Raw genomic sequence first — 119993 nt, forward strand, 5'->3', positions numbered from 1 at the left:
GACAAGAGACAAGATCAAATCTAGGAATGCCTAAACCAGAGCTGGAATTCTTATCCATTGTAGTAGAAAAGAATTTGTTAAACAGAGGTTCAAGTCTAAATGCAGCAGTCAACCTAAAGATGGCTAACAAAACTCACAGTGGGAGCATGTCCCATAGGAGGTTGTGTGGGTTGAGCAGATACTCTAAATCGTGTCTCCTGTAAATAAAAATCATAAAACTATAGACATATTTATATCACAGCTTACAGACACAGTGAACACAAGCTTCCAAAAACAGTATACACTGGGCTATAGACACAACCACAAACACACACATCACAGTTATGCACAGGTCGGGAAGATCCCCTGGAGAAGGAAAGGGCAACCCACTCCAGTATTCTTGCTTGGAGAATCCCATGGACGGAGGAGCCTTGTGGGCTACAGTCCATGGGGTCATAAAGAGTCGGACACGACTTCACTTTTCACTTTATAGAGACACAGAGAACCAAAGACACCCTAACAACATACACACCATTCAAGCTGCCTGGAGAAGAAGGTGGGTGTATACGTTGAATGGGAAGTGTGGGATTGAAGGACTACATATCCCCAAAGCCACCCCAACGGCTATCCCTTTTGTATCCATCCCAGTGGTCTCCAGACTTCACGGGATCTGTAGTTTATTTCTTAGCACAGGCCCAAGAACTTTAAAGTGGGTAGAGCTGATCTGACATTCCTTGGAAAACAGAACTCTTGCCTCTGTATTTCAGAGCCATTCTTTGTGATTTTCGGAGAAGGCAATGGCAACCCACTCCAGTACTCTTGCCTGGAAAATTCCATGGACGGAGGAGCCTGGTAGGCTGCAGCCCATGGGGTTGCTAAGAGTTGGACACGACTGAGCGACTTCACTTTCACTTTTCACTTTCATGCATTGAAGAAGGAAATGGCAACCCACTTCAGTGTTCTTGCCTGGAGAATCCCAGGGACGGAGGAACCTGGTGGGCTGCCATCTATGGGGTCGCACAGAGTCGGACACGACTGAAGCGACTTAGCAGCAGTAGCAGCTTTGTGATTTGTATAGGTCTTTTCTCTGGTTTCGGAGTGCTTGCTTCCTTCCCAATGAGGATTAAGGTGCAGAGTACTTAAGATGAGGCTCACATCGTGCTTTATGATGTTATGTATGAGTCAACTCGCCCTCCACGTCCATAAAAAGTCCTCGCCTTGGACTACAAATCCCAGCATGGCTTGCGAGGACGAACAGCCCGGACTACATTTCCCAGCCTGCTCCACGTCCCAAGATGGTAGCAAGTAGAGGGGAGGGCCGGTGAAGGCTCTGAGGAGCTGTTATTGCGGACCCTGCCTCTTGGGTTCCCTTTCTGATGTAATCCAGGGGTTCCATCAGGGACTGGGGGTGCTTTGGACCAACCGTGCCTTTAGGGTCGTGGCCCCCAGTACTACGTTTCCCAGCGTGCCCAGCGGCCGATTGCCGTGACCTTTGTACCGTAATTTTTACTTCCCAAGGTGCCCTAGGCGGTCACCCAGGGATTTTCTTGGTGTAAGGGTTGCGGACTCAATTTCCCATGGTATCTGGCGTTTCTCAGGACCTAGGGAATCCATTCATTTATTCATTCATTCAAAATACTGTTCCCGATCGCGTTTTATTAGGTCTTGGCAATGGGAACAGGGATGCACACAGACGACAAAAATCCCTGTTCTCCTGGGGCTTATTTCTAGTTGAAGGGATAAAACAAACCCAAAATAAGTAAATCACATGGTATGAGGAAAGCGGTAAGGTGTATGGAAAAATTAGTTCTGTATTTTTTAGGACTCCCGGGCTATCAAGTCCGTTTCCCGCTTGGGTTCCTTGATACTCTGAACTACATTTCCCACATGCCCCGGGGCACATCTCCGGCCTTTAGACTCCATTTCCCAGCACCCCCAGGGGGCATCCTCTTAATCAGATTTCCTTTTGAAACCGCTGAGCCGCGAATTTCCCAGTGTACCTCGGGGCAGATCGAGGCCGGAATGTGGCCGAGACAGATTTCCGCTTGTGGACTCCACTTTCCAGAGCGCCCCGCGGCCTTCTCTGAGGCTGTTGCCACGACCTCTCCCGGCTGCGGACTCCATTTCCCAGCGCGCCCCGGGGCGGCGTGGTGACGTTGCGCGCCGGGCGGGGGCCGGTAGATCCTTGGGCGGCGCGGGGCTGGCGGCAGTTCCCGGCGGCCCGGGGGCGGGCGGTGGCGGCGGCGGCGGCAGCTTGGGGCTCGGTCCTTGGCGCTCGCTCGCTCGCTCGTTCGCTCACGGGCGGGCGGGCGGCGCGATGTCGGGCGAGGACGGCCCCGGGGCGGGCCCCGGGGCGGCGGCAGCAGCGGCCCGCGAGCGGCGGCGGGAGCAGCTGCGGCAGTGGGGGGCGCGGGCGGGCGCCGAGCCGGGCCCCGGGGAGCGGCGCGCCCGCACCGTGCGCTTCGAGCGCGCCGCTGAGTTCCTGGCGGCCTGCGCGGGCGGCGACCTGGACGAGGCGCGCCTGATGCTGCGCGCGGCCGACCCCGGCCCCGGCGCCGAGCTGGACCCCGCCGCCCCGCCGCCCGCCCGCGCCGTCCTCGACTCCACCAACGCCGACGGCATCAGCGCCCTGCACCAGGTCAGCGCCCGGGTCTGCGCCGCCCGGAGCACCCTCCCTCCCCTGCCCGGAGGCACCCCGGCCGGCCCTGCTCTGAGCCGTCCCCCTTTCCCTTCTGTCCCACCTGGGGCTCCCCTCTCCCGACCCTGAGCCTCTGGAGCTGACGTTGGCTTTTGCCATTCTGAGCCGCCCTTTCCCTGGCCCCGAACCGTCGCTGCCGGCGTCAGCTCGGTGCATCCCTGTCTTGTCACTTCGCGGTGCTCTTTCCCGACCTTGGGGGCTCTCTGCTAGTCTCGCCCGTGCGATCGCCATCCGTGCCACCTCGACTCTGCCATCTAGTGCTGGGCCTGCCTCTTTCCTGAGTCTGTGCCCCTTGCAGCCCCACCGGTGCCTCCTGTTCCCCCATAGGTACCAGTGCCCCACCCTTCCACCCCCAGCAGCATAGCATCGCCGTCCTCCCTGCCTGTGCTTTCCCTGCCGCCCGGCCTCTCTGCGTGGGGCCACCTCTGTCATCCCCGGCCCGTGCCATCTGTTGCTATCTAAGGGTGTTCTTTCCTGAGCCCCCGCCTTCGAGGCTCTGTACTCCTGAAGTGAGTGCTTCCCTTGCCCGGGTCAGCTCAGGCCGTCTCCCCTGCCCCCATTCACCCTCATGTCCTCCGTCATTTCTCCTTCTCGGGCTGTGCCACCTCTTGCCTCCCAAGGCAAGGCCTTCTCTCAGGGGTGTTTCTCCTCCAGGAACCTCCTCTCTCCCTCTCTCTCCTGTTGCTTTGGCCAGGTCTGCATCATCACACCCCCCTTTTTTTTCTGGGCAGACTCGAAGCACCCACCTCTTCCTGGCTTTGGACCGCCTCTCTATCCTCTGGTCACCTTGCATTCTCTGCCCGGATACCCTCCTGTGGATCTGGGCAGCGCCCCCCTCCTGCAGAGTGTGTCGTCTCTCCCAGCCCCGATCTTGTCACCTTCTCAAGAGATCCAGAGCCAGGTTACTCCCATCTGTCCACAGCCTGGGCCCTCGTGGCTTCCCCAGACGCGCTGACTGCTGCCTTCAAGCTGATTCTGTTCCAGAACCAGGCCCACCATAGGCCCCACTACCAGGGTTCTCTCTGGTTCGGGGTGCTCCTGTGACCCCCCCACCCCCTTTCTTCAGTGGGGCCATCAGGCACAGTTCACAGAGGACCCCCTGTCCCCGAGGCTGTCTCCCTCCTAGTCGCCTCAAATTGGTCCAGTCCCCAGCCCTCTCTTCCCTGCCAGAACCCCTGGGGTTTGGTTACTTTGGGACCCAGAGAGGACCCAGGGAAGGGAACCTGGGCAGGGAGCAGGGGGCTGGGGAGGAGCCGGAAGGGGCCCACGTGCCAGGTTCCCAGGAGGAACTGCAGCTCAGGAGGGTAGGCCAGTCCTGAGTTCTGATCTCGGCTCCTCAAGTGAGTGGCTTCGAATGCGAGTCTTTTCTCTGCGCCTCAGGCGTCTTGCCTGCGAATGGGCTGGCAGGGCCACCCTGCAGGAAGTACCTGACGTCCAGTTGGCGGTTGCAGCCCTTGGTCCAGGTGCCGTCTCTCACCCCCTCGCCCCACCCCAGCACCCCCAGGCCCGTGCCCTGCAGAGGCCGCAGTGTTCTCTGGGTCACCCTCCTCCCTCTAGAGGAGGGTCCCCCTTCCTGAGGCCCCGCAGGGTCTCAGAGCTTGACATGCCCGGGGCAGGGGCCTCAGGTTTCCGAGTCCCTTTCCTGCACCGCTGTCCCTGCCCCGGCTCCCCGGGACCTTTCTGAAGGCGTTCCTGGCCCTGCCTTTCAGGCTGGGCTGCGCTCCCCAGCCTGTCCCTTGGCCCAGACCCTGCCCCGCAGAAGGCCACCCCTGTCAGTCAGTGGGGTCCCGCTCGCCTTCCTGCTATAGGCGAGAGGAACTCACTCGCCACGGCTCTGCCAGAGGCCTGGAGGGGATTAGGGCATCCATCCGAGGCGCAGAGAGGGGGAGTCACCCAGCAGGGCTTTGGGTCAGGTCTGGGTGTTTGCTGACCAGCTTGTGCCAGCTTGCCCAAGACTGGCCTCGTTTTTAGCTCCGAAAGTCCCAGGTCCCAGGAAACCCCCGGACAGGCAGGCGGGATAGTTGCTCATGTTGTCTGGGTGAGTCCGGCAGCCGTGGTTTCTGTTCCCCCTGGAGCAGGTCCCCTGGCGTCAGCTCCCTGCTCTGGCTGTGACCCCAGGAGGTCTCACATCCCAGCCCCTACCCCTCGACAAGGTGACAAGGCCGGTATAGGCTGCCTCATCCCCAGATTACCTGGTAATTAGTGACTGGGGTCTGGGATAGGAAAGACTGTGAACCAGGATTCTTAGGTGTAAATAGGGAGGGGGTCGGAGAGTCTAGGTCCCCTGGGTCTGAGGGGGGGAGGGGCGGGGGGCCTGGACCCCCAGGTCTGAGGAGGAGGGCAGGGCCTTGGACCCCTGGGTCCAAGGGAGGAGGGGCGGGGGGCCTGGACCCCCAGGTCTGAGGAGGAGGGCGGGGCCTGGATTCTTGGTCCCTGGCGCCCAGGCCGCAGGCATCTTTCGCACGGATGCCTGTGCCCGTCCAGGTCCTTGAAAGGGAAAGGCCTGTCTCCCTCCTTGCCCCCCCTCTCATCACCATGGCAACCGGTGGAAATAAACGGCGCCCAGAGTTCATCCCGTTCCCAGGGCATGTGTGGCCCCCCTTTCGCAGCCTGAGTTTCCATGACTTCATGCTCTTGGCCCTCGTAGCTTCCTCCCCCTGCTCCAGGCGACTAGCCGTGGAGAGGTGAGGGAGTCGGAGGCTAATCTCCCCTGAGGACCCGGGAGGCCAGGTCCACTCCTGTCCCTCAGCCCTGCTCAGGCCCAGTGCCCACTCCGTGTTCGCACGCGTCCCGGGGGAAACCCTTTCTCGCCCTGGCCTGCTGTGCGGCACGGGCGAGGGCTTTGGTCTCCTGGTGCTGGGATCTCTTCTTCCATCAGAGAAGACCCTGACAGCCCTTGGAGTGGGGAAGGCGCCCGTGGACGCCCCATGATGGGGCACCCTGTGCCTCTTCTCAGGCCCCAGGCCTGGGCGCACCTTCTCTCAGCCGTCTCTCCCAGTGTTGGGGTCCTGCCCGGGACCCTCACCACTGCCCCCCCCCTCCCAGGTTCGCAGGGACCTGGTGACCCTAGCAGCCCCGCATGGCCTTGGGCCCCAGGGTCCGCTGTCTTCCCACCAGGGACACGGCAGGGCTGTGGTCAGCTCTCCTGGAGAGTCTGCTGGGTCTGAGGAGGAGAGCCTGGGTCTCTTCCCTTGGGTTCAGCTCTGGGGGCCCATCCTCCGTGGTGACTGGGGTGCGTCTCGTGAACAGGCATGGTTCAGGATCCCTACAGCTCCTCTCCTCTCTGGCCAGCTCCTCCTCTCACGGTCGCCAGTGAGCCCCAGAGGCCTGCCTGGCGTGGCCACCGGGAAGCCAGGCTGTGCAGGGCTGGGAGGGTCCCGCGGACATGGTGCCTTCCAGGACCCTTGGGGTCTTCCTCCGGATCCTTGCCCGGTCGGCCCTGGGTCCCCCTTGAGGCCCTGGCAGGGTCCTGCCTTGCCAGGCACGCAGAGGGGTCCGGGATGGTGAGGGTGACCCCCCTGCCACACCCCCCCCAGGCCTGCATCGACGAAAACCTTGAGGTGGTGCGCTTTCTGGTGGAGCAGGGCGCCACGGTGAACCAGGCGGACAATGAGGGCTGGACGCCCCTACACGTGGCCGCCTCCTGCGGTTACCTGGACATTGCCAGGTGAGGCGGGGAGGGTGGGCGGCCCGCTGGGCGTGGGGCCCGGACCCCTCCGTCCTGACCGCGGCCCGCCCCTGCCTCCCCAGGTACCTCCTGAGCCACGGGGCCAACATCGCTGCAGTCAACAGTGACGGGGACCTGCCTCTGGACCTGGCCGAGTCCGATGCCATGGAGGCACTGCTGAAGGCGGAGATTGCCCGCCGAGGTGGGCCTGGGGCGGGGCGCAGGGCTCCTGCCGCTGGGGCCTCCGTTGCCAAGGACCCGGACCCCAGGGTCTCAGTGTGGCCTGGACCGTTTAACCGAGAAGTAATTGAGGCAGGGTTTGGCTCATCTCGGGGTGACTGAGGAAACTGAGTTTGGGGCTTGTCCTGGGTGATGGTGGGTCTTCTCAGGAGTTGTGCTGAGGGGTGGGGGGCAGTGAGGAATGCTGAGTCTTCTGGGGGTCTGGTCTGCTGTACTCAGGATCACTGCGCCCCAGGGTCATTAATAGGGGGCCCAGGACCCCCTAAACTCCCTGCCTGGCCACGCTCAGTTTTCTAGGGGGAGCCTGTGTGACTTGTAATAGGCGCCCACCTTCCCGCGCTCCCTCTCACAGTCGCTGATGACTAGACCGTGGGGAGGACTCGCCCGGCACCACTCGCTGGGGGGGCCACAGGTGGGAGATGGTGAGCACCCTCGCCCCGTCACCAGCGTGGTTTCTGGGTGACCATCTGCTCCTCCGAGTGGGTGTGGTGGCCGCGCCGCATCTGTGAGGAGGTGTGAGGGTGGGGCCAGGGGGTCTGGAGGGCCATGGGGGAGGCGTGGGGAGGCTGCTGAAGAACGGCCGGGTGTCCCAGGCGATTCCCAGCTTGGCTAGGGTTGGGAGGGACGAGGCTCCGCCCTGGGCAGGTGTTGGTGGCCGCAGGAATCCCGCGGGGCGCGAGGCGCTGGTGGGCGAGCCGAGTTCCGGAGCCTTGGTTTGCTTCAGATGTAGGGAGCGAAGCGAAGCAGAGACAGAACCGGGCTTTTCCTGCCTCCGCTTCTCCACGTTTTCACCTGGACAACTTCACACGCTGAGCCGGGTTTCACTAGCAGTCTGATGAGGGCAGCCTCCGCTGAGGCTCACCAGGGTTTTCAGCAGCTTCGTGTAGATACAGTGTCCGAGTGTGCGCTTTCTTCACCCTTTAGACACGTGCGGGCTCGTGTTTTCTGTTTTGTCTTTTTAGCGTGGTCATACTAAAGCTTATGTGTCCGTGAGCACATTGAGTTTGGATGATTCTGATCAGGCTCAAAGAAACCCCGAGCCCTGGGCTGCGACCCCCGACCTCCCCTCCCCCTTCAGCCCTGGGGGCCACCCGTGGGCTTTGTGTGGGGGGTTTGCCCATCCTGGACATTTTCCGTAAGTGGAATCCTGAAGTGTGGACTCCGAGTTTCCAGCTTCTTGTTGTGATCGCTTGTGCGCCCTCCCTCTCCGCGGGGGTGGACCTGCCCAGTTTCCCTCCCCCGGCCCCGCCTGCCGCCCGCACCAGCCTTCACCCCTCCCCTGTTTACATGGCCCCTCAGCCTGGACCCGACTGCTCTGTCAGTTCTGCAGGTTTGGCAGGAACTTGCCAGCAAGTTCTGCAGGGAGACAACTCCGTCCGCCCTGTTATTGGTGATGTTAACCTTGAGCCTCATTCAGAGGACGCCAAGGTGACTGCTATGGAGGCCTTCTTCCCTTTGTTGTTAAAAAGCAGCCTGCAGGGCGATGCTTGGAGGCCACCGGGCCGGGTGATCTCTCAGGCCTCCTGTGTGTTCCTGCCGGAATTGCCCAGAGCTCTGATCACCTTCTCACCGTGACCCGTTGTGCCCCTCCTGCGGGCCGAAGGTCGCGGGGGTGGGGGGGCGGTTGGCTTGTAGGACCGACCAGGCACAAAGGCCTGTGATGTTACTGGGAAGACTGTCCGCTGCACTGCTGGGGGTGGGGCGCAGCTGCCTCTGAAATCCGGAGGCCTCGGTGATGTGGCTCCACGGTGCCTGTCTTGACATGAGGCCTCAGTGGACTGTGGTGGGCAGAATCTGTGCTTTACCACACTTTTAAGAGGAAGACAACCATGGGCCTCTGTAACTGAAGTCTAGGAGTTATGTGGACTTCAGGCGTGGCTTGATCCGGGGTGCAGACACAGTTGAAAGCCTTCTCCCATCTCCCTGCTGAGCTCTGTGCTGGCTTCACTCCTAGGCTGCTTCTCTCGGTGAGGCACTTAGTGTGGCTCCTAGCAGTGCAGGCTGACACCCCGGCGGAACTGGAACTAGACTTCTCAGCAGCCCCAGCCCCAGCCCTCTGCCCTTAGGGCCACCCTGGTCACAGCCTGCCCTGAGCCAGTCGTGTGGCAAGAAGGACGGTCAGGCCTGGTGACGCAGCTGCCCGTGGAGCCAGGCTGTGGGCTCCTCATGTTGGAGCCACATCGGGTGAGCGCAGGGGTGAGGACAAGCAGGGAGGGGGCCTGGACGCTGGCAGCTCCAAGCGACAGCCCCTCCCCAGACACTGCTCACAGCCTGGGCCGCAGGGGTCGGCCCGAGCCCAGGACCTCCTGGCCAGTTTGCTCATAAGGGCTACGGTCAGACCCACAGGGACTTGGGCTGGAAGGAATCCCAACATTAGGACAGGGATGCTGGCTGGTTACTCTCAGAGGTGGGCAGCTTTGACAGGCAGTTCCAGTCCTGGCGAGGCCCAGCCACGGCGCTCTTTTCTCTGGCTGGCAGGCACACGGGTGATTCCAGCCTCCGTGTGAACAGCTAGACGGACGGCATGGAGGTGATTCCATCCTCTGTGTGAACAGCTAGACGGACGGCACGGATTGTAGCTGGAGATCCTCACTCCCAGTGCTCCAGCAGTTCCACTCCTAGGTCACCCAATGGCACCCTCCCCGTCGAGCTTCCCAGTGTTGAGAGGCTGTCAGTTCAGTCGCTCAGTCCTGTCCAAATCTTTGCGACCCCATGGATTGCAGCACGCCAGGCTTCTCTGTCCATCACCAACTCCAGAGCTTGCTCAAACTCATGTCCATCGACTCAGTGATGCCATCCAACCATCTCATCCTCTGTTGCCCCCTTCTTTTCCTGCCTTCACTCTTTCCCAGCGTCAGGGTCTTTTCAAATGAGTCAGCTCTTTTTTTTCTGTTCAGGTGGTCAGAGTATTGGAGCTTCAGCATCAGTCCATCCAATGAATATTCAGGGTTGATTTCCTTTAGGATTGTCTGGTTTGATCTCCTTGCAGTCCAAGGGACTCTCAAGAGTCTTCTCCAATACCACAGCTCAAAAGCATCAATTCTTCAGTGCTCAGCTTTCTTTATGGTCCAGCTCTCACATCCGTACATGACTACTGGAAAAACCATAGCTTTGACTAGACTGACCTTTGTTGGCAAAGTAGTGTGTCTGCTTTTAAATATGCTGTCTAGGTTGGTCATAGCTTTTCTTCCAAGAAGCAAGCGTCTTTCAGTTTCATGGCTGCAGTAATTTAGGAGCCCAGAAAAATAAAGTCAGCCGCTGTTTCCACTGTTTCCCCATCTATTTGCCATGAAGTGATGGGACCGGATGCCATGATCTTAGTTTTCTGAATGTTGAGCTTTAAGCCGCCTTTTTCACTCCTCTTTCACTTTCATCAAGAGGCTTTTTATTTCTTTTTCACTTTCTGCTGTAAGGCTGGTGTCATCTGCATATCTGAGGCTATTGATATTTCTCCCGGAAATCTTGATTCCGCTTGTGCTTCATCCAGCCTGGCATTTTGCATGATGTACTCTGCATCTAAGTTAATAATAATAAGAAGAAGTGAAGTCGCTCGGTCGTGTCTGACTCTTTGTGATCCCATGGACTATAGCCTACCAGGCTCCTCCATCCATGGAATTTTCCAGGCAATAGTACTGTAGTGGGTTGCTATTTCCTTCTCCAGGTTAAATAAGCAGGGTAACAATATACAGCCTTGACGTACTCCTTTTCCTATTTGGAACCAATCTGTTCCATGTCCAGTTCTAAGTGTTGCTTCTTAACCTGCATACAGATTTCTCAGGAGGCAGGTCAGGTGGTCTGTTATTTCCATCTCTTTCAGAATTTTCCATAGTTTGTTGTGATCCACACAGTCAAAGGCTTTGCATAGTCAATAAAGCAGAAGTAGATGTTTTTCTGGAACTCTTTCGCTTTTTTTGATGATCCAGAGGATGTTGGCCATTTGATCTCTGATTCCTCTGCCTTTTCTAACTCCAGCTTGAACATCTGGAAGTTCACGGTTCATGTATTGCTGAAGCCTGGCTTGGAGAATTTTGAGCATTACTTTACTAGCGTGTGAGATGAGTGCAATTGTGAAGTAGTTTGAGCATTCTTTGGCATTGCCTTTCTTTGGGATTGGAATGAAAACTGACCTTTTTCAGTCCTATGGCCACTGCTGAGTTTTCCAGATGTGCTGGCATATTGAGTGCAGCACTTTCACAGCATCATCTTTTAGGATTTGAAAAATAGCTCAACTGGAATTCCGTCACCTCCACTAGCTTTGTTCATAGTGATGCTTGCTAAGGCCCACTTGACTTCACATTCCAGGATGTCTGGCTCTAGGTCAGTGATCACATCATTGTGATTATCTGGGTCGTGAAGATCTTTTTTGTACAGTTCTTCTGTGTGTTCTTGCCATCTCTTCTTAGTATCTTCTGCTTCTGTTAGGTCCACGCTGTTTCTGTCCTTTATTGAGCCCGTCTTTGCATGAAATGTACCCTTGGTGTCTCTAATTTTCTTGAAGAGATCTCTAGTCTTTCCCATTCTGTTGTTTTCCTCTCTTTCTTTGCATTGATCACTTAGGAAGGCCTTCTTATCTCTCCTTGCTATTCTTTGGAACTCTGCATTCAGATGGATGTATTCTGAGGGAGCTCCTCATTCAGTTGAGAGAGTGAGGGTGGGCTAACACCAAATCCAGAAGAGATCAATCAGTACTCTGTAGAAGAGTGATCTGTGATAGGGAAAACTGCCAGGGGGGTATGCAAAAGAGTGGGTGTGGACATTAGCCATTAAAACTTTATTTACAGACATAGGCTGTGTCCAGAAGAGGCAGATCCACAGTGTCAGGAAGTGGGTTAGTGGTTATCAGGCTCTGGGCAGGGACTGCTTGATGGGGTAAGAGGTTTCCTTTTGGGGTGATGAGAAAGTTCAGGTACAGATAGATAGGGTTGATGGCGGCACATGGCGAATGTCCTAAAAGCCACTGAATCGCACGTTTGGTGAAATAGATAAACCTGTGTGAACTGAACAGCTTGCCTGCACGCACAGATGCTGGTTTGCCCCCCTCCATCAGGAGTTCTGTTAATAAACACGGGCGAATCTCCACAAAACGCAAAACTGCAGAAGGATGCCTTTGAACAGGCAGGACACTAACTGTGGCTGCAGAAGAAGGTCTGCAAACCCCGCCTTTCCCTGCCCGCCAGGCGCCTGTGTCTATAATAGGACTGAATGTAGGTGATTCCCTTTAAGGAGGTCGGGCGGGAGGGGCTGGGTCTCTGAGTCCCGGGTACTTTCCTGGCCTGCGGGTGAGCCCTCACCAGCCAGAACTTCCTGGAATAGTTCCCCTGGGAGTCCCTCAGCCAGGGCACCCTGAGGCAATCCCAGCGGAGTTTAGTCCCAGTGCCCAGCTGCCATACCTGGACAAACTGGGGCCCCTCCATGGACTGGGGCCCCTGCATAGCCTGGGGCAGGGTTTACAACCTTGTAGTAAGGGTGTGCCAAGGTTCCTGCTCCTGAAAGCAAATTCTTGAAGGCTGTTAGCTCCGGGGCCCCCTGGTACTGCTGTGAGCCAAGCGCCGAGTACGCGCTTCTCTGCCCGCACTGTCCAGTGGGAAGCCAGAGGCAGCCACACGCATAATCAAGGATTTACAGGAAGGCGCTTTAAAAAACAGAAACAGGTGAGGTTCACTTTAGGAACATGGTTTACTTAATCCGAACGTCCAGGGCATTGTCATTTCTGTGTGCAATCAGTGTAAGGAACTATTCGTGAGCTGCTGCACGTTCTTTCTACGCTTTGAAATCCTGCATGTTGGCGGTCTGCAGCCTGGCTCAGCAGCTGCTCCGTGGTTGCACGGCTGCCGACCACATGCAGGATGGCTCCATCCTTGGCTGCACGTGGGCAAGTGAGCAGTTCCGCAGTGGGAAAAATAGCAGACAGGAACAAAGCTCCCAGGAGGAGCACACAGCCCTTAGAGGAGATGCCCATTTCTGACTGCCATCTCGACCGCTCTTAATGGGCAAACCACAGATTCTCAGTGATGGTTGGAAGGGACTGTTGCGCCCTCAACAGGGCTGCCTGTTTTCGATCCAGAATCGACTTCTGTTTCATGTAAAGCTTCCCCTTGCCCTCTCGTCGGTGAGTTCAGAGCACTTTTCCTGAAACCGACGAGAGAGGAAGCATGCTGGCCCCTCCCCAGATGGCGCAGGGGGTGGCTGGTGAGGGTGTTGTTGCCCCAGTGGCCTGGGCGTCCTCAGTGGCTTCTGCTTGGTTTGTCCTCTTGTGAGTGATGAAGGTGACAAAACACAGGAAGATGCCGGGCTAAGGGCCGTATCCGTAGTGAAAGGGGAGGTGAGACCCGAGATCCCCCAGCCCCCAGCAGGGACCCCCAGTGCAGTCCACGGCTGCCCGCTTGGGAAGTGACAGTGCTGACCCCAGCTCCCCTGAGCCCCCGGGGAGCACACGGGCCAGGTGCCGCCCTGGGTCTCGCGGGGGGCCCGGCTCCCCTGAGCCCCCAGGGAGCACACAGGCCAGGTGCCGCCCTGGGTCTCGCGGGGGGTACCCCACCTCTTACCGCTTCTGGTCCTCCCAGGTGTGGATGTGGAGGCAGCCAAACGGGCGGAGGAGGAATTGCTGCTTCACGACACAAGGTGCTGGCTGAACGGGGGCGCCATGCCCGAGGCGCGGCACCCCCGCACGGGGGCCTCCGCCCTGCATGTGGCCGCCGCCAAGGGCTACATCGAAGTGATGAGGTAAGCCGGGCCTCATCCCCTGCCCCCGCACCCAGCGCCCTGGTCCCTTCTCTCCGTTTTACGCCTTCCTGAGGGTTTCGTCTGTTCCTGCCCCTTTCTCACTGTGCAGTAAAGACATGCGTTTCCCTCCAAGTACAGCCTTAGCTGCACCCACGTCTGGATGTGCAGGCTTCTCACTGCCCTTCAGTTTAAGACAGTTTCCAGGTTGTAATCTTCTTTGACCCAGAGATCATTTAGAAGCATGTCGTTAATTTACAAATATACGGGGTTTTCTAGTCACGGTTTCATTAGAGCCGTGCCTCCTCTTATTGCACTTTGCCAATAGTATTTTCCTTTTTCTTTTTTAACAAATTGAAGATTTGCAGCAGCCCTGCATTGTCAGATGACGGTGAACGTTTTTTAGCAAAATAAAGTATTTTTTAAGTTACATACATTGGGTTTTATTTCACACATAATGCTATTGCACACTTAATAGACTTAAGTTTTCCATGCACTGGCAAACAAGAGCAGTTCACATGACTCGCTGTATTGCAGTAAAGCCAGCTGGTTGGAGCTGAACCCTCCATACTTCCTGAGTCCACCTGTGCTCATTTCCCAGCTTAATCTCACTGTGGTCCTAGAGCAGGTTCTCTGTGAGTCCTAATTTTTGAGATATGTCAAGGTTTGCCTCACACCCCAGTCAGTGTCAGCCAGGAAAGAAGTGTGTTGTCAAGGACAGCGCCGTATATAGGTTATTAGGTCAACTTTGTACTCATGCTGTTTAAATCTTCTGTATCCCTAGTGATTCTTTCTTTTCCCATCTGCTGCTTCTGTCAGTTGCTGTGAGAGAATGTGATAAAATGTGGTAAAATGTCTCACTACGCCTGTGGGGCTTTCCTGTTTCTCCCTGTCTTTGTGTGTTTTGTGTTACGGATTTTAAGGCCAGGTCATTTGGTGCATACATATTTTAAATTGTTGCCCTGTACACTCCCTTTCTCTCATCCCCACATCAGTCTTGTCCCATTTCTGACCGCCTCACCCCTTCCTGTCAGAGTAGCTGGTTCTGCTTCTTATCAGGCTCCCCTTATATTTAGTATGACAATGGAGTTCCGGCGAATCCCTCTATCTCTGCTCACTTCTGTGTTAATGAATTTTTAGGAAGGTTTTCTGGGGGAGCTCTCTGGTGGTCTAGTGGTTAGGGTTCTGGGCTTTCACTGCTGTGGCCCAAGTTCAGTCTCTGCTCAGGGAACTGAGATTCCGCAGGCAGCACAGAATGGCTGGAAAAGAAGGGAATGTTTTCCAGTAAGGAACTTAAGATGACCCCTGATAGCTTGGGGCTCATATCCTGGCTGTCTCCTCTAATTTGGAGGTAGGGTGCCCCATCCTCTGTAGTTCCAGTGAAAGTCCCAGGTCCTATATTATCTGGGCACCTGTTCATCCCAGGGCTGATCCCTGTGGCAAGGAGGATGGGACACTGTGAATGGTCAGGCCTGGTAACATGGCCAGCCCTGGAGGCTGTGCCCTCTTCTGCCCGTGACTTCCCCTCCTGAGTCTCAGGTGGCTGCTTCAGCTCCTGCCATTGCATCTGCATCCCAGGCAGCCAGCAGGAAGGGGGGCCAAATGAGTGAATGTCTGTTTCTTTTAAGAGAACAATCCAGAAGTGATATACACACTTAGTGCTGACATCCCCATTTGCCAGACCCTACTCAGCTGGCCATTCCTAGCTATGAGAGACAGAGATTCCAGATCCAGTGGTCCATGGTGGTGGTGATCTCCCGGGAAAGAACCCTCTAAGCCGGGGTTCCGTCTTGGCACTGGCGTTTGGTCCCGATCCGTCCTTGCTGGGGGGCGGTCCTCTGCGTTGTGGGAGGTTTCGGGGCATCCTCAGCCTACCCACTGGTGCCCCCGGCACTGCCCCTACGTTGTGACGGCCAGAAACGTCTCCAGACGCCCCCTGGCGGCAGCGTCGTCCTGGCTGAGAACTGCTGCCCCAAGCCAGTGGGCTCCTGGAACCCTGCCGCCCCCACGCCGCCCCTCCTGGGGGGTCTCAGCCTTTCTCTGCACTTGGGCACTGGGGAACACCCTCCTCCACCTCCGCTGGGGCTGTCCCAGCACAGGGGAGGTGTCAGGAGTTGAGCCCTGCAGGTTCAGGGAGCAGGGTCCCAGAGGCCACCTGATAGGCTGGGGAGGGGTCAGAGCCCGTGGCAGAAGCGTCTCCTTGGTGAAGGGCGCCTCAAGGCCCAGGCCTGTTTTCGGCCCTGTCACAGCTGGTTCTGACCATGCCCCCTAGCCCCGAGCCCCTGTCTCGGCCCTTGAACCCAGACCTCCCCGGCCCCCAGGCTGCTCCTCCAGGCTGGCTACGACCCGGAGCTGCGTGACGGAGACGGCTGGACGCCCCTGCACGCCGCGGCCCACTGGGGTGTGGAGGATGCCTGCCGCCTGCTGGCGGAGCACGGCGGGGGCATGGACTCGCTGACCCACGCGGTGAGGGCCTGGCCTAGCTCCTGGGGGCCGCAGGGCGGGAGGGCCTCCACCTCCGCCTACTCCTCACCTGCCCTAACCCTTGCCCACCCAGGGGCAGCGTCCCTGTGACCTGGCGGACGAGGAGGTGCTGAGCCTGCTGGAGGAACTGGCCCGGAAGCAGGAGGACGTGAGTCTCCATCTGCAGTCGGGACCCGGGGCCTCCGCGAACCTGGGGAGCCGCCCTTCCCCAGCCAGTGACGGGGCCCAGCGGGGAGCTGTGATCAGCGGCACCGCTGGGCATCTCGGGGTGCCGATGGAGCTGGTCATCCCTGGGATGTCCCCGCACCAGCGCAGGGCCAGGCCTTGTCACTGGAAAAACTCAGAAGGAAGGGGCAAACGGCTGGATTTGGGATCTGAATCCCAGCTCTGCCCTTCATTTGCTGCGTGAGCTCAGACCAGTCCGGTAGTCTCTCCGGGCCTCAGGAAAATGGGCAGAATACTAAACAGCGTGAATGGTCACGCTTCATGAGTTACGCGGGCTGTTACCTGGAACACGTGTTGTGCAACGAGTGGCGTATATGTTACTGACCCAAAGCATTCAGAACCCACCTGTCTCATAGTGCTCTGAGGTAGCAGGAATCATCTGAGGCCTCCCGGGTCAGATCCCTGTTTAAAGCTTGGCCGCGGCGACATTGAGGGAGAAGGTGGTGGTTTCGGCTTGGTGGACTGGAGGGGCGGCTCACCCACGTGTTGAGGGAGCCGCACTGTGCAGAGGCTGGGGGAGGAACCAGATGGTACCTGGAGGGGGGTGCGGGGCAGGGACAGGGGCAGACCCCAAAGGGCCTTGAAAGCCAGGCAGGAGCAGGTGAGGGGGCCAGGGGCCCCCGGAGGGTTAGTGGGTGAGGCAGGATTTCTGGGCGCTGAGGGCACAGATGAAGCCTGGGGGCCTCTAGGGGACCTGCAGCACTTGAGGTTTGCTGAGAGGAGAGGCGGAGCCGTGGGGCCGGCTCAGGTGTGAAGACTCAGGCGGAACTGGCCGAGAGCAGCCGTGGGGGAGGCAGCTGTGTCCGGGTGTGCCGGGGGTCCCCGGAGGCGGAGGCTCCAGGAGTACTCACTGGAGACCCAGGGCGCTGTGCAGACGAGTCCAGAAAGCACCCGGTCCACCCCCCAGCACAGCTCTGTGTGGGACCCAGGAGGGTCTGCCCGTCCTGCCCCCTTCCCAGCAGCCCCTTCCCCCTTGCAGCTTCGGAACCAAAAGGAAGCTGCCCAGAGCCGGGGCCCGGAGCCCCAGGGGCCCTCCAGCAGCAAACACCGAAGGTAGGGGGTGGCGCCCTGTGGGAAGTGGGCTGGAGGCCCCCAGTGCTTGGGCCCCAGCACCCACCCTCCCCTTTCCACCAGGAGCTCCGTGTGCCGTCTGAGCAGCCGCGAGAAGATCTCCCTCCAGGACCTGTCCAAGGAGCGCCGGCCCGGGGGGGCAGGGGGCACCCCCATCCGGGACGAGGACGAGGGAGAAGAAGCCCCCTCAGGTGAGGGGCGGGGGGCCTGGACCCCCGGGTCTGAGGGATGAGGAGGGGCTGATGCTTCTTCTGAGGTCTCCGTCTTCCCACCCCACAGAGCCACCCCCTGCAGAATGCAGAGCCCTCAACGGCGTCTCCTCCCCACCGCCCTGTAGCCCTGGGAGCCCCGTGGTGAGTGGGGGCCTGGGGGTGGGGCGGGGTTGCCCCAAGCCTGCTGTCAGGGCCGCGGGGTGGAGACCGCGGGCCCACAACCCTCTGGGGTTCCTGCGGCCTTTCCCTGGCTGTTCCCGTCCCCGGCGGTAGTTTGCTGTGGGCCTTCTGGGGGCAGCACGTGAAATTCTTGAGAAGAAGGGCCCTGTCGTGGTAATGGAGACCTTTCCCTTCTCCAGACCCCCGAGGAGGCCCCCTTCTCCAGGCGCTTTGGCCTCCAGAAGACTGGCAGCTCTGGGGCTCTGGGGCCCGCAGACTGGCGCGGGGCTGAGGGCGCCCCGGGGGCCGGGCTGCAGCGCTCCGCGTCCTCCTCGCGGCTGGAGGGTGCGTCCACTCAGGTGAGCGCTGGGGGGAGGCCCGGGGAGCAGACCCTGCCCAGCGGGGAGAGTAGCTGCCTGTCTCCTCTCTCCGCAGGGCCGGGAGCCCCGTCTTGCCAGAGTCCCCCCAACCCCCTCCCAGAAGGTGCCGGAGCCCTCTTGCCCGTGAGTACGGCGGGACAGCCTCTCCGGGGTGGGGGGCAGGTCGGGGTTCCTGTCTTGTACCCGGGGTTCTCTGGGGTCCGCTCCCTGCCTCCCACCACTCCTGGCCTCAGTTTCCCTTTTGGTGCCGCAAGTAAAAGCGCCCAAGGCTGCGGTGTTCTGGCTTCCCGGGGGCCCCTGCCCCCTTTCCTGCCCTCCTCTCTGACTCTGGCCCTGCGCTGCGACCAACCCCCTTCACACCCACAGGGCTTCCTTCCTCCCGCTCAGGTCTGTTTAAATGTCAGCTTCTCTGGGAGGCCCACCACCCGCCCTGCGCGCACCCCCACAGCGTGCGGGCACACCTCCGGGCTTCCGTCCTGGCTCGTTTTTCCCCAGACTACTTTATCCTCTTGACATTGTGTGACCCTGTCTTCTTGTGGTGACTGTTCATGTTGCATCGTTTCTGCTCAGATCTGACTCATGGGGCAGAGATTATTCGTTTCCTTAGCTTCTTGCTTTGTGTGGGTGCCCGCCACGTAAGGCGAGCTTGAGTAATACTTGCCGATTGAATGAATTCACACAGGTCTGAGATCTCCAGGCCTCCTCCTCCCTTGGGTAACTCCACTCCTCCCCCCAGGACCCCCGAGCCCGAGTCCCCGGTGAAGCCCAATGTCCCCGTAGCCTCCGCAGCGCCCCCAGCAGACTCCCGGGACCGCCGGAGGTGAGGCGAGACCCCAGCATTACCCAGGAGCCCCGGGGCTGGTGGGGGTGGACCTGGGGGAGCTTGTCCCAGGGCCCTCTGGCCGAACTCGACTGCCCCTGGGGGTGTCGGCCATGGGACAGGACAGGGTCCAGAGGAGCCCTCTCTGAAGTCGGGCCCCTCACTCAGGACCTACCAGATGCCAGTGCGGGACGAGGAGTCTGAGTCTCAGCGGAAAGCGCGCTCTCGCCTCATGCGCCAGTCTCGGAGGTCCACGCAGGTGTGGGAGGGGACGGACCCCGGTCTGAGGGAGGAGGGGCCAGGGGCCTGGACTCCATCCTGAAGGGGCTGGCCCCCCCACCCCGACTGCCCACTCCTCGTGCAGGGTGTGACCCTGACGGACCTGAAGGAAGCAGAGAAGGCCGCAGGAAAGGCCCCGGAGGCCGAGAAGTCGAGCGTGCAGAGCCTGGTGAGAGGGGTCAGGTGATCGGTCAGTGGGTGGGAAGAGATGCCCTCATTCTCTGACCCCCGCCCCTCCCCACAGGACCCTTCCCGGCGACCCCGAGTCCCCGGGGTCGAGAGCACTGATGGCCCAGCCCAGAGAGGTGAGGCTGGTCTCTGGGAGGTAGTCCTCCTGGCCCGCGTCCGGTTTTCCTGGGGGTCGGGCCCAGGGACCCCTTGTCCAGCATTGGGCTGATTCCTGCCCCTCCCCCAGCAGAGGCGCCCGACGGGCAAGGGCAGGGGCCGCAGGCGGCCAGGGAGCCCCGCAGAGTCGGCAAGGAGTGGAGGGGCCCTGCCGAGGTGAGGGGTGGCGCCCGGCGGGCCGCGGGTGGGCCTGGGGGCGGGCCCAGCTCCCCTCCCCGCTGAACCCCACCTCCGCCCGCAGGGGGAGGAGGCGGAGCCGGCGCCGGCCGACCGCAGCCCAGAATCCAGGTATGGGGCGGGCAGGCCGGGTCTGGGCTGTCGTGGGGCCGTGGGCGCCCCATGACGGCCTCCCCGCCCCCACCGCAGCACTCCCGAGGGCGATCCCTCATCCCGCAGGCAGCGGGACCTCAACCCAGACCCAGAGCCGGAACCGGACGAGCCGGACGGAGGCTTCAGGAAGGTTCGCGACCCCACCGTTAACTGAGCCCCCGTCAGTTGGCTTTGTATCCCTGCCCTGCCGCCCCCTGCCCAGGGGCCCTGCCTGACCCACCCGCGCACTCTGCGCCCTTCCGGCCTCAGCCGGGCCGCAGCCACCCACCCCACCCCCGCAAGCCTGCCGCGTCTCTGCCGGCGAGCCTGACGCCCTGTCCCTCCTGGGCCCGCAGCTGTACGCCGAGCTGCGCAGTGAGAACGAGCGCCTTCGCGAGGCCCTGACCGAGACCACCCTGCAGCTGGCGCAGCTCAAGGTGGAGCTGGAGCGCGCCACGCAGGTGAGGAGCCGGGGCCTTGGAGGCGAGGGGGTTGGCGAGGGTGCGGGTGCCGGCTCCGGGTCTCCGGGAGGGAGGACCAGCCGGAGCACCCAGGGCGGAGGGACCCGGAAAGGCTGGTGGGATCCTTGCGGGGAGGAGTCTGGGCCACTGAGGGGGCTGGGGGCGGGGCCAATACCTCAGGGGTGGGGCCCGGGCCCGGAAGGGCCGGGCGGTTCGGGCCCGCAGTGAGTCTCGGCCCCGGCTGTCTTTACCCTCCTCTACTGGTTTCCCCTTACGCCCGTGGCCGTGCGGCTGCTTGTCTGACCCCTGCTCTTTTTCTGTCCTCCCCAGAAGCAGGAGCGCTTTGCAGAGAGGCCTGCCCTTTTGGAGCTGGAGAGATTCGTGAGTAAGGCTAGTCAGGGTGGGACTAGATATGTCCCGGCCTTACGAGCCCTTACGGTCTGGAGGAAGAGGTCCGCATTGACCTCTGCCCTTTGCTTGCCCCTCTCCGCCATACTTGACCCCCCAGTTCCCTACCCCGTCCTCACCTTCCCCTGTTTATTCCAGGAGCGCAGGGCCCTGGAGCGAAAGGCAGCCGAACTGGAGGAGGAACTGAAGGTGAATGCTAGCAGGGAGCTGAGGGCAGAGAGCCAGCCAGGGTGGGCCGTGGGTTCAGCCTGCCCAGGGCCACCCGGCTGACCCGTCTTCCCACCTCACAGGCCCTGTCCGACCTCCGGGCTGACAACCAGAGGCTCAAGGATGAGAACGCAGCCCTGATTCGCGTCATCAGCAAACTCTCCAAGTGACTCCGGAGGAGCCCCTCCCCCGCACCCGTATTTATACAGCTGCTTCTGCCACACGCACCCCTTCCCCCGCGTGAGCACGAGTGACAGGGCTCCCGGGGGAGTCTCCGAGAAGCCATAACCTCCCCTCGGGCCCTCCAGGCTGGGAGGGGAGTACAGAGAGCCCAGGAGCCAAGGGGGGGCCATCAGAGGCCGGGATGGAGGCGGGAGGCCGAGCCAGGTAGGGGGACGTCGCTGAGCAGGGACTGGGGCTGAGCGGGACCCGGGAGGGACCGAGGACCAAGAAGCACCGAGACCAGGAACCAGGACCAGAGTGGCCGCCCAGAGGTCCCCCTCTCACGTGTGATGTCACCCTCACCACCCCTCCCGCCCCAGAACAGGGATCCGAGAATGTGCCAAGAGCCCCGCCGGCCTCGGCCAGGCGGGCCTGTATATAGGGTCCGCGTGCAATAGGGAGGGATGTCTTCTATTTTTTGCGGCCCCCTCCCCGCCCACCGTCCGGGGCAGGGGGAGAAGGTATTTTCGAGACAAAGCACAGGCACCACAAATAAAAGTCGTGAAGTTGCCACTCAGTGACTACATCCTTGGCTGGAGGCGGGGCCCCGCTTCCTGCTGATGTGCTGCAGCTGTGCGTGACCAGACCACAGGACCGAGCGGGTGGGGTGCTGAAGGGCGGGAAGGGGCTTCAGGAAGAACGCTCAGTTGGAGCAAAGGCTCCCAACCAGTGCTGACATCGTCAAAAGTTGGCTTGGCACGAAGCAGGCAGGGTCAGTCAGGCAAGGGATAGGGGCTGTGATTATTGGGCTGGGGAGCTCGGCTCTTGCCATTACAGTTTTTGAAACAAATTTGCGTCAGTTACCAGCATTTAAAGTTTGGGGAATAGGAATCTAATAGTACAAACTATTCAGTTCAGCGTGGCAACAGTCGGCTGGAGCCCAATAGGAGCCATCCTCTAAGTTGGGGCATTCATTCATTGATTCAATCACTCCATCATTCGGGATCCTGTTCTACTTGCCAGGCCCTGGCCTGCCTGTCGATGGTGGAGTACCGATTGAGACAGGTAAAGATCCGATACATTTTAGAGGAGAGTCAGGAGGCATCCAGTAACAAATGTGTTGCAGGTGGTGGTGCTGAGGGGGAAAGCAGAGGCAGCAGGGGTTAGGGAGGCTGCTGTGCACGTGGGGGTGTGGAGACGGGCAGGGCCAGGATGCATGGGGGATGAGGAGGTGAGAGATGAGGTTGGAGAGGCAGGGACCAAACAACTCGGGACTAAGACGGCGATTGGGAGCCAGAAGAGGATTTTGAGCGTGGGGCGCACTGGGACACTGGATGTTCAGTCCCTCTGGAGTGAACTCAAGGACAACCTGGAGGCTGGGAGGTCAGAAGTCTGAGTTGGGGCCCCAGGGCGGGAGAGGAGGATTCAGAGGAAGAAACCAAGGAGAGTGGGGACACCTCCTGGATTCCTTTCCTGTTAGGCTGTATCTGGGGTTGAGGGGCAGGGTCTTGGCCCCTGATATCTGGGTAGAGAGGACAGCCGTTTACACCGCCTGCTAAGAGGAGGCTGTTTATAGACTGGGCCGCACATCACAATGCACAGGGCTCTCGAACACAAGCACGTCCCCTGAATTGTCTCTAAAGCCAGTTCTCGGCCAATCCGAGAGCACTCGCTCGGGAGACTCCAGCAAGGACAGGCCTCTTTATCTACCCGGACCGGGTAAGACCACGGCTGGAATAGGTCGGAATAGGTCGGCGATCCCTGGAGGGATCTAATTCCACTGGCGAAGGCAGTCTGCAGAGTCCGATCTCCCGAGGGGCTGCCTCGAAACTTTGAGCGGAGGGGAGGGAAAGGATCAAAAGACTTCCGTTTCTACCTCGTTTTCCATTCTTTTCTTTTGCTTCTTCATCACTGCCTCAAGTTCTGACACATTCTCTTTGTCCTGGAGGAAGGGGTGGAAATCAGGACCGTAGCATCCTCAGCGCCCTCCCCGGCCCGGACCTGGGGACGAGGGTTTCGGCTCACCTCCAGCAGCGAGCGCTGCACCGTGATCTGGCTATACACGCGCGCCCCCTCCTCGGGGCTAAGCGCCCGAAACTTCTCCTTCGGCAGTGAGAATAGCTGAGCGCCACTCAGTTCTCCCAGCGCCGCGATGGTCCTGAGCAGGGGCATTGAGGGCATGGTCAGGCCTGCCGGCCAATCGCAGCTCGAATGTCAGCCCCGCCAACCACGTCACGCCCGCCCCTAGGCCTTTGTCCAATCAGCTGCTGAAAGTTCCTGAATCCTGCTCTATCAACCATAGCGCGAGGTTTCCGTGGTGACTCCAATCGGAGCCTAGGAAAACAGGCCAATCACAGCCTGACATTCATAGTTGCCCTCAGACAAGGCTCCCGTCCTGAACCAATCCCAGGCCCCCGGGTCTGCCACTCCCACTGGGCCATTGGGAGCGCTTCGCCTCTAACGCGCGTATAACCCTAGCCTCCTAGCCGGCAAACGCCACACTCACCCTGAACTGAAGCCCTTGGCCTGTAGCCAGGCGCAGACCTCAGAGGCGCTGGAGTGCGGGCTGAGCTGCGACTCCGGGGCGCGAGGCCCCGGGGCTGCGCGGCTGGGGCCCGTGAGGCCCTGGGCCAGGCGTGCCTGCAGCTCCTCGTTGATACTGAGCATGAGCATCGGGGAGAATTTCTCTACAGGCGGGAAACCAGGAGAAAGGGACGACTCAGGGCGAAGGGCCCAGAGGGTCAGGGACCTCCAGCGTTCACGTGATGGGTGGTCGGGAACCTCCTTTTCAGAGTCTCCTTTTCTCTGCCTGGAAAGCGAGGACAAGGACCGTTCCCTCGAAGGGGTGTCCCCACCACTCACCCTTCTTGCCTGAGTCCAAGTTGTTGAGGTTCTCGCAGCTGTCCCTAGGAGACCGAGCTGAAGCCGGAGCCGGACCCTGGGTCTGCGCTAGTCCTGGAGCCAGGGCTGGTGCTGGTGGCAGAAGGGGTGGGGGCGGAGGGGCCGGGGCCGAGGCTGATGCGGGAGGAGCGGGGGGTGCCAGGCCCGGGGCCGGAGCTGGTGGTGGAGGGGGAACGGCCGTGCTATTGTCCTAGAGAGGGGAACAAGAGGGAAGCACCTGGATCAGAGAGAGGACTGAGTCACAGTCCCTTCTCCTGGAGGTAAATGTCTGAATCCCCATTCACCTCCTCTTTCAGAGATTTTGACCCCTTAACCCCCACGCCCCTTGTTCTCAGGATCTGACCCCCTAATTCCTCTTCCCTCAGGACCCAGGAGTCTGCCCCGGCTCACCAGACTGCGGCCCCCCCGCGGCCCCGGGTGCGGTGTCAGGATATTATAGGGTACGTATCCCTCCTGCCCGCTCTGGTCCTGAACCTTCCACCACTTGCGCTGGTCATCTAGGACCTGGAAGAGGTACAGCGGAGGGTTCAGAGACTGTGTCCGTAGCGAGGGTTGGGTGGACTCCACCCCCTCGCCCCCACCCCTACTCCTCTAACCTCCAGTATGTCCCACTCCTTGACGGACAGCTCGCTGCTGTTGCGCGCCTGGAAGTCATAATTACATAGGACCCACTTTCCCGCCGGCTCCGGCCCCTGGGGCTCAGCTTCTGGTTCCTCGTCTGGGTGACTGAGGAGAAGGGGAAGAGTTGGGGCGTAAGGAGGCAGCCAGCATCACTGTGCTGCGCCTTAGGGGTTGGTGTGAGCTGGAGTTAAAGCCAAGCAGGGGGTCAAGGCTGAGGGGAGGGGGCAGGTTAATACTGTTAACAGAGGTTTGACACTGCAATGCCAGTTTGAATATACTGTGCTCCTTTCATGCTGGGCACCATGCAGTAAGCACATGATATGAGTACTAGCATCAGCTCCGTTTTCTAGATGAGAACATTCGGGCTCAGAGAAATAAAATCACTTTTCCCAGATCATACAGCTAGAGACAGCTGCTATTTATTGAGCATCTGCTATGTACTGGGCTCATGCATAAATGATAAGCATAATAATAACAAGAGTCAACATGTACATAGCACTTACTGTATGCCAGAAACTACTCAAAGTCTGTTATATACACTAGCTGACTTGATACTGAGACAGCCCTTGGTAGAACCATGAGTTTGGACCTCTTAGTTCCTTACTCCTCCCAGAGACCCAATTATTATCTCCATTTTACAGGAGAGAAACCGTGATGTAAAGGTCATAGAGCAAGAAAGAAGTATAATTACACTGGGGACTCGGGCAGGCTGGCCTGAGCTCATGTCCTGAGGAATTCCATTCTATTCGGTGGACCAAACACTTCGTCCAGGTTTTTCCATACTTTTGGGCCAATGCAGTACTTGCACTCACCTGGGCGTGAACCTGAATGCTCCCATGACCCTAAACTCTTTAACTGCTAGCCTATACAACATCACAGACTTCCCATTCTTTCAGGGAGGGATTATAGTTATTTCCAGCTACCCCCACAAAGAACTTAAAGTGCAAAAGCAAAAGAAAAAAAAGAAAGGTGAGTTAAAAGCTGGGGGTGTCAAGATTCAGAAGCGTAGGGAGAAGGGGATCCGCTGGACCAGGCAGCTGGCGGGGAGGTGAGCAGACCTTTAGCTCTGACACCCCAGGAAAAGGCACCTCACCATGAAGCCTACCTGTGCAAGGGAGAAGGGGATCTTCAGGGCCGAGGTGCCCCCGTGTGAGGCTGGCAGCTCCCAGCACGCCGTCTCTGCCGAGACTCTCTGCCCCAGCCCTACCCAGACCCGCTTCTGCTCCTCCACACCTGCTGCTTCTCTCTTCTCATCTCACGTGGCTTCCCTCACACCTGCCCCCGACTTGCTCAGGGAATCCCGGCTCCTCGAGGCCCTTCTTCCCCGGAGACCCAAGAGCCCGCACCCCCACTGCTTGTTGGAACTATGGACCTGCACCCCCAGTCCTTTTCCTCCTCTGGAGACCTAGGAGCCCAGATCTCAAGCTTTAATTTCCTAAACTATTTAACGTTTAAAAGGTCCCAGTCTGACAGCCAGCAGGGACCAAGACAATTGCTTGAGAGCCTTGGGAAAGCGAGGGTCCAGCCTCCGAGTCTTTATCTCTCTTAGGAGCTCGGAAATAGTACCACTTTCTAACTCGCCCAGAAACTTGCTCCTTGGCCCCTGAAGTCGCAAGTCTGCTTCCCTGGCTCTCCCAGGTTCCAAGCACCAGATTGAGCTCTTCTTCAAAACTCAAATGTTCAACTCCCCAGCCTGTTCTCTCCAACACCTAGAACTCTGTCCTCATAGGGACCCAGGAGGGGAGCTTTCCAGGCCCTCGGAAACCAAGCCACCTTCTTCCAGATCTTTGGGGATTCAGGGGTCTCTCTCAGATTTACCCACTCCCAGCACCCTCCTCCCTTGGACCCAGAAACTGGGGCCCTCTCCCTCCCTCCCTCATTCTCCCCCCTCTCCCTGCCCCACCCCTGCCTCATCACCACCTCACCCACCTTCGAAGAACCGGGAAGACAAAAAGAAAAAAGGGGGAGCGGAGTCAGCACTGGGAGCCCTCAGGACGCACCCCACCTGGACCCCACTGACCCAACTCACCCACTGACACTCACCCATTGACAGCGACCTGGGGAGCGCTTTGCTGCAGGACATGAGAACAGTAAGTCAGGTGGGACCCGGCTTGCATCCCCGGGATTTCCGGTCACGCCCCCTACCCCCATGTCATCTGGGGGAGCTTAAGCTTTAGCCTCACCTGCTGGCGCCGCCGCTCGTGCTGTAGCTGTTTCTCCACTGGGTCCTCCCAGGCACGGCCCTGTGGGTCCATGCCTGGGGGCTCCCAGCCGCTGTAGAACTCAGGTCTGTATGGGGGCCCCTCCTCTGGGGGTAGGTCCACCCTGCAACCAAGGCAAGGGCCGAGGGCTCAGGGATCCTGAAGGTTTGACTTCAGACTGTCAGTCACTGTCAGTAACTTCATGAAGTTTTCCCCCTTCCCTTTAGCCTTTTTCTAACCCAACAAATGTAACCTTACCTCCCCCCGCCATTTTTTTAAACCAAGACCTGCCCCTTACTCTAAGCTGCATCCATGACGTCAACTGTATTTGTAAATATCCTGACTACACTCTCTTGAATTTCACCTCTGATTTCAAACTGGGTCTCCCACCCCTCTCCCCTAAGTCCAGCATCTAGCTTTGCACCTGCTCCCATGAAGCTGCCAGCTTCCGAAAAGCTGTGCCCTTTCCAAATCCACAGACCAAACGTTTCCCAAGCCCATCTCTTTGCTATAGCCCTGCTCCATTCCTGGAAGTCTTGCCTTTTATTCCCGTTCGAGCTCTGGTTCAGTCTCTCTCTCTCTCTTTTTTTTTAATCATGCTACAAAAAACCTCACTACCTAACTTTAAGATTTATTTTTGCAACTTTTTTAAACAGAGAAAGCAATACTCTCCTTGGGGAAAGGTGAGGGATTGAGAATACAGGTCCTGTGTGCAAATTATGACCCCAGAACCTGGAGGTGATAGGCCTTCCTAGGAGAGAAACCACTGGGCACTGCCACACCACCAAAGGGGACAGCTGCTGTCTGAGGCTCAGCAGACTGTTTCACACGACACTCAAAGAGTTTCTGGCCTTTCCTCCAATCGGATCGTGACGTTTGTCCTAGTCCCACCAAAACTTCAGTTTCTTTGAAGACACCCTCTAGCTAAGCCCCACAACTACCCTTCTCTCCCAACCCCATCTTTCCAACAGCCACGCCTTTTTCCCAGAGCAGCCCCTAAAACACCCCGCCTCCTGCCTCCTAGCCTGTCCCTCCAATCACCACACTGTCTACCTCCAAGCCCCGCCCCTAAATTACCACGCCTCCTGCCTCCCAGCCCCGCCCCTGAATCACCGCACCTCCTGCCTCCTAGCCCTTTCCCTCCAATCACCACGCCTCTTCTTCCCAGCCCCGCCCCTAAATCACCGCGCCTCACGCCTCCTAGCCCTTTCCCTCCAATCACCACGCCTCTTCTTCCCAGCCCCGCCCCTAAATCACCGCGCCTCACACCTCCCAGTCCATCCCTCCAATCACCACGCCCCACCCAGCCCCGCCCCTTAAATGCCACGCCTCCTGCCCCCCAGCCCTGCCCCTTACCCCGGGTGGGTCCAAGAGTCCCCCAGCGAGGTCCAAAGCATATTTTCACGTTGAGTGACGTTTTCCCGCAGCAGCTTCACAGCCTCCGAAGTCAGATGCGGCCGCCTCACGCCGCTGGCCAACTGCGGGCCGCCCAAGGTGTCTATAATCTGGCAGGGGTGCAGGAGTGGGCAGGCCATCAGACCAGCCTGAAGTGGACTCCTGTGCTGCAGGGCTGAGGCCGGGGGTGTCTCACCATCTGCAGAGGTCCGAACAGGAAGTGCAGCAGCTCCTGGGAGGTGGGGTTGGCGATGTTGCCGCGCAGGCGGGCCTGAGAGCCGGGGGGGTGCTGGTGTTAGTGCGTGGACAGGTGCGACTCGCTATTCCTATCGCCCCCTGAGGCCCCGAGGTGGGTGTGTACTCACCAGCAGGCTGAAGGCGTACTTGATTTTCTGAAGTACGTCGGTGTACTCGGCCCCTGAGGGCGGCTTGGCCCGCAGCGCCAGGAGGCTCTCTGTGGGTAGGAAGTCAGGCGCGGTGACGGGGGACGTGCAGACAGCATCAGGCAGGGTCAAAGAGAGAGACAGAGACCCAGTGAGGTCGTGAGGGGGAGTCATACTGGCAGGGGGTGCAGGGGGAGGCCCGGGGAGAGGGAGGATATTTGGGAGTGGCCCCAGAGGGCCGGGGAGGGGCTGTTCGGGACTGCCGCTGGATGGCGCCCCCTCACCCCCAGCTTCCTGGTGCCGGGTCCTGCGGCTGCGCTCTCGTTGCTCCAGCACACGGGTCGCCTCGGCCGACTTCTGCAGCCTGGATACGAAGCTCTCCACATCGTCGAACACGTGGTTCAGGATGTCCTGGGGGCCAGGGCAGGGGGATGCATGGGACCCCTGAATCCTAGACCCTCATCCCGCCCCGCCCCACGTCCAAAGTCCCACAAACCAAGAGCACTGGGGCACACTCCGGCCAGGCCACGCCCTCCGATGCTTGACCTTGCCCCATCCTGTCACCACCGGCCACATCCCCAGAAGTCTGACCGAGGTCCCAGGACCAAGCCCCACCCCCCTGACAGAAGATTCACACCTGCGGTGAGTCCCACCCCAGGCCCTTGCCCAGCTTCGCTCACCACCTCCCGCTCCGCCTGCAGACTGGCCAGGTCCGGGCCGCGGGGGCCCAGGTCCGGGGAGGCCGGGTCAGAGCTGGGGCAGAACTCCTCCCGGCTCGGCCTCCACGTCTCCTCCGCCTCTGGGATGGGCTCCGCCTGAGGTCGCCCGCGGCCCGCGGCCGGCTGCACTGTGTGGATCGCCGCGCGGAACATTGGGCAATGCGGCAGGGGCGCGGCCTCTGCGACTGGCGAGGGGTGCTGTTGCGGCTGCATTCGCGTGGCCCTGCGGAGGGACAAGGGCAGGCAGGCTGGGAACACCGAGGGGTACAGCGAGCAGAGAATTTCGGGGCTTCAATCTTTCGAATTGTGGTGCTGGAGAAGACTCTTGTGAGTCCCTTGGACAGTAAGGAGATTAAACCAGTCCATCCTAAGGAAATCAATCCAGAATATTCTTTGGAAAGACTGATGCTGAAGCTGAAGCTCCAGTCGTTTGGTCACCTGATGCGAAGAGCCGACTCATTAAAAGAGACCCTGATGTTGGGAAAGATTGAAGGCAGGAGAAGGGGACGACAGAGGGTGAGATGGTTGGATGGCCTCACTGACTCAATGGACGTGAGTTTGAGCAAATTCTGGGAGATAGTGAAGAACAGGGAACCCTGGCGTGCTGCAATCCATGGGGTCGCAAAGAGTTGGGAGGTATAGGCGACTTGGAGAGGGTTTGACTCTAAAACTGGCTCTGCTCTAGGCTAGTGGTATCAACCGATTTCTCGGATGGGGAGACTGAGGCCCAAAGAAGGGAGCCGGCCCTCCAGAGACCTCCCCGTCATCTCCTCTCCCCTCCGCTTACAGTCCAGCCGCTTTACCTGAGCGCCGCCGCCCTGCGCTCCCCGCAGCCCGAGCGGTAGTTGTGCAGAGCTCTCTGGATTTCCTCTCGGATCGACTCCACCTGCCAAGAGCGCAGTCAGGCCACGACCCCGCCCCACCCTACCCCACCCCCTGCCCGCTCAGCGCCGTGCTCCGGGTCGATCCCTCGGCTCAGCCCTAGATCACGGGTAGTCAGCGCCCGCGCACTGCGTCCACGCGCGCCCACGCCCTGGGCTCACGCCCCTGCCCTAAAACTGTCCCTGCCCTCGGCCACTGCCTGCCACCACGGAGGCCCCGTCCGGGTGGTACCTCGCGCCTCGACCACACTCATGCCCACACTAGTTCCGGCTGCTCCCAGGACCCCTCTCTCCGCCTTTGTGTCAGCGCTCTTAGCCTCGGTCTCCGTTCTGCCTGCACCTTCCTTCAGTTCAACCTATCCTCAGCCCCCCACCTCCGTTACAGAATTTCTTTCCAGGCCACGCCCCCTCCTAGGCCCCGACCCCGCCTTTGCCCCAGGCCACGCCCCAAGAGTAGAGGGCCCGCCCCATTGGCGGGAGGGCTTCGGACCCCGCCCCCGGAATCCTCCGGGTGCCGGCCGCGCCCCCGGGCTCTGGCCCCGGGCCCGGCTCGCTCACCCCGACACACCGGCCCTGGAAGAAATGCACGTCGGGCTGCGCGCGCTCCGGCTCCTGGCACACGAGCAGCAGCAGAGGGCGTTTCTGGCCCGGCGGCCTCACCGTGTCGCACCGCACGATGGCGCTCACAGGGTAGGACTCCAGCTCCTCCTGGAGGGGTGGGGCAGCGGGTAAACTGAGGCCTGGAGCCGCGGAGACTCCAGTGACCACGACAGCGGTGCCGGCAGAGGTAGGCGCTGCGCAGGGCAAACCCCTCCTCCCCCCAGGGGTAGGGCTCATAGATGAGCTGCTGCTGCTGCTGCTAAGTCGCTTCAGTCGTGTCCGACTCAGTGCGACCCCATAGACGGCAGCCCACCAGGCTCCCCCGTCCCTGGGATTCTCCAGGCAAGAACATTGGAGTGGGTTGCCATCTCCTTCTCCAATGCATGAAAGTTAAAAGTCAAAGTGAAGTCGCTCAGTCGTGTCCAACTCTTAGCGACCTCATGGACTGCAGCCTACCAGGCTCCTCTGTCCATGGGATTTTCCAGGCAAGAGTACTGGAGTGGGGTGCCATTGCCTTCTCCATAGATGACCTAGTGAGGCTCAAAAAGGGGGCGAAGCCCCTGACGTCCCTAGGGCCAGGCTCTCGGTCCAGCCGTTCCTTCCACCCGCGCGCCCCGGGGCACCTTGGAGACCGGGTCCAGCAGCGTGACGTGGCTGGCAGACACGCTCAGCAGCATGTCCTGAGCCCAGATGCGGCCTTGGCTGTCCATGAGGGCCAGTTTCTGCGAGGCGTCCTCCACCGTGTGTATGGCATCCTCACCCAGGCTGAAGGTTACCAGGTGCTGGCAGGGGCCACGAAGGAAGCAGTGGGTCCCAGGATGAAGCCGGGTGGGCTGAGGATCCCCCTGGGATCGGCCTTCCACCCCACGACTAACCACACCTCCTCTGGGAGGCCTTCTCTGAGCACCTGCTCCACCTCCCCCAGTGCCCTCGCTGTGTCTCCCATCCTAAAGACTAACACTCGGGTCTAGCTCTCCCGCAAGACCCCTTGAAGGCAGGGAATGGTCTGGGTTATATCCGAGTCCTGCTAAGCACCTCTACCCCCATTAGAACACATTTTGCTGCTACTTCTGGACCTTGTCTGACTCCCTACTTAACCGGGATGGCACCTGACTTGTCCCCATGGTCCAAACGTCCAGCACAAGAGCTGGTCCCGAGGAGAAGTTGGCAGGTGAAAGTGGAATTGAGTTCTTCCACCGCAGACCCAAGGCAAGGTAGAAGAAATCCACTTTGCAGAGAAGCAAACTGAGTTCCCCGAGTTAATGCTGCTTGGAGGTGAGCTGCTTTCAACACCCCCATCTCCTCAGGCCTGCCTTTCCTCCCACAAGGCTACTCGCGGCAACAAAGACCCCAGACTCACATTGACTTCATTGGTGGAAAAGTCGGACATAACCTCAATGGAGTAGCGCTTTCTCTGTTCTGCAGGGGTGAAGGGGAATAGCTGCAGGAGACCCAGCCCCCAGCCCCTCCCCCAGACCCGGGAGCCCCAGCCCCCAGCCCCTCCCCCAGACCGGGAGACCCAGCCCCCAGCCCCTCCCCCAGACCCAGGAGCCCCAGCCCCCAGCCCCTCCCCCTAGATCTAGGCGGCCAGCCCCCAGCCCCTCCCCCATCAGACCCAGGATTTGGGTCCTCAGTTACCTCGTCCCTCAGACCTAGTTTCTCTTGGCCTGGGGTTTCTTGGCCCCTAAACTCACCATAGATAGACTTGGCACTCTGTTTGAGAGAAGCTTCTGGGCTGTGAAGGAAAAGAGGGGTGAGAGGGGCTGGGGGAACTCTTAGCGGATGGTGGGGGTTCTGATTGCCAGGCAGAGCCTGCGAGAGCAGTGGGGAGCCACGGAGGATTTTGAGCAGCAAGGCAGAGCCAGCGCTGGACTTTAATAAGACAAGCACGGCAGTGGTACTGGGTGTGTGGTCTCCACTGTCACCCAGACCTGGATTTGAATCCCCTATTAGCTCCTGCTTTACCATAAGATCCCGGTCGGGTGGGGGGAGGTGGAGAGACAATCTCTCCTGCCTCAGTTTCTCAGGGGTGAGCTACCCACAGCCTCCATCCGGTAGGGCTGCTGGGTGAATTCAATGAGATGATGCAGTTGGAGCATTTTGCAGACTCTCCTATAGTCGGACAGGACAGCACGCACGCACTCTATCAATGAAGACCACATTCTTACATTATTACGATCATGCAAACTGCTTAACACACAGTTGCTCCAGAAATGGACTTTTTTTTTTTAAGCTGTGCTGTATCACATGGCTTGCAGGATCTCAGTTCCCAGACCAGGGATTGAACCCAGGCCTTGGCAGTGAAAGCACCAAATCCTAACCACAGGCTGTGGCCACTGATGCAAAGAGCCAAGTCATTAGAAAAGACCCTGATGCTGGGAAAGATTGAGGGCAGGAGGAGAAGGGGGCGACAGAGGATGAGATGGTTGGATGGCATCACTGACTCAGTGGACATGAGTTTGAGCAAACTCCAGGAGTTGGTGATGGACAGGGAGGCCTGGTGTGCTGCAGTCCATGGGGTCAAAAAAGAGTCGGACATGACTTAGTGACTGAACAACAGGTATTGGGAGTAGCTGGGAAGTTATCTTCTTCCCCTTCTACCCCCATGGGCCCTTTCCAGCCAAAACCTGTCCTCAACCTCCTCTTCAAGGTCACTTTCTGCTAGAAGAATTCTTGAATCCCATTTGCCCAGATATAATAGAAGCTCAGAGCTTGACTGGGGTCAGGGATGAGAGCCGAAGGATGAGAAACCCTTTCAGTCAAACCTCTGCTCCTCATCCTGCTTTGGTCAGTCAAATCTCCCCACAATTTGATTATCTCTGGGCTGGAGAAATCATTCCTTTACATCTCCCAGACACCTGTTTCCATGCTTCTCTGTCTTTCTCCCTGGTCACTCCAGGAGACTTGACCCTTCATTATAAACAGCCCAGGGCTTCCCAGGTTATCACTTGGTAAAGAACCAGCCTGCCAATGCAGGAGACACAGGAAACACACGTTTGATCTCCTGGGTTGGGAAGATCCCCTGGAGGAGGAAATGGCAACCCACCCCAGTATTCTTGCCTGGAGAATCCCATGGACAGAGGAGCCTGGCGGGCTACAGTTCATGGGGTCACAAAGAGTCAGACAAGACTGAGCATGCACGAACTTGGCACTAGGTCAATGTTTAATAAGATAACAATTGGGAATTCCCTGGCAGTCCACTGGTTAGGACTCAGTGCTTTTACTGCTGGGGCAAGGGTTCAATCCCTGGTCGGGGAACTAAGATCTCACAAGCCACGCAATGTGGCTAAATAAGTTAAAAAAAAAAAAAAATCAGATAACAGCAGCCGCCATAGTGGTTCCTATGAGCTGAGCACCCGCTGTTGGTTAGACAGCCGAGTCTTGCACGTGTGTTATCCTGTCAAGCTCTCGAAATCGCCCGTTTCACAGAGGAGGGACTGAGGCTTGAGGAGGTGATGTCTTTTGTTGGGGCCACACCACTGCTGAAGGCTGGCAATGGGCTTTGAACCCAGGTCTGTCTGATTGGCAGAGGGAGGGAGGCAGCTCAGAGGCTTCCAAGTGTCCAGCCCTGGGCTGCTGTAAATGCCACCTGTGGGTGTGGATGGAGGGTGGGGGCTGGGGGCCTGGCGGACAGGGGTACTTACCCAGAGGTGGTGCTCATGGTGCCGAAAAAGGCGGCTCCTGGCACCCGGAGCCCTGGAAGCCGGCAAAAGGATGAGGGCTGACGTGACCACAGGACCTGAATACCGGCCTCAGCCCCTCCTCCCTCAGACCCAGATTCCAAGCCCCCAGGCCCTTGCCCCTCAGACCAGGAATCTGGGCCTACAGGCCCTCCTCCCTTAGACCAGGAGTCCAGGCCCCCGGCCCCTCCTCCCTTAGACCCGGGGATCCAGACCCCAGGCCCCTCCTCCCTTAGACCCGGGGGACCAGACCCCCGGCCCCTCCTCGCTTAGACCCGGGGGTCCAGGCCCCCGCCCCTCCTCCCTTAGACCCGGGGGTCCAGACCCCTCGCCCCTCCTCCCTTAGACCCGGAGGACCAGACCCCCGGCCCCTTCTCGCTTAGACCCGGGGGTCCAGGCTCCCGCTCCTCCTCCCTTAGACCCGGGGGTCCAGGTCCCCGCCCCTCCTCCCTTAGACCCGGGGATCCAGACCCCCGGCCCCTCTTCCCTTAGACCCGGGGGTTCAGACCCCTCGCCCCTCCTCCCTTAGACCCGGGGGTCCAGACCCCTCGCCCCTCCTCCCTCAGACCCGGGGGTCCAGACCCCTCGCCCCTACTCCCTCAGACCCGGGGGTCCAGGCCCCCGCCCCTCCTCCCTAGGACCGAGATGTCTCCCAGTCCCCCTCACCTGCCGGTCTGTCTCTGACAGGCCGAGGCGCTGCTCTCCCTCCGCCGCGGCCTGTCCTTCCTGTCCCTCCCAGGCCCTCCCCCTCCGCATACCTGAGCGCTCCCTCGGCACAGCCTCCTGGAGCGGCCCTGGGCGGGGCGGGACTCCGGGGCGGCGGCGGGGAGCCGGCACTGTCTCCATCACAACAGGAGAACAGCCCCAGCAATGTGGCGCCAGAAACCCTGCTCCGACTTCCCCTGGTACCTCTGTGAAGCTAATTGCCACTTGTTCATGGTCAATGTGCAGAGTGAGCTTTGAACCTGGGGCCCACCTTTCTAATCCCAGGGCTGAGGTCCATCCGTGCTCCGTGCTCACCTCCTTCTGGGGTTTCTGTCTCCACTGGTGCCCTCAGCCCTCTTCCCTCTTCTTTTGAAAACTTCCCTCGATAATTCCAATGACGATGGTAGATAGCTAAGATTCAGTGCCCAACACGACTCCAAGAGTATCACAAAATTAACAGACTCCTCTGGCATGAAATCTTTTCCCTCTGTGCCACGGTCCCCACGGACTGAGTTGTACACCCACTTCTTCCCCGAACCCAGTGAGGTTCAGTGCTGGGGTGGCTCCATTTCACAGATGAGAAAACTGAGGCTCACAAGGGCTTGGAGACTTGCTCATAGTTATACATGCAGTAGGTGTCTTCCTAGTGTCTTGCTCCCTGCTCTAGTCTCCGTGAACAGATCCGGTAGACGCCTGAGTCAGCTCAAGTCACTCCCCTCTCAAAAGACTTGGGTGGCTCCCTGTTTCTCTGGATAGAAGAGAAGACTTTCTAGTATACTTTCCTTGGCTCTTAGAGCACCCAGGTGCCATTCTGCCTCAGGGCCTTTGCATTTGCTATGCTGTTTTCCTGGAATGCTTTTCTTGTATCCTCAGGGCTTACTCTCCCACCTTCTTCAGGTCTTGGGTTGAATAACATCACATCAAAGAGCCCTGGCTGGCCACCTCTGACCCCTCCCCTCCTTCAGAGTCTCTTCTTCCTAGACCAACACTTACTTTTTCTCCAGATCATTTATCACCCTCTAACACACTATATTGTTTTTCAGCTGCTAAGTCGTGTCCGACTCTTTGCGACTGCATGGACTGCAGCACATCAGGCTTTTCTGTCCTTCACTATCTCTTGGAGTTTGCTCAAACTCATGTCCATTGTGTCAGTGATGTTATCTAACCATCTCATCCTCTGCTGCCTCCTTCTCCTCCTTCTTGCAGTCTTTCCCAGCATCAGAGTCTTTTCCAAGGAGTCAGTTCTTTGCATCAGGTGGCCAAAGTATTGGAGTTTCAGTTTCAGCATCAGTTCTTCCAATGAATATTCAGGACTGATTTCCTTTAGGATGGAGTAGTCTGATCTCCTTGTAGTCCAAGGGACTCTCAAGAGTCTTCTCCAACACACAGTTCAAAAGCATCAGTTCTTCGGTGGTAAGCTTTCTTTATGGTCCAACTCTCACATCTATACATGACTACTGGAAAAACCATAGCTTTGACTATACAGAACTTTGTTGGCAAAGTGATGTCTCTGCTTTTTAATACTCTGTCTAGGTTGGTCATAGCTTTTCTTCCAAGGAGCAAGCATCTTTTAATTTCATAATTATTGTATGTTCAGTCCCCTAGTCTACCTGCAGCTTATAGAATAGGATTTTGTGTGTAATAAGTGCTGGAGTGACATGTGCTGAATTAATGCACTTTTGTATTTGGTACACTTCTGTGCATTATTGCTTCAGTGAACACATGCTGACCCCACAAACTAAGTGAGGCTGGAAACCAGAGAAGGCACATCCTTGTCCTGGATTGATGGGGAGGAAATAACAGAGAGAAAGAGAGATAATACATGTGGAATTATGGTAAAGAGCCCAGGTAGGTGTGGATTCCAGTCCTGCCTATGCCACTTAATCACTTTGGTAATACTTATTTTATGCTTATATCTTCTGCTGAGTATGCGGTGTGGGTTTGTATAAACCTCACAACATCTTATGAAAAGGGTTTGAGTATCCCCATTTTATACATGAAGAAACTGAGGCATATTCAAGTCATTTGTCTATGATCCCACAGCTAATAAGTGGTGGAGATGGTTGAACTCAGACCACACAATTTATTTATTTATTATTTATTCCTTTCTTTCTGGCCGAGCTGGGTCATTGTTGCTGGGCGGGTTTTTCTCCAGTTGTGGCGAGTGAGGGCTTCTCTCAAGTTGCAGTGCCTGGACTTATGTTGCAGAGCCCCAGCTCCTGGGCTCACGTGCTTAGCTGCCCCAGGGCATGTGGGATCTTCCTGAAGCAGGGATTGAACCCATGTCCCATGCACTGGCCGGCGGATTCTTAACCACTGGACCACCAGTGAAGTCCAGACATACAATTTAGGCCCGGCATCCTTTGTTGCTACTCTGTGTCACCAGCTCATGGTCTGGCCCCGTTTCAGCTGTGTGGCCCTGGGCAAATTACCTAACCTCTCAGTGCCTCAGCACCGCCCCCACCCCCAACTGTAAAATGGGGATCACAGCTTTGGGAGGATGTACTGGAGAGGGCAATGGCACCCCACTCCAGTACTCTTGCCTGGAAAATCCCATGGATGGAGGAGCCTGGTAGGCTACAGTCCATGGGGTCGCTAAGAGTCGGACACGACTGAGCGACTTCCCTTTCACTTTTCACTTTCATGCATTGGAGAAGGAAATGGCAACCCACTCCAGTATTCTTGCCTGGAGAATCCCGGGGTTGGGGGAGCCTGGTGGGCTTCCGTCTATGGGGTCGCACAGAGTCGGACACGACTGAAGCGACTTAGCAGCAGGGGAGTTACGGAGAGCTCTGAGTACTGTAGCCAGGGTAAGAGAAAAGGCGAGGAAGTGTTTGCAACCACATAGGTTAGGTCTTTCTTCAGCAGGTCCTACAACAGCAACGCCGAGGGTGACTTGGGAGCCCAGAAGAGGCGGTTCAGAGGGTCAAGGCAGGCTTCCTGGAGGAAGGAGGGGCGGGGCGGCCGGAGCCAAACCTGAAGGGCAAGTTTGGCAACCCCAGGTGGCCTGGAGGGTGAGGGAGGGGTGTCCCGGCCGGGAGCCGCGGAGGGGAGGGCTGACGCGCCTGCCCGCGTGCCGGGCGCTGGCCGGCGCAGAGGAGCCGGCCCAGTGCGACCCCTCGCCCCGCGCCCACCCGGGTGCCGCCGCTGGAGGGGCCCTGCTTTCTTCTGTGCCCCGCTTCTGTCACTTCGCGTCCCTGAGCGTCCATGCCACAAATGTTTTCTGAGCTCAGCCTTGGGGGGTGGGGTGGGGGCAGGCTGGGACTGGTGCCCCACTGATGGGGAAGACAGGGGTCGGAGTGGGGAGGCCACAGCCCCAGGTCTCAGTGGCTCTGGGCCAGGACCGACGCAGACCTGGCCGAGCCCAGCCCCTTTCTTCACGTGCAGCTGGAGGGCAGTGTGGCTGTGTAGGCATTCGGCGGGGGCTGCAGTTCTGGGTTGGGGAGGACCGCCTAGGGGTCCGGACTCCCAGATCCAAGGGAGGAGGGGCTTGGGGTCCAGACTCCAGGGTCCGAGGGAGGAGGGGCTTGGGGTCCAGACCCCCTAGTCTGAGGGAAGAGGGTTGGGGTCCTGGACCCCCGGGTCTGAGGGAGAACGCCCTGGGGGTCCGGATTCCTGGGTCCGAGGGGCGAGGCGGGCGCAGCGCAGGCGCCCCCAGGCCACTCCCCGCCCCCCCCCCCCCCCCCCCAAGCAGCTCCTCGGTGCTTGGGAGCAGCAGGTGAGACAGAAACCCGAGCTTCCGCCCCCGTTCAGGGCCCGGGGCCTCCTTCCTTCTTCCCCGGCCACAAAGAAGACGCCGCCCTTTCTCCAGACCAGGACACGTGGTTCCCAAATACCACTGGACGCTCACACCCCTGCACCGTCTGACTCCGTAAGTCCTGGGGGAGTGGGCGGGGGCGCTCACCTGGGGAACCCCCGAACCAAACCACCAACAGTGCAGCGCCTTCTATTGAGTGAGCTTTCGGGCTCTGTGGCTCTGAACTTGTCTCTGTCCCCGAACGCGGGGGAACTGGACTGTTCATTGTCTCCGCTGGGTGATCCCGGAAACCAGACAGAACGCGCGCCACAGCTTGTTAAGTCAACATCGTCTGTGTATCATCTCAGAAACCACCCCACTCTCTTCCATCACCCTTCTCTTCCAAGGCACGCCCCCACTTCTGTCTCCCCGACTCGAGGGTTTGCTGGTGAATTCCTAGGACTAGGAGGGAGGCAGAATTCACGCAGATTGCTGGGGCAGGGCTTATGAATAAAATAGGAGCTGGGTATCAGGGAGATATATTTAACATACGTATTTATTAATTTACGCATTCAGTAAATGGCCCCTGAAACCTAATTTGTGCCTCACTCTTTGCCATCAAGAAGACAGGTTGGTTGGGGAAATAGACCCTGCTGGCACTCACAGTAGGGATTCACAGTGACATATGCTGTAACTGAGGTGTCAACAGCGCACTGAGTGTCCCTGGAGGAGACCTTTTATTTGAACCTGTAGTGGGCATGTGAGGAGGTCAAAGAAGACTTCCCCGGTTAAGTGATAACTGGATGGGGTTCTGAAGGATGAATAGGAGTTCGCCGAGGATGATGTTGGCAAGGATCACTATTCCAGGCTTGGGAAGCGGCATGTGCCAAGTCCCTAAGTCATGTAGGAGCAGGTGCTCGAGCACCAATCTGGTCCAAGGACGTTCTAAGTGGGGGCCAACAAAACCCCTCCCTGCTTTTGTGTTATTGTCACTCTAGTGGGTGTGGTGGGGAGACAGAAGATAAACAGGTAGTGACACTCGTGTGAATAAGGCTTTCGGATTGTGGGAGTCTCTGCAGGAAGCAAAACAAAGGTGAAGAGATGGAGTGACCCGGGCCGGGCAGGTGTGGCGACTCCTGGTGAGCTGGTCACGGGTGGCTTCTCTGAGGAGGCGGTGCCTGGACTTGAATTTCAGGACGCAGGAATGCAGAGAGGGTTTTGGGCAGAGGGAACACCTGGGGGAGGCTGGGCAGGTGGGGGTGTGGCTGGCCAGAGGAGATGAGCCTGGAGACAGTGTGGAGGACGGTCCTGATGTTGATGTTGACCATGACCATGGCAAAGGACAGGGTGGCCAGACTCCAGCTTAGATGGATTTGCCCCAAGCCTGAGTTTCAAGACGCTCCCTCTCTGGTTGGGGAGGTGACATGAACATGAGCAGCCCAAAAGGTGTCATAAACAGAGGCCACTCGGGCAGGGTGGCAGATCAGAGAAGTTCTTCCCGGGGCCTTAGAGTTAAGAGGTTAGGGAAGGTTTTCCCTGAAACTCCTCTGAGACCGGCTAGCCCATGAGCGGAGGGGTGGGGAGTGACACCGGAGGGTGAGTCTAAGAACTGCCTTGGCTGGAGGAGGGAGGCTGCTGTTAAGCTGTTTGTTCTCTGGGAGGGATCCAGGGCGACTGGTCTCCCGAAGCTGGAGGAACTTGGCTCTCAGGCTGGGGGGCTGGGGGTGGGGGTGGGGGTGCTGATGGGCAAGGACTCCAGACAGACTAGAGTTGGGATCCTGGGTTGGAGCAGGTGACTCCAGATTGTTCTCATTTCTTCCTGGCTATGAGGAGCATAAGCCCTGGTTGCTGCAATAACAGCTGCTGGGAAGATGAGGTGTGAAAAGGCAGGTCAAGTGCTTAGAACAGGTTCAGTGCTCAGCCAATGGATGGGTGAGATAGAGACAAAGGAAAGAATCAATAACTACATGGCTGGATCCACATACGTGACAAGGACTGGTTCTGCAGACAAAGAGCTCTGCGCCCCAGTGCCTGCTCGCAAGGAATGGGCAGACTCAGTCCTAAGCTTCTGATGACCGTTCATTTATTCAGGACATTTATCCATTCATTTGACAAATGGTTCTGAAGCATCTACTCTAACCAGGCACTGTGCCAGGGGCCAGAGAACTCAACGGCCCCAAACCTGCCCTCGTGGAGTTTATATTCTGGTGGAAAATAAAAAAGTGAATGTGTAGAATGTCAAATGGTGGTCATAAAGCAGGGAAGAGGGTCCAGTGGGTGTCTTGGGGGTTTTATTGGTTGGGGAAATCCTCACCGAGATGGTGCTGTTTCAGTGAAGACCTAAAGGGAGTGAAAGTGTAAGTCGCTCAGTCGTGTCCTACCCTTTTCGAGCCCATGGACTATAGCCCACCAGGCTCTTCTGTCCATGGGATTTCCAGGCAAGAATACTGGAGTGAATTGTCATTTCCTCCTCCAGGGGATCTTCCTGACCCAGGGATTGAACTTGTGTTCCCTGGGTCTCATGCATTGCAGACGGATTCTTTCCCGCTGAACCATCAGGGAAGGGAGTGAGGTGTGAGGATCTGGGGAAGGATCTTCAGGCAGGGGCAAGGGCCAGTGCAAAGGTCCTGAAGCAGGTGCTCACACAGCAAAGGTGTAGGGCATGAAGTCAGAAACGTGACGGGGGTATACTGTGGGTTCTCAGGATCACTGTGGGAGTCTGAAACTGACAGGTGCTATAGTCGGGTTTTGATCAAGTTTTTTTTTTTTTTTTTTTTAAATTGACCTGAAATTAGCCATCTTAGTTAACAACTGAGTAGCATTTTGTACATTGACAGTGTTATGCAACCATCATATCCATCTATTACTAAACACTTTTATCCTCCTCAAATAAAGTCAATACCCTTATTTATATTTAGAAATTTTTTGTGGCCACGCTGCGCAGCATATGGGATGTTGGTTCCCCAACCAGGGATTGAACCCATATCCTCTGCATTGCAAGGTGATTCTTAACCACTGGACCACTAGGGAAGCCCTGGAGTTGCCATTTTCTGAGATCCCAGGGAAGCCCTCCATCCTAGCTGAGCTGTTTGCATGGTGCCTGCCTTGCTCCAGGCAAACTCACTAAGTCTCTCCTTTCCTGCCTTCATTCCTTCTCATCACCATTAACTCGTGTCCATGCTCCGCTCCTCCTCCCTGCTTCTCTTCCTTCCTCCAGATTATGGAGTCATGAATGTGCTGTGCTGAGCACCTGTACTAAACCAACAAAACAAGACCGATTGTCCCAGTCACTATGGCCATGTAACAAATCATTCCAAGACCTGGTGGCTTCAGACAAGGGCCACATTCAGTCTGCACGTGAATCTGCCCTCTGCACAGGGCTTGGTGACGGCGGCATACAGGGAAGGAAAGTGAAGTTGCTCAATCATGTCCGACTCTTTGTGGCCCCATGGACTGCAGCCTGCCGTGGTGCCTCCATCTCCATGGGATTCTTCATGGAGCCTCCATTCTCCAAAACAGCCTCCATCCATGGGATTCTCCAGGCAAGAATACTGGAGTAGGTTGCCATTTTCTTCTCCAGGGGATCTTCCCCACCCTGGGCTCGAACCTGGGTCTCTCGCACTGAAGACACGCTCCCGTCTGAGCCACCTCTGCTCTATTTGGTGAGGGTGGGGGTGGATTGGAAGCTGGGGCGGTGTCGGGACTGGAAAGACGAGCCTGGAATCATCAGGGCTCCTCTACCATCTAATCTTTTCTCTATGTGGTCTATCCAGCATGGTAGCTTCAGGGTCGCTAAACCTGTTTCTTACATGTCAGGTAAGGGTTCCAAAAATGCACGGATAGGAAGAGAGGAGAGAGGGAGAGAGGAAGAGAGGGAGGGAGGAAGAGAGAATGAGAATGGGAATGAATTGGGTGTGATAAGCCTTCTGATGGGGGAAGAGTTCTCTCAGGACCTGGGACAGCACCCAACATTTGTAGGGATTTATTAGTAACCTCAACAGTGGTAAATGAGTGCATAGACTACCTGGTAGGAGATATTCTTAACTCCTTGGGTGCATCTGGGAATCAAATAGGAGCTCCTAAGAGGAAAGAATTTGCATGCGTTGTTCTCTTTATAATAACAACGCTACACCCATCAGTGCTCTGGTGTTTCCTGTGTCCTTGTCATGAATTACTTTCTGTCATCCTTCCAAACCCTGTGACAGGCCAGCAAAATGTAGCCCACCGCTTGTTCTTATAAATAAAGTTTTATTGGAACGCAGCCCTGCTCATTTGTTTTCATATCGTCGGTGGCTGCTTCCCTGTCATAATGGCAGAGTCGTTGCAACAAGGACTGGATGGCCCAAAAAGCTGAAATTATTTTCTCTCTGGTCCTTTGCAGAAGATATTTGTTAACCCCTGCTCTAGAGGTAGGTGATATCAGACCAGTTTATAGAAGAGAAAAAAAAGGGCTCACAGAGGGGATGTTTATTTGAGGTTGAGAGAGCCAGCATCAGTACTTTTTTATTAAAAATTTCCCCCTTATTTTTAATTGTGGTAAGCTTACATGCCATGAAATTTGCCATTTTAACCACTTTTGAATGTACAATTCTATGGCATTAATTGTATTCACGTTGTTGTGTGCCCATCAACAAACACCACCCATCTCCAGAATTTTCTTCGTCTTGGAAAATGGACAAGAACTCCAGAACAAGAAAATGCAGATGAACAAAAAGAAAAAAAAAAAAATCATCCTGCCTGGCAGAGATGCCGAAGAGAGGAGTAGCTTTTTTTTTTTTAACTAAAAAATATGCACTTTGATATTTAAGCTTAAAAAAGAGAATCAGTCTGCTCTCCCTGCCTCCCCCCACCCATTGACATTTAAGGAAGAAACTCTGGATGTTGGTAAACATTTGAACTTTCTAAAGCTGTAGACGGAGTCTATCCAGGGACACGTACAGACGAATTAACTTGTACTGATAGATGTAGAGGTTGATTTTATCTATGCCAGTGTCTTGCTATTACAGAGAGACAGGGCAATGAGGAACATTTCCCCATGTGTTTCTTTCCCAATGACCTATTATTCTCTTAGCCTAAATTCTTCCAAGGGGAAGGGGTGGGTCAAAGATTGGTGCAGATGATTTTGCCATGGATTACTGAATGACCTTTTAGGTACCAACTGACACTCCCACCAACAGGTAGGTGTACCTGTTTCACCACATGCTTGCCAACACTGGGTATTATCATTGCTTTGATCCTGCCAATCTGATAAGTGAAAACTATCATCTTGTCATTATCCTAATGAGTTTCTTTGATTCCCAGTAGGGCTGAGTAGTTTTATGTGTTTGTTAATTTTCTTTCTTTGCAAATTGACCCTTATATCCTTTGCCTATGCTCCCCCCTCTCTCTGTTAGGGGTGAGACTTTTTTTTTTCCTTATTGATTCATTAGAACTCTTTACATATGAAGGATACTAACTCTGTCATTTTGGTGGGTAAGAAGAGACAGAAGTTAACAAAGGGGAAGTCACTGCTCAAGGTACACATCTAAGAAGAGGTGGAGCAGAAATCTGAAACAAGATCTTTCTAGATCCATGTCTTGGGGTCTGTACAGCCTCTGTGGAACCTTCCCTTCTCCCACATCTTGCCCACTCCATGATTCAGGAACCCTGAGTTTCCACAATCTCAAGAATTGCCAGACCCAGCTACCCTTGCAACGCCCCAGCAGCAAACCTATACTTTGATTTGCTGTGTGGATTAAATATTTGGCACAGACTAGGTACTCGATGAACAATGCTGTGCTGTGTGATGTACACAGCTGCTCAGTTGTGTTTGATTCTTTGCGACTCCATGGACTGTTGCCCGCCAGGCTCCTCTGTTCTTGGAATTCTCCAGGCAAGAACTGGAGTGGGTTGTCATTTCTTTCTCCAGGGGGTCTTCTCCACCCAGGAATTGAACTCATGTCTTTTGTGTTTCCTGTATTGGCAGGTGGATTCTTTACCACTGTTCCACCAGGGAAGCCCACACTTAATAAACAAAAGCTGGCATTATTGCCTTTTTTCTGTTTTTTAATCTTCTCTTCAGCCACATCTCTTGCCAGCTGCCTACGCCTTCAAGTCCAACCTCCTACCATCGCAAGCAACTTGCCTCACAATTTCTCATGACTCCAGTCAGTCCATTTGAAGAACTCCTACTCATCCTTCAAAACCCTATATAGGTTTTGCCTCCTCTAGGAAGTTTTCCTAGCCAAATTCAGACTTAAATTGAAGAAAGTGGGGAAAACCACTAGACCATGTAGGTATGACCTAAATCAAATCCCTTATGATTATATAGTGGAAGTGAGAAATAGATTTAAGGGACTAGATCTGATAGACAGAGTGCCTGATGAACTATGGACGGAGGTTCATGACATTGTACAGGAGACAGGGATCAAGACAATCTCCATGGAAAAGAAATGCAAAAAAGCAAAATGGCTGTCTGAGGAGGCCTGACAAATAGCTGTGAAAAAAAGAGAAGCGAAAAGCAAAGGAGAAAAGGAAAGATATAAGCATTTGAATGCAGAGTTCCAAAGAATAGCAAGGAGAGATAAGAAAGCCTTCCTCCACAATCAATGCAAAGAAATAGAGGAAAACAACAGAATGGGAAAGACTAGATATCTCTTCAAGAAAATTAGAGATACCCAGGGAACATTTCATGCAAAGATGGCCTTGATAAAGGATGGAAATAGTATGGACCTAACAGAAGCAGAAGATATTAAGAAGAGGTGGCAAGAACACACAGAAAGACTGTACAAAAAGGAGCTTCATGACCCAGATAATCATGATGGTGTGATTAGAACCAGATCCTAGAATGTGAAGTCAAGTGGGCCTTAGAATGCATCACTATGAACGAAGCTAGTGGAGGTGACGGCATTCCAGTTGAGGTATTTCAAATCCTGAAAGATGATGCTGTGAAAGTGCTGCACTCAACATGCCAGCAAATTTGGAAAACTCAGCAGTGGCCACAGGACTGGAAAAGGTGAGTTTTCATTCCAATTCCAAAGAAAGGCAATGCCAAAGAATGCTCAAACTACTGCACAATTGCACTCATCTCACATGCTAGTTAAGTAATGCTCAAAATTCTCCAAGCCAAGCTTCAGCAATATGTGAACCGTGAACTTCCAGATGTTCAAGCTGGAGTTAGAAAAGGCAGAGGAACCAGAGACCAAATTGCCAACATCTGCTGGATCATCAAAAAAGCAAGAGAGTTCCAGAGAAACATCTATTTCTGCTTTATTGACTATGCCAAAGCCTTTGACTGTGTGGATCAAATAAACTGTGGAATAATAAACATTTGTTTATTGTTTATAATAATAATAAACAATAAACTGTGGAAAATTCTTAAAGAGATGGGAATACCAGACCACCTGAGCTGCCTCTTGAGGAACCTATATGCAGGTCAGGAAGCAACAGTTAGAACTGGACATGGAACAACAGACTGGTTCCAAATAGGAAAAGGAGTACATCAAGGCTGTATATTGTCACCCTGCTTATTTAACTTATATGCAGAGTACATCATGAGAAATGCTGGGCTGGAGGAAGCACAAGCTGGAATCAAGATTGCCGGGAGAAATATCAATAACCTCAGATATGCAGATGACACCACCCTTATGGCAGAAAGTGAAGAGGAACTAAAATGCCTCTTGATGAAAGTGAAAGAGGAGAGTGAAAAAGTTAGCTTAAAGCTCAACATTCAGAAAACTAAGATCATGGCATCTGGTCCCGTCACTTCATGGGAAATAGATGGGGAAACAGTGGAAACAGTGTCAGACTTTATTTTGGGGGGCTCCAAAATCACTGCAGGTGGTGACTGCAGCCATGAAATTCAAAGATGCTCACTCCTTGGAAGGAAAGTTATGACCAACCTAGATAGCATATTGAAAAGCAGAGACATTACTTTGCCAACAAAGGTCTGTCTAGTCAAGGCTATGGTTTTTCCAGTGGTCATGTATGGATGTGAGAGTTGGACTGTGAAGAAAGCTGAGCACAGAATTGATGCTTTTGAACTGTGGTGTTGGAGAAGACTCTTGAGAGTCCTTTGGACTGCAAGGAGATCCAACCAGTCCATTCTAAAGGAGATCAGTCCTGGGTGTTCATTGGAAGGACTGATGCTGAAACTGAAACTCCAGTACTTTGGCCACCTCATGCCAAGAGTTGACTCATTGGAAAAGACTCTGATGCTGGGAGGGACTGCGGGCAGGACTACAGGGGATGAGATGGCTGGGTGGCATCACTGACTCGATGGACGTGAGTTTGAGTGAACTCCAGGAGTTGGTGATGGACAGGGAGGCCTGACATGCTGAGATTCATGGGGTCACAAGGAGTCCGACAGGACTGAGCAACTGAACTGACTGACTGAGGAAGTCTTCCCTCGCTCCTAGTCTGATTCTCCAATCACAGATCCTGGATGCCGGCCATAGTGCTTTCTTTGGATGCCCTGTCGTGTTTCCTGTGTCCAGGAGGGTTTTCATGACTCACTGTTGGTGCTGCTGCCCCAGACCTGCAAGTCATGTCAGCCCTCTGTGTCGTAATGGAGCCAAGAGATGATGCTTCAGAGTTGCTAGATCTTTCTCCACCCTGGACATCCCCATCTCAGAGACCAACCTGGAGCCTGCTGTCTGGATGCTTTCATCCTGTTCCCAAGACTTCCTGCTGTTTTGGGGGGTAGGGGCCCCCACCTATAAGACTGCTGACCTCAGGCTTCTCCATCCTGAGTGCTCTGTTGACCCCCGAGCCTCTCATCTCCAGCCTTGTACATTTCTGCCATGTCCTACCCCGACTCATCAATTTTAGCTAAATAGGCATGTTTTGCCTTGTTAACAAAAAAAGGAAAAGAAAAAAAAAAGTTCTTGGGACATTTGGAAACAATTTATTAATCAGCTATTTGTCATTTTGAAAGTGTTCTAAAGTGTGTCTGTGGATTATTGACAAACTCAATCCAATCATAAATCAGAGTTACTTGGATGATATAATTTTTGAAACTAAATTATGAAAATCTTTTCAGTGGTTTCTGTTTTTTGCTTTTTCATCAGTTTTATTGCAGTATAATTTACATGCAATGCATGCATGCTAAATCGCTTCAGTCGTGTCCGACTCTTTGCAACCCCATGAACTGTAACCCACCAGGCTTCTCTGTCCATGGGATTCTCCAGGCAAGAATACTGGAGTGGGTTGCCATTTCCTCCTCCAGGGGATCTTCACGACCCAGTGATTGAACCAGTGCCTCTTACATCTCCTGCACTGGCAGGCGAGTTTGTTTTTACCACTAGCGCCACTTGGGAAGTGTCTTACATACAATAAAATCCAGCGAACATACTGATGAGACTTGACGAATGTATGTTGTCATGTGTATAAATTCCTGTGTAACCAAGACACTCTTTCCAAAACTCCCCAAAGGTTCCCTTTGCAGTAATTACATCCCCCACCCCCTCAACCCTTGGTAAACACTGGTATTCATTCTCTCTCCTAGACTGTCATGTAACTGGAATCAAACATATTGCACAAATACCAATAGACCATTCCTTTTATTAAGAAAGAGTCCATTGTCTTAGCAGAAGGAAATGGCAACTCACTTCAGTATTCTTGCCTGGAGAATGCCAAGATCGGAACACCCTGGTAGGCTACAGTCCACAGACTGCAAAAAGTCCTAAAGGACTGAGCGACTTCACTTTCACTTTCTTTCCATTGTCTGAATTTACTATAAATAACTTATTCCTTTAGCTGTTGATGGACATATCTATTACAAAATTGGATTGCTTCCCACTTTTGATTATTTTGATTAAGTGGGATGAGTTGAATTGCCTCTCCCTTCTACTCCCACAAATTTATATATGTTGAAATCCTAATGTGTAGTAGACATCAGAATACGATCTGATTCGGAAATAGGGTTGTTGCAGATGTAGTGAATTAGGGGGACGTCATTTTGAATTAGGGTGGGCCCCTCCTCAGACTCAGAAGTTCAGCCTCCAGCCCCTCCCTCAGACCCGAGGTCCAGACTCCCGGCCCCTCCTCCCTCAGGCCCGAAGTTTACATCCCCATGACCTCCTGGCTCAGTACTCCAGGAATCTGGGAACCTCCTAGGCTTGTAGGTCTTGGATTCTGAGCATTGAATTTATCAAATTGTCCCAGAAAGTCGACAAATAACTCGTATATTTATGCCACTTATTTATTTGTTTTCATTGAGGTATACTTGATTTTCAGTACTACATTAGTTTCAGGTGTACAACAGTGATTCAAATTTTTTACGGATTACATTCGGTTTAAAGTTTTTATGGAATACTGGCTGTCGTCCCTGTGCTGTACAATATCGTCTCGGAGCTGTTTTGTTTTATACACAGCTAGTTCGTAGGCACACGTATTTTTAGAGGAGGAAACAGGCTGATCCATTTGAAAGACAAATAGAGGACCAGGTCCGGAAGCGACAGCTGCCTCGCTGGGACCCTGGGGTCCCTACGGCACCGAGCTGAACTTTTAAGCAGAGGGAGTGTGACGTCATCGGAACAGCGCGTAGGCCCCGCCCCCGAGGCCCCGGCCCCTGAAACTACCATTCCCAGCAGCAGCTGCGCTCGCAGTCCGTCCCCATAGGTCCCACCATGGGGGCCCCTCCCCCGCCCCGCCCCTTCCTGAGGCGCGGGTTCCGGCGGCGTGTGCCCTTCCGCACGTGGGTCCCGGGCGGCGCGCTCTAGGTGCAGACTCCGGGGTTCGCGCGTGCGGGCGGCTGCAGTCAGACTCCAGCTCCGGCCAGGCATGAGCCGCTACGTTCTGCCGCTGTCCGTGCTGGGCACGGCCGTGGGCGGCGCCGTGCTGCTCAAGTGAGTTCGCGCGGGTCTCTCAGGCGCGGTAACAGCGGGCCGGTGGGCTTGGACAGGGAGGGAGGGCCGGATGTAGATCGCCAGCTCCTCGCCCACCCAGGAGTCCTCCAGTCCACTCATCCAGCAGTGCTCCCAGAGAATGCGGGGACAAGGCTGGGCCCCGAGCGGGCAGGTCACGGCCCAAGGTCGGCCAGAGAGAGGGGCGGATCCGGGCCCTGGTAAACGTTTTGGTCTAGTTGCTTCCGGACTTTTAGTGCATTAATTAATTCATTCAGCAGATACCTACTGGGCACCTCCCATATGTCACGTCCTGGCCCAGATGCAAGGAACGTGTATGCCACCTAAGCTCTCGTTGTCCGGAATCAGAGAAACAAGTTAGGATTGTCCAACTCAGTCAATGAAAAGATCGTTATTCTTTCCTGTGGTTCCTGGAATTCACTAAATAAAAACAAGACAGGGGGCTAAGGGGTGCAAACTGTTAGTTATAAAATAAACCACAAGGAGATATTGTACAACCAGGGGAATATAGCAACTCTTTTATAATAGATATAAATGGAATATAACCTTTAAAAATTGTAAAGCATTATGTTGTACACCTGTACCATATATAATACTGTATATCAACTATTCTTCAATATAAAAATCCCCCCCACTCCAAACCAAAATACCGCAACCAAATATTCTATAGCAGCACCATTCAGTAGAACTTTCTGTGAAGATGGAAATCTTTTACATTTGCCCTGGCTATTATGAGCCATACAGTGTGACTATTGAGCACTTAAAAATATAACCGTGTTATGCTTGTAGTAACAGTGTTATACTGTACACTTAAAAATTTAAGATGGTAGACCTTACATTAAGTGTTCAGGATTAGCAATACGTATTTTATTACAGTTACACAAGAGCTGGGAGTTAGGCCAGAAAGTGATTGCAATATTGAAGTATCTTTCTTTTCCCCTCTCATAAGGGGTCGAAGGATAGACTGATTGACTGTTAATCTCTTTGCATAAATATGTTTAGGCTTGTTCATCTGCTCTGTGATGAGGCTTCATTTTGAAGTTGTTCCTCCTGATCCAATAAAGTCTTTTTTTGTGTAGCCAGCTGGTATCTTGTTTTTTATAAACTCCTGCTTTGTAAATATTAACCACCTTTTTTTTGAAAGCTCTAGGAAATGGAAATAATTTTTCCTTATAGAAATCATCGGGAAATTCCCTGGCAGTCCAGGGGTTAGGACTTGGCGCTTTCATGCCGGGGCCTGACTGTTCAGTCCTTGGTTGGGGAAGTAAGAACCCTCAAAGCAGAAGGCATGGCCAAAAAAAAAATTCATTGGCTGCTGTTTTTATTTTTATTCATGCTGATGTCTGTTAGTTCTGAAAAAGCTTAAAAATAATAATAATAAAAAATACCAGTATGGGAAGAATAAAAGAAAGCTGAATGCCCTAGTTGGGGATGGAGAATATGACTATTTATTTTTAATTAAAAATGACCCTCTTGTCTGGAGAGGACACTGTTTCTCTGGCCAGCTTCCTATTGGGGACATTTAGTTGTTTCCAGTATTTAGCCTCTGGAATATAGACACAGTAGCAGAATAAGGCCCTCCTGCCCTGCACATCCTAATGCCTAGATCCTATGACTATGTATCCTTACCGGTCAAAGGGGACTCTGCAGATGTCATTAAGGACCTCCATGATGGGAGATGATCACCAGGTGGCCCCAGCGTCATCACAACGGTACTCACAAGAGGGAGGCGGGAGAATCAGAGCCAGAGACTTGACGCTGCTGTGTTGCTGACTTTGAAGGTGGAGGAAGGGGCCACGAGCCCATGGATGCAGGCGGCCCTTAGAATCTGGAAAAGGCTCGGGAACAATTCTCAATTCTCCCTTGCGCGTCCAGAAGGAACACAGCTCTGCTGACACCTCAGTTTTATTCTGTTGAGACCCTTCTGGGACTCTGAACTGCAGACTCTAGGGAAACACCATTGTGTGGTTTAACCTACTGAGCTCCTAGTGAAATGTTACAACAGCCGTAGGGATTGAACACAGGGGTCTTTATCAGCTAACGATGGTTATGACGAGGAGGCTTCCCCACACCAGGAGGTGCTGAGTAACCACAGGGCTCCCTTGGGTTGTGGGATATTGTTCCCATCTTTCCACTGGGGGAACACAAGCTCAGAGTGGTCACTTGTCTGAGATCATAACCGTTGGGGGCACCTGCAGTGAGAGTGGACAGACAGATGGAACTGACCTCCCGTTTCCTACCTCCAGGGACTTTGTTGCCGGCGGGGCTTGTCCCAGCAAGGCCACCATTCCCGGGAAGACTGTCATTGTGACTGGTGCCAACACGGGCATCGGGAAGCAGACTGCCTTGGAGCTGGCCAAAAGAGGTGATGTCCCATTGGGCACCTGCTTCTTGGCTTGGGGCTTGGGAGCGAGATCTGGTGGTGGACGATGGGATTCCCCTGGGGGTGTTAAGATCTGGTGTTAAGACCTGGTGGTGGATGGTGGGATTCATCTGGGGGTGTTAAGGCTTCTGATTCTTTCGGTTCTGTAAGTGGCAGAAACAAACGCAGGCTGGTGTAAGCCCCAAAGCCTGGTGTTCCTGGAAGGGGGCGGATGGGTCCAGGGGCTCAGAGGAGCCTGTGGAGGCTCAGCAGTTTCTGGTTGGGTTTTTCTCTGCATCGGCCTCTCCCTCTCCTATGCTGGTTGGACTCAGTCCTGGTGACTGGGTTGGGGCCTGGGTCAGAGGTTGGGAGTAAGACTTGACTTCAGGCTCTTCCAAGCTTACTGATTGGGTCTTTAATAGAAAGAATGCCCCCTTCGATTTGGGTCTGTTTGATGTTTTTCTCATGGTCAGAGTGGGCTTATGGAGACGTGCCCTCTTCAGCACACAGATCTCTCTTTTTTAAAAAATTTATTTATTGGCCCCACTGTGTGACATGCAGGATCTTAGTTCCCTGAACAGAGATCAAATCTGTGCCCCCTGCACTGGAAGCTTGGATTCCTAACTACCAGACCATCAGGGAAGTCCCCACAGAGCTCTCTTTTGAATTTAGAATTAGTGGGGTTTCTGGGGGGACAGGCACGAGAGAGGAAGGCGTCCCGATTTTTGTTTGAACAGCTGGAAGACGAGTTAGGAGGGAGAGGCCGGGGCAGGCGTGAGGGCTGGGGGAGGCCGGGACCTCTCCTTGGAGGGCCTCCTTGGAGGGCTCGAGACGCGGTGGCCAGTGAATGCGTCCCTGCTGGATCAGCCAGGCCCGAGCTGCATGTTGGCCTCAAGGTCAGAGTGATGGGGGCCATGATGGGCGGTCCTCTGCCCCTGCGCCTCATCATACGGGGTTTCCCCCAGGGAGGGGCAGGTGTTCCTTTCCGGACCTGGTGAGACCGGAACTTGGGCCGACACACCCACCGCCGTCCAAGGGCCGGGCTGGCCCTGCGAGGACGGACGGAGCCCGGACTTGATGCACTCTGTCCTGGGCTGTGATGGGGCAGCCGGTGTGGAGGAGGCGGCTGGTCCACCCCAGGGGAGCCCCAAAGACCCACACAGTCAGCGTCCTTGTTGCCCATCCTTTTCTCAGACCCTGTTTTTCCTCACTTTTCTAATTTGAAAAAAAGAAAAAAAAGTTTTTTTTTTTTAAATGGGTGTATTAAATATTTAATTCACACATTTAAAATACACACTTCTGGGATTTTTGGTATCTTCACAGAAATGTGCAGCCATGACTGCTCCCCATTGTCGAACATGTTTCATCACCCCGAAATAACACCTGGGTCCTCTAAGCCGTGGCCCTCTTAATGTCCCATCCTCTGCAAAGCTGGGAAACCGCTGATCTTCGTCCTGTGGATTTGCCTCTCCGGGCATTTCAGATTAATGGAATCATACACTGTGCTTTTATGCCTCTTGCTTTGACTGAGTGAGCATCGTGTTTGTGAGGCTCATCCGTGGTGGGGATGCTTTGGGATTTCCTTCCTTTTCACGGCTGAGTAATACTCCACTGATGGATGGGCCACGTTTCCCTTAATGCTTTTTTTGAATATTGGAGGATAGCAATTTACAGTGTTGCGTTAGTTTCAGTTGTGCAGCAAAGTGATTCCGTTTTAAACATACATGTATCTATTCTTTTTCAAGTTCTTTCCCATTCAGCTCATTACAGAATATTGGTCAGAGTTCCCTGTGCTCTCCACTAGGTCCTTGTTGGTTATCTATTTTATATACAGCAGAGTGTATATGTTAGTCCCAAACTCCCACTTTATCCCTCCCCCTCCATGTTCATTCTTCCCGTGATGGACATTTGGGGTGTTTCTGTCTCAACAGTGCCTCTGTGTACGTTAGAGTACATAGTTTCGTATGGACTTATCTTTTCATTTATCTTGGGTACGTACGCTTAGGAGTGGATCTTTTTTATGTTTATTAAAAATTTTTTTTTCTCGTCTGGCTCTTCCAGGAGGCAACATCATTCTGGCCTGTCGAGACATGGAGAAGTGCGAAGCGGCGGCCAAGGAGATTCGAGGGGAGACCCTCAATCACCGTGTCAACGCCCGGCACCTGGACTTGGCCTCCCTGAAGTCCATCCGAGAGTTCGCGGCGAAGGTCACTGAAGGCAAGAGAGAGGCCTCGGGGCTTGTGAGGGAGGGCCTGAGTGGCCAGGCCGTGAGGATCGAGCACACCGGGCAGGCCCTGGAGCCGAGTGTCGGTCACTGCCCGTTTTTGTTCCGTCTTTGGGTGAAGATTTTACACTGTTTTCTTTTCTGACATTTTCATGTTTACATATTTTTCATTTTTACATGCGGGAAAGAAAAAAGAATAACATTTCACGACATGTGACTTTTATTTGGAATTCAGATGGTGTTTTGTTTTTTTGGCCACACTGCATGGCTTTCAGGGTGTTAGTTCCCGGGCCAGGGCTTGAACCTGCTCCCTGGGCAGTGAAAGCACAGGGTCCTAACCACTGGGTCGCCAGGGAACTCCTGGAATTCAGGTTTTAGTTTCCCTAAAGGTTTTTTTTTTTAACTGGAGTATAATTGTTTACAGTGTTGTGTTAAAAATTCAGGTTTTAGTTTCCCTAAAGGTTTTTTTTTTTTAACTGGAGTATAATTGTTTACAGTGTTGTGTTAGTTTCTGCTGTAGAAGAATGTGACTCAGCTATATGTATGCATATATCTCCATAAAGGGTCTTCCCTGGTGGCTCAGTGCTAAAGAACCCGCCTGTCAATGCAGGAGATGTGAGTTCGATCCCTGGGTCAGGAAGATCTGCTGGAGAAGGGAATGGCAACCCACTCCAGTATTCTTGCCTGGAGAATCCCATGGACAGAGGAGCCTGGCGGGCTACAGTCCATGGGGTTGCAAAGAGCCGGACACCACTGAGCGACTCAACAACAACAAATCACCTCCGTAAAGTTTTATTGACACACAGCTGGGCCCATTGATTTCCATATTGTCTGTGACCGCTTTAGTCCTGAGAGGGCAGAGTTCAGTGGAGACAGACCAAATCGCCTGCAAAACCGAAAATATTTGCTACCCGGTCCTTTACAGAAGAAGGTTACTGAGTCCCACTGTCCAGGAAAACCGAGTCCTTCTGTCTAAGCTGGGCTCCTGGGAGAAGCAGAAGCTGGGAACGGATTTGATGTGTAGGGAGGCAGAGGAAGAGTTAACCAGGAGGAGAAGGGCAGAAACACCGACTCACCCACTGTTTGCTCAGGCTCCCTGGCGCTGAGGTGACTCCTGAGGGGACACAGACGTGAGTCAGATTCAGGCTCTGTCTCTGGAGTGCCTGGGGCCATGTCGGCCGTGAGGACAAGTGACTCAGAGGGGACCTGCAGGCACGACGCAGAGCACCCAGGAACGCCCACCTTCTCCGCTGGGCGTCTCCTTCTGCAGAGCCAGGCATGAGGCTGGCGTTTCTTTGCACTCTCATCTCCTTGATGGCTGACTCACTCTTCCTGCTGCTTGCTGCGCGGTCTCAGAACCACTTACATATTTATTTACTTTTCGAACAGGAATAACATTTGCAAGCTTAAATGTTCAGAAAGTGCAAACGGGGCTACAGGAAAACATATTCCCGGCACAGCCACCACTAGCTCGCTGGCTGCTGTCCTCAGATGGGCTCACTGCTTCCCCCGCTGTGCGTCCTCTGGGGGACTGTTGATGCGTGTATAAAGCAAACGGGGGGATACGCCTCCCCTTGGGTTTTTTGTATAAACCGCAGTTATCCAGCTGATACTGCCCCTTGCTTTTTGTCCGAAGCTCTCTCCTGGAGATCAGTGCGGGCAGGACTTTTTCCTTTTATTGTCGTGGCTGTCTTGTGCGTGTGTGTTTCTCTCCCTGCCACTGTGGGGCTTGTAGGATCTTAGTTCCCGACCAGGGGTTGAATCCTTGTGCCTTGCTGTGGAATCGTGGAGTCCTAACCACTGGACTGCCAGGGAATTCCTGTGTGTGTGTTTTAAAATTTTTATTGAAATATAATTGACTTACAATGTTTTGTTAGTTTCAGGTTTATAGCAAACTTGAACTCTGATTTAGTTATATACACACATGAACGCTCACAAAAATACATTTTTTTTAAGACTCTTTTCTATTATAGATTATTACAAGGTATTCAGTGTAGTTCCCTGTGCTATACAGTAGGTCCTTGTTGGTTATCTGTTTTATATAGAGTAACGGGCATATGTTAATCCCAGATTCCTAATTAATCCCTCCCCCTGCACCTTGGCAACCATAAGTTTTCTGTGTCTGTGAGTCTATTTCTGTTTTGTAAATAAAGTCATTAGTATCCTTTTTTTTTAGATTCCATATATAAATGAGAGGATGAGATAGTTGGATGACATCATTAAGTCAATGGACATGAGTCTGAGCAAACTCTGGGAGGTAGTGAAGGGCAGGGCAGCCCGGCGTGCTGCAGTCCATGTGGTCACAGACTCGGACACAAACATAGTGACTGAACAATAACAACAGATAAGTGATATCATAATTTTGCCTTTCTCTGGCTCACTTTACCTAGTATGATCGTCTCTGGGTCCGTCCCTGTTGCTGCAAATGGCATCATTTCCTTCTTTTTTATGGCCCAATAATACTCCGTCGTACTGTGTCTTCTTTGTCCATTCCTCTGTCGATGGACACTTAGGTTGCAGAAAGTACTTTTTGAGGGGGTCATGATGAAGCCGTCCTACCTGGCAGGTTCTGTTACCCATTTTATAGCAGGGGAAGCTGAGTCCCGTTTGTCCTCACCCCCGTTTTCCAGAGGAGGAGCACGTTCACATCCTGATCAACAACGCGGCCGTGATGCGGTGCCCGCACTGGACCACGGAGGACGGCTTTGAGATGCAGCTTGGCGTTAACTACCTGGGTGAGCCTGCCGGCTGAGTGGCATCGGCCCGGGATGTGGGTGGGGCCCCCGTGGACCAGACGCAGGCTCTGGGCGGGGTCTTCCTCCACTCTCCAAGGCGGCCGTGCGTGGGCTCACCTGGCAGCTCGGGGAGCCCCCTGTTCCTGGCTGAACCTTCAGTCCCGGACCTTTCATCAGCCTCTTGGCCTCTTGTCCCTTTGTCTGTCTGTCCTCCAGTCTCTATCTGTCCTTGACTTGCTGTGTCAGTCTATCTGTTGTCACTCTGAGTCCATCAGTAAGACTGAGGGACGTTGGGTAGGTGTCAGTCACACACGATTAGGGACCACCCTAATGACCTCGTTTAAACTTTATCACCTTTCTGTAGACCCTCTCTCTAAATAAGGTTACACTCCGAGGTACTGGAGGGTAGGACTTTTTTTTTAGGGGTGTTTGGGGGGTGACATGGCTTCCCTGGTGGCTCAGGTGGTAAAGTATCTACCTGCAGTGCAGGAGACCCGGGTTTGATCCCTGGGTGGGGAAGATCCCTTGGAGAAGGGAATGAGCAACTTCAGTTCAGTTCAGTTCAGTTGCTCAGTCGTGTCCGACTCTTTGCGACCCCATGAATTGCAGCACGCCAGGCCTCCCTGTCCATCACCAACTCTCGTAGTTCACTCAGACTCACGTCCATCGAGTCAGTGATGCCATCCAGCCATCTCATCCTCTGTCGTCCCCTTCTCCTCCTGCCCCCAATCCCTCCCAGCATCAGAGTCTTTTCCAATGAGTCAACTCTTCGCATGAGGTGGCCAAAGTACTAGAGTTTCAGCTTTAGTATCATTCCTTCCAAAGAACACCCAGGGCTGATCTCCTTCAGAATGGACTGGTTGGATCTCCTTGCAGTCCAAAGAACTCTCAAGAGTCTTCTCCAACACCACAGTTCAAAAGCATCAATTCTTCGGCGCTCAGCTTTCTTCACAGTCCAACTCTCACATCCATACGTGACCACAGGAAAAACCATGGCCTTGACTAGACAGACCTTTGTTGGCAAAGTAATGTCTCTGCTTTTCAATATGCTATCTAGGTTGGTCATAACTTTTCTTCCAAGGAGTAAGCGTCTTTTAATTTCATGGCTGCAATCACCATCTGCAGTGATTTTGGAGCCCCCCAAAATAAAGTCTGACACTGTTTCCACTGTTTCCCCATCTATTTCCCATGGAGTGATGGGACCAGATGCCATGATCTTAGTTTTCTGAATGTTAAGCTTTAAGCCAACTTTTTCACTCTCCACTTTCACGTTCATCAAGAGGCTTTTGTTCCTCTTCACTTTCTCCCATAAGGATGATGTCATCTGCATATCTGAGGTTATTGATACTTCTCCCGGCAATCTTGATTCCAGCTTGTGCTTCTTCCAGCCCAGCATTTCTCATGATGTACTCTGCATATAAGTTAAATAAGCAGGGTGACAATATACAGCCTTAACGTACTCCTTTTCCTATTTGGAACCAGTCTGTTGTTCCATGTCCAGTTCTAACTGTTGCTTCCTGACCTGCATATAGGTTTCTCAAGAGGCAGGTCAGGTGGTGTGGTATTCCCATCTCTTTCAGAATTTTCCACAGTTTATTTGATCCACACAGTCAAAGGCTTTGGCATAGTCAATAAAGCAGAAATAGATGTTTTTTTGGAACTCGCTTGCTTTTTCCATGATCCAGCGGATGTTGGCAATTTGATCTCTGGTTCCTCTGCCTTTTCTAAAACCAGCTTGAACATTTGGAAGTTCACGATTCACGTATTGCTGAAGCCTGGCTTGGAGAATTTTGAGCATTACTTTACTAGCGTGTGAGATGAGTGCAACTGTGTGGTAGTATGAGCATTCTTTGGCATTGTCTTTCTTTGGGACTGGAATGAAAACTGACCTTTTCCAGTCCTGTGGCCACTGCTGAGTTTTCCAAATTTGCTTGCATATTGAGTGCAGCACTTTCACAGCATCATCTTTCAGGATTTGAAAGAGCTCAACTGGAATTCCTTCACCTCCACTAGCTTTGTTCGTAGTGATGCATTCTAAGGCCCACTTGACTTCACATTCCAGGATGTCTGGCTCTAGGTGAGTGATCACTCCATCGTGATTATCTTGGTCGTGAAGATAATTTTTGTACAGTTCTTCTGTGTATTCCTGCCACCTCTTCTTAATATCTTCTGCTTCTGTTAGGTCCATACCATTTCTGTCCTGTATCGAGCCCATCTTTGCATGAAATGTTCCCTGGGTATCTCTAATTCTCTTGAAGAGATCTCTAGTCTTTCCCATTCTGTTATTTTCCTCTATTTCTTTGCATTGATTGCGGAGGAAGGCTTTCTTATCTCTCCTTGCTATTCTTTGGAACTCTGCATTCAGATGCTTATATCTTTCTTTTCTCCTTTGCTTTTCGCTTCTCGTCTTTTCACAGCTATTTGTCAGGCCTCCTCAGACAGCCATTTTGCTTTTTTGCATTTCTTTTCCATGGGGATGGTCTTGATCCCTGTCTCCTGTACAATGTCACGAACCTCCGCCCATAGTTCATCAGGCACTCTGTCCATCAGATCTAGTCCCTTAAATCTATTTCTCACTTCCACTGTATAATCATAAGGGATTTGATTTAGGTCATATCTGAATGCTCTAGTGGTTTTCCTTACTTTCTTCAATTTAATCTGAATTTGGCAATAAGGAGTTCATGATCTGAGCCACAGTCCGCTCCTGGTCTTGTTTTTGTTGACTGTATAGAGCTTCTCCATCTTTGGCTGCAAAGAATATAATTAATCTGATTTCGGTGTTGACCATCTGGTGATGTCCATGTGTAGAGTCTTCTCTTGTGTTGTTGGAAGAGGGTATTTGCTATGACCAGTGCATTTTCTTGGCAAAACTCTATTAGTCTTTGCCCTGCTTCATTCGGTATTCCAAGGCCAAATTTGCCTGTTATTCCAGGTGTTTCTTGACTTCTTACTTTTGCATTCCAGTCCCCTGTAATGAAAAAGACATCTTTTTTGGGTGTTAGTTCTAAAAGGTCTTGTAGGTCTTCATAGAACCGTTCAACTTCAGCTTCTTCAGCGTTACTGGTTGGGGCATAGACTTGGATTACTGTGATATTGAATGGTTTGCCTTGGAAACGAACAGAGATCATTCTGTCGTTTTTGAGATTGCATCCAGGTACTGCATTTTGGACTCTTTTGTTGACCATGATGGCTACTCCGTTTCTTCTGAGGGATTCCTGCCTGCAGTAGTAGATACAATGGTCATCTGAGTTAAATTCACCCATTCCAGTCCAATTTAGTTCTCTGATTCCTAGAATGCTGATGTTCACTCTTGCCATCTCTTGTTTGACCACTTCCAGTTTGCCTTGATTCATGGACCTGACATTCCAGGTTTCTATGCAATATTGCCCTTTACAGCATCGGACCTTGCTTCTATCACCAGTCACATCCACAGCTGGGTATTGTTTTTGCTTTGGCTCCATCCCTTCATTCTTTCTGGAGTTATTTCTCTACCGATCTCCAGTAGCATATTGGGCACCTACTGACCTGGGGAGTTCCTCTTTCAGTATCCTATCATTTTGCCTTTATCCAAGGTAAGGAGCAGCGGCTGCACTTTGCTGGAGCAGCCGTGAAGAGATACCCCACGTCCAAGGTAAGAGAAACCCAAATAAGATGGTAGGTGTTGCAAGAGGGCATCAGAGGGCAGACACACTGAAACCATACTCACAGGAAACTAGTCAATCTAATCACACTAGGACCACAGCCTTGTCTAACTCAATGAAACTAAGCCATGCCCTGTGGAGCCACCCAAGACGGGCGGGTCAGGTGGAGAGGCCTGACACAATGTGGTCCACTGGAGAAGGGAATGGCAAACCACTTCAGTAGTCTTGCCTTGAGAACCCCATGAACAGTATGAACAACTTAAGCACGCACAATTTGCCTGTAACACACATGTGACTATCTTCATCCGCTGCTGGCTGGGACTCAGTCATGTGACCTGGTGGAGCTGCAGCGGAGACTGGGAAATGTAGTCGTTTACTGGGCAGTCTCATGGGTAACCCAAAATTCTATTACTGGAAAAGAAACGGAGAACGGATTTTGAGAGACAGACAGCCCTCATAGAGGGCTGTCACAGGAGTTTGTGATAATTAGTTGTGGGGACTGTTTTGTGCATTGCAGGATTTTTTTTTTTTGGGTGCATCACAGGGCTTGTAGGATCTCAGTTTACTGGGCAGGGATTGCACCCAGGCTGCAGCAGTGAAATCCCAGCATCCTAAGCAGAAGGCCCCCAGGCAGCTCCTGCACAGTGGGACTTTTAGCTGCACCCCTGGCCTCACCCACTTGGTGGCAGTAGCACTCCCATACGGTCCTCAGCTCTAAGGATGGAGTTTGCCTCCAGACTTTGCCAAATGCCCCCTGGAGGGCAGAGGGGGACCCTGCTGAGAAACACAGGTTATGGAAGGAGGCAATAAGGTGATGTTCTCAGTAGGGTCCTACGCCTGGGACAAGAATTGAGGAAAAGTTGTCTTTCTGTTTTCCTTCTTCCAGGCCACTTCCTTTTGACAAACTTGCTACTGGACAAGCTGAAAGCCTCCGCCCCTTCGCGCATCATCAACGTCTCGTCCTTGGCCCACGTTGCTGGGCACATAGACTTCGAGGACTTGAACTGGGAGAAGAGGAAGTATGACACGAAGGCAGCCTACTGCCAGAGCAAGCTGGCCGTCGTCGTCTCCACCAAGGAGCTGAGCCGGCGGCTTCAAGGTGCGCGTGGCTGAGCCTCGCTGGGCTCCCCTCTCCGTTGGCTCCGAGCCTGAAGCGGTCCTGCCGTGACCCTGGGTGGATGGGAGGTCAAGCAGTGGCTCCAGGACAGAGCAGGCCAACCCATGACACACTTATGCCCGACGCAGACAGACAGTCGATCTCCGCGTTCTTCTCTGCTCCTCCCACACAGGCTCCGAGCCTTTGCTATTCTAGGCCAGTGGAGCTTTGGCAGTATCTGGAGATGTTTTTGGCTGTCTGTCTGGGGAAGAGGGGCGGTTTGGGAGAGGCATCTCGTGAGCAGAGGCCGGAGTGGTGCTCAACATCCTACAGTGCACAGGATAAAGAATGATCCCAGCTCAGCGTCCGTAGTGCCAAAGCTGAAGAGCCTGCCCTTTGCCCTGGCTTCTCAAAGAGGGTCTGGTGACCGGCAGTGTGAGCTCACCTGAGCGCTTGTCATAACTGCAGCAACCCAGCCCCTCCCTGACCCACTGCTTTGGACTCTGGGCATGGAGCCTAGTGGTCTGGGCTTCTCCAGCCCTCCAGGTGATGTTTATACACTCAGGTTCAGAAGCTTTGCTCTGGGCAGCTGTGAGACAGCTGCCGTGCAAGATAAAAGCATGGATGTGAAGGTTTCAGAGCAGGAGGGTGATGTAGACTCGGGGGAGCCCCAGAGCCCAGGGCGGGCAGCATCAGCCTTCCTGGTAAGGGGTGAACCTGCTGTCTGCTCGCCTCACTCTTCCCTTCTGTCCCAGGCACGGGCGTGACTGTCAACGCCTTGCATCCCGGTGTGGCCAGGACAGAGCTGGGCAGACACACGGGCATGCACAGCTCCGCCTTCTCCAGCTTCACGCTTGGTAAGTCCCCTCCCGGCCTGGGGTCCCTTAGCTGAACCCCTGTCCTCCCAGCTTGGGGCCCAGGGCCCTTCCTCAGTGTATTAGGGTTCTCCTGGGAAACTGAACCAATAGGATATACAGGGGTATTTAGAGAGATTGACTAGGAGGGTTTGGCTCATGCATCTGTGGGGGCCTGACCTGTATGTCAGAGGCCCAGGAATGCTGGCCCTGTAGTTCCAGCCCAAACCCGAAGGCCTGAGGTCCAGGGCAGGTGAACTGCTGGTGTAAGTCCCACGCTGACTCAAAAAGCCAAGAGGGCTGGACGTCCGGGCTCAACGTCTCACCCCCAGTTAACTTCTCAGTGCCCGCCCACCTTGGGAGGGTGGATTTCACAGTCTTTACACACACCCTCACAGACACCCTGGAAACAGTATTCTCCCTGCTCTCTGGGCATCTCGTAGCTCAGTAAGTTCACACATACATTTTCTCTCTCTTTTACCTTTTGGCCGCTTCGCATGTGGGATCTTAGTTCCCTGACGAGGAATCGAACCTGTGCTGCCTGCATTGGCAGCTCTAAGTCTTAACCACTGGACCATCAGGGAAGATCCCCACACATAAAATTAACATCACACTCAGAGTCTATCTCAGGGACTTTTCCTGCTTTACCCTGTATCTTCTTTTTCTCCTGTGTCTTCCCTGGTACCAAGTCACTTTCATGTGTCTGCCCAGCCTGCCAGCCTCAGAACACCCTGGGAAACAGGCCAGAGCCTTATGTTGTTCAGCTGTTCAGTTGTGTCTGACTCTTTGCGACCCCATGGACTGCAGCATGCCAAGCCTCCCTGTCCATCACCATCTCCCAGAACTTGCTCAAACTCACATCCATTGAGTCGGTGGTGCCATCCGACCATCTCATCCTCTGTTGCCCCCTTCTCCTCCTGCCTTCAATCTTTCCCAGCGTCAGGGTCTTTTCTAATGAGTTGGCTCTTTGCGTCAGGTGGCTAGAGTACTGGGGCTTCAGCTTCAGCATCAGTTCTTCCAATGACCAGTGAGAAGTGTTTCAGAGGAGGAGGTCGTGGGGCTGACTGCTTGGAGTCCAGCCATGCTTGGGATAGCTCCAGTTTCATCCCAAACTGGCTGGGCCACCCAGGGAAGGGACTTCTTTCCAAATCCCTATTTTCCTTATCTGCCAGTAAGTCTCATAGTAGTATCTGTCTCACAGTAGGGAGGACTAGATGAGACCGCCCTTAAAAGGGCCAGCATAGTACCTGGCCCAGGTTTAGGCTGAATAAATAGTGAGAGCTTTATAACTAGTGTTTGTTATCCTGGCAAACATTTTAATTGGTGGCGGCTAGGTATCAAGAATCTTAAGCTGAGGCTGGCACTGGAGATAATACACAAAAGTTAGTTTAAAGAAAGATCGGGGTGGTGGGGGTACTTCCTTGGTGGTCCGGTAGTTAAAACTATGCCTTCACTGCGGGGGCCACAGGTTCAATCCCTGGTTGGGGAACTAAGATCCCATATGCCACACATGGTGCAGCCAAAAACAAAGCAAAAAGAAAGATCAGGTGGGGTGAGGACTTGGACCTTCCATTTGCCTAGGAAAAGCCAGGGGGGCTTCCTGGAGGAGGCAGCTTTCAGGCTGGTTCCTGCATCTGGAGTTGATTTGTCTGGGCAATGCCAGGGAATGGAGCTCCTGTGTAAGGAACCAGAGTGGCAAAGGCCTGGAGTGAGCTCTGTGGGACTCCAGGGACCCTTCTGGCTTTGGTGGGCGCTTAGCAACCTGCGGTGAGGTGTACCTTCCTCTGTCAGCGTCTGGACTGAACTCTCTGTGGACTGACTGCAGGGCCCATCTTCTGGCTGCTGGTCAAGAGCCCCCAGCTGGCGGCCCAGCCCAGCGTCTACCTGGCCGTGGCGGAGGAGTTGGAGGGCGTTTCTGGAAAGTACTTTGATGTACTCAAAGAGAAGCCTCCAGCCCCAGAAGCTGAGGATGAAGAAGTAGCCAAGAGGCTTTGGGCTGAAAGTGTCCGCCTGGTGGGCTTGGAGATGTCCCATGGATCCCATGGGAAGAGGGGACAGCCGCTCCCCAAATAACCGCTGGGACCAGGCGTGGAAGCCGCCAGGGAGGCAGAGCCACCAGGGTGGAGCAGCTACTCGCCAAACCTAGCTGTCATGCCCGCTGCACCCACCAGGTGGCAGTATTGACAAGGGTCCGGCTAGTCAGCGCTATGGTTTTCTCAGTAGTCATGTTTGGATGAGAGAGTTGGACCATAAAGAAGGCTGAGCACTGAGTCTTTGAAACTGTGATGCTGGAGAAGACTCTTGAGAGTCAACCAGTCCATCCTAAAGAAAATCAACCCTGAATATTCATTGGAAGGACTGATGCTGAAGCTGAAGCTCCAACACTTTGTCCACCTGATGAGAAGAACTGACTCATTGGAAAGCCCCTGATGCTGGGAAAGATGGAAGGCAGGAGGAGAAGGGGACGACAGAGGATGAGATGGTTGGATGGCATCACCGACTCAATGGACATGAATTTGAGCAAACTCTTGGAGACAGCGAAGGACAGGAAGCCTGGCGTGCTGCAGTCCATGGGGTTGCAGAGTTGGACGTGACTGAGTGACTGAACAGCAAGAAATTGTCCAAGGGGTGCTGACTGCCATGCCTGTGGCTCCCTTTAGATGGTGGCATTGGCTCTTTTCTGGCCACAGTGGATTGGCCCCCAGGCGAGCATCTGGCCCGGGGCTGGCTGGCAAAGTGTGCCCTGCTGCCAACAGGTGAGCTGGGCCAGTGGATGCCCCCTCTGGGAATCCACACCAGGAGTCTTGGGGGCAATGTCACCTGCCTCTGGTGTGGACCGTGCCTGAGACAGGATGGCCTGTGGGCAGGTTGTCTGATGCTGCTTGAGTGAGTCCGTGGTCTGCCGTGTGGCTGTGTGCACGTCCGGTCTCCTCTCTGAGCCTTGGCTTCCCCAGTTGTTCACCGGACTACCTCATCTCATGGGGCCGAGTTTCCCCTGGCTCGGGGAACGGCAGCTGCACCTTCCTTGCCAGTGGATCTTTCCTGACGACCTGCCACGTGCCGGACCCCAGCGAGGTGCTGGAGACGCCCGCAGGAACAGACCCTGTTGTCTCCGTGTCATGCTGGCGACGTCATGGGGTTGGGGTGCGGTCAGGGAGGAACCACTGAGGAGCCTGGGGGGCCGGGACCACGCCCATCACTGCAGCTCCTGTGGGGACTTCAGTCACAGACTCTCCAACTTGCTCTTTAATAGGAAAAAACCAAAAAACTGTAACTGAGTCATCGGTTTCACTTTCTTCCTTTACGTGTGTGTGTGTGTGGCGGGGGGAGTGCTAAGGAGCTGGCCCCAAAGAACTTGGATTTATTACATTTAGAAAATGGGCTCTCGACATAACTGTCACCAGGGCAGTAAACGGCTCAGAAGTTCAGACTTTTGGAGGCTAAAGGGGCCTGTTCCTCCTTTCACGTGGTGACAGTCCTTGAGGTCTGGGCGCCTTCCGAGTTAGAAGTGGGGCTGACGCTCCGCTTGGGCACAGCATGGAGCGGACCCCACAGAGCTCAGTTATTGAGGTAAAAAGTGTCTTAATGTTAAAATGTTTAATACTTGGGAGAACTGTGGAGGCCACATCGTACGATGCGCAAAAGGGTAGAGAAGGAGCCTGTCCCAAATGCCATCAGTGCTGAGGGGGTGGGTGGGGAGGAAGCGTTTAAGACACCCCAGTGCTCCACGGACACGGTGAGTGCTGCTCCTGTCCCCACGTTGGGTGGACAATGGCCAGAGGACTGTGGGGTGGCCGGGCCCCCCTCCCCGTCTGTGCCCGCTGTCTTCTCTGTGGGCCGCACCTGGACACTCACTCCTTTTTTTAAAGACAATGGGATTAAAAATAAAAAAATTATTTGGTTGTTTCGGCCTCTTTCATTTGGGAGGGAGGGCTGTCTACCGTGGTTGCTCCTTGGCAGGTGGGATCTTAGTTCCCCGACCTGGGATCAAACCCACAGCCCCCGCTGTGGAAGCACGGACTCTTAAGCACTGGACCGCCAGGGAAGTCCCTTCTCTCATTGTTTAAGGGCCTCTTGATATCGCTTGGCCCATCCAGACAATGCAGGATCGTCTTCGTCCTTTGACATTGGCTGTTAGGAACCTAAACCCATCATCCCCCTTGCTACCCCTTTGCCATATAAAGTAGAAGGTTCTGTGGATTAGGAACACCTTGAGGGCACCCACTTTTCCGCCGACACTGTTCTTTTCAAAATCCTTAAGCAAAGATCCTTTCTGCTTAAATTAAGAAGAATCAGCTTCATCAGGGTTGTTGACAAGCAAATCAACGGAAAAAACAGATTTTTAAAATCACAAACTCCCCACTATCTGCTTTCAAAAAAAAAAAAAAAAAAAACTTGGGGTGTGTTAGCAAGAAGAGGGGTTGGAATTCAGAGTGTGATCCCACAGCCCACTCTCTTTCTGGGGGAGGGTTGTAGGTCCAAATGTCCGTGAGAACCTCTGACCACACAGAGATTTGTCTGTTACATACATGCAAGCAACCTGCGGCTCACAGCTGATGCTAACCACAAACCTTCACAACCAACATCCGCTTCCTTTCTGAAACTGAGAAACCCCGAAGACCACAAGTGTGGAGTCACACATCAGCTTCACCCTTGACTGCTTCTCTGAAGGCTTTGAGGTGGTTCACAAACCCAGCTACAACCTTCAGACGGATGGAAGACAATCAAACCGATCTACAACAAGACGGGCAAAACAAAACCCAAACCCACAGAAGCAGCCCAGAGAGGAGACAGCGGCAAAGTCGTGCACAGACCCAGGGCCCACCGTGGAAGGCGGTGCTCGGATGGGCTCTTCACGAGAGACCAGGCCGGGGTCACGTCCTTCATGCTGCCTTTTGGACTTGGAGATTCTGTCGGGATGGTTTGGGCTGCCGATCACAGAACATGAAGGGGTTAAGCTGAACTGACGTGTGCACACGACCATGTGTAAACTAGATGGCTAGTGGGAAGCTGCTGTGTAGACAGGGAGCTCAGCTCAGTGCTCTGTGACGACCCAGAGGGTGGGATGGGGGTGGAGGGAGGTTCAGGAGGGAGGGGATATATGTATCCACATGGCTTCCCTGATGGCTCAGCTGGTAAAGAATCTGCCTGCAATGCAGGAGACCTGGGTTTGATCCCTGGTTTGGGAAGATCCCCTGGAGAAGGGAAAGGCTACCCACCCCAGTATTGTGCCCTGGAGAATTCCGTTGCAGAGAGTTGGACACGACTGAGCGACTTATTTCACATGGCTGATTCGTGTTGTACAGCAGAAACTAAAAAACGTTGTAAAGCAATTATATTCCAATTAAAAATAAAAACAAACAGGGTTTAATCTGAGCTGACCTTCATCCCAGGCAAAGGCGAGAAGGAATTCCATTTCACAGAAGTACAAGCCAGGGGTGTGGCAGGCTTTGGGTTCAGTAACATCCTGAGGATTCCTCCTGTAAGACGGGGTCCAGCAGTTACTGACATCATCACAAGGCAGGGCTCTGTGGCGGGTTGAATGCATGTGCTTCCCCTAAAAGATATGTCCAGTCCTCCCCCCAGTACCTGGGAATGGAGCCAATTTGAAAAAAGAGTTTAAGAATTTTTTGATGTGAAACATTTTTAAAGTCAATATGGAGTTCATGATCTGAGCCATAGTCAGCTCCTGGTTTTGTTTTTGCTGACTGTGTTGATCTTCTCCATCTTTGGCTGCAAAGAATATAATAAATCTCATTTTGGTATTGACCTCTGGTGATGTCCATGTGTAGAGTCTTCTCTTGTGTTGTTGGAAGAGGGTGTGTGCTATGACCAGTGCATTCTCTTGGCAAAACTATTAGCCTTTGCCCTGCTTCATTCTGTACTCCAAGGCCAAATTTGTTGTTACTCCAGGTATGTCTTGAATTCCTACTTTTGCATTCCAGTCCCCTGTAATGAAAAGAACATCTTTTTTGGGTGTTAGTTCTAGTGTTGTAGCCACGCATTCTGGGAGACAAACTCACTCAGAAGGCCAATGCAGATAGTGGAGTGCAGTTTATTACACCGGTGGGCCCAAGGCAGAGTCTCCTCTTAGCCAAGGACCCCAACCAGTTTTTGTGAAAACCTTATATACCCTAAGTGTACATGCTCAAATCCACCTCCCCAAACTCCTTGAAACTAGTCGGGACAAGATAAAAGATATGATCAAAGTTAACCCATGATTCATGTGTCACAAGACTAGATAAACAGTGGGTATTTATCAATAGGCCTGTGGCCATATCCCGATAAACATAATGGAATTTACCACTTTGTTCTGTTACAGAGATAATTAGCTGCCGGGGTCCAGCCCCAGCAGGATCCAGGGGTACCCTCAGGATGACGACCTAGCTGAAAGGATAGCAAAGCAGAGAGCAGGGCTTGATCTTCCTTGATAAGCACAGGAAGCCAGTAAAGCTCCTGGCATGGAACTTGCTCTGTTCATGGAGGCCGCAGGTGCCCTCTTGGTGGGGTGAGGATGCAAGATGCCCCCTCCCTAGTGAAGATGCAGGGCGCCTTCCCCATCGGGTCTTAGAAGCCCAGGCAAAAAAGTGAACTCAGAGAGCCCCTGTGCCCCAAGGAGTCGTCCTGAAGGAAGAACAGAGAGAAAAGGAGGGAAAACGAAAAGAATGACACGGGGAGACCAAGCTTCGGTGAGCGAGGCCCATAACTTTATTTTCAAAAGGAACTTTTATACCTTGACTTGTACATAGAGGGAAATGAAAGATGCAAAGTCACACAGAGTCAGCCCAAACATTACATCTGTTTTGTCTTTATCAAAACCAGGATTTTTTCTGCATACCTTTCCCATAAACAATATTGTGTACAATATCTTCTGGCCTTGGAGGCCTGTGGACATTTTATGACCCTTTTTTGATAAAGGCTGCTCAACCAGAAAACTTATTTTCCCTTGAAGTGTTTTTTCTTTATATTTCTAATCTATGTCAGCCTCAGAAAGTGCTAAACAGAGTTACATTCTCACAGAGCAAAGGTGCAGTGAGTTACAATGAAGAAAGAACCAATTAGCTCAAAGGTCTGATGAGGTTAATTCCAAGGCTGCTGCTTGTTTTTCTTACATTCCAACCATGTTAACCAACGCACTCCCAGGTGCACAGTGGGTAAGGGATGTGGGCACTTGGCAGCAAGCATTGGCCCAGTAATGAAGCCTTTTCCAGTACTATCTATTCTAATAATTTTTCATCCCTTAAAGGACTCTATGCTCATTAGGACTTTTAGAATGTTTTGGCTTCCCGAGCCTTTCAAGGCTGGGGAGTTGTGAACAATCATGTGTGTTAATTGCAAGAGTATGGATAAACCTGTCAGGCAAGCTAGAAAGCCATCAGAGGGGTGAAAATAGAAATATTCCTTTCATGCCCAGGAGACTTATTAACTAAAGCCCTAGGTTGACTTTTTCCAGAGAAAGGTGGTCGGGGATAGCCCCCTGTTAATGTCAGAAGAGTTGGTGAAAGGCACAAAATAGTAAGACAGACAGATTTTGGTTTTGGGGTGGATGCTCGAGCAGATTCAGGGGTTCCCTCGAGGCCTGATCTGCCTTTGCCTGTCAGGTCTCTTCCACATGACCTTGGTCATGGGTGGGATCTCCCGTGGTGGCTCCCAGCAATTAGCATATTCTTTTAGGCAATGGAGAGTCCAAATACAAGTCCTGAGGCTCTTTTATCCGGGGGTCTGGTTTTCCACTGGTATGCCACTTCTATAGACACAGGGCACAAAGTTCAGAGTCCATTGGGAGGGTGACCATGCGTGTAGCCTCATGTTCGCAGCCTGGCCTAAGACGGAGTCCAGCTCTGTCTGTTTCCTCCTTCACTAGAAGGTCTTGCAGGTCTTCATAGGACTGGTCAACTTCATATTCTTCTGCATTGCTGGTCGGGGTATAGACTTGGATTACTGTGGTATTGAAGGGTTTGCCTTGGAAACGAACAGAGATCATTCTGTCGCATATTGGGCACCTACTGACCTGGGGAGTTCATCTTTCAGTGTCGTATCTTTTTGCCCTTTCATACTATTCATGGGGTTCTCAAGGCGAGAATGCAGAAGTGGTTTGCCATTCCCTTCTCCAGGAGACCACGTTTTGTCAGAACTTCCACCATGACCCATCCGTCTTGGGGGGCCCTACACAGCATGGTTGATAGTTTCATTGAGTTAGACTAGGCTGTGGTCCATGTGACCAGACTGGTTAGTTTTCTGTGATTGTGATTTTCAGTCTGTCTGCCCTCTAATGGAGAAGGATAAGAGACTTACGGAAACTTCCTGATGGGAGAGAATGACTGAGGGGGAAACTGGGTCTTGTTCTGATGGCCAGGGCTGTGCTCTGTAAATCTTTAATCCAATTTTCTGTCAATGGGCAGGGCTGTGTTCCCTCCCTGTTATTTGACCTGAGACCAAACTACTGTGGTCCTTAGGTGTTGCAAGTAAGTAAGACAGTAGGTGTTGCAAGAGGGCATCTGAGGGCAGACACACTGAAACCATACTCACAGGAAACTAGTCAATCTAATCACACTAGGGCCACAGCCTTGTCTAACTCAATGAAATTAAGCCATGCCCATGGGGCAACCCAAGATGGGCGGGTCATGGTGGAGAGGTCTGACAGAATGTGGTCCACTGGAGAAGGGAATGGCAAACCACTTCAGTATTCTTGCCTTGAGAACCCCATGAACAGTATGAAAAGGCAAAAAGATAGGATACTGAAAGAGGAACTCCCCAGGTCAGTAGGTGCCCAATATGCTACTGGAGATCAGTGGAGAAATAACTCCAGAAAGAATGAAGGGATGGAGCCAAAGCAAAAACAATACCCAGCTGTGGATGTAACTGGTTATAGAAGCAAGGTCCGATGCTGTAAAGAGCAATATTGCATAGGAACCTGGAATGTCAGGCCCATGAATCAAGGCAAATTGGAAGTGGTCAAACAGGAGATGGCAAGAGTGAATGTCGACATTCTAGGAATCAGCAAACTGAAATGGACTGGAATGGGTGAATTTAACTCAGATGACCATTATGTCTACTACTGCGGGCAGGAATCCCTCAGGAGAAATGGAGTAGCCATCATGGTCAACAAAAGAGTCCAAAATGCAGTACTTGGATGCAATCTCAAAAACGACAGAATGATCTCTGTTCGTTTCCAAGGCAAACCGTTCAGTATCACAGAAATCCAAGTCTGTGCCCCAACCAGTTACGCTGAAGAAGCTGAAGCTGAACGGTTCTATGAAGACCTACAAGACCTTTTAGAACTAACACCCAAAAAAGATGTCCTTTCATTATAGGGGACTGGAATGCAAAAGTAGGAAGTCAAGAAACACCTAGAGTAACAGGCAAATTTGGCCTTGGAATACGGAATGAAGCAGGGCAAAGACTAATAGAGTTTTGCCAAGAAAATGCACTGGTCATAAAAAAAAAAAAAAGAAAATGCACTGGTCATAGCAAACACCCTCTTCCAACAACACAAGAGAAGACTCTACACATGGACATCACCAGATGGTCAACACCGAAATCAGACTGATTATATTCTTTGCAGCCAAAGATGGAGAAGCTCTATACAGTCAGCAAAAACAAGACCAGGAGCTGACTGTGGCTCAGATCATGAACTCCTTATTGCCAAATTCAGACTGAAATTGAAGAAAGTAGGGAAAACCACTAGACCATTCAGATATGACCTAAATCAAATCCCTTATGAGTATACAGTGGAAGTGAGAAATAGATTTAAGGGACTAGATCTGATAGATACAGTGCCTGATGAACTATGGGTGGAGGTTCATGACATTGTACAGGAGACAGGGAGCAAGACCATCCCCAAGAAAAAGAAATGCAAAAAAGCAAAATGGCTGTCTGAGGAGGCCTGACAAATAGCTGAAGAAAGAAGAGAGGCAAAAAGCAAAGGAGAAAAGGAAAGATATAAGCATCTAAATGCAGAGTTCCAAAGAATAGCAAGAAGAGATAAGAAAGACTTCCTCAGGGATCAATGCAAAGATATAGAGGGAAACAACAGAATGGGAAAGACTAGAGAACTCTTCAAGAAAATTAGAGATACCAAGGAAACATTTCATGCAAAGATGGGCTCGATAAAGGACAGAAATGGTATGGACCTAACAGAAGCAGAAGATATTAAGAAGAGGTGGCAGGAATATACGGAAGAACTGTACAAAAATTTCTTCATGACCAAGATAATCATGATGGTGTGATCACTCACCTAGAGCCAGACATCCTGGAATGTGAAGTCAACTGGGCCTTAGAAAGCATCACTATGAACAAAGCTAGTGGAGGTGATGGAATTCTAGTTGAGCTATCTAATCCTGAAAGATGATGCTGTGAAAGTGCTGCACTCAATATGCCAGCAAATCTGGAAAACTCATCAGTAGCCACAGGACTGGAAAATGTCAGTTTTCATTCGAATCCGAAAGAAAGGCAATGCCAAAGAATGCTCAAACTACCGCACAATTGCACTCATCTCACACGGTAGTAAAGTAATGCTCAAAGTTCTCCAAGCCAGGCTTCAACAGTACATGAATCGTGAACTTCCAGATTGTGGATGGGGAACACATGTATACCTGTGGCAGATTCATTTTGATATTTGGCAAAACTAATACAATTTGTACAGTTTAAAAATAAAATTAAAAAAAGCATTAAAATAAATAAATAAATAAATATGGAGCTAATAAAATAGTATTATTTTGAGCTTAAAAAAAAAAAAAGAAAAGGCAGAGGAACCAGAGATCAAATTGCCAACATCCGCTGGATCATCAAAAAAGCAAGAGAGTTCCAGAAAAACCTCTACTGCTTTATTGACTATGCCAAAGCCTTTGACTGTGTGGATCACAACAAACTGTCGAAAATTCATCAAGAGATGGGAATACCAGACCACCTGACCTGCCTCCTGGCCAATCTGTATGCAGGTCAAGAAGCAACAGTTAGAACTGGACATGAAACAACAGACTGGTTCCAAATTGGGAAAGGAGTACGTCAAGGCTATATATTGTCACCCTGCTTATTTAACTTATATGCAGAGTACAGCATGTGAAATGCTGGGCTGGATAAAGCACAAGCTGGAATCAAGACTGCTGGGAGAAATATCAATAACCTCATAGATGCAGATGACACCACCCTTATGGCAGAAAGCAAAGAACTAACGAGGCTCTTGATGAAAGTGAAAGAAGAGGGTGAAAAAGTTGGCTTAAAACTCAACATTCAGAAAACTAAGATCATGGCATCTGGTCCCATGACTTCATGGGAAATAGATGGGTAAAGAGTGGAAACACTGAGAGACTATTTTTTGGGCTCCAAAATCACTGCAGATGGTAACTGCAGCCATGAAATTAAACGAAGCTTGCTCCCTGGAAGAAAAGTTAATACCAACCTAGACAGCATATTCAAAAGCAGAGACATTACTTTGCCAACAAAGGTCAGTCTAGTCAAGGCTATGGTTTTTCCTGTGGTCATGTATGGATGTGAGAGCTGGACTATAAAGAAAGCTGAGTGCCGAAGAATTGATGCTTTTGAGCCGTAGTGTTGGAGAAGACTCTTGAGAGTCCCTTGGACTGCAAGGAGATCCAACCAGTCCATCCTAAAGGAGATGAGTCCTGGGTGTTCACTGGAAGGACTGATGCTGAAGCTGAAACTCCAATACTTTGGCCACCTGATCGAAGAACTGACTCACTGGAAAAGACCCTGATGCTGGGAAAGATTGAAGGCAGAAGAAGGGAGTGACAGAGGATGAGATGTTGGATGGCATCATCGACACAATGGATATGAGTTTGAGCAAGCTGCAGATAGTGAAGGACAGAGGAGCCTGGCGTGCTGAAGTCCATGGGGTTGCAAAGAATTTGACATAACTCAGAGTTGAACAAGTCACAGAGGTGGTGTTATTTGTTACAGGGGTTGGAGGAGCCTAAGGCAATCTCTTTGGTGGAGGTCATGAGGTGGCTACCAGAGCCAATTTGGGCTACTTGCTTTCTTGTGTGTTTTTTTGTCCAGTGAGGGAGAGAGAAGTACTTCTTTCGTGCCTCTGATTGGGCTGTCTCAAGTCATGTGCTCGTCTTGTGTGTGTGCTAAGTCGCTTCAGTTGTGTCTGACTGTGTGACCCCATGGACTGTAGCCCACCAGGCTCCTTTATCCATGGAATTCTCCAGGCAAGAATACTGGAGTGGGTTGCCATTTCCTATTCCAGGGGATCATCCCAACTCAGGGATAGAACCCATGTCTCCTGCATTGCAGGTGGATTCTTTTTTTTTTTTTTTTCCTCTAATTTTATTTTATTTTAAACTTTACATAATTGTATTAGTTTTGCCAAATATCAAAATGAATCCGCCACAGGTATACATGTGTTCCCCATCCCGAACCCTCCTCCCTCCTCCCTCCCCATACCATCCCTCTGGGCCGTCCCAGTGCACCAGCCCCAAGCATCCAGCATCATGCATCGAACCTGGACTGGCAACTCGTTTCCTACATGATATTTTACATGTTTCATTGCCATTCTCCCAAATCTTCCCACCCTCTCCCTCTCCCACAGAGTCCATAAGACTGTTCTATACATCAGTGTCTCTTTTGCTGTCTCGTACACCGGGTTATTGTTACCATCTTTCTAAATTCCATATATATGCGTTAGTATACTGTATTTATGTTTTTCCTTCTGGCTTACTTCACTCTGTATAATAGGCTCCAGTTTCATCCACCTCATTAGAACTGATTCAAATGTATTCTTTTTAATGGCTGAGTAATACTCCATTGTGTATATGTACCACAGCTTTCTTATCCATTCATCTGCTGATGGACATCTAGGTTGCTTCCATGTCTTGGCTATTATAAACAGTGCTGCGATGAACATTGGGGTACACGTGTCTCTTTCCCTTCTGGTTTCCTGCAGGTGGATTCTTTACCATCCGAGCCACCAGGGCAGCCCTTGATCAGTAGACAATGTAGCTTAAGACTTGGTGAAAGAAAGCCTCTTAGGAGGGAACTGTGCTTTACGCTGTAGCCCATCAAGTGTAGTGAACCGCAAAGCTGTGACCAGGCTTGGGCAGGTTTTTGTTTATCTCCCCCCTTACACTGTCCATTAGGCACCTCCCCAGGGCAGAATCTCCCTGTCCGGTTCTGTTCAGTTTATAGCAGCAGTCTCAGCATTTCCTCCCTCAAAATGTAGCCTACGAATCTACATGCTCGAGGGAAAGCTAATGTGTAAAAGAACCTTGATTGCATTTGTAAAAAAGTGCACTGATTGCCTTCATTTAACACAGAAAGGCTGGAGAATATGTAAAAGTCAGCCGTATGGCTTCAGCAAATAATGGCGCGTTCAAGGAAGGAAACATTTTGCAGCCATTCAGTAAGCATGAGCCCTGTTTTCCTGTTAAACAGCTCGTCTGGGAGAAGAGTTCAACGAGGACATAGTGAAATGTGGGTGGGTGGGACTTAGGGTGGATCCCAGCCAGTGGGGACATCACGGTACCTGGAGCAAGACAGTAGAAAGAGGGGCGGGAGGTAAACACTGTCTCATGAACAGGCACTGCTCTCTCCACGTGGCCAGGACCAGCCATCATTAACAAGCGTCCAAGAGAGAGCTTGGAAAGTGAGAGGCCGCCCAAGGAGCCCTTTGGGGCTGGAAGCTCAGGAGCGGTGAGCTTCTTAGGTGTGTCTCCTTAGAGGTGACACATTAGGAGGACATGCATTCTCGGGAGGTGGAGGGGGTCACAAGAGGAGATGTGTAGGTTGACGGCCAAGATCCGGTGGATCTGATGAGATGGAGTTGAGAGGAGGAGAAAGCAGAGGCGGCTGAGACAGAGGGAGGAGAAAACATGTCTTGTGCCACCAAAACCGAGGATGGTAGGTTTTAGGAGAGCTTGGGACCCCCAGTGGCAGAAAGAGCAGAGAAACATGGAGCTGACCTGGGGGGAGGATGCGTGGGCTGAGCCAGGGGGGCTCATGACCCTCCTTGCCAATCTTGGGGTGCTGCTCATAGTTATGAGGGCTCCTCCCTGGTTCACTGAGACCAAGGCGCTCGAAACCTTCTCTGCTGAACCAGGCGTTAACCGTGAAGACCCCCGGATCACCAGAAACATGGCGGCTACAGCCAAGCGGATGAGAGCCTCTGCACTTTGGCCCCCAGGGCAGCGCCTGGGGACAGAGAACTTGCTCACGGGGAACTTGCCCTGTCTCATACCAGACTTCAAAGACATTTTTTTTTTTTAGAGGAAGGATGGATTGGGGGATTGGGATTGACATAAACATCAGTTCAGTTCAGTCGCTCAGTCGTGTCTGACTCTCTGCGACCCCATGAATCGCAGCATGCCAGGCATCCCTGTCCATCACCATCTCCAGGAGTTCACTCAAACTCACCTCCATTGGTGATGCCATCCAGCCATCTCATCCTCTGTCGTCCCCTACTCCTCCTGCCCCCAATCCCTCCCAGCATCACAGTCTTTTCCAATGAGTCAACTCTTCGCATCAGGTGGCCAAAGTACTGGAGTTTCAGCTTTAGCATCATTCCTTCCAAAGAACACCCAGGGCTGATCTTCAGAATGGACTGGTTGGATCTCCTTGCAGTCCAAGGGACTCTCAAAAGTCTTCTCCAACACCACAGTTCAAAAACATCAATTCTTCAGCGCTCAGCCTTCTTCACAGTCCAACTCTCACATCCATACATGACTACTGGGAAAACCATAGCCTTGACTAGACGGACCTTTGTTGGCAAAGTAATGTCTCTGCTTTTCAATATGTTGTCTAGGTTGGTCATTTACACACTGCTATGTATAAAATCGATAACTAATCTAATGAGAAAGAATTGTGCAGCACAGGGGACTCTACTCACTGCTCAGTGGTGACCGGAATGGGAGGGAATTCAAGGAAGAGGGATACATGTATACGTGTGGCTGAGTCACTTTGCTGCCCACAACATTGAAAAGCAACTACACCCCAGTTTAAAAAACGAAGGTCCTACAGGGTCTGGAATACATAATGTATATACTTCTGAATATACATAGTTATATATATGTATAAATATATATAATATACATGTGCTTATACACACAGTAATATACATGTAATAATACGTGCACAATCACATACATATACCTTTATATATTTATGTGTAATTAATAAATTATGTATATAATTATATATTTACATGTAATTATATATAATTTTATATACAATTTTATATGAACTTCCCCAGTGGCTCAGCAGTAAAGAACCCACTGACTAATGCAGGAAATGTGGGTTTGATCCCAGGGTCAGAGAGATCCTCTGGAGGAGGGCATGGGAACCCACTCCAGTAGTCTTGCCTGGAGAATCTCATGGACAGAGGAGCCTGGCAGGCTACAGTCCATGGGGTCGCAGAGAGTCGGACACAACTGAGCAGGCGCACACATATATACAATTACATATATTTATATGCAATTATATATAACTGTATATTGATTGTCCCTTGAACAACATGGGTTTGAATGGCATGGGTCCACTTACATAAGGATTCTTTTCTTTTTTTAAGTTTATTTATCTATAGGCAATTAGTGTATCCAGTGACTAATTAATGTATCAAGTGACTCCCAGGTGCCAAATCACATGTGAAACTCCAGAACACTCCTACTCAATGTCACTTATGTCTGTGTGGGAAAGAATTGATGATCAAAACTGTAGGAATGGAATGAATATCAATGCTTCCTTTTTCTCTTTTTTTTCAATAATGAAGTCTCAACCTCATTGTTTCTTTGATTTTCTTTCAGTTTCTTTCAGTTTGAATATGATATACCTAAAGTTTAGGACTTGTTTTGGGGGTGTTTTGGGTATTCATTTTTTATTGAGGCATAACTGACATATCACATTATTACATGCAGATGTTTTTCTCTAAAACTTTTTCTTTCTTTCTTTCTCTGTGACTTGGCCGCATCTTTTCACACCCATCGTTACTGCAGAGAGTCCATATTGTACAGAAGAATTGGTCTTCCAGGCCACTTCCCGGACTGACCCACACTGCTCTCCATCAAATTCTCAGGTCTGATTAGGGTTGGCAACACCATCCCTCATAGTTTCGTATATCAGATTCAGTCTTTTCTAGTTGCATGTGACCTCCTATTTCAGGGGGAGGAGTAAAATTTCTCCTTAGATGTATGTGTAGTCATTCGTGTCCTACTCTCTGTGACCCCGTGGACTGTAGCCCCACCAGTCTCCTCTGTCCATGGGATTCTCCAGGCAGGAATACTGGAGGGGGTCGCCATGCCCTCCTCCAGGGGATCTTCCCCACCCAGGGATCGAACCCGCGTCTCCTGTGTCTCCTGCGTTGCAGGCGGGTTCTTTCCCCGCTGAACCATCGGGGAAGCCCTGCGGCAGAAAAGCAGGTCTCTGTGGAGGGCCGGTCTCACATCTTCGTGGCCGGAAAATCACGGCAGGAAACCCGCAGGTAACTCACGCCCAGCCCGGGCGCCGTGCGGGAGGGTGGAGGGGCACTGTCTCTGTCTTGCACAAGCAGCGCTTCCCCTTCTGCCGGGCAGGTGACACTGTCTCCGCGGCGGGAGGTCTCCGGCCCGGCGGCGCGGTCCGCGGTGCAGCCGTGCTGGGCGGGCTGCGCGCCGCGCATCGCCATGTCCCCGGGCGTCCCTCTTCTGCTCGGGCTCGGTGAGCCGGCCGCGGGCCGTCCTGTGGGAGCCTGGGGGTGTGGGAAGAAGGCGCCGAGGAGGGGTTCTTAAGCGGGTTCCTCTGCTGGGACTCCCCTCTGTGAGGTCCCGGGACAGGGAACTGCAGAGGCGTCACCCGCGGGCCGCGTTTCTCCGGTTCGGTGTGGATGTCACGCCCCAAGCTCGAGGCGTTTGGGAGCCCACTGTGTTATCGGCCGTCTTCTCTCACCAAGTGTTTCTCTGTTTCAGTGTTTTGCCGGGACCAAGGGATTTGGGCACAGACCGGTGAGTGGTGCCTCGCTTTTTCTCCCAGAGAACTCCGAGTTGGACGTGGGGTGAACTTGTGTAGCCTTGACAGAACCTCAGCCTCTCACCTGCACCATCCCCTGCTCCACACGCTTCGCTTAATTAATTTAAATAATTTGTTTTTATTTATTATTTATTTTTTGGCTGCACTGGGTCTTCGTAGCTGGGCGTGGCCTTTCTCTAGCTGCAGTGAGCAGGGGCTCCTCTCTAGCTGGGATGCTCGGCCTCTCACCGCGGCGGCTTCCCTTGTTCCCAGAGCACAGGCTCTTGGCTGCCAGGCTTCAGTGGATGCGGCTCCTGGGCTCTAGAAGCGGACTCTATTTGTGGCGCACGGGCTTAGTTGCCCCTTGGCATGCGGGATCTTGCCGGACCAGGAGTGGAACCGACGTCTACTGCATTGGCGGGCGGATTCTTTACCACTGAGCCACCAGCTGTTCAGTCGCTCCGTCGTGTCCTACTCTTTGCGACCCCATGGACTGCAGCACACCAGGCTTCTCTGTCCTTCACTGTCTCCTGGAGCTTATTCAAACTCATGTCCATCGAGTCAGTGATGCCATCCAACCATCTCATCCTCTGTCTTCCCCTTCTCCTCCTGCCTTCCATCTTTCCCAGCATCAGCGTTTTTCAAATGAGTTAGTGCTTCACAGCAGGTGGCCAAAGTACTGGAGCTTCAGCTTCAGCATTAGTCCTTCCACTGAATGTTCAGGGTTGATTTCCTTTAGGATGGACTGCTTAGATCTCCTTGCTGTCCAAGGGACTCTCAAGAGTCTTCTCCAACACCACAGGTCAAAAGAACCAATTCTTTGATGCTCAGCTTTCTTTATGGTCCTTTCCTTATACATCACTACTGAGCCACTAGGAAAGACCTTAATTTATTTTTTGTATTTTAATTCTTCAACATTTTGCCAATCTTCGGTGGAAAACCTCTTCGCCTCTCTAGAAAGCTTCCTGATCTCCAGCTATTCCCGATCGGTGCAGATGAGTCAAGGAGGAAATGCTCGGGTTTTGAGCTAATGCAGAAAGAGAACACAGCTGAGATCGACGTTCAGAACGCAGACACAGAGAACCGGGGACATCTGCGCAGGCCCCAGGTCCCTCTTTGGGTTCCGGAGTGTCGCTTGTTGGGGGCACTGTGCGTCCTCTCCATTTGCTGTCACCTCACCTGCCTCCAGGTGGCTCAGTGGTAAACAATCTGTCTGCAATGCAGGAGATGTGGGTTCGATCCCTGGGTCGGGAAGATCCCCTGGAGAAGGAAAAGGCAACCCACTTCAGTGTTCTTGCCTGAGAATTCCATGGACAGAGGAGCCGGTGGGCTACAATCCATGGGGTCGCAAAGAGTCGGACACGACTTAGTGACTAAAGAACAGCAACAGTAATTGCTTCCAGCTCTCTCAGCTATGGGAGTTCTCTTCACAAGGAAGGCACTCTTGATTAGGAGACAGACTTGAAGTAAAATGAAGACATCAAGATTTGCTGGTTCATGACCTTTTGCAAGCAATTTCCTCATTTGAGCCCCAGGTTCCTTCTTTCTGTAATGAAATTACCGGAGTTCTCTGGAGGTCCAGTGGTTAGGTGCCGTTGCCATGGCCAGGCTTCAATCTCTGATTGAGGAACTGAGATCCTATAAGCGGTGCAGCACAGCCAAAAAAAGAAAAAGAAATAATAACAGAGTGTTGCATCAGTTAAGATACGATCCTGTCATGCTCAGACAACAAGCTTTTGCTCAAAGTAGGCATTGTTGTTTAATGTTAACAGTTGCTAGGTAACATGTGTTGAGGTTTTCCCATGTGCCAAGTGCTATTCTCAACATTTATACATATGATCTCATTTTAATCTTACGAATCTATCAAGAGGTAAGTTAGTTTTTTCATATTCCAGATATATGGAGCCCTGGTTGTGACCTCAACATTGTACTAAGTGTTTGGCATAGGTTTTTAGTAAGTTAATTGAAATATAATTGAAGTACAATGTTATAGCAATTTCAGTTGTGCCTGGTGGCTCAGATGGTGAAGAACTGGCCTGCAATGCAGGAGACCTGGGTTCGATCCCTGGGTTGGGAAGATGGGAAGATCCCCTGGAGAAGCGACCGGCTACCCACTCTAGTACTCTGGCCTAGAGAATTCCATGGACTGTATAGTCCATGGGGTCGCAAAGAGCAGGACACAACTGAGCGACTTTCACTTTCCCACTATATAATGATTGGACATTTATATACCTTATGAAATGATTACCAGGATGCGTCTGGTACCATCTATTCTCATGTAAAGTTATTACGTTATGATTGAGCACATTCCCTGTGCTGTGTATTTCATCTCTGTATTTTTTTTATTCTGTAACTTAAGGTTAGTGCTTCTTAATCCCCTTCAGTCACTTCGGCAGCTGCCTGGTTATTCTCTGGTTCTGTAGGTCTGCCCTTGTTTTGTTCTTTAGATTCCACATGTGAGAGCTGGTGGCATTTGTCTTTCTCTGACTTATTTCACTTAGCCAAACGCCCTCTAGATCCACCCATGGTGTCACAAATGTGCAAAATTTTATTTTATCTTTTATGATTATCTTTTAAAACATTAACTCATTAATCTTGGCAGTGTTGGGTCTCTGCCGCTGTGTGAGGCTTTCTCTTGTCGTGGAGCATGGGCTCTCTAGTTCTTGCAGCTCGCAGGCTCAGTTGTTGTGGTGTGTGGGTTCAGCCGTTCCGAGGCACGTGGGATCTTCCTGGACCGTGGATGGATCCATGTCTCCTGCACTGGCAGGTGGATTCTTAACCACTGAGCCACCAGGGAAGCCCAGGGTTGTTGTTGTTCAGTCGTTCAGTCATGTCTGACTCTTTGCGACCCCATTGACTGCAGCACGCCAGGCCTCCCTGTCCACTATCTCCCGGAGCTTGCTCAAACTCATGTCCATGGAGTTGGTGAAGCCGATCCAACCATCTCATCCTCTGTTGTCCCCTTCTCCTGCCTTCAATCTTTCCCCGCATCAGGGTCTTTTCCAATGAGTCAGCTCTTTACATCAGGTAGCCAAGGTACTGGAGTTTCAGCTTCAGCATCTGTCCTTCCAATGGATATTTTCAGGACTGATCTCCTTTAGGATGGGACTGGCTGGATCTCCTTGCGGTCCCAGGGACTCTTCAGAGTCTTCTACAACACCACAGTTCAAAAGCATCAATTCTTTGGTGCTCAGCTTTCTTCATAGTCCAACTCTCATATCCATACATGACTACTGCAAAATACAGTAGATAGTTTTGTTGTGTAATTTATCTCAATATGCAGAAGAGTAACAACTTCTGTGCACTGGCTCATGTGTCTAGATTCTGTTACTGCATAGGTTCACCAGTTTCCAAAGCATCCACTGACTTGCTCGTGTATGGAAGGCGCACAGTACTTATACAGTAAATACAATACCTGTGTCCTGAAAGGGTGACTTGGTCCAGCCGGAGACCAACCACAGATCTGTACTGTCCTCCAACTCCTAGACCTACCTGAAGTCTACCAAAACCCTCTTGAAGAAAGATCCCTTGCCGTCGTGTCTGGGACTTCTGCCATCGAGCTCCTCCCGCTCCTCTTCCTCCTCTTCTTTTTCATCTGCATGTGCTGCTGTGGAGGCCAACAGGGTACGTCCTAGAAGGGGAAGGGTTCCTGGAAGGGGAAGGGGTCAGTGGGTGGGGGGAGCGTAGGGAGGGGCTTGGTGGGTCCCCTGCCAGCCGGGGCTCTCAGCACTGCCTCTCCATAGGTTCCACTGATAATGAGACCAAGAGCCAACCGGATTTTAACAGGTAGGACAATCTGGACTCTTCCCAGTAGAAAATGCTGTTTCTGTCTCATTCCTCAGACCCACCTTAATGCGTCTATCTCCTTTCCCTCAGCTCCAACCCTGGCATGGACTTCTCAGAAGAAAATCCGGGTAAGAGGAGTGATTAGGCGAGGGAGCCGGGCTGGGGAAAGGCTGCCTTCAGGGGCAGATAGAGGCATCCCGGAAGCCGAGAGGCTGGGGCAGGCCTTACCGTGTGTGATGTCACTGCCCTTCCCTACTTCCAGTCGTCCATCTGAAAGCAGCTGGTGTCATTCCTGGGGGCTCTGAAGAGCCCTGTGCCACAGTCCTTCCTGTCTCAGTGCAGAGAAGAAGTCAGTGAGCGCGAAGCAGTAGATAAGAAGTGATTTACTAGAAAAGGACGCTTGCGAGGCTTACAAGCGGGCCGAGAAGGCGGTACCACCCCCGGGAATTTCCTGGGCTACAGTTTTGTAATCACAGGAAAAGTGGGGAGGGGAAGACCTTCTTTGACTTTCTTGAGTAGACATCACAGTTCCATCATCAGCTCCTCCTCCCGGTTGAGCAGGTTCCTCTGGCCCCTCCCTCAGGTGTCAAGCAAGGTCGACAAATGGTTGTTCTTTTTTAATGTGTGTAGAGAGCATGTCCCATGGATCATTAAATTCAGAGCTCCCTGGGCAGGCTGTGGGGCTCACGCCACTACTGGTTCATTGTTGGGGGCAGGTCTCCTGCTTCTGGTGCCTGGTTCTGTTGCTAAGCAAACCTGCTTTCTGGAGTCATCCGCTTACAGGGGTCTCCCATACTGTTTCTACCAACAGTCCCCTGGGGGACTAACTATTGAATCACCTACTTGGTCTGCTCACTCCACCCCGTCACGGCTCTGAAATACAGATGGCAGGACTGGGTGACCAGAAGGCCCTTCCTGGAAGCCTGTCCTCTCCTCTTTCCTTGCAGACGATGTCTCAGTGCACCTCCCACCAGAGGAGGACAGGCAGAGGGACATGCAGGTGAGTCTCCCCACCTCCCCCGACCCCTCCCCTGGCCCCTCCCCCGGGGCTCACCCCTCACTTTGTGTCTCCCAGGTCCACCCCGAGGAATGCCCATGGGGCTCTTCTGAGTCCTCCGCTGAGCCGCACCAGGATTCCTTCATGGAGAGTGAGGTTTCACTCCCATCTTGCAGCCCTGAGGACTCCTCAGTATAGCCCCGCATGGACCCGCCTTCACTTCATCCAGAGAGCGGAGGTGGAGCTGGCTGTGTGCCCTCCATGGCACAAGGGCCCCTTAAGGAGTGTGTGAGTCATCATCTTGTGTGTGAGTGTGTGCGTGCACCTGCCCAGTGCGTCTGACTCTTTGCGACCCCATGGACTGTAGCCCACCAGGCTCCTCTGTCCATGGGATTCTCCAGGCAAGGATACTGGAGTGGGTAGCTATTCCCTTCTGCATTTCCTTCTCCAGGGGATCTTCCTGACCCAAGGATCGAACCCAAGTCTCTTGCTTCGCAGGCGGACTCTTTTACCACTGGTCCACCTGGGAAGCCCCAGTCCTCATTTTGGAGCTCCCCGAAGACTCAAGAATACAGAAGCCTTGTCAGTCGTCAAGAAATTCTGGGATATGAGAGATGGAACTTTTCCTGCTGTATCAGTGAACAAAGGGTATCACAGTCATGGGAGATGACGGCCACCACGGCTGCTGAGCTGGTGAGCCCTGAGGGTGCTCAGGAAGGAAAGAACACAGCCATCTAGCAGCCATCAGACTGCGGCCACCACTGAGGGTGAGCCCGGAGGGAACTTGGGACGTGAAAACAGCAGGATCCTGGCCCCAGACAGCTGAGGCGCGCATCGAAGTGATGATTTCAGCGAGCCCGGACGCTTCCATCTTCCCATACGTAGAAAACCGCTAAATTCTCTAACTTGGGATAGTCGGTTTTCTTTAATTGGCGGTAGCATTCGAGCTTCAGATTATCTGCCTTTTGTTGCGAAGCTTCTTTATTACCTGGCTCCTCCCCTCACCTCCTCTGAGCAGTTCTCTCGGGGTTACTTGAGATGCTGCCTCCCGGGCTTGAGTCCTAAGAATATCTGACAAATAAAACATAACTCTCAACGTTTAGGTTGCGTGTGTATTTTTGGCAGACAGATGCATCACACAACTCTCAGCAGATTCCTGGTCCTCACTAGAGAACACCTGCTTCTCAGACTCCAGTGAGGGTCAAATGAGGGAATGCTTGAACAGTGAGAAGCAGCTGTGAGCTGCTGTTCAGTCACTCAGTCGTTTCCAACTCTGCGACCCCATGGACTGTGGCAAGCCAGGAGTCCATAACCAACACCCGGAGTCCACCCAAACCCATGTCTATCGAGTCAGTGATGCCATCCAAACATCTCATTCTCTGTCGTCCCCATCTCCTCCTGCCATCAATCTTTCCCAGCATCAGGGTCTTTTCCAGTGAGTCAGTTCTTCGCATCAGGTGGACAAAGTATCGGAGCTTCAGCTTCAGCATTAAGTCCTTCAATGAATATTCAGGGTTGATTTCCTTTAGGACTGACTGGTCTGATCTCCTTGCAGTCCAAGGGATGCTGCTAAACCTCTAATACACAGGAAAGTCCTCTCCTTTCCCCTCTCTTCCCCATTCCAGCAAGAATCACCTGGTCCAAAGGAACCTATTCACAAAACAGAAATGCTCACATGGAAAACAAACGTACGGTTACCAAAGGGGACAGCAGGTGGTGGGGGGAGATGAGCTGGGAGTCTGGGATTAACATATACTTACCACCATCTATAAGACAGGTAAACAGGGACCTCCCTGGCGGTCCAGTGGTTAGGATGCCACACTTCCACTGCAGGTGGCACAGGCTGGATTAGGGAACTAAGATCCCGCGTGTCACACAATGCGGCCAGAAAAAAGGGAGGAATTACAATAAAAAATAGGTAAACAAGAAGGAGCTACTGTACAGCACGGGGGACTCGACTCAGTGTCTTGTATTAACAATAACCTAAAGGGAAAAGAGGCTGGAAAAGAATTATCTATGTGAATATAAGAATATGTATATGTGCATAGCTGAATTGCTGTGCGTACACCTGAAACTAACAACATTGTAAAAGAACTATGCAAAAACAGAGAGTGAAAGTGTTAGTCACTCAACTGTGTCCAAAACTTTTTAATCCCATGGACTGTAGGCGCCAGGCTCCTCTGTCCATGGGATTCTCCAGGCAAGAATACTGGAGCCAGGAAGGGTGGTTGGGGAGGGGTTGTCAGGAAAAGGAACTCAACCACAAAGAAAAAAAGAACACTGGAGCGGGTGGCCATTCTCTTCTCCAGGAGATCTTCCTGATCCAGGGATCGAACCCCGATCTCCTTCATTGTAGGCAGATTCTTTACCACTGAGCCACCAGGATCCTTCAACTACACACATATATATACTTCATATGTTTAATGAGATACATCTATGATTATAACTGAAAGTGAAAAATAGCCCCCCAAGGCTGGCGCATCCTGACCCCGCCCCTGCAGTCTGTAGTCAGGGTTCTGCTCAGTTCATTCCAGCCACACCCATCTTTTTCTGCTCACATTTTCTGGTTGAAATGCTAGGCTCTTTCCCTCTTCGGGGCTTTAGGGCTGAGTGTTTGACCCACATCACTGCTCCAAAGAAAAGTTCACTGAAACAATTCCATTACAGAGATCTGTCAGGTAATACTCCGTATGAGCAGCTTGTTCAAAACACTTCTCCAATTTCCATGCATTTTACCCTGTAGAGAATCTAAAATGGTAGTGATGCCCCATCCTCCCTTCCTGAAGCCCCTGATAACTCCCGGTATACTCTCTGTCTCTATAAACTGCCCTACTCTGGGTGTTTCTTACAACTGGAATCGTGTTATGTATGTGTGGTCTTTTGTGCTTGCTTATGTTACTTCCCTGGGGGCTCAGATGGTAAAGAATCTGCCTGCGATGGAAGAATCTGGGTTCAACCCCTGGGTAAGGAAGATCCTCTGGAGCAGGAAATGACAACTCATCCCAGTATTCCTGCCTGGAGAATCCCATGGACAGAGGAGCCTGGTTGGCTACAGTCCGTGGGGACACAGAGAGTCAGACACGACTGAGCATATCTCTCTATCTAGGCGATTCCTTGTTATAGTTTTGATTTGTATTTCGATAAGATTTCAGGATGTGGAGGCTTTTCATGTGATTTTTAAAAGAACAGTGTGAGTAAAACTGACCTCTGGAGCTTGGCCTCTTGACCCTCTGCACTGTTTTGAATTCTTTTTCCAGGACCTGCCCGGGGACATCTGTTGAGGAAAGATATTTTTTTCCTTACAGCCCCGCAGGCCTGATGACACAGGTTTCCCGTTGCTGTTACAAAAGCGAAAGGCAGTAGCATCTCTTCACGCTCCACTGGTGGCTTTTGTTTTTGGTTTGGGTAATTGATGTCCTCTTCCCTATAGGGGACTGGAATGCACAAGTAGGAAGTCAAGAAACACCTGGAGTAACAGGTGAATTTGGCCTTGGAGTCCAGAATGAAGCAGGGCAAAGGCTAACAGAGTTTTGCCAAGAGAACACACTGGTCATAGCAAACACCCTCTTCCAACAACACAAGAGAAGACTCTACACAGGGACATCACCAGATGGTCAACACCGAAATCAGATGGATTATATTCTTTGCAGCCAAAGATGGAGAAGCTCTATACAGTCCGCAAAAACAAGACCGGGGGCTGACTGTGGCTCAGATCATGAACTTCTTATTGCCAAATTCAGACTTAAATTGAAGAAAGTGGGGAAAACCACTAGACCATTCAGGTATGACCTAAATCAAATCCCTTATAATTATACAGTGGAAGTGAGAAATAGATTTAAGGGACTAGATCTGATAGACAGAGTGCCTGATGAACTATGGGCGGAGGTTCATGACATTGTACAGGAGACAGGGATCAAGACCATTCCCATGGAAAAGAAATGCAAAAAAGCAAAATGGCTGTCGAGGAGACCTTACAAATAGCTGTGAAAAGAAGAGAAGCGAAAAGCAAAGGAGAAAAGGAAAGATATAAGCATCTGAATGCAGAGTTCCAAAGAATAGCAAGGAGAGATAAGAAAGCCTTCCTCAGTGATCAGTGCAAAGAAATAGAGGAAAATAACAGAATGGGAAAGACTAGAGATCTCTTCAAGAAAATCAGAGATACTAAAGGAACATTTCATGCAAAGATGGGCTCGATAAAGGACAGAAATGGTATGGACCTAACAGAAGCAGAAGATATCAAGAAGAGGTGGCAAGAATACACAGAAGAACTGTACAAAAAAGATCTTCACGACCCAGACAATCACGATGGTGTGATCACTGACCTAAAGCCAGACATCCTGGAATGTGAAGTCAAGTGGGCCTTAGGAAGCATCACTATGAACAAAGCTAGTGGAGGTGATGGAATTCCAGTTGAGCTCTTTCATTCCTGAAAGATGATGCTGTGAAAGTGCTGCACTCAACATGCCAGCAAATTTGGAAAACTCAGCAGTGCCCACAGGACTGCAAAAGGTCAGTTTTCATTCCAATCCCAAAGAAAGGCAATGCCAAAGAATGCTCAAACTATCGCACAATTGCACTCATCTCACATGCTAGTAAAGTAATGCTCAAAATTCTCCAAGCCAGGCTTCAGCAATACGTGAACCGTGAACTTCCAGATGTTCAAGCTGGTTTTAGAAAAGGCAGAGGAACCAGAGATCAAATTGCCAACATCCACTGGATCATCAAAAAAGCAAGAGAGTTCCAGAAAAACATCTATTTCTGCTTTATTGACTATGCCAAAGCCTTTGACTGTGTGGATCACAATAAACTGTGGAAAATTCTTCAAGAGATGGGAATACCAGACCACCTGACCTGCCTCTTGAGGAACCTATATGCAGGTCAAGAAGTAACAGTTAGAACTGGACATGGAACAACAGATTGGTTCCAAATAGGAAAAGAGATACAGTCAAGGCTGTATATCATCACCCTGCTTATTTAACTTATATGCAGAGTACATCATGAGAAACGCTGGGCTGGATGAAGTACAAGCTGGAATGAAGATTGCTAGGAGAAATATCAATAACCTCAGATATGCAGATGATACCACCCTTATGGCAGAAAGTAAAGAAGAAGTAAAGAGCCTCTTGATGAAAGTGAAAGCGGAGAGTGAAAAAGTTGGCTTAAAGCTCAGCATTCAGAAAACTAAGATCATGGCATCCAGTCCCATCATTTCATGGCAAATAGATGGGGAAACAGTGGAAATAGTGGCTGACTTGATTTTCCTGGGCTCCAAAATCACTGCAGATGGTGACTGGAGCCTTGAAATTAAAAGATGCTTACTCCTTGGAAGGAAAGTTATGACCAACCTAGACAGCATATTAAAAAGCAGAGACATTACTTTGCCAACAAAGATCTGTCTAGTCAAGGCTATGGTTTTTCCAATAGTCATGTATGGATGTGAGAGTTGGACTATAAAGAAAGCTGAGGGCTGAAGAATTGATGCTTTTGAGCGGTGGTGTTGCAGGAGACTCTTAAGAGTCCCTTGGACTGCAAGGAGATCCAACCAGTCCATCCTAAAGGAGACGAGTCCTGGGTGTTCATTGGAAGGACTGATATTGAAGCTGAAACTCCAAATACTTTGGCCATCTGATGCAAAGAGCTGACTCATTTGGAAAGACCCTGATGCTGGGAAAGAATGAAGGCAGGAGGAGAAGGGGATGACAGAGGATGAGATGGTTGGATGGCATCACCGACTCAATGGACATGAGTTTGGGTAAACTCTGGGAGTTGGTGATGTACAGGGAGGCCTGGTGTGCTGTGGTCCATGGGGTCACAAAGAGTTGGACACGACTCTGGGACTGAACTGAACTGAATAAGTGGAATCTCTACATTCATTCAAATGAACTGATTTGTAAACAGGAACAGACTCACAGGCTTAGAAAACCACCTTATGATTATTAAAATCAAAAGACAGGAGAAGGAAGACAGTAGAAGGTTGAGTTTAACAGATACACACTACTTATTATCAGATGGATAATCCAAAAGGACCTACTGTTAGCACAGGGACGTCTACTGAACACACCGAAAGAACCTATATGGGAAAAGACCCCGAAGAAGAACAGATACACGTCTGTGTGTTACTGAATCAAGTTCCTGTTCACCTAAAACAAACACAAGTTCAGATATCAAATCTACTTCAACAGAAAATTAAAAAGTTACCAAAAAAACAAAAAAACATTGGATCGCGGGGCTATGTTGCCTCTTTGTGGCCGCTTTTGGTGACAACAGCTGCAAAACCTGGGCCGATGGACATTGAAAATTACCCGGGCCTGAGGGGATGGATATAAGGAAACCATGTGTCCTCCGTTAGGTCTGGGGAAAAGAAAGGAAAACAGGGCAGTCGGTCAAGAGGCCACTCTCCAGAGGTCAGTTTTACTCACACTTTTTTTTTTTTAAATCACATGGAAACCTTTCACCACGGAATAATTTTAGAGAAATGTGAATCAAAACTAGACCTAGGTATAAGCTCACACCGGTCAGAATGATTTTTGTCAAAAGCTCTACAAACAGGAAATGGTGGAGAGGTTTTGGAGAAAAATAAATTCTCCTACACTGATGCTGGCAATGTCAATTGTCAACAGCCAGAACACGGAACAGAGTGGAGGTTCCTTAAGTGAAAAATTAACGAATGATGGCTCTCCCTAACCTTATACAGAAAAGAAACTCCAAATATATTAAAGAGCTAAATGGAGGGATGGATACTGTAAATTTCTTGAGGAAAGTATGGGCAGAACAGGGTTTTGAAATTAATCACAGCAACTTCTTGGTTTTACTGGTAGAAAGATGACAAAACAAAACTCCACAAAACTAACCTCATGAACCTCAAAAGCTTTTGCACAGCAAGGGAAGCTGTAATGAAAGGAAAAAAAACCCCTCAAAATTGGGGAAAAAATGGTTACAACCAAATTTAAAAACAATTTATTCATCTCCAAACAAGCAAATAGTTCATTCAGCTCAATTTCAAAAAGCAATCAACTCAAGAGAAAAACAGGCCAGAGACCTAAATAGACCTTTGTCTTCAGATGGCATCCAGATGGCCAAAAAGCTCATGAAAGGTGCTCAGTGTCACTGTTAGAGAAATGCCGATCAAAACTGCAAGGCGGTATCACCTCACACCCCTCGGAATGGGCATCCTCCAAAAGATCTGCAGATTCAGTGCTGCCAAGGGCGAGGGGGACAGGGAATGCGCCTACAGTGTGGGCGGGGATGGAAATGGGTGGGTGCAGCCAGGGAGGAAAACAGTACGGAGATGTGTTAAAACAGTAAATGTAGTTACCACCCGATGAGGCAAGCCCACCCTCCTTTCCTTAGATCAGGAGAAAATCATAATTTAAAATGATACTTGTTCCCTTATTTTCGTGGCAGCATTAGTCACAAATTCCAAGACACAGCATCAACCAAATTGCTCATCAATAGAGGAGTGAGGAGTAACTGTTCCATCTAGACACTGGAATACACACAACCATCAAATAGAACAAAAAAACGCCATCAACAGCAGCTTGGGTGGACTGAGAGCTTTATCCTACTTCAAGAAGTCAGTAAGAGAGGGAAAGAGAACTATCATATCACTTACAGGTGGAATCTATACATTCTTTCAAATGAACAAATTTGAAACAGACTCATAGACTAATAAAACCCACCTATGATTATTTTAAAAAAAGGTAGGAGAAGAGAGACATTTAGAGGTTGGATGAACATATACACACTACTAGATAATTATATAATAGAAAATCCAAAAAACCTTACTGAATAGCACAGCAAAGTCTACTGAAAACACTGAAAGAACCAATATGGGCAAAGACCCGTAAAAAGAACAGAATAGATATACCTCTATGTATAACTGAATCACGTTCTTGTCAACCTAAAACAAACAGCAGCAGACACCGACTCTGCTACAAAGGAAAATCAAAGTGTGGCGCGTGAAGAAATGCTGCCGCCTTGTGGCCACGTTTGGTAACAAAATCGGGAAAACGTGTGCGGATGGGCACTTAGTTCACCAGGCAGATCTGCGCAGATACAAAGAAAAAACACCTGTCCTCAAATAATGCCCTCGTTTAGGTCCTGAAAAGGGGCTTCCCAGGTGGCTCAGCGGTAAAAAATCTGCCTGCAATGCAGCGACGAGGGTTCGATCCCTGGTCGGGAAGATCCCATGACAGAGGGCATGCAACCCATCCTGGGATTCTTTCCTGGAGAATCCCATGGACAGAGGAGCCTGGCGCGCTGCAGTCCATGGGGTCACACAGAGTTGGACACGACTGTGGCTACTGAGCAGGTACCCATGCAAGTCCTGGAAAAAGAATTCAAAACAGAGCAGTGAGCCCAGAGGCCAGTCTCAGAGGTCAGTTTTATTCACACTGTTTAAAACACACACACACACACACACACACACACACACACACACATGAACAGCTTCCACACCATGAAATCTTAAAGAAACCCAAATCAAAACTACAAGGAGATATCACCTCACACACGTTAAGTGGCCTCTGTCAAAAAGTCTACAAACAATAAATGCTGGAGAGGGCATGGAGAAAGGGGAACCCTCCTACACTGATGCTGGGAAAGTAAGTTGTTAAAAGCCAGGGTGCAGGACAGGGAGGAGGTTCCTTAAACAGTGAAAAGAGAATTAAATCAGCATACTCTCTAACACACATAGAAAAAAGAAACTCCAAACTGATTAAAGAGCTAAACGTAATGATGGTGACCCTAACTCTCCATGAAAATACAGGCAGAATGCTGTTTGACATAAATTGCCGCAATTTCATTTTGGATCAATTCTTAATAATGAAAAATAAAACACAGGTCCACAGAAGAGACCTCATGGACTCTAAAAGCATTTGCACAGAAGGGAAAACTGAAACTAAAGCAAAAGATAACCCTCAGAATGGGAAAGAAATGTTTGCAGAAGAAGATGCCCACAACAAATTCATCTCCAGAACAGACAAACAGCTAAATGCATGCAGCTCATTATCAAAGCCAATAACAATCAATAGAAAAACGGGCAAAAGTTCTAAATGGATATTTCTCCAAAGAAGGCATACATGTGGCCATAAAGCACATTTAAAAAAAAAAAAAAGAAAAGAAACCTCAGCATCACTAATTATTAGAGAAATGCAAATTAAAACTGCAAGGAGGTATTAGCTCACACGGTCAGAATAGTCTTTGTCTAAAAGTCTACAAACAATAAAGAGTGGAGAGGTTGTGATGAAAAGGGATCCCTCCTGCACTGATGCTGCCGGGTAAATTGTGAACAGTCAGGATGCAGGGCGGGGGGAGGGGGGTTCCTTCACAGGTGAAAAGTGAATGAAATGATGACACCCCCTCACCCAATACAGAAAGGAAACTGCAAACCAATTAAAGAGCTAACTGAGGGATGATGACTCTAACCTCCTTAGGGAGACTATAGAGAACACCATTTGAAAAAATCGGAACAAATTCTTTTCAGATCCACACTTAGAAAAACGAAAAAGAAAACAAAACTGAACAAAAGGGACCTCATTCACCGTGAAAGCTTTTGCACAGCAAGGGAAACTCAAATGCAACAAAAAGACAAACCTGGAAATCAGGGAAAAAATGTTTGCAACCAAATTTAAAAAAAACATGTTAATCTCCAATACATGCAAACAGCTCCTGCAGCTTAATATCAAAACACGATCAGCCCAATAGCAGTAGAGGCCAAGATCTAAAGGGATATATGTCCAAAGAAGGCATCGAAATGGGCATCAAGCACATGAAAGGATGCTCAGCATCACTCTTAGAGAAACGCCAATAAAACTGGAATGAGGTATCAGCTCAACAACCTCAGAATGGCCATCTTCCAAAAGATTTACAAAGATTAAATGCTGTGAGGGTATGGGGAACGGGGAATCCTCCGACACTGTGGGCGGGGATGGAAATGGGTGGGTGCAGCCTGGAAGGAAGACAGTGTGGCGATTCCTTACAGCAGTAAGAATAGTTACCAGCTGATGAGGCAAGCCCACCCCTTGCCTTAGATCTGGATAAAATCAGAATTTAAAATGACACTTGCTCCCTTATTTCATGGCAGTGCAATTCACAAATTCCAAGACACAGCATCAACCAAATGTCCAGCAATAGAGAGATGAAGAGAAACTGGTCCATCTGGACGCTGGAATACACTCAGCCATCAAAGACAGCAACAAAAAGTCCGTTAACGGTAGCACGATGGACCGAGAGATTTATCCTACTGAGAAGTCAGAGAGAGAAAGAAATATTATGTCACTACAGGTGGCACCTATAAATCCTTTCAAATGGACAAATTCATAAACAGAAAGAGACTCACAGACTAATAAAGCCCACCAATGATTATTTCAACAAAGGGAGGGGAAGGGAGACATTTAGAGGTTGGATTAACACATACACACTCTGCTGTGCTCAGTCGTGTCCGACTCTTCGCGACCCCGTGACTCTAGCCCGCCAGGCTCCTCTGTCCATGGGATTCTTCAGGCAAGAATACCGGAGTGGCCATCATGCCCTCCTCAACATATACACACTGCTAGATATCAAATAGACAATCCCGAAAACCCTGCTGAACAGCACAGGGCAGTCTACTGAACACACTGAAAGAGCCCGTATGGGAAAGACCCCTAAAAGAACAGAACAGATACACCTCTGTATAGAACTGGATCAAATTCTTGTCAACCTAAAACAGAGCAGCAGACATCAACTGTAATCCAAAGGAAAAGAAAAACTTGATTTCCCAAAAGCGTGGAGCATGACCTCGCGGGCCCTCTCCCTGAGCGGCGGCCAGTGGCTGGGCCCCTTCCCTCGACGTGAGCCTCGGGGTCCTACTCGATGAGGGCCCATCTGCCGGGGATGGCGTCCGGGCCCCTCCGCTGCACGAGGTGGCGCGGGGCACGCGGGCCGGGCGGCGGGGCCGGAGCATGGGGGCTCCGGGGGTGGCCGGCGTCCCGGGAGCGCCCCTGCCTGTGGCTGTGGGGCCCGCGCTTGCTGTCCTGCTGGCCCGGCCGTGTTGCTCCCTCGGGGCCCGGTCCCGCGGCCCTCGCTGCCCGCCGTCCCCCCGCCCCGCACGGGTGCCCGCCCGCGCCCCCTCCGCTGTCCGGGGCCGTGGGTATCGTCCCCGGCCTCCTTGCTGCTGGCGTCCCCGGGCCCCGAGGGACCCTCGGGCCCCGAGGCGGGGAGCTGGGCCCGGCGGGTGGCACGAGGGGCGCGGGGACGCGGGCGGGAGAGCTTCCTCCCGGGCCCCCGCGGCGCTGCGGGTTGGGGCGCGCGAGCGCCTGCCCCGCGAGCGGCCCGGGGCCGGCGTCCTGGGCGCCGCGGGAGCGCCCCCCGACCCGGTGCTGAGACCTCAGGCGCTGAGACCCCGGGGCGGACCCGGCGGCCACTGCGTCCGGGTGGTTTCCAATTGCCCCGGGGCCCCTGGCGGTGGCGCGCGGCCCACCGCCTCCGCCGTCGGTGCCCCTCTCCGTCCGTCCGTCTGCCGATCCCCGGGCCGTGCCCCGGTGCGTCTTGCTTCCCCGCTCGCCCGGCCCCGCTGCGTTGCGCGTAGCTGCCCTCTGTCTGCCGACGTCGTTGCTGGGCGAGGGGAATCCCGGTGGCCTCGCCCGAGCGCGGGTCGGGTCCCTCGGCGGGTGGACGCGAGGGCGCGTCGGCCGTCCCCGGACCCACGTCGGGCCCACGACGGGGGTCGCCCCCTCGCTCCTCCAAGCGGCCGCGGCGCGCTGCGCCCCTCGGGAACCGACGTGGGCGATCGGTCGTCCTCGCCGCGGGCGGGGCGGGTCGGTCGGGCGCCCGGTGGTCGCCTTCCCCCTTCCTCACTTCGTGGGTTTCTGCTGCAGAGCATCGCCCCGCGCCCGACACGCCCGGGTCCTCGTGCTCACTTCTCTGGAGAAGGGCATGGCAACCCACTCCAGTATTCTTGCCTGGAGAAGCCCATGGACAGAGGAGCCCGGCGGGCTACAGTCCATGGGTCACTAACACTTTGATCACTTTCACGTGGAGCAGGAAGAAATGCTGCCGCCTTGTGGCCACTTTGGGCCTCTTGTGCCCACCAGGGCACTTGATACTCACCTGGCAGGCCTGGGTCAGTCAGTGTAGCCGCTCAGTCGTGTCCAATTCTTTGCGACCTCATGGACCGCAGCACGCCAGGCCTCCCTGTCCATCACCAACTCCCGGGGTTTACTCAAACCCATGTCGGTGATGCCATCCAACCATCTCATCCTCTGTCGTCCCATTCTCCTGCCCCCAATCCCTCCCAGCATCAGGGTCTTTTCAAATGAGTCAGTTCTTCACATTAGGTGGCCAAAGGATTGGAGTTTCAGCTTCAGCATCAGTCCTTCCAATGAATATTCAGGACTGATTTCCTTTAGGATGGACTGGTTGGATCTCCTTGCAGTCCAAGGGACTCTCAAGAGCCTTCTCCAACACCACAGTTCAAAAGAATCCATTCTTTGATGTTTCTTTATAGTCCAGCTCTCACATCCATATGTGACTACTGGAAAAACCATAGCTTTGACTGGATGAACCTTTGTTGGCAAAGGCCTGCGCGGATGTAAGGAAAAAACACCTGTCCTCAAATAATGCCCTCAGTTAGGTCCTGGAAAAAGAATTTTAAACAGCAGACAGTCCAGAGGGGGTTCACACTGTTTTTTTTTTTTTTAAATCTCATGAACAGCCTCCACACCACGAAATCTTAGAGAAACGAAAATCAAAACTGCAAAGAGGCATCACCTCACACGGGTTAAATGGCCTTTGTCAGAAAGTGTACAAACAATAAATGCTGGAGGGGGTGTGGAGAAAGGGGAACCCTCTTACACTGATGCTGTCAATGTCGATTGTTAACAGGCAGGATGGAGGTCAGGGAGGAGGTTCTTTAAACAATAAAAAGTGATTGAAGTCACCACACTTCCTCCCCCCATACAGAAAGAAGAAACTACAAATCAATTAAAGAGCGAAATGGAAGAATGATGATGCTTTAACCCTTGATGAAAATACAGACATCATATGGTTTGACATGTACTGCAGCAAATTCCTATTTGAGGAAAGAAAAATAAAACAAAAGTCAACAGAAGGGACCTACTGACCTTAAAAGCATTATGGACTGTAAGGAAAACCTCACTGGAAGAAAAAGGTAACCCTCAGAATGGGAAAGAAATGTTTGCAAATGAAAATGCCCACAAGAAATTTATCTCCAAAACAGGCAAACAGCTCATGAGCTCATTATCAAAAATACAAGGAACCCAATAGAAAAATGGGTCAAATTTCTAAATGGATATTTCTCTAAAGAAGGCATATATATGGACATAAAGCACATGAAAAAGAAAAAAAAAAACCCTCAGCATCACTAATTATTAGGGCTTCCGTTGTGGCTCAGCTGGTAAAGAATCTGCCTGCAATGCAGGAGACCTGGGTTTGGTCCCTGGGTTGGGAAGATCCCCTGGAGAAGGGAAAGGCTACCCACTCCAGTGTTCTGGCCTGGAGAATTCCATGGACTGTATAGTCTGTGGGGTGGCAAAGAGTCAGACATGGCTTCACTAATTATTAGAGAAATGCAAATCAAAACTGCAAGGAGCTATCGGCTCACATGGGTCAGAATGGCCCTTGTCTAAAAGTCTAGAAACAATGAAGAGTGGAGAGGTTGTGGCGAAAAAGATCCCTCCTGATGCTGGAATGTAAATTGTGAACAGTCAGGACGGACGACAGGATGGGGTTCCTTAACGGACGAAAGTGAACGAGGTTACACTACTCCCTAACCAGTTACAGAAAAAGAAACTCCAGACCAGTTAAAGAGCTGGATGGAGGGGTAATTACTCTAACCCTCTTGAGGAAAATATATTAATAGCAGAACAGGCTTTGATAAAAATCACGGCAAGTTCTTTCTGGATCCACTCTTAGAATAATGAAAAACAAAACAAAACTGAATGAAAGGGACCTCATTATCGTCAGAAGCTTTTGCAGGCAATGGGAACCCTAAATGAAAGGAGAAGACAGCCCTCAAAATGGGGGGACAATGCTTGCAAACGAACTTAAGAAGCAAGGAGTTCATCTCCAAAACATGCAGACAGTTCAGGCGGGGGTGGTGGTTTAGTCGCTAAAATCGTGTCTGACCCTTGTGACCCTATGGACTGTAAAGCCTGCCAGGCTCCTCTGTCCATGAGATTCTCCAGGCAAGAATGGTGGAATGGGTTGCCATTTCCTTCTCTAGGGGATCTTCCCAACCCAGGAAGCAAGCAACCTAATACAAAAACGGGCCAAAGACCTAAGCGGACATTTGTCCAAAGAAGGCAATGGCCCGTGAAGAGGCGCTTAGGATGACTGTTAGAGAAATGTCAACCAAAATGGCAACGAGGTGTCTGCTTACACCCCTTAGAATGGCCATCTTCCAAAAGATCTACAGAGATAAAGTGCTGCCCAGGGTGGGCAGAAAGAATCCTCCTACAGTGTGGGCAGGGATGTAAAGGGGTGGGTGCCTGCAGGAAAGAAACAGTGTGGAGACACCATGAAAGACCGAATACTGCGTTACCACCCGCATCGGCAAACCTGCCTCTTGCCCTAGATCCGGAGAAACTCGTAATTTAAAGGGATACGTGCACTGCTATTTCCAGGACAGCACTGTTCACAATATTTAAGACAGAGCATCAAATCAAAATGTTCATCAACAGAGGAAAAAAGCGTAACTGGTCCATCCAGACATGGGAATGCACTCAGCCATCCAAAAGAGGGAAGACATGCTTTGGAAGCAGCGTGGTTGGATTGAGAGATTTATCATCCTGAGTGATATCAGTTAGAGAGGGAAGGAGAAATAATGTATCACTTAAACATGGAATTTATTAATTCATCCAAATAAGCTAACATATAAACAGACTCACAGACTTAGAAAACCAACTTACGATTATTAAAAAAATGGTAGGGGAAGGGGGACATTAAGAGGGTGGGATTAAGTAAATACACGCTAATTATTATCAGATCATCCAAAAGAACCTACAGGAATAGCACAGGGAACTCTTGAACACACTGAGAGTACCTATTTCAGAAAGGACGCCCTCCCTCCAAAAGAGATATGCGTTTGTGTATAACTGAACCAAGTTCCTGACATCGAAAACAAACACATCGGAAATCAACTCTACTTCAGTAGAAAATTAATGCTCAGTTACCAAAGGCAAAACAAAGAACACCAGTGGAATGTGAAGAAATGCTGTCGCCTTCTGCTGCTGCTTTTGTAACAGCAACCGAAAAACCTATGCTGATGGGCGCGTCCTCACCAGGCCTGCGGGGAGGTAAGGAAAAACCCCTGTCCTCAACAGATGTCCTCGAGCAGGTCCTGGAAGAAGAGTTCAAAACAGGGCAGAGGGTCGAGAGGCCAAGCTCCAGAGGTCAGTTTTACTCACACTGTTTTTTAAAAAATCACATGAAAAGCCTCCACATCCTGAAATCTTATTGAAATGCAAATCAAAACTACAACAAGGAATCACCTAGATAGAGAGATATGCTCAGTTGTGTCCAACTCTCTGTGACCCCATGGACTGTAGCTACCAGGCTCCTCTGTCCATGGGATTCTCCAGGCAGGAATACTGGGGTGGATTGTCATTTCCTGCTCCAGAGGATCTTCCCGACCCAGGTATCGAACCCAGATCTCTTGCATCACAGGGAGATTCTTTACCGTCCGAGCCCCCAGGGAAGTACCATCAGTTCAGTTCAGTTCAGTCGCTTAGTCGTGTCCGACCCTTTGGACCCCATGAATCGCAGCACGCCAGGCCTCCCTGTCCATCACCAACTCCTGGAGTTTATTCAAACTCATGTCCATTGAGTCAGTGATGCCACCCAGTCATCTCATCCTCTGTCATCCCCTTCTCCTCCTGCCCCCAATCCCTCCCAGCATCAGTCTTTTCCAATGAGTCAACTCTTCATATCAAGTGGCCAAAGTATTGGAGTTTCAGCTTTAGCATCAGTCCTTCCAATGAACACTCAGGACTCGTCTCCTTTAGAAGGGACAGGTTGGATCTCCTTGCGGTCCAAGGGACTCTCAAGAGTCTTCTCCAACACCATAGTTCAAAAGCATCAATTCTTTGGCTCTCAGCTTTCTTCACAGTCCAACTCTCACATCCATACATGACCACTGGAAAAACCATAGCTTTGACTAGACAGACCTTTGTTGGCAAAGTAATGTCTCTGCTTTTTAATATGCTGTCTAGGTTGGTCATAACTTTCCTTCCAAGGAGTAGGGTCTTTTAATTTCATGGCTGCAATCACCATCTGCAGTGATTTTGGAGCCCAGAAAAATAAAGTCTGATACTGTTTCTACAGTCTCCCCATCTATTTCCCATGAAGTGATGGGACCAGATGCCATGATCTTTGTTTTCTGAATGTTGAGCTTTAAGCCAACTTTTTCACTCTCCTCTTTCACTTTCATCCAGAGACTCTTTAGTTCCTCTTCGCTTTTTGCCATAAGGGTGGTGTCATCTGCATATATGAGGTTATTGATATTTCTCCTAGCAGTCTTGATTCCAGCTTGTGCTTCTTCCAGCCCAGCGTTTCTCATGATGTACTCTGCATATAAGTTAAATAAACAGGGTGACAATATACAGCCTTGATGTACTCCTTTTCCTATTTGGAACCAGTCTGTAGTTTCATGTCCAGTTCTAACTGTGGCTTCCTGACCTGCATACATATTGCACAGGAGGCAGATCAGGTGGTCTGGTATTCACATCTCTTTCAAAATTTTCCACAGTTTATTGTGATCCACACAGTCAAAGGCTTTGGCATAGTCAATAAAGCAGAAATAGATGTTTTTCTGGAACTCTCTTGCTTTTTCCATGACCCAGAGGATGTTGGCAATTTGATCTCTGGTTCCTCTGCCTTTTCTAAAACCAGCTTGAACAACTAGAAGTTCATGATTCATATATTGCTGAAGCCTGGCTTGGAGAATTTTGAGCATTACTTTACTAGCGTGTGAGATGAGTGCAATTGTGTGGTAGTTTGAGCATTCTTTGGCATTGCCTTTCTTTAGGATTGGAATGAAAACTGACCTTTTCCAGTCCTGTGGCCACTGTTGAGTTTTCCAAATTTGCTGTCATATTGAGTGCAGCACTTTCACAGCATCATCTTTCAGGATTTGGAATAGCTCAACTGGAATGCCATCATCTCTACTAGCTTTGTTCGTAGTGAGGCTTTCTAAGGCCCACTTGACTTCACATTCCAGGATGTCTGGCTCTAGGTCAGTGATCACACCATTGTGATTATCTGGGTTGTGAAGATCTTCTTGGTACAGTTCTTCTGTATATTCTTGCCATCTCTCCTTAATATCTTCTGCTTCTGTTAGGTCCATACCATTTCTGTCCTTTATCAAGCCCATCTTTGCATGAAATGTTCCTTTGGTATCTCTAATTTTCTTGAAGAGATCTCTGCTGCTGCTGCTGCTAAGTCGCTTCAGTCGTGTCCGACTCTGTGTGACCCCATAGATGGCAGCCCACCAGCCTCCCCTGTCCCTGGGATTCTCCAAGCAAGAACACTGGAGTGGGTTGCCATTTCCTTCTCCAATGTATGAACATGAAAATTGAAAGGGAAGTCACTCAGTCGTGTCTGACTCTTCTCGAACCCATGGACTGCAGCCTACCAGGCTCCTCCATCCATGGGATTTTCCAGGCAAGAGTACTGGAGTGGGGTGCCATCGCCTTCTCCAGAAGAGATCTCTAGTCTTTCCCATTCTGTTGTTTTCCTCTATTTCTTTGCACTGATAGCTGAGGAAGGCTTTCTTATCTCCTCTTGCTATTCTTTGGAACTCTGCATTCAGATACTTATATCTTTCCTTTTCTCCTTTGTTTTTCGCTTCTCTTCTTTTCACAGCTATTTGTAAGGCCTCCCCAGACAGCCATTTTGGTTTTTTGCATTTTTTTCCCATGGGGATGGTCTTGCTCCCTGTCTCCTGCACAATGTCACGAACCTCCGTCCATAGTTCATCAGGCACTCTATCTATCAGATCTAGTCCCTTAAACCTATTTCTCACTTCCACTGTATAATTATAAGGGATTTGATTTAGGTCATACCTGAATGGTCTAGTGGTTTTCCCTACTTTCTTCAATTTCAGTCTGAATTTGGCAATAAGGAGTTCATGATCTGAGCCACAGTCAGCTCCCAGTTTTGTTTTTGCTGACTGTATAGAGGGAAGTAACATAAGCAGACACAAAAGACCACACATACATAGCTTGACTCCAGTTATAAGAAACACCCAGAGCAGGGCAGTTCACAGAGACAGAGAGTACATTGGGAGTTATCAGGGGCTTCAGGAAGGAAGGACAGGGCGTCACTACCATTTTAGATTCTCTATGGGGTAAAATGCATGGAAACTGGAGAAGTGTTTTGAACAAGCTGCTCATACGGAGTATTACCTGATAGATCTCTGTAATGGATGGTTTGGTGAACTCTTCTTTGGAGCAGTGATGTGGGTCAGACACTCAGCCCTAAAGCCCTGAAGAGGGAAAGAGCCTGGCATTGCAACCAGAAAATGTGAGCAGAAAAAGATGGGCGTGGCTGGAATGAGCTGAGCAGAACCCTGACTGCAGACTGCAGGGGTGGGGTCAGGATGCGCCAGCCTTGGGGGGTGATTCTTTACTTTCAGTTATAATCATAGATGTATCTCATTAAACGTATAAAGTATATGTATGTGTGTAGTTGAAGGATCCTGGTGGCTCAGTGGTAAACAATTTGCCTACAATGAAGGAGACCAGGGTTTGATACCTGGATCAGGAAGATCTCCTGGAGAAGGGAATGGCTACCCGCTCCAGAATTTTTTTTTTTTTTTTGCAGTTGAGTTCCTTTTCCTGACAACCCCCTCAACCACCCTCACTCCAGTATTCTTGCCTGGAGAATCCCATGGACAGAGGGGCCTGGCGGCTTCAATCTCATGGCGGTCCATGGGATTGAAAAGTTTCAGACTCGACTTTGAGTGACTAACACTTTCACTTTTCTCATAGTTCATTTACAATGCTGTGTTAGTTTCAGGTGTACTCACAACAATTCAGTTATGCATATATATATTCCTTTATATACATATATACATACACATTGATTCTTTTCCAGCTTCTTTTCCCTTGTAGGTTACTGTTGATACAGATATTGAGTCGAGTCCCCTGTGCTATATACTAGCTCCTTCTTGTTTACCAATTTTTTATTGTAATTCCTCCCTTTTTTCTGGCTGCATTGTGCAACACACAGGATCTTAGTTCCCTAATCCAGCCTGTGCTACTTGCAGTAGAAATGTGGAGTCCTAACCACTGGACCTCCAGGGAGGTCCGTGTTTACCTGTCTTATAGATGGTAGTAAGTATATGTTAATCCCAAACTCCCAGCTCATCTCCCTCCACCACCTGCTGTCCCCTTTGGTAACCATACGTTTGTTTTCCATGTGAGCATTTCTGTTTTGTAAATAAGTTCATTTGGACCAGGTGATTTTTTGAAGTGGGGAGGAGAGAGCTATCTTGTGCATTAACCACTAGATGTCACTAGCACAATGCCCCATCCAACTGTGGGACAACCAAAAAACATCTTCAGATGCTGCCCGATGCTCCTGGGGAGCGGACAGAATCACCCCAGTCAAGAACTGTTGGGTTACATCATTCAGGGACTAACAGGGCAAGATAGACTTGGGTGCACAGACATCTTTTTATAATGCTGGAGAAGACTCTTGAGAGTCCCTTGGACAGCTAGATCAAACCAGTCAATCCTCGAGGAAATCAACCCTGAATATTCATTGGAAGGACTGATGCTGAAGCTGAAGCTCCAATACTCTGGCCACCTGATGCGAAGAACTGACTCGTTGGATAAGACCCTGATGCTGGGAAAGACTGAAGGCAAAATGTGAAGGGGACGACAGAGGATGAGATGGTTGGATGGCATCACTGACTCAATGGACGTGAATCTGAGCAAACTCTGGGAGGTAGTTAAGGACAGGAAGGCCTGGTGGGCCTGGCGTGCTGCGGTCCGTGGGGTCACAAAGATCTGACGGGGCTGAAGCAACTTAGCGTGCACGCAAAATCAGCACAGGAGTTAAGATAGCCCAATTAGACGAATGAAAGAGAAGCGCTTTTCTCTCCCTCACTGGACAACACACACACACACACACACACACACACACACACACACACACAAGAAAGCAAGTGGCCCAAAATGGCTGTGGTAGCCACCTCCTGACCCTCCACCAAAGAGACTGTGTCAGCTTCCTCCAGCCGCTGTAACAAATACCGTTACCTTGATGACTCGTTCAGTTGCTAAGTTGTGTCCAACTCTTTGTGACCCCATGGACTGCAGCGTGACAGGCTCCCTGTCCTTCACTATCTCCCATGGTCTGTCCATTGAGTCAGTGATACCATCCAACTGTCTCATTCTCTGTCGTTCCCTTTTCCTCCTGCCTTCAATCTTTCCCATCATCAGGGTCTTTTCCAATGGGTCAGCTCTTTGCATCACATGGCCAAACTCTTGGAATTTCAGCTTCAGCATCTAGGTTCCTCTAGGGTTGACTGGTTTGACTGACTTGCTGACCTAGAACATAAATGTATTCGCTCACAGTTCCAGAGGCTGGATGTCCAAACTTAAGGTGTCAGAGCCAGGGGCAGGGGTGGGATGGGGGACACACCTTCAGAGGCTCATGCCTTTTGCAGCTTCTGGGGCTCCAACCACTCCTGGGTTGGGGCTGCATCATCCCTGTCTCTGCCTGCCCTCCCCTCATCTCCTCTTCCTCTGTCCTCTGTCTTCTCTTCTGAGGACACTTGTTGGAGCGAGGCTCCGCCCGGATAATCTAGGACAGTCTCATCTCAAGACCCGTATGTACATCTGCAAAAACCTTTTTCCGGGGACTCCCCTGGTGTCCAGTGGTTATGACTTCACCCTCCAATGCAGATGGTGGGGGTTCGATCTCTGGCCAGGGAGCTAAAATCCCACATGCCTCGGGGCCAAGAAACCAGAACACAAAAAACAGAAGCAATATTGCAACAAATTCAATAAAGGCTTAAAAATGCTCCACATTAAAAAAAAATCTTAAAAAATCCCCTTTTTCCAAATTAGCTCCATTCACAGGTACTAAGGGGAGGACCAGACATATCTTTTAGGGGAAGCACCTCTGTTCAACCTGCCACAGTGACCTGATTTGGGGTGATGTCATCCCATGGGTGGAGGAGCCTGGTAGGCTGCAGTCCATGGGGTCGCTAGAGTCGGACACGACTGAGCGACTTCACTTTGATTTTCACTTTCATGTATTGGAGAAGGAAATGGCAACCCACTCCAGTGTTCTTGCCTGGAGAATCCCAGGGACCGGGGAGCCTGATGGGCTGGCGTCTATGGGGTCGCACAGAGTCGGACACGACTGAAGCGACTTAGCAGCAGCAGCAGTAATTGTCGGACCTGCATCTTGCAGGAGGAATCCTCAGGATGTTACTGAACCCAAAGCCTGCTACACCCCTGGGCTTGTACTTCTGTGAAATGGAATTCCTTCTCCCTTTTGCCTGGGGTGAAGGTCAGCTCAGCTTAAACATCTTTTAAAAAATTGGAATATAATTGCTTTACAATGTGGTGTTAGTTTTTGCTGTACAACAACATGAGTCATATATACATATATCCCCTCCCTCCTGAACCTCCCTCCACCCCCATCCCACCCTCTGGGTCGTCACAGAGCACCGAGCTGAGCTCCCTGTCTACACAGCAGCTTCCCACTAGCCATCTATTTTACACATGGTCGTGTGCACATGTCAGTTCAGCTTAACCCCTTCATGTCCCGTGACTGGCAGCCCAAACCATCCCGACACAGTTCTCAAGCCCCAAAGGGCAGCATGAAGGATGTGACCCCGGCCTGGTCTCTCGTGGTGAAGAGCCCATCCGAGCACCGCCTTCCACGGTGGGCCCTGGGTCTGTGCACGACTTTGCCGCTGTCTCCTCTCTGGGCTGCTTCTGTGGGTTTGGGTTTTGTTTTGCCCGTCTTGTTGTAGATCGGTTTGATTGTCTTCCATCCATGTGAAGGTTGTAGCTGGGTTTGTGAACCACCTCAAAGCCTTCAGAGAAGCAGTCAAGGGTGAAGCTGATGTGTGACTCCACACTTGTGGTCTTCGGGGTTTCTCAGTTTCAGAAAGGAAGCGGATGTTGGTTGTGAAGGTTTGTGGTTAGCATCAGCTGTGAGCCGCAGGTTGCTTGCATGTATGTAATAGACAAATCTCTGTGTGGTCAGAGGTTCTCACGGACATTTGGACCTACAACCCTCCCCCAGAAAGAGAGTGGGCTGTGGAATCAGACTCTGAGTTCCAACCCCTCTTCTTGCTAACACACCCCAAGTTTTTTTTTTGCAAGCAGATAGTGGAAATTTTTGATTTTAAAAATCTGTTCTTTTCAGTTGACTTGCTTGCAAACGACCCTGGTGAAGCTGATTCCTCTTAATTTAAGCAGAAAGGATCTTTGCTTAAGGATTTTGTAAAGAACAGTGTGGTTGGCACAAAAGTGGGTGCCCCCAAAGGTGTTCACATCCTAATCCACAGAACCTTCTACTTTACAGGGCAAGGGGGGAGCGAGGTGGATGATGGGTTCAAGTTCCTAAAAGCCAATGTCAAAGGAGGAAGACGATCCTGGATTGTCTGGATGGGCCAAGCGATATCAAGAGTCCCGGAGAGGATTATTGAGAATCCCTTAGACTGCAAGGAGACCAAACCAGTCAATCCTCAAGGAAATAAGTTCTGAGTATTCATTGGAAGGACTGATGCTGAAGCTGAAGCTCCAATACTTTGGCCACCTGATGGGAACAGCCAACTCATTGGAAACTCCTGATGCTGGGAAAGATTGAGGGCAGGAGAAGAAGGGGGCGACAGACGATGAGATGGTTGGATGGTATCACCAACTCAATGGACACGAGTCTCAGCAAGCTCTGGGAGATAGGGAAGAACAGGGAAGTCTGGTGTGCTGCAGTCCATGGGGTCGCAAAGAGTCAGATACGACTGAGCGACTGAACAACAACTTCTGCGCTGGCAGGCAGATTCTTTCCCATTGAGCCAGCAGGGAAGCCGTACTGATGTACTTTTCCCCTTTCTTTTTAAAACGTTAATTTATTTGGCTGTATCAGGTCTTGGTTGCAGCCTGTGGGGTCTAGTTTCCTGACCAAGGATGGAACCGGGGGTCCCCTGCATTGGGAGCTCGGAGTCTTAGCCACTAGACCACCAGGGAAGTCCCCAGTGTACTTTCTGACTCTATGGATTGCACTGACCCATTGGGGTTTTGATTTGCAAGCCCTTAATGAATGTAGGGGGCTACTGGAAGTAGCAGAAGACAGATGATGCCTCACGAGGCAGACTCACTGGGACCCTGGGCTGGTGACCGGAGATAAGCCAGGCTCCTTGGAGCTTGTGTGCAAGTCACGCTATGGCTCTGGCTTGATGAGTGCCAACTAGGGAAAGCCAGGCTGATGGGGGAGGAGGAGAGGGCCCTTCACCCCCCCACCGCATCCTGTGTCCGGCTCCAGCCCCCACCCAGGGCTTCCCTCCTGGGTTGCAGAGCTCAGGTCAGGCGAGGAACCATGTCCCCAGTCCTGTCTGCCCTCTTCTGTCTTGGTGAGTCATTCTGGAAAATGCTGAGGGACAGGCAGTGGGCTAGGAGACAAAGAATGCTTTTTTTTTTTTTTTTAATTGCACCAGGGCAAGAGGTAACTTTCAGGGCAAGAGGCGACCTACAAGCATCACCTCACTTATTTGCTGGGTGGGAAAACTGGGACCCAGGGCGATGCTGCTTGTATGAATTATTGTAGTTTATTCATGGCTGGGTTGATAAATGAATACAGGTCTCAGATACATATAATATATATATATATATATATATATATATATATATATTCTTTTTCAGGTTCTTTTCCCTTATAGGTTATTACAAAATATTGAGTAGCGTTCCCTGTATTCTATAGTAGGTCCTTGTTGTATTATAATTTTTAATTTTGTTTGAGGTGGATTTGATATCAGTGCTAGATTATAGATTTAGCTTGTCAATATCCCTTAAGGTTCTGGTGCCAACAATTTTGCTGTTTGTGACAATGTGATTGGACTTTGAGGGTATTATGCTAAGCAATATAAGCCAGATAAACAAATATTGCAGGATCCTACTTATACACGGAGTCTCAAAAGGTCAAACCCACAAGAGCAGAGAGTAGCTTGGTGATTGCCCAGGCTGGGGACAGGCAGTTGAGGGTGGAGGTGCGGGTAATGGGGAGGTAGATGATATGGGTCAAAAGGTACAATCTTCCACGTGTAAGATGAAATCAGTTCTGGGGATTTAAGTCGTAACATGGTGACAGTAGTTAACCATTCTTTAGCACGTACCTGAAACTTGCCAAAAGAGTAGATTTAGATTTCTCACCAGAAAAATACCCCAAAAGATATTTAATTATGTGAGGTGACGGATGTGTTAACTAGCTTGATTGTGGTAATTATTTTACAGGGCATCACCTTGGATATGTAAGATTTTTATTTGTCAGTCCATCTCAATAACGCTGGAGTAAGAGTCTCCTGTAATAGGACTGGTGCGGAGGCTCAGATGCATTTTTTGAAGTCTCCTTCTTATCAAGCTCTATTCTGGGCATGTCTGCGCATGATTTCCTTGTTTCTTCAAAGGAATTTTATCACGGAAAAGGACAGAGGCTCCCGGGGCTAAGCAGGAAGGGAGAGCGGTTGTGTTATCAGGGATAAGAGTGCATACTGTGAAGACAAACTGCCCCTCAGTCACTCAAGCCTTTATCCACCCTTGAAAGAACTCATGGAGCTCTTGCACATGCATTATTCTGTGCTTTTATTTTATTTTTGGCTGTGCTGGGTCTTTGCTGCTGCATGTGGGCTTTCTCTAGTTGTGGTGATGGGGGCTCCTCTCTGGTTGCGGTGCCCAGGCTTCTCATTCTGGTGGCTTCTCTTGTTGCGGAGCACTGGCTCTGGGGCCCGCAGGCTTCAGTAGTCGCAGCACCTGGGCTCAGCAGTTGCAGTTCCCAGGCTCTAGAGCACCGGCTCAGTAATTGTGGCGCACGGGCTCAGTTGCTACCAGGCACGTGGGATCTTCCCGCATCAGGGATCGAACCCGTGTCTCCTGCACTGGCAGGCAGATTCTTTACCACTGAGCCACCAGGGAAGCCCTACTCTGTGTTTCTAAAAAGACACTCATTTAATCCCCATCACAGCCTGATGAAGCAGGGCCTCCTGTTATTCCCATCTCACAGGTGAGAACACAGGCCCAGAGGGATTAAGTAACTTGTTTAAGGTCACGCAGCGACAGGCTCAAATACAAACTAAGGAACGTTAGCACTACATCCACATGATTTACTGCGAAAATGTGCTGCCCGTGTTTAAATCTACCTCCTGCCAGTTGCAGGGCTATGGACCTCATGGGATATACTGTGCAAAAAAAAAAAAAAATTATTTGTTGTTTATCTGAAATTCAAATTTAACTGGGAGCCCTGTGTTTATTTTTTAATTTTTATTAACTGGTCATGCCTCAGGGCTTGTGGCATCTTAATTCCCTGAGCAGGGATCTAACCTGGGCCCCTGCATTGGAAGGGCAGAGTCCGGGTCACTGGACCGCCAGAGATGTCCCAGGCTGGCTTCTTTCACTTCAATCATGTGCTTGTGTATCTTTGAAAAAAAAAAATGACACACACACACAATAATGACAAAAGAAAGGCAATACTTGAAACTAACACAAGGTTATTAATTAACTATCAGTTCAGTTCGGTTCAGTCGTTCAGGCGAGTCTGACTCTTTAGGACCCCATGGACTGCAGCACATCAGGCCTCCCTGTCCATCATCAACTCCCCGGGTTTACCCAAACTCATGTCCATCGAGTCGGTGATGCGATCCAACCATCTCATCCTCTGTCGTCCCCTTCTCCTCCTGCTTTCAATCTTTCCCGGCATCAGGGTCTTTTCAAATGATTTAGCTCTTCACATCAGGTGGCCAAAGTATTGGAGCTTCAGCTTCAGAATCAGTTCTTCCAATGAATATTCAGGACTGATTTCCTTTAGGATAGACTGGTTGGATCTCCTTGCTGTTGAAGGGACTCTCAACTATATCCTCAATTAAAAAAAGCAAAAGCATGCAAGTTTGTCAGCTCAGTGTGCAGCATGCAGGAGGTGTGGGTTCACACGAGGTCCTGGTGACTGGTCGCTTGCTCTTTCCCCAGGGCTGTGTCTGGGCCGGGTGATACGCGTTCCGGAAGGTGAGTCCAGATCCGTCTTCTGGGTTCAGCCAGTGAGAAGGCAGGAGCTCGGGGAGGGACCGGGACGGGAGGGCTCTGTCGGAAGCTGAGCTCCTCTAGGATTTGCTTCGCTTCCAGGTCCCCTGTCCGAGCCCTCCCTCCAGGCCCTGCCCAGCTCCCTCGTGCCCCTGGGCAGGCCGGTGACCATTCGCTGCCAGGGACCTCCGGATGCAGAACTGTACCGCCTGGAGAAGCTGAAATCCGGGAGGTATTTTGACCAGGCGGAGATCTTCATCTCGGCGATGGAAAGAGACCAAGCCGGCCGCTACCGCTGCTCCTATCAGATAGGGATGCGCTGGTCCCCTCCCAGCAGCCAGCTGGAGCTGGTTGCTACTGGTAACCGGGGGTGGGCGGGGCTGGACGTGGAGCCTCAGGGCTGCGTGGTCCTCTGTTCTGGGCGCCAAGAGGGTGAGAGTGGCGGGTGATGAAGACCCTAAACCCAAAGTCCCAGGGCGAGGGCAGGGGGTGGGGATGTTGGGATTAGGGTGGGGCAAGCAAGATGTTGGCCTTGAGTGCCAAATTTAGGGAAAGTGCCCAAAACTCAGTAACCCACATAAATAATATGTTAATACAATATTTAAAAAAAAAACCACCCCCAAATCAATGCATAAAATCCACGATGTTCACAATAGCACAATTTTAAATAAAGACAGATTCCTAGATTGTCATTCCAAGTCACATCCAAGCCTGACACGAGAGCAAAAAGTGTGCACCCCTCTAGCCACGTTTATCCCTTAAAAAATACTTATTTTGTGGCCACACCCTTGGGGCATGTGGGATCTTAGTTTTCCATCCAGGAGACCAACCACCTGGCCCCTTCAATGGAAAGGTGGAGTCTTAACCACTTTCTCTCTCTCTTTCTCTTTTATCCCTCTCCCCCAGTTTTAATATTTTTTAATTGAAGTATAGTTGATTTACAATGCTGTTAATTTCTGCTGTGCAGCAAAGTGCTCCAGTTATACATATCTTTTTTTGAAAAACACTTTCCCATTATGGTTTATCCTAGGGTGTTGAATATAGTTCTCTGTGCTGTACAGTAGTAGAACCTTGTTGTTTATCCCTCCTATATATAAATGCTTATATCTGCTAACCCCAACCTCCCACTCCATGCCTCTCCCAACCCTCTTTCCCTTGGCAACCACCAGTCCGTGCTCTGTGTCCATGAGTCTGTTTCTGTTTCATTTGTGTCATATTTTAGATCCCACATGTACTTGATATCATGTGCTACTTGTCTTTCTCTGTCTGACTTACTTCCCTTAGTGGGATTGTCTCTAGTTGCACATGGCATGTTGTTGCAAATGGCATTATTTCATTCTTCTTTGTGGCTATGTGGTGTTCCATTGTATATACGGACTGCATCTTCTTTATCCATTCCTCTGCCAGTGCATATTGAGGCTGTCTCCATGTCTTAGCTATTGTGAATATTGCTGCTGTGAACATAAGCGTGCATATATCTTTTTGAGTTAGAGTTTTGTCTGTATATGTGTCCAGGAGAGGGGTTGCTGGATCATATGGTGGGTAATTCTATTTTTAGTTTTCTGAGGAACCTCCATACTGTTTTCCACAGTGGCCACCATCTTTAATACTAAAGTTCTCTCCTTTCCCAGGAACTTCCCCCAAGCCCTCGCTCTCAGCCCAGCCCAGCACGGCGGTGCCCGCAGGAGTGACCGTGACTCTACGCTGTCAGAGCCAATATGGTTTTGACCAATTTGCTCTCTACAAGGAGGGGGATACCAGGCCCTTCAAGACACCAGAGAGGTGGTACCGGGCAGACTTCCCTATTGTCACGGTGACTGCAGCCCACAGTGGAATCTACCGATGCTATAGCTTTTCCAGCGCATATCCATACCTGTGGTCAGCCCCCAGCGACCCCCTGGAGCTTGTGGTCACAGGTCAGGGGTATAGACAAAATCTTTTCTCCAGCCTTGGCAGTCCCTGATGGAAGTTTCCAGGGGAGGGAGCATGGGAATTCAGAGGCATTGGAGGGTGTTTGAGTGTCTGGGTGCTGTGTAACAAGTGACCACAAGTTTGCTGGCTTAAATTTCACAAATGTATTACCTTACAGTTCTGGAAGTCAGAAGTCTGAAATGGGTCCTGCAGGGATAAAACCAAGGTGTCAGCCAGCCTTCCTTCTGGAAGCTCAAGGGGAAGATTCATTTCTGGTGCCTTTTTCAGCTTCTAGAATCACCTGTATCTCTTGGCTCCCATGGTCCCTTCCTTCATCATCAAAGCCAGTTTCATAGCATTTTCTAATCTTTCTCTTTCTCTCTGACTCTTCCACCTTCCTGCTTCGCTCTTAGGCTTCTAAGGACTCTTGTAATTGGACCCACTCAGATAATCCAGGATGGTCTTCCCAGCCCAAGATTTTCTTTTTTTAAAAAATGTGTATTGTAGTATAGTTGGTTTATAGGGCTTCTCAGCTAGTGTGGTGCTAGTGGTAAAGAACCTGCCTGCTAATGCAGGAGATATAAGAGACTCACGTTCACTCCCTGGGTTGGGAAGATCCCCTGGAGGAGGCCATGGCAACCCACACCAGTATTCGTGCTTAGAGAATCCCCGTGGACACATAAGCCTGGTGGGCTACAGTCCACCAGGTTGCAAAGAGCTGGACACAACTGAAGTGACTTAGCACACACACACATGGTTGATTTATAATATGGTGTTAACTTTAGGTGTACAGCAAAGTGAATGAGTTATATGTGTATATATATATATATGCATACATATATTCACTTTACATTAATCAATCAGTTATTTTTATGTAAAAATTTTAATTCATGTATTTTTTCTTTTTTTTTGGCTGCACCTTGTGGCATGTGGGATCTTGGTTCCCTGACCAGGGACTGAGCTTGCACCCCCTGCAGTGGAAGCCTGGAGAAAGTGAAAGCCAGGAAAAAGAAAATTTAATACTGTTTTAATTTGAATGCTATGAATAATGCCTGGGTATTATTGCCTGGGAATAATGCTGGGAATAATGCCTGGGTGATTGGTCTGGGTAAAAAAGCAGATAGCAAGGGTCATGGGAGAGGGAAGGGGCTGTTTTGTTCCCTTGGCAGTCCCCATTTGTCCCCACATAGGATGCCTGTCTTTCTCTGGATACAGTCCATGGTTTTTGCCTCCTCATCTGGTTCCCAGGAGACAAAAGCCACTTTTGTTCCCAGGATCTGTAAGACGGCAGGTCACAGGGATCCAGAAGAAGGGACAGGACTGCAGTTTGGCAAGTAGGGAAGGCAGCTACAGGGATCATCATTCATTAGCTCCAGAATGTGCTAGGTGTGCCTTTCAAATGCTGTTTAAGACTCACCACAGTCCAGTGATGGAAGCATCTGCATTTTTATTTTCCAGGTGAGGAAACTGGGTTTGCTCAGGAACCACACGTAACAGTGCACAGATCGCTCTCTCTCTCTTTTTTTTTTCTTCCTGATTTCTCAGGGACCTCTGTGACCCCCAGCTGGCCGCCCACAGAACTGCCTTCCACTGTAACAGGTAGGTTTTGGAGCATTCACCCTGTGTCTGTGGTATAAAGGGACAGGAACCCTGTTATCCTTCTCCTCTTTGTCTAGATTTCTTGATATACTTGAATACTGGAGTGGGTTGCCATTTCCCCCTCCAGGGGATCTTCTTACATAATTACAGTACAACAGAAAAACCAGAAGTCTGACATTGGCACACTATATATGTATAGTTCTATGTCGATTTATCACACAGATTCATATAACTACCATTGCATTCAAAATACTGTTCCCAGGGAAGAAAACAAAAAATGCTATTCCACCCTCACAAAGATATTTCTCAGGGTCCCCCCTTTATAGACACCCCTCCCCTCCCATGATCCTTAACCCCTGGCTAATTTGTTCTTCCTAGATTTAATTTTGTCATTTTGAGAATGTTACATATAAACGGAATCATACAACATGGGACTTTTTGAGATTGTCTCCTCCGCCGCCTCCCATCATAATACTCGATGGACATGAGTTTGAGCAAGCTCCGAGAGTTGGTGATGGACAGGGAAGTCTGGCATGCTGTAATCTATGGCGTTGCAAAGAGTTGGACATAACTGAGTGACTGAACTGATCATAATACCCTTGAGATTTTTCCAAGTTGTTGCATGAATCAATAGTGCTTCCTTTTTCAAAGAAAATTAAAAAAAAATTATTTGTCCTTGGCTGTGCTTGGTCTTCACTGCTGAATTGGCTTTTTTTTTTTGCCTAGATGTGGAGAGCGGTGGCTACCCTCTAGTTGCGATACATGGGCTTCTTATTGTGGTGGCCTCTCTTGTTTCGGAGCATGGGCTCTAGAGCATGTGGGCTTCAGCAGTTGTAGCTCGTAGGCTCTAGAGCACAGGCTCAATAGCTTAACTGCTCCACAGTATGTGGGATCTTTCTGGACCAGGGATCGAACCCAGGTCTCTTGCATTGCAGGCAGATTCTTTACCACAGAGCCAACAGGGAAGCCCTCACCCTCAGTATATACAGTCAAGAATATTTAAAAAAGTGTATTCACACAGAAGCTTGTATGTGAATGTTCATATAGTAGCAGAATTCACAATAGCCCCAACATGGAAGTAACCCAATGTCCATCAGCGGATGAATGGAGCCATTTCTCAGGAAGCCACTCAGAAGTAGAAGACGGGTTTATTTTGGGCTTTCTGAGTTTGTTTTTCCTCTGTGTCTGTGCAGTGTGTGGTAGATAAATGAGTTCCAGGAAGATCGGATAGCTCAGAAGGGGTAAGGGGAGTAGGGACTCACTGAACAGACACGACATTACCCACTTTCTTATAATCTTCTTGCTTAGAATTCACAGAAGCCTCCAGGAAGCTGAACCACTCGATTGCGAACGAAGCCTCCACAACTGGTGAGTAACCAGGCACTCAGAGCTCGCTCTTCCGTCATCTAAGGCTGTCAGCTTTCAGTCTGCTTCTCAAAACCACCTGACTCTTCCCAGGAAAGTCCTTGATTTGAGGGCGAGGGTGGGGTGGAGGTGGGCTCTGAGCATGGGGGCAGAGGAGCATTCTGGGAAACGTGGCTGCCTCCAAGATGGCGGCACCAAGGCTACCATGGGGACACCATTACTTATCCCTACACTGTGCTCTTCTTCTTTCCTAAATTTACTTTTAATTGAGGGACAACTGCTTTACAATGACGTGTTGGTTTCTGCTATACAGCAACGTGAGTCAGCTATACACATGTCCCCTCCCTCTTGAGCCTCCCCCCCCGTCCCCAGCTCCGCTCTGTTTTTCTTTTTCTTTTGGACTTTCTCCCACTTAGTGTGTTGCCACAAGAACTCTTCTACGTGGGTAGTAAGTTCTGTGCCGGGGTCCAGCCCTGGTGGACCCAGGGAAATAGAAGGGGAGACAGCTTCAGCGATCAGGATATGATAGAGTTAAAGATATAAAGAGTGGTTAAATAAGGATAGCTCAGTGAGAAAATTCAGTGGAGAAAAGAGGCTGACTAACTTGGTTTATGTGGAAAGCTAATAAAATTCCAAGACAAGGAATTTGCGTCACCTACATAGGCTGCAGGCGTCCTCCCGTTCTCCCGAAGGAGAGGAGACACTAAGCCCTCCCCAGTCAGATCTTAGAAGCCCAGGCAAAATTAGTAGGCTTGACGAGCCTCCACGCTCCAGATGGGAATTCAGCGAGAAGGTGAGAGAAAGAATGACATCGGGAGACCAAGCTTCGGTGAACAAGGCCTGCACTTTATTTTCCAAAGTAGTTTTTATACCTTAAGTTGTGCGTAGAGGATAATGGGGGAAGGGGTAGAGTCAGCAGTAAGCCAGGCTTTCTTCCTGCAAACTTATCATATGCAAAAGTTTAGGTGATTTACATCATCTTCTGACCAGGAGGCCTGTTAACATTTTATGACCCTTTCTTCAGAAAACTTATTTTTCTCTAAAGGTGATTATTCTAAAGTCAGGTGCCACCCTCCGAAAGCATTAGATAAAGTTACATTCCTATAACAAGGAAAGAATTAACTCAAGCGTCCAAGGTTACAAACATTAAAGCTACTACTTACATTTCTATTCACCAATTATATTAATCAATACACTCCCAGGGACACAGTAGGTAAGGGATATGGAAACTTAGCAGCAAACATTGGCCCAACAAGTGAAAAACACTTCACCAATACAATTTCTAATCAATCTTTTAACTGCTCAAAGGAATCTGTATTTAGACAGTTTAGAACATCTCATGTCTCTCACGGTTGGGAGGCTGTGAACAATCACATGTGGCCGGAAGAACCTGTTCAGGCAGGCTAGAGGACTTCCAAAGGAGTTTGTAGGTTGAAACACTCTTGTCATGCCCGGGAACTTTATTAACTGGAGCTGTAAGTTAACTCTTTTTCAGAGAGAGGTGGTGGGGGACAGCCCCCCATAAAGCCAGGGGTGTAGGTCAGAGCACAAAGCAGTAAAGTAGGCAGGCTCTGGTTTTGGGGGTAGATGCTCAAGAATTTCCAGGGGGACTCCTGAGCCTCGATCCCGCCTTTGTGTTTGCCGAGCCTCCTTCCTCATGACCTCTGCCATGGGTGGAGTTCTTCACGCTGGCTCCCGGCAGTTCTGAATGTTTCTTTCTTTCTTTTTTTTTTAATATGTTGGCTGTGCTGCATGGGATCAAACAGGGATCAAACTCATGCCCTCTGCATTGGAAGTGCAGAGTCTGAACCACTGGACCCTCAGGGAAATCCCTTTGGTGTGCTCTTCCAACTTGGCTCTGATCCATGTGTGTAGCCTTGTTCCCCTTGCTTCCAGGCTCGATCCTGTGCTTCAGGCCCATGTAGATCGTAGTTCTCTGGACACAGTACATCCTCCAGTCCAGTGCAGTTATGTTTCCCTCACACTGTTGTGCTCTTTGCCTTTGGATTCCCTAGGAAGTGTCTCCTTTTCCTTCAAGGCAGAAAACCTTGGCAGATTCCCTGAGGATTCCTTAGCTATCTTCATGGGGTCCACACACTTTAGGTTCCTGATTCCAGCAGGTACTTTCCAAGACTCTGAGGAGATTCTTCCCCATCCTATGTTCAAAACCCTTCTTGGTCCCCAGTCACTCTCAGGAGGATTAGGAAAACTGACCCATAGCTATTAAGTCATTTGTCAGATGGTAAAGAATCTACTTGTAATGCAGGAGACCTGAGTTCAATCCCTGGGTCAGGAAGATCCCCTGGAGAAGGCAATGGCAACCCACTCCAGTATTCTTGCCTGGATAATTCCATGGACAGAGGAGCCTGATGAGCTATAGTCCATGGGGTTGCAAAGAGTCAGACATGGCTGAGTGACTAACATTATCACTCTATCCACATCTAATAAGTGATGAGTCTGAGGTTCAAATCCGAACACTCTGACTCTGCAGTTTGTGTTGTTTACTCACTCAGTCATGTATGACTCTTTGAAACCCCGTGGACTGTAGCTTACAAGGCTCCACTGTCCATGGGATTTCTCAGCCAAGAATACTGGTATAGGTTGGCATTTCCCCCTCCAGGGGATCTTTCCAACCCAGGAATTGAACTCGTGTCTCCTGCATTGGCAGGCGTTTTTTGTTTTTTTTTTTTTTTTCCCCACCACCTAGCCATCAGAGAAGCCCTTTGTAGTTCACACTCTTCTTATAAACATGGAATTCTGCCTCTCAATGCAGCTGTTCAGGATTGGGGTAGAAACAGGGGTAGAAGAGATGGTTCCACCTCTTTACACTTATCGTTTTTGATTCCCAGAAGTTTCTAGGAATATCACTGTCCTTCCAAAGGAGTCGGACCCTCCAACTGGTGAGTAAGTGTCCTTCTCTGGACCAACTTCATGCCCCCTCTAGCCCATGTCTTTACCCCAAACTGGCTGCTTTCCCTACAAAGAAGCTGCAGCTCTCTGGTCTTGGGTTCTGGTGTGTCAGCTAAGAAGGGGAGGGGTAGTGTTAGCATATGGAGCTCAGAATTGGGCAAAGACCATTGTGAAGGTGGAGATTATCTAAAAGGTCAGAAGAAGGGAAATTTCATCTCTGTCCCACCCCTTATGACAGTCTCCTCTTCCACAATCAGCCAAACAACCAGGTAGTGTCTGTGTATGGGGAGAAGTATCAGAGGCCTGTGAGGGGGTGAGTGGAAGATGTGCTACTCAATGAATGGGGCTTATCTAGTCCTGATGCTTGGTGAGGATGGGAGGAATCCTCGAGGAAGAAGGTTGGCATCCTAGCCTGTTATTCTTCAGTTGTGTCTGACTCTTTGCAGCCCCATGGACTGCAGCATGCCAGGCTTCACTGTCCTTCACCATCTCCCGGAGTTTGCTCAAACTCGTATCCATGGAGTTGGTGATGCCATCCATCCATCTTGTCCTCTGTTGTTCCCTTCTCCTCCTGCCCTCAATCTTTCCCAGCATCAGGGTCTTTTCTAATGAGTCAGTTCTTTGCATCAGGTGGCCAAAGTATTGGAGTTTCAGTTTCAGCATCAGTCCTCCCAATGAATATTCATGGTTGATATCCTTTAGGGTTGACTGGTTTGATCTCCTTGCAGTCCAAGGACTCTCAAGAGTCTTCTCCAACACCACAGTTCAAAAGCATCAGTTCTTCAGCACTCAGCTTTCTTTATGGTCCGACTCTCACATCCATACGTGACTACTGGAAAAACCATAGATTTGACTAGACCTTTGTTCGCAAAGTAATGTCTCTGCTTGTTAATATGCTGTCTAGGTTTGTCATAGCTTTTCTGGCTAGCGGAGAGTAATAGGTTTTCAGATGAAGGATTTGGCTGTGACAAACCCAAAATGTGGCTTGGAGTGGGTCCTGGAGAGGAGCTTTTTTTTGTTTGTTTACTATTTATTTATAATTTTTATTTTTGACTGGGCTGGGTCTTAGCTGCAGCTTGAGGCATCTTTGATGTGGCATGTGGTTTTCTCTCTAGTTGTGGTTCTTGGGCTCAGTAGTCAAGCTCACAAGCTTGTGGCATGTGGGACCTTAGTCCCCTGACCAGGGATCCAGCCTGTGTCCCCCTGCATTGGAAGGCAGATTTTAAACCACTGGACCACCAGGGAAGTCCCAAGATTATTACCATTATTTTTTTTGGATATGGACCACTTTTAAAGTCTTCATTGTATTGCTTCTGTTTTATGTTTTGGTTTTTCGGCTTTGAGGGATCTTAGCTCCCCAACCAGGGGTTGAACCTGCGTCCCTGGCATTGGAAGGTCAAGTCTTAATCCCTGGACCACAAGGGAAGTCCCCTTGGAGCTGGGCTTTTATCATCTGCTCCTGTCTCTTCTTGTTCCTCCAGGTCTTGCCCTCCAGCACTACACTAAGGGCAATCTGGCCCGGATATGCCTTGGGGCTGTGATTCTAATTCTCCTGGTGGGGCTTCTGGCAGAAGACTGGCACAGCCGAAGGAAACCTCCAATGATGCACCGGATCAGAGCTGCACACAGGCCACTCCCACCCCTCCCGCAGACCCAGAAACCACAGGGTCGTCAGGATAGGGGTCGACCAGATGGTCACAACCGAGGCTTCCGTCACTAGAATCTCAGGCTTGGCTTCGTCTAAGAGATTGGTTATGCGAGTTGGGAGGGGATCTAGCGTGAGTGGACTATGAGAGCCACAGTCTACTCACTGTTGTCTTGCTCGTTGCCTTTTTTTGGAGGA

The 119993-nt window shown here is 51.2% G+C and overlaps 4 protein-coding genes and 3 long non-coding RNA genes across 31 annotated transcripts; 4 read left to right on the plus strand and 3 right to left on the minus strand.

Annotated features, from left to right (window-relative positions):
• Window positions 1–1621: 1621 nt before the first annotated feature.
• Window positions 1622–21399, plus strand: PPP1R12C (protein phosphatase 1 regulatory subunit 12C). 4 transcript variants are annotated; one of them, XM_086354510.1, is made up of 22 exons: window positions 1622–2617; window positions 6214–6344; window positions 6428–6546; window positions 13148–13307; window positions 15626–15770; window positions 15862–15936; window positions 16993–17066; window positions 17148–17275; window positions 17364–17437; window positions 17656–17814; window positions 17891–17958; window positions 18518–18655; window positions 18824–18914; window positions 19020–19103; window positions 19179–19239; window positions 19350–19435; window positions 19521–19567; window positions 19646–19739; window positions 19945–20049; window positions 20380–20430; window positions 20596–20646; window positions 20748–21399. In XM_086354510.1, exons 1-22 carry the CDS (start codon window positions 2297–2299, stop codon window positions 20832–20834), a joined length of 2349 nt encoding a protein of 782 aa, XP_086210636.1. In that variant the 5' UTR covers window positions 1622–2296; the 3' UTR covers window positions 20835–21399. The 4 variants fall into 4 exon arrangements, with proteins under 4 accessions (XP_086210636.1, XP_086210638.1, XP_086210639.1 ...); XM_086354512.1 differs by having other exon boundaries at window positions 19353–19435; XM_086354513.1 differs by having other exon boundaries at window positions 18572–18655.
• On the minus strand, window positions 13723–18445 carry LOC147354646 (uncharacterized). Of its 2 annotated transcripts, XR_015146517.1 has the most exons (3): window positions 18297–18445; window positions 16359–16524; window positions 13723–14563 (listed from the first exon to the last, which is right to left on the minus strand). It is a non-coding gene; the product is annotated as an uncharacterized LOC147354646 (long non-coding RNA). The 2 variants fall into 2 exon arrangements; XR_015146516.1 differs by lacking the exon at window positions 18297–18445 and having other exon boundaries at window positions 16359–16624.
• A 207-nt stretch (window positions 21400–21606) lies between the features above and the next one.
• Window positions 21607–35592, minus strand: EPS8L1 (EPS8 signaling adaptor L1). 14 transcript variants are annotated; one of them, XR_015146515.1, is made up of 22 exons: window positions 34874–34935; window positions 34172–34223; window positions 32222–32262; window positions 31888–31946; window positions 31151–31309; window positions 30486–30635; window positions 29850–29932; window positions 29008–29269; window positions 28612–28738; window positions 28310–28398; window positions 28141–28215; window positions 27906–28054; window positions 26532–26673; window positions 26392–26420; window positions 25454–26277; window positions 24324–24453; window positions 24118–24231; window positions 23689–23917; window positions 23333–23513; window positions 22852–22984; window positions 22703–22768; window positions 21607–21961 (listed from the first exon to the last, which is right to left on the minus strand). XR_015146515.1 is itself a non-coding variant. In XM_086354507.1 (22 exons), exons 2-22 carry the CDS (start codon window positions 34186–34188, stop codon window positions 21839–21841), a joined length of 2379 nt encoding a protein of 792 aa, XP_086210633.1. In that variant the 5' UTR covers window positions 34189–34223; window positions 35228–35251; the 3' UTR covers window positions 21607–21838. The 14 variants fall into 14 exon arrangements, 10 of the variants coding, with proteins under 10 accessions (XP_086210633.1, XP_086210626.1, XP_086210627.1 ...); XM_086354507.1 differs by lacking the exon at window positions 34874–34935 and adding an exon at window positions 35228–35251 and having other exon boundaries at window positions 25454–25474; XM_086354500.1 differs by lacking the exon at window positions 34874–34935 and adding an exon at window positions 35184–35206 and having other exon boundaries at window positions 25454–25474.
• Window positions 35593–38647: 3055 nt separating this feature from the next.
• On the plus strand, window positions 38648–42909 carry LOC147354648 (uncharacterized). Its single transcript, XR_015146518.1, has 2 exons — window positions 38648–38783; window positions 41866–42909. It is a non-coding gene; the product is annotated as an uncharacterized LOC147354648 (long non-coding RNA).
• A 6402-nt stretch (window positions 42910–49311) lies between these two features.
• RDH13 (retinol dehydrogenase 13) lies at window positions 49312–78547 on the plus strand. Of its 4 annotated transcripts, none has more exons than XM_086354528.1 (7): window positions 49312–49474; window positions 51739–51857; window positions 53916–54071; window positions 56709–56813; window positions 61341–61553; window positions 62306–62407; window positions 78352–78547. In XM_086354528.1, the coding sequence occupies exons 1-7, from the start codon at window positions 49410–49412 to the stop codon at window positions 78435–78437; spliced, it is 846 nt and encodes a 281-aa protein (XP_086210654.1). In that variant the 5' UTR covers window positions 49312–49409; the 3' UTR covers window positions 78438–78547. The 4 variants fall into 4 exon arrangements, with proteins under 4 accessions (XP_086210654.1, XP_086210656.1, XP_086210655.1 ...); XM_086354530.1 differs by lacking the exon at window positions 78352–78547 and adding an exon at window positions 66881–68173; XM_086354529.1 differs by lacking the exon at window positions 78352–78547 and adding an exon at window positions 66941–68173.
• Window positions 78476–85218, plus strand: LOC147354650 (uncharacterized). Of its 5 annotated transcripts, none has more exons than XM_086354532.1 (8): window positions 78476–78836; window positions 79300–79335; window positions 82826–82963; window positions 83083–83125; window positions 83216–83253; window positions 84073–84125; window positions 84201–84410; window positions 84621–85218. In XM_086354532.1, the coding sequence occupies exons 1-8, from the start codon at window positions 78615–78617 to the stop codon at window positions 84790–84792; spliced, it is 912 nt and encodes a 303-aa protein (XP_086210658.1). In that variant the 5' UTR covers window positions 78476–78614; the 3' UTR covers window positions 84793–85218. The 5 variants fall into 5 exon arrangements, with proteins under 5 accessions (XP_086210658.1, XP_086210662.1, XP_086210660.1 ...); XM_086354536.1 differs by lacking the exon at window positions 78476–78836 and adding an exon at window positions 78889–79051 and having other exon boundaries at window positions 84574–85218; XM_086354534.1 differs by lacking the exon at window positions 78476–78836 and having other exon boundaries at window positions 79089–79335; window positions 84574–85218.
• A 417-nt stretch (window positions 85219–85635) lies between these two features.
• On the minus strand, window positions 85636–87466 carry LOC147354651 (uncharacterized). The gene is made up of 3 exons (XR_015146519.1): window positions 87328–87466; window positions 85883–85978; window positions 85636–85772 (listed from the first exon to the last, which is right to left on the minus strand). It is a non-coding gene; the product is annotated as an uncharacterized LOC147354651 (long non-coding RNA).
• Between the last annotated feature and the right edge of the window lie 32527 nt (window positions 87467–119993).

The sequence above is a fragment of the Bos grunniens genome, chromosome 18 (genome assembly GCF_055505025.1).
Source record: "Bos grunniens cultivar Pamir isolate PY7600 chromosome 18, Bosgru_T2T1.0, whole genome shotgun sequence".
NCBI classification, from domain to species: domain Eukaryota; kingdom Metazoa; phylum Chordata; class Mammalia; order Artiodactyla; family Bovidae; genus Bos; species Bos grunniens.

Bases quoted from the DNA above. Each gene is read 5' to 3' on its own strand.
- EPS8L1 (XM_086354507.1), bottom strand. The intron at 28,399-28,611 runs GTGAGGGGGCGC...TCCTACCCACAG, and splicing joins CCGGCACCAGGAAGCTGGGG to AGAGCCTCCTGGCGCTGCGG. The intron at 23,514-23,688 runs GTGAGTGGTGGG...TCCCGCCTGTAG, and splicing joins CTTGGACTCAGGCAAGAAGG to AGAAATTCTCCCCGATGCTC.
- LOC147354650 (XM_086354532.1), top strand. From the start codon at position 78,615: ATGGGATTCTCCAGGCAGGAATACTGGAGGGGGTCGCCATGCCCTCCT. The intron at 78,837-79,299 runs GTAACTCACGCC...TCTCTGTTTCAG, and splicing joins TCACGGCAGGAAACCCGCAG to TGTTTTGCCGGGACCAAGGG. The intron at 79,336-82,825 runs GTGAGTGGTGCC...TCCAACTCCTAG, and splicing joins AGGGATTTGGGCACAGACCG to ACCTACCTGAAGTCTACCAA.
- PPP1R12C (XM_086354510.1), top strand. From the start codon at position 2,297: ATGTCGGGCGAGGACGGCCCCGGGGCGGGCCCCGGGGCGGCGGCAGCA. The intron at 17,815-17,890 runs GTGAGCGCTGGG...CTCTCTCCGCAG, and splicing joins TGGAGGGTGCGTCCACTCAG to GGCCGGGAGCCCCGTCTTGC. The intron at 18,656-18,823 runs GTGAGGCGAGAC...CCCCTCACTCAG, and splicing joins GACTCCCGGGACCGCCGGAG to GACCTACCAGATGCCAGTGC.
- RDH13 (XM_086354527.1), top strand. From the start codon at position 49,410: ATGAGCCGCTACGTTCTGCCGCTGTCCGTGCTGGGCACGGCCGTGGGC. The intron at 49,475-51,738 runs GTGAGTTCGCGC...TCCTACCTCCAG, and splicing joins GGCGGCGCCGTGCTGCTCAA to GGACTTTGTTGCCGGCGGGG. The intron at 62,408-64,229 runs GTAAGTCCCCTC...GACTGACTGCAG, and splicing joins CTTCTCCAGCTTCACGCTTG to GGCCCATCTTCTGGCTGCTG.